General features: G+C 44.0%; 4 protein-coding genes and 1 pseudogene across 4 annotated transcripts; all 5 read right to left on the bottom strand.

Annotated features, from left to right (window-relative positions):
* Positions 1 to 2613: 2613 nt before the first annotated feature.
* Positions 2614 to 68041, bottom strand: SPTA1 (spectrin alpha, erythrocytic 1). Its single transcript, XM_026487293.4, has 52 exons — positions 67925 to 68041; positions 66587 to 66826; positions 65450 to 65575; positions 63645 to 63785; positions 62767 to 62913; positions 60638 to 60771; positions 59947 to 60091; positions 58394 to 58548; positions 57301 to 57436; positions 57110 to 57211; positions 55502 to 55639; positions 54764 to 54874; positions 52877 to 52954; positions 52575 to 52730; positions 50175 to 50379; positions 48593 to 48774; positions 46949 to 47192; positions 45574 to 45696; positions 41083 to 41300; positions 40170 to 40262; positions 39070 to 39207; positions 38015 to 38166; positions 37225 to 37411; positions 35300 to 35401; positions 34277 to 34368; positions 33365 to 33509; positions 32398 to 32579; positions 29167 to 29266; positions 28865 to 29062; positions 27949 to 28092; positions 27139 to 27242; positions 26538 to 26700; positions 26153 to 26284; positions 25513 to 25650; positions 25226 to 25330; positions 23962 to 24170; positions 22320 to 22440; positions 21677 to 21798; positions 20787 to 20919; positions 17091 to 17189; positions 16235 to 16397; positions 15583 to 15659; positions 12018 to 12227; positions 9751 to 10047; positions 8761 to 8873; positions 7615 to 7632; positions 7078 to 7129; positions 5819 to 6006; positions 4854 to 4907; positions 4333 to 4479; positions 3525 to 3669; positions 2614 to 2998 (listed from the first exon to the last, which is right to left on the bottom strand). Exons 2-52 carry the CDS (start codon positions 66821 to 66823, stop codon positions 2873 to 2875), a joined length of 7227 nt encoding a protein of 2408 aa, XP_026343078.2. The 5' UTR covers positions 66824 to 66826; positions 67925 to 68041; the 3' UTR covers positions 2614 to 2872.
* Positions 68042 to 76900: 8859 nt separating this feature from the next.
* LOC113246703 (olfactory receptor 6K2) lies at positions 76901 to 77866 on the bottom strand. Its single transcript, XM_026487370.1, has one exon. The coding sequence runs from the start codon at positions 77864 to 77866 to the stop codon at positions 76901 to 76903; it is 966 nt and encodes a 321-aa protein (XP_026343155.1).
* A 10070-nt stretch (positions 77867 to 87936) lies between these two features.
* On the bottom strand, positions 87937 to 88923 carry LOC113246720 (olfactory receptor 6K3-like). The gene has a single exon (XM_026487393.2). It carries the CDS (start codon positions 88882 to 88884, stop codon positions 87937 to 87939), a length of 948 nt encoding a protein of 315 aa, XP_026343178.2. The 5' UTR covers positions 88885 to 88923.
* Positions 88924 to 94334: 5411 nt separating this feature from the next.
* On the bottom strand, positions 94335 to 97570 carry LOC113246702 (olfactory receptor 6K3-like; annotated as a pseudogene).
* A 256-nt stretch (positions 97571 to 97826) lies between these two features.
* On the bottom strand, positions 97827 to 103429 carry LOC113246701 (olfactory receptor 6K3-like). Its single transcript, XM_048225164.2, has 4 exons — positions 103415 to 103429; positions 100631 to 100681; positions 99702 to 100573; positions 97827 to 97920 (listed from the first exon to the last, which is right to left on the bottom strand). The coding sequence occupies exons 1-4, from the start codon at positions 103427 to 103429 to the stop codon at positions 97827 to 97829; spliced, it is 1032 nt and encodes a 343-aa protein (XP_048081121.2).
* Positions 103430 to 108394: the final 4965 nt, after the last annotated feature.

The raw sequence follows: 108394 nt of genomic DNA, 5'->3' as shown, positions 1-108394 counted from the left end.
TTCCCTGAACGCACACGGAGCAGTGGTGGGTAGATATCTTCCAGGAATTGCTAAGTAATACTCAGAGGTGCTTCTAACTCCCAAATGTAGTAGTCTTAAGTCTGAAAGGGCATAAAAACCACATGGGGGTGATTTTTAGAGCAGGCATTCCTGGGAACCATCCCTACAGATGCAGCCACAATTGATCTGGTGTGGGGACGGGAAGAAATGGTTTACAAATCTCACTAGGTGATTCAAATTCTCTCCCTTGGTTAAAAAAGTGACCATGTGCTTACAAAGAACCACCTGTCCTTCCAGGCGCACACACACACACACACACACACACACACACACACCAGAGGCTCCTCCGATGTGAACAGGACCACATGTGCCCAACTCACGGCCTTGGGACAGCCCATTAAGATGGGAAGCTCTGGACTCCAACTTCCTGAGGTTCAAATCTTGCCACATTTCAGACGTGTGACCAAGAGTGAGCTTCTTTGCCTTTCTGTGCCTCCATTTCTCAGCGGCAGAATGGAATGAGGGTGGCACCTGTTTTATAGGGCTTTTTAGATTAATATAGAGTCTTCAGAGCAGAGCATGCCCCACGCAGAGCACTCAAGATAGCCATCTAGTATTGTTCGGGGTTTCCAGACAGCGACATTTACGGCTGCCCTATCTGGGGCCCCACTGGTGTTGGTGGAAGCCGGGACCAGCAGTGTCCAGCATCTTCCATTTCTTGATTTAACTGGACAGACAGGAGTAAAGGGCTGGTGCCTGGCACAGCATCTGACTGGAGAAAGCAGGAAAGTGGGTCTGAGTCTTGGGCCTTGAGAGGATTCCACACTGGGAAACCAGCGCAGATCAGGAAACAGCAATCTGACGGCTTCCAGGCAAATGTCTGGCATCAGAGAGGTCCATTTAAAGTCAAGGGGAGTGTTGTTTTGGGAGTGGAAGAGTTCTGGAGACACAATCGAGCAGTCGGGATCATGAAAATCTCAGGGAAGTAACCATAGGGCTGGGGCTCAGAAACAGGCTCCAATCTATAGGTTGTAAAGAAAAAGACTTAGTAAGAATAAGTCAGGGGTGACAGTTTAAAGTAAGTGAACTTAAGGTCAAGAAAAGTTAAATAGCAGTTAGGAGGAACTTAACCGCAAATCACGAGGGACATTTGATAGGAGTTCTAATAGTTAAAAGTTGAATATTTACAGACCCCCAAAAATGATATATGCTGCTTCTGCATTTCCATTTTTGCTTGCGTGCCTCGGTGGTCAGGAGCTGACTTCGGAGGGACCTGTATTTGACTCCAACAGTGTTATTTTCTTACGTTGATTCTTCAGATAAATATTATCTTCTCTGGCCTCTATATTATTCAATCTCTTTCATAAGATGCTAATGGTCCTTTGCCTTAAAGAGGATTTCTTGACCCATCACATGCCCAATAATCTGAGTCAGGCCTTGCAGATACTTGGCAGGGGTCAGGAGGAGAGCGTAGCCATATTCACCTCTGCTTTTGGTTGTTACAAGCACACAGTTGTCAGAGCCGCCATACTTCTTTGCAAATGTGATATCAATTATACTGATTTTTGATGGTCTATTGGGCTGCTTTGTTGTTTTGTTTTCAACTGCAACCATTCTTGGTAACTCATAACAGAGTTGTTGTTGTTGTTTTTTTTAATACTTTCGATTGTCATGTCCGATCGGATCCAACTATGGAAGCAAAAACCAGTAAAAAGCACTTATACATTCTTAGCAGTGACGACAGCTTTTTAGTTTTAACCAAAATTCATTTAAATGGCTCCTGGGACAGAATTTGTCCCTGACTGAGGAACAACTAGCTCTTGTGGAAGGACGAGATCGAGACAAGGTGGTAATCAGGTGGTAACCTCCATGGGCTGGCGGTGGAGACGGTGCAGGATACCAGCAGCCCCTCACAAGACGGAGATGGACCGAAGGATTCTCACCGGCAAACGACACCGTTGACTTTTCCAAGTGCAGACAGAACGTCGGCATTAGCCCGAACACTCTTTGGAGACAGCACCCCCTCTTCTTGTTTTTTCTTCATTCCTCACTTTGTACATAATTCTAACTCTTAGTCTAATAGGAGGCAGAAGTAAATCAAAACATTCTCTTCATCACATTAAAATGTCAGCGTGAGTGTGGGGTCCTGGAGGACAAAGGAAGCCCAGCCCTGCCATGAGAGTAATGGCACCCTCTCTAATGGAGAATAATGGAGAAGGGGCAGGTTGAGAAGAACACAGGTGCTGGTCTTCTTCTCTGGACTAAAATACAGGTGTTCTCCAGGATGTCAAGTACCTTCATTTTCAAATGTAAGAATTTATATGCATTCCAAAACTCAAGAGAAACCATGTGTAACTCATCTTGGACTTTATCCATCCTGCCACGAGCCTTGTTCGCGGTGTAATTAGCTGCCCGTGTTTAGAGAACAGTACGATTCTCAGAACTACAGAGCATCAGTAACCTTTAACATCACATTACCCTATTAAAAAGAAATACTTAAAAAATGAACTTTTTTTTAAAGAATGAAATATTTTATTCTAAAATCCACACAAAACAAAGTTATATAGATGTGTAGAACCCAACAAATAAAAAATAGAGAGCTTGGCCCCTGAGTAGTGACAGGTTGCATACAAAATAAGCTTGTGATGGTTCCTCTCCCCCAGCTCTGTGAATGCCTTATATACCCCAAGCCTGAGACTTTTCCAGGGGCTCTAATAAGTGTAATAAACACACACACACACACACACACATGCACACACACACACACACACACACACGACTATCTCCCCCTCCCCCATACTTGCCTGTCTCCTTCCTCCCCCAGTACTTCCCACCACACCAAGATTTTCTATGACCCAGGAAAAGCTGCTTGTCAGTTGCCAAAGAAGGAATTGGTGAAACCCACATAGTCATAGCCAGCGAGGTGGCTTCGGCCCCGTGGGTCCACGTACTGCTGCATATGTGAGGCACAGAACTGCACTTGTTCTGGGGTTAGGGCCTGAAACAAAACAGAGAGAGACACAGTCATAGGGATTAGAAGTAGCTGGCTCCTTGCGGCCGGCAATATGCCCCGAACCCAGGACCCAGGGGGCAGAGAGACGGAGAAGCAGCAGCCAGCCCTGCTCCCATCACAGAAATCCGTGATTTCTAATGAGCAAGTCCAGCTCGTCTTTTCAACTAGCCCTCACCTGAGGAGTCTCATCTCACTTGGACTACACACTTTATCCCATTCCCTAAATTTGGGTTATTCAAGAAATGGGAAAAGAAATGGCCTTAAAATTGAGTTTCAGATTCAGAATCAACCCTTAGAGTCTTTAAAGAATGACTACAATTTTCAAGCTGGGACAACATAAGATGAAGCGGTGAGCAAAGCACGTGGTAACTTGTGGAGGACAATGTCTGAGCCCACAAAAAAGAGGTGTGTGGGGGAGGGTCGTTGCCAAAGGCCGGCGGCCGGGCCCGAGACGGGCACGCCGTGGACTGCCACGAGAGGACAGTGACAGTGGACGCAACTGGAATCTGACCTGCTTCAAGTCCTCTTTGGTAATGTAGGCCTTGCCCTCTGCCAGGGCTTGGAAAGCATTCTCGATTTCATCGCTGGACTTGATGTTCTCTGACTCCTTGTCGATCAGGAATGAGGTATAGTCCTCCAGGGAGATATAGCCCTTCCTGTGGGAGAAATGGGCTCCCCTCTCTGAGACTGTGGGCGGCGACCTCTACGTTGACCCCACTCCTCACGCCCTTGTGGTGAAGTAAACGCTGCTTCCCAAGCCCCGGCCTCCGTGCCCACGTGAGCCTCCGGCTGGACTGTCCACACAGTCTGGGAGTCTCCATGAGCACCCGGCCCCAGGCACTTCAAGCTTTTCAAGGTGAGTTGAAGGCCTCTGTTTCTGGTCTTCTGTCATCCTTGGTATTAGAAAGAATTCATCCCTAACCGTGACAGGATCCCCCCATGATGGTACTCCACCCCCCAAGCACACAACCCCCCTCTCATCAGTCGGCCCCCAGATCATCCAGGTCTCCTTAGGACCTTATACACATGGAAGGATTCTTTTGTCAAGGTCCATTCTCAGGACCAGCTGAGTTTCATAGATCAGACAGAAACCAGGAATTGAGCAAATTACAGAGCCTGTGCCTGAGTTGGCCTTAGTACCATGAACTTCTGAACTAATCCTGCAAGGGCATCGATACCTGCCCCAGTCATGTACGGCCGTCTGTATCCTCCTAGTCTCATGATGACTTGGTTTCATTTTCCTGGATCATTTTACCCTCTGAGCCCGTTCCTCCAAACCCCATTCCCTGCGATGGTCTGGTCCTTGGTCTTCCTCCTACCTCCCCGGATCGACGACATCCAGGAACTTCTCGAACTTGGGCTCAGGTTCGTCCTCCTCCACCATGGGCAAGTAATAATTGAGGCCTCTCAGGCAGGACCGGAAATCTTTGTGGCTCAAGCGCCCTGTCAGATTCTCATCAAAATGTCTGAAGAACAAAAACATTTTATCAAGTTCCATAGAGAACCAGATTAGAACAGAGAAGAAGGATTCTTGTTGGGCCAGCTGAGGCTTTAACATGTCACAGGTCATCAGAGAACAGAGTGGGGAGTTTGCCTCTGTTTCCGAACTGTTTTGAACCCAGTGAATGGAGCAAAGACAGTAAGAGCACGAGAGAAATGTATTTTCTACAGGAATCTCACAGACATATTCAAAGCCATGACTTGAAGCTAATGAACACATCTAGGTTTTCATTTAAGATCCTACCAGACCAACACTGAGGGGAAAAAATTAGTTATTTGGAGATTCATTCTGAATGGGCTGGAAAACAAAGAACCGATCAACTTATGAAGTTATACTCACTTGTAAGTTGTGCTAAACTCTTTCAGTGTCTCCTCACTCACACCTATGGTGTCTCTGAAAGGAAAAACATGAATTAGCCCATGAGATAAAACAGAAAAATAGCAGGAGACATGCCATGCGGAATAGAGGGGGATGTTAGTAGATATGGTGCTCCTCGGCTCATCTCATTCAGGGGTTGGCAAACGATAGCCCACGGGCCGAATCTAGTCTGCCACTTGCTTTTGCGCGGTTTAATGAGCTATGGATGGTTTTTACCTCTGTACGTGGCTGGAAATAATCAAAAGAGGAAGTGTTTCATTAAACATAAAACTTGCATGAAATTCAAATTCCAGTGTCCATAAAGAGAATTTTTTTGAAACATGGACACGCTCATGAATTCGTGGGCTGTCAATAGTCCGTTCTCTCTATGATGACGAGTGAGTAGTTACAACAGAGACGGCAGGACTCACGACGGCTGACACATTTATGATCGGTCCCTTTATAGGAAAAGTTGCCAATGCCTGATCTAGACGATAACGCTGCCATTATTGCCAAGACCCTAACACTGCTTCGATATAATTAATTTATTTGGGAAAAAAAAGTGGATTCTGCTTTTCCGGCTCTACACCTTGACTATTTCGTGCGTTCTAGACATTTGAGAGGGACTTTTACAAAAGGGATGGCTTCCTGAAGAGGTCGCGTAAGATGGTGAAGGGACGCTGAGAACTGGGTGACGAGTAGGTTCAGGGGGATGGGAGCATGGTCTCCTGCTTCATTACAGACCCCCAAATAAAAAGAAATGGTCATTCTGTGGGACAGAAAAGAGAGAGGAAGAGAATTTTGGTTCTGGAGATGTGCGTACTGTCTCTGAAGCCGCGCTTTTATCCAGTGGCCCAAACTCTAGCCCCTGGGGCTAAGTTCTGACCCCGGGCACCACCCCCACGCTCGCAGCCCCGGTCACGGTCACGGCCACGCGTCTGCAGTACTTGGCTTGGATCTGCTGCTCCAGGTTGTGCTGCATCCGCATCCCCAGCTCGTGGAGTTGGTCCCACTGCTGGGCCAGCCCGATGGAGCTGTACTTGATGTCCAGGACCAGAGCCTCCTCCAGGCTGTCTCCCAGATCCTCAATCTTGGTCAGCTGGCGCTTCATGGCCTGGATCTCCTTCTGCTTCCGCTAGAAGAGACAAGAAGGGGAGAAGCAGTCAGGCAGGGTACCAGCTCCAAACCAAAGGATGGGAGAGAAGCTAAGAAGCTGGTGAGTGTGGGTCTCCTCTAACTGCTCCGTATTCCTTACTCTCAGGGCTCTTCCTGTCCTCTGTGAAAAATGAACCACTCAGGAAATCCGCTACTGTACTCCTCATTTATGTGATGGTGGGAAGGTTGGGTGATGGGACCTCGGTCATTCTGCTCATGTGTAATACAGAGATCTAAGGTTAGTAGTTACACAGTGCGGAAGACAGGAGGAGTATGCCCAGGGTGACCGCGTGGCTGGCTCCCAGCGATCTGCATCGCGAGTTATCCGTGCTGGGGGTCGTGGCTGAGCTCCAGCCGGCTATCCTGCAGCCACGCGGGCAGACTTCCACGAGACGCACCTGTCGTCCAGGCACATTCAATGCCAACGCTGCATCCAGGTCATGCTTTCTCCTGAGTAGGGGAGGAGTGAGTGGGTTCTGAGGATGGGGGTGGGTGGAGATACTAAATGTGTTACACGGTACGAATGCTTGTGACCTTCCAGAGATCGGTCCTATCTGACAATATCTTACTCTTTATTATTGAAGTTCTTTCATAAGGGAGTAATGAGATTTAATTAATTAAATGTTCTCCTTGAGGTGGGGCCATAATGAAAATGAGGTTAAGAAACACTGTTCCACCCCTTTGCTTCATTCCACTGTTGAGAGACCATCTGGATTTAATTATATTATCAAATGATTGTCAAATAATGATGGCTTCGGCACCTGTTTTCTTTCTTTATTATCACAACGACTCTGTGATACGGGTATTGTGAACTCCATCGTATAGACACAGAAATTGAGGGTCCTGAAGTAAACTGATGGCCACGCCCACGGAGCCGAGGCCAACGGCTAGAACGCAAGTTGCTGGCAGGGTTAGGACTAGACCCTGACGCTCTTGACCTTCAGGCTGGGAAATTTACCTAGAAGTACCACTAGGGTTGCCTTTAAGGCATTTTCCGTGCGCTCCTCATAACTCCGGCATTATCCTCAGCTCGTAAGCAAATGCTACTTACTTTATTTGCTTCCAACTGGGACTCCAGAGTTCCTGTTTCCTTGAGCAAAGACCTAGTTACGAACCAGAGGGAGATGTTAGTCATAAGATCAGAGGTCAATATCTCACCCAGACAGACCGATTCCAGCACCCTACATTGCTCCACTTCTGCACCTATCATATGGCTTCTCTAAAATGAATTTTTACACCAGATTCTCATGAAATCAAACCCTTCTGTCAACTGGCAAGTCGCTAGACAGATGAGAAGAGAAGGAAGGTCTGCCCTTGTTCTTCCGCGTCTTCAAGAAGGCTTCTGTACCTTCCTCCTGGTGCTTACTCTCAACTATACCCTTAACCTAACGGGATTAAGACTCCCCCTAGTGGGGTGTAGACAGAAAGATATGGCCCGTGCTCCTCTTTCCACCCCACACTTTGATTTGGGCACCATCTCAATCTGATGGTGACGGTGGGGACGATGAAGATGCCTCGGCGCTAAGTCCTCCTCACGACTCTTCCAGAATAACATAACAACACAAACATAATAACACGAAATACTGACCCATCCAGAAAGTAAGCCCTGGGCATGCAGGTCCAGAACAGGAATCAGACGAGCGAAAAGAGAAATCACACGTTAGCACAAATTACTTCAATGATCTTCTTTCCCTAGATTTATGAAATATTCTCAATCTAATGGGACCCCGTTTCGTCCTGCTCCCAGAGTCTGTCCCTGTCGGAGCAGCTCAGAGCCTCTGCGCAGCTGCTGTCTTAGGATGAAGAGCTCGGGGGTCAGGTGCGTGCTCGGGGTTGGGCACATGCTGCCAGGGGACGAGGGACCAGACCAGAGGCACAGGAGGCTGACCTGCGCTTCCTCTGCCTTCTGCCCCATGACTTCGGCTGTGACACAGGATTTCCTTTGCTCATTGTCTGTTTCCCTTGTTGGGTTTGTAGGAACAGTATATATCACAGATCGTCTAAACCACCCTTTAACTCTCAAAAGTCCGCATTTCTGACCCACCTACTAGATACAGTCTACCGACTTCGACATGCATCCTTATGTATTACAACCCTCCAAGTCTCTTCTTTTCCAGGTCATTTGCCCTGGAAGATGTGACAAATGCTATCACCGTGTGTAAGGCATTCTGCCTTTAATAAAAGCAATTAATTAGCATCGAGCATCTCACTGATTCTCATCACCACAGCTTCATGGTCAGGCCACACAGGAGCTTCCCAGCAGGTGCTCACAGGAGGCTCTGTCTCTGCTCATGCCACTAAATACTATGTGACCTTGAGCAAGTCCGCTTGTTTACTGACCTTCTTTCCACGCTTGGAGGCAGAGGTAATCGCATCTGTCCTGTACACTTTCCAAGGTCGCAGTGAGAGTTAAGGGAGGGAATGGGTATAGAAGCACTTTGTAAAGTGCAAACATAAGGGACTGTATTATTTTAGGCCTTAATTACAGGCAGCAGTAAAAAAAATGAGAGTATCTAGGAGAGAACGCGGATAGGTACGGTGGCGTGACATTCTCGTTTCTTGATTTTGCAAGGACTGATGTAGGAAACCATCAATTCCAGATGAAGAGTACAGACGGGATATGGTGATGTGAGAACAACACAAACGCTCTAGGACCCCCTCCTGCTCCCCTCCGGTATGCGTTTCATCCCTGTGCTGACCCAGGGAGCCTGGGTTTGGAGGCAGCACTGCGCACCTGGTCTCCAAGATCCACTGAAGGAAGGCACTGGCGTTCTGCTCAAACTCCTGGCGCATCTCGAAGTTACTGACCTGTCTTGCCTCTTCCCTTTGCAGCTCCTGCTCCCGTTCCTAAAACCCCGAATCACAGACAGTGGCGTGAACATTGAAGACCTTGCTTTGCAGTAAAAGTGGGTTCCAGGGCTTAGCTGTGCAGCCCCCGCCCCCTCAGTCTAACCCATCTTCCAGAAGCCTGTGCTACCTGCTCGGATTCCCTCCCACCCACCTCTCCTGCCTCCAAAAGGAAGGAAGCTCCTGTCGTGCCCTGAAAGCACTTGCAGGTGTCCCTAAGACCAAGCCCAGTGAAAAACAAGCCAGTAGTAAAGGCAAATCGTCCTCCGCTCATTTTTTTCTAGGCGAAATCTTCATTTAAATGAACACAAAAGCCGCCTTAAAAAGAAAAGTAATAACGAGCTGCTGCTCCCCCTGCTGTGCTCGCTCACTCTCTCTCTCTGACAAATAAATAAATAAAATCTTACAAAAAATAAAATAAAATTGGTGACATTTTGGTGACATTTTTCTTTGTGTAACTTTTTAATATCTTCCATAGTTTCTATGATGTATTAATATCATTAGAGACAGACAAAAATTTTATGCAAACACAGAAAAAGGGCACTTTGGAGGTGGGTATCAAATAAGGATGGGGGAAGTCTATAGACTGTGAACTTATATATGAACCTCGTGAACTTCCAACCACCTCCTGGGGCCTGTGATTGCGTCCCTGAATCACCGCTCAACACCCAGAGGCAGGAGAGTGTCTGAACTCTGGGGCGTAGGGTTATACCCACGGCGAACATATTTCTAACATTTCCTTAGACAGTTCCTGCTCATGCCTGCTGTGCCAGCCCAGTCATTCACTGTGTCCTTTCTTTCTCAAAAGTCCCCAATTGTAAAATAAGTTAGGTGGTCGTGCTCACCACCGTGAAAGAGCCTCTGGGCATGCCATTACCTTGATGATGTCAGACAGGTGGTGCCAGAACTTCTCGAGCACCTCCATCGTTAACCAGGTGTAAGGGCTGGAGGGCACATTTAAGGCCTTAATCTGCTGGTCTAGCTCCCGCAAATCGTTGAAGTCAGATTGGGCCCCGACCAAGGAGGCCACGAAGGCCTCGTGGTCCTTCTGCAGCTGCCGGATCTCGTTCAGAGAGACACAGTGCACAGGCTCGGACAGGTTCTCCTCGGCATTCTCACACCAGTGGTTGAAAGCAGACGCCTTGTGTGCAAATTCCATGAACAGCTCCTCAGCCTGCGGAGAAAAGAGTCACCTCCATGTTTCCTGATAAAGCCCCTCAGCAAAAGAGAAGACTGAGGATTTAAAAAAAAAAAAAAAAAAAAAAGACCATATTCAAATATTTTCAGTGTCAGGACTCTAAGAGGGCAGAACAGAAACCACGGAGGGCATGAAATCAGTGGGCGGGCAGGTGCATTTGAGGCACCGGCCCGGGTCCTGGCCTCTTGGTTTGAAACTAGTCAAGTCTTCCATCATCTACAAATAAGGAGGCTGAAGGACTCCTGGGGTTGTTTTAGTGCTAAGTCCAAATGAAGCAAGGGCCATTTTCAGTGATAAGATTTCACGATTTCTTACTCTGAAGTTTGTGCCCCAAGTCTTCCTGGCACACGGTGAAGGTGCAAAAGTAGACGTTAGCTGCATGAATGGGCGACTCACTGAATCCGCAGATCACTGATGGGCAGGCCAGTCTCCCCCGTTCTCTGTTTGCTGCTTCTTCCTCTCCTCTGCTCTTCTGCCGATCACGTCTCTCTGGTGTCTCTCTGTACCAAGTCCTTCTCCTGCCTTCCTTCTAAAATCTATTCAGGACTCAACCCAGCTCCTATGCTCTAGTCTGTACCCTTATCCCTACCTTACTGTCTGGAGTTATCCAGATGCTCTGAATAACTGAATTGTCTGAATTTCTGAACAAGAAAAATAGTGTGGATTGTTCCAAACAGTCGGTGAGCAAAAATATTGTAGGTGTAAACTGTATCATGGATTTACGGTCAGCAGTTTGTATTTCCCCAGAGATTTATCTGCGGCAAATATGAAAATGAGTTTTCATTCCCAAAGATGGAGATTAAAGAGGAGAAAACTGGCCCAAATGGAAGAGGGATTACAAAGGTATCACACCATTACATCTTACCCTGTGCTCACTTCAGCAATCTCTCTGCTAAAACAGACCAATACAGAGAAAGGTGATATGGCCCTACACAGGAAAGACACAGAAACCTGCAAAGTACTTCCAATTACTTTTGTAATATTAGGGCTCATCTGAGTATTCTACAAAGATTTTATAATCAGGAAATCAAATAACAAACGTCTTTGCAGTTTGAAAGTTAAGCAAAATAGAATCAGAATGTAAAGTATCTTTCTACGTAGAATGCATATATGTGCGTAAAGTTGCCCATAAATTGATCTAATTTTTCACGTAAGGCTTATTTCTGTAAGTGCCGAGCCCTTCGGTAATTAGCTAAGCGTCCCTACTGGCTGATTTTTATCTGGGTGCTTGTTTTCTAATTCCCCTAATCACCCGTCTTCCCTCGCTGCCGGGCGCAGTGCTTCCTATGGTCTAGAAGGCTCGGTCATTTCACTGAGCGTCCTGACTTCCTCTCATTGTTGATATCTTTTCTGATCAACATCCAGTGTCTTAGCAGCCTCCACTAGAGAGACGTTTTCATCACTCAAGCCTGCATCGAGCTTGCACTGCCCCTTCAGAGCCCTTACGTCTCTCCATCGTCGTAACGCAGAGCAGCAGGAGACAGTGGTAACATGATGGTATTTCATAAATGGAGGAACCAAGGCTCAGAGATGAGAAGTGACATATACAAGGTCTCCCAGCTGGGAAAGGTCAACACGAGATGAGAACTCAAGGTTTACTTGTCGAGTGCTCCTTTTATTCGGTTAGAGAGCAGTGGAAGGAAAGCCTTGCCTCCTGCCTGCCAGCTTAGTTTCCATGCGCCAGGACCATCCACCTTTCTGTCCTTCTGTTACATGTGCCTGGCGTCCATCTCAGGTCAGCTACGTAAGTAACAAATCAGTCTAGGAAACCCTGATTACTTCTTGCTCAATAAGAATGCCCTCAGGATCCATTTCATGCACTCATGCAAATGTCTGTGTTTTATCCAAACCGGAGTTCTAGTGGAATCCATTTCTGGAGTCCATGACTAACAGATAGATAATTGAGGCCTGATCATGGCTTTTTATTTTTATTTTTATGTTTTTACCTGCTGTAGGGGCAGCTGCTTCTCTAGCAACTTCTGTCTGTGGGCTGCAGAGGCTTCCAGCAGCTGTTCCCAGCGCCTCAGCAGAGCGTCGTGGCGCTCCTCGATGTCTTTGGTCCGGCTGTGCTGAGCAGACACCAGTTGGTCCTTCAGGTCCGTTATCTCGGACAGTCTGTCTTGCTGGAAGCTCTGCAGACTGGCATCCAGAGTGTCCTGGGAAAGACCCAAAGAGCAGCTGTGAACAGAGAAACAAGGTGGGTTCCCAGGGACCGTTCACACCTGGGTTCCACCAGATTGTTATCATGGACAAGAAAACGTTCAGGAAAGAATTAGCATGAGGACCAAGCAAAAGGAAACATAACTTAGCTTTAAGGGAACATTTGTGGTTGGAATTATGGCCAAGTTCTGGTGGCTGCATGTTTTATAATCAGAGCTTAGGTTAGGTATAAAATTAATATTAAGGGAATATTAGAGCATGATATGATCTTCATTTTTTAATATTTTTTTATTTTTTATTTTTATTTTTTTTAAAGATTTAATTTTATTTATTTGACAGAGATAGAGACAGCCAGCGAGAGAGGGAACACAAGCAGGGGGAGTGGGAGAGGAAGAAGCAGGCTCACAGCGGAAGAGCCTGATGTGGGGCTCGATCCCACAACGCCGGGATCACGCCCTGAGCTGAAGGCAGACGCTTAACCGCTGTGCCACCCAGGCGCCCCTTCATTTTTTTTTAAAGATTTTATTTATTTTTTTGACAGAGATAGAGACAGCCAGCGAGAGAGGGAACACAAGCAGGGGGAGTGGGAGAGGAAGAAGCAGGCTCATAATAGAGGAGCCTGATGTGGGGCTCGATCCCATAACGCTGGGATCACGCCCTGAGCTGAAGGCAGACGCTTAACCGCTGTGCCACCCAGGCGCCCCAGATCTTCATTTTTTGAGTCAAAACTAAATGCTTCCTACAGCACACCTCCTTTCTAAGACTCTTTTACGACCCCTGTTAGATTTTGTGTTCTGATTAGAGCAGTGCAATCCCAGAGATCTTAGAAGTACACACACTAACAACAGACTCCTTACAGGGGCCAGTTACACAGTGATCTGTGGGGGGGGATGGATATCAAATCACAAAATCCTGGACACTCCACCTCCAACTTTAACAGGGTGTCTTGTATTTGACCGATTCTTCCTTTGAGAACAACTTTAATCGCTGGATAAAAGTACAACACATCAGCTGTTTGAAAGAGATCGGAACGCAACTCAGGTCACTACGCCTCAAGGAATCAAAACTCGAGAGACGTGAAATAGTAGAAAAATCAGAGTAACATTCTCTGTCACCTTTCCCTGCGACGTGTGGGCTGCACAGGCTAAGAGACTGAGGGGAAAGCCGCTGCTCAGAGCTCTTGGTAATCTCATGAAACTAAAGAGACAGTTTCTGGGGAACCAGGCAGCCAGGATTCGAGCAGCTGTGGAAAAAGAACTGCAGAAAAGTTGGTTCAGTATTCTGCCTGTTTTCCCCTCGAGGCATCTACGGGTTCCTACACTCTGTAGGACAGGAGTCCCAGAAGCAAGCAGAAAAACAGTAGCAAAGAGTCAGAGATGCTAAGTAGACGCTTCAATAGTCTCACAGCGCTGAGTTGAGGACATGAAGAGGAGAAGCCCCAATGAAAGGGGTTTAGTTCAACCCTTAAAAGACCCTAGCAGTAAGAGCCAACTGAAAAAGGCAAGTTCTCAAAAAAAAAAAAAAAAAAAAAAAAAAAAAAAGATTATGTCTTGAATCATTTCAGTCCCTGGCCAAAAAATAAGGGTTGGATGGGGGGAATGTTAAATTATAACTTTAAATCAAAATTCATGAGTTACAGTACTTTAAATGTAAATGGACTCACTATTCCAATAAAGTGATCAAATTAGATAAATAAACAACGCTCAACTCGGTGAAATTTTAGGAGACACATCTAAAATTTAAAGACACTCCACATTTCCATGCTCACTGCAACATCATTCACATTCGCCAAGATATGGAAACAACCTGAGTGTCCATCAACCAATGAACAGAAGAAGAAGATGTGATGCGTGTGTGTGCATGTGTGTGTGCGTGCGTGTGTAAAGTGGAACATTATTCAGCCATGAGATGGAAGGAAATCCTGCCATTTGTGATAATTTGCATGAAACTTGAGAGCACATGTTAAATGAAATAAGTCAGACAGAGAAAGGCAAGTGCTGTTTGATACCACCCACAAGTGGAATCTAGAAGGGTCAAACTTAGAGAAACAGAATAGACTGGTGGTTGCCAAGGGTTCGAGGGTGGGGGAAATGAGGAGATATTGGTCAAGGAATACAGACTTCCAACTAAAAGAATGACTGGTTCTGGGGATCTAGTGTACAGCATGATGATTACAGCTAAGATTTCTGTATTTTATATTTGAAACTTGTTAAGAGAGTAGATCTGATATGTTCTCACCACAAAAGGAAGTGGTAATTACGTGATGGGATAGAGGTATCAGCTAGTGCTACAATGGTAATCATTTTGCGGTGTATAAATGGATCAAACCAACAGCAAAAATATAAAATATAAAGACATAAATGTAAAGAAAGAGAAGAAATCAACCAAAGGATGGACACAGATATACACTTCAAACACAAAATAAAACGAAACAAACAAACAAAACAACCCTGGTACTCTAATATGTGAAAAAGAAGACTTTAAATCAAGAAATATTGTTAAAAAGAACATTTCATAATTAAAAGTATCAATTCATCAAGATGCTTTGTAATTCTAAATGTCAACACAACTTTGAACCTGGCTTCAAAATACATAAAAATAAATAACATGATTAACAACCAAAATCTGACAGCTAATATAAACCACTGTAAAATATACATTCTTTTCAACTGTTCATAGACTATACACCAAAACAGACCATTTGCTGGATGTAAATCAAGCTTCTAGAATACTATAGAATGTGTTTTTAAAATAAAGTGGAATTAAACTAGCTACAAATGTCAAAAAAAAATGAGAAAATGCCCAACTGTTTGGAAATTCAACAAAATACACCATGGAATAGCCAATGGGTTAAATAAGAAATTAGAAACAACAGAAACATTTTATCTGAGTGATAATAACAGAAGTAACACATGAAACTGTGAGGTGCAGCTAAAGCTCTTCTTAGAGGGAAATTTATATCCTTACATCAAAATGCTAAAAAAGGAGAATGGCTAAATATTTGATGACCTAAATATTTACTTCAAGAAATGTTTTTAAAAAAATAAATTAATAACGATATGAAAAGATATTAATGGACTATAATAGAAAGTTATAACAAAGAAAGATCAAAAACCAGAGTTGGTTCTCTAATAAAAATGACGCATATTTAGAGCCACAAGACTGGTGGAAGGGAGAGGGAGAAAAAACTAGCAAGTTACCAATATTAGGAAGGGAAAAAGTAACAATATCTCGGACCCTACAGACAATAAAACCACAGAGCTGGGGAATGGGATAACTCTAGTGTTCAGCTTCCGTGTATGTGGGCCGTGGACGTGACTGGCACCTGCCCGGGAGCAGCCCTGTTCTCACCTGCTTTGCCAGGAGAGTGAGGGAGGCAGCGAGGTCTGTACCGTTGCCGTTGGTCTTCAGGCTTGCTTCTTTCTCAGCTAGAGAGCAAAGATGGTTGATTAGTGGGGAAAGGTAGTTGCTCTCGAGTCAGCCTTGGTAAAGAGAAAAGAAATATTTACTCTATGTCACGAGAGCCTCCTGACTCTGGGAATGGATCATTTATTGGGATATGGGGGCAGTGGGGGCCGCTGGATGGTTTCTCTGGATTTATGCAGCATAGAACTGACTAGAACAGAGCTAGGGCCAAGGGAACTTCTGAGTGTTTTGGAAAACAAAGGCAAATTGTAGATTAGATGTAAAGTAGAAGTAATCAAACACACTGCTTCTTTTTTACAATGGTTTGCCATGGCTCTGCCCTTTTGAATATCACAGATGAAATCACCAATTCCCCCAAAAATGTGTTTTCTGGAATTCTGGTCCTCAGTCACCCATCAGCATGTTTTCTGGGGCATGTGTGTGCGCACACATGCACACACATGAGTGTAATTGTGTCCAGAAAGGGTAGGAGTGGGTGAGGAGGGAATAGCTCTCTTCCCATGGGAAGTGAGAAAATCCCAGAACCATTCTATGGATGGAATTTACCAGCATTTCCCCTGGCCCTCACATGTCATACCTATCCAGGCCTCCACCACGTCAGCCTTCCAGTTAAACTGCTGAAAGGCATAATCATCTTCCAGTTGCGACTTCCAAGCGTTTATTGCCCTGGACAGAGAAGGCACCTTTTCCTTCAGAGACTCTATCTTGGCAGAAATCTTCTCCTTTTGCTGACTTTTCTCCTGTGACACCAAGGTGGAGAGGAGAAGGAGAAACAGATACAGGGTGGACGCCCACAGCTCGAAGCTGGAATTCTTTAGCATGATAAAAAGATGTCATCCTTCTCATTCCAAACACGTAACTACTCTCCTCTGGGTCTAGTGCGTTTGTCTTATTTTTCCTCATGCCTGGGATGTTATTTCCACTCTAACATTTGGGAGATCTTCTTGTGTGTGTCCACTAAGTGTGGCCTTCTTGGCTGGAGTCCCCTCTGTTCAAGGTTCTTTATATAGCACTTAATCAGGGAGGATTTATAAAAACAAGCATTTAAATAAAAGAATGATTTTCAAGTCACAAAGAGAATTCAGTCCGGTCCTCCTCCTTGGAGGCGTACAAAGAAACTTCTTAACCGTTTTACCATACTCTATAAGCAAAGCATGCCATAAGGTCTTTAACAATGCCATGTTCTGCACACAACGAGCAGGCAGTCCACAAAGGATTTAAGGAAATCTGCCGGGTAGACCTATAAGAGCTTGAAAAAAGAACTTACGAAAAGCAGCAACTGAACAGAAAATTCTTTGCTCGGACCAAAAACAAGGTAGCTAGGCAGAGAGTATTAAAATTCGATGTGTGAATTTTAGCACTGCTCATGATTCTATATTGGAACCGACCCCTTTTGGAACATGAGCTGGGCCTGGAATCCCCGAGTGGCTCACCTGATCCAAGATGTCTTCTCCTCGAGCACATGTATCTTGCACTCGCATCTCATGGACAGCAAAGTCGTTTTCCAATGTTTCATGCTTCTTTAGCAAGCTCTACATACAGGAGGCAGTGAGAATCAACAGATCCAAGCCCGGACACTCCATCCCACCCCCGTTCTGACTCGCCTTGCTGCTACCCAGAGGGGTGACTCAGCTACACTGGCAGAGAAGGGGGCGTCCACCTCTTCCTGCCCAGCGCCGCTAAACACCTCTCCTGAAGCCCTTCACTTGCCAAAAGGGGCAATCTTACCAGAAAAGAAAGAGACAAAGGAATACAGTGATACTCTTTCTAACTTACTATGAGAACTTTAGCTTTTCTGGACTGTGGAATGACAGCATGGTCAAGGTAAAATAGAATTCCTCCATTTTGAAATTTGTATAATCCCATGAAACGTTGTGCTAACGTATAGATAACAAGTATCCTCCTATACTTAGAACTGACCTAGGGGCGTCTGGGTGGCTCAGTCGGTTGAGCGTCTGCCTTTGGCTCAGGTCGTGATTCCAGGGTCCTGGGATCGAGCCCCGCATCATTGAGCAGCTTCTCTCTCTGCCCCTCCCCCTGTTCATGCTCTCTCTCTCTCAAATAAAAAAAATATTTTTTTAAAACAAAAAAGAACTGACCTAAAGGCAGCTAAAGGGAACACTGAGCTGTTAGGAATTTCAGTCTTAAACTTCTCTGTGTCAACCTACTGCTGGATGGAGGGAGAATAGAGTGAGGAAGAAGCCTGGGAGGAGTGTGTCTCTTCCTCTGTATTCTCCTGAGTGTTATCGAGAGCAGCCGGCTCTGCCCGCCACCACCCCCTATCCTCAAGGGCCCGGGCTGCCTGTGCAGCCTTCACCTCCTCTTGTCACAAAGGCAGCCCTTCCACTTTTCCTCTGACATTGCACACTAGCCCAGGCCAAGGAAGAAACAGATTTTGTGTGACGATCATACTTTTAACCAGCACATTTTGAAAATATGAATTTCTGATACATGGTGTTCTTAGGCATTAAAATAAGATGATTATTTCTTTAAACACAGGATGGGCTGCATGATCTTGAATGACTATTCTATTTCATCTTGATGCAGAAACCTTACATGGAGATTGGACACACGATCCACTATATAAAATAGACTGATTTAGCTGTTTTCACCTACACAGAACACATGAAATAAAGCCTCTTCAACACTCTCGCCTTCTGTTTCCAATCTCTTTTCTGCGCTTCCCCTTGGACACCTCAGAAGCTCATCAAACATAAGTTTCCTTTAAATAAAATCTAGGTGTCCCTCTTTCAAATATATTCAAATAAATTCCTAACAATTTAAGTTGTCTTAAAAGTTGATAAGGCCAAAAGCTTAAAACGTATTTTAAATATATCTATTATGCATCTCATAATTGCAAGAAGCTGATCAGAATCCTCTTCTCTTCTCCTTACGTATTAAACAGAGGGGGAGGATGAGATCACGGGAAGAAAACTGAAATTCAACAACAGGTAAACAACTCTCCTTTCTTATATTAGCCAATCTATATGGGCTCAGGAAACCAAAAACTCAGGTCATTTTTTTTCTTCATGAAAGATGACATTCAAGGGCTAGGGAGATAGACATCTTAAGGTAAAAGCAAGGAGTATTAACCATAAATCTCATAAAATCTTTTCCTGGAATTCATATGTTGGTGCAAAAACTTCTCATTAAAATGAGCTTTTGAATGTGATGGTCTAAAAATTCCCATTTAAAGATCAGGATTAGCAGAATGGGCTTAAAAATCCGACCCAACTGGGCGCTGTCTACAAAACCCACACATCTGCCCTAGCGGTGTGGGCAGGTGTAAAAGCGGCGTGCTGACTGTAGGGGGCGCCACGGGACGTTCTCATGCAAAAAATGAACCGCACCCTAGCTCTCATCTCGGACAACAGTGAGCTCTAAATGGATCATGGACTTAAAATTAAAATGTAAAGCTCTAAACTTTTGGAAGAAGACAGAGGAGAAGATCTTCAAGACCCAGGCAGGGCTAGGCAAAATTTTTTAGATTTGACACAAAGCACAGAAGGTCAACAGTTAAAGCAAACAGTCAAACATTCCAATCAGAAAACGGGCAAATGAGGTGAAGAGACATTTCACTGAAGAAAATACACAGACGGCAGATAAGCACATAAAAATCAGCCATAAGGGAAACACACATTAAAACCACAATGAGATACCCTGCACTCCTATCAGACTGCCTAAAATAAAGATGGTGACGGCACCAAGTCCTGGCAACGATGGGGAGAAAGTCGGGATCACTCACACCCGGCTGGTGAGTGTGTAACATGGTGCAGGCGCTCTGGAAACAGTCTGGCACGTTTACATTTTTATGTATTTAACTGCTTTCACAAAACCAAATATGCAGTTATCCTATGGCCCAGCCATTGGACTCCTGGACATTTATTCCCGAGAAATGAAGACCCATGTTTACGTGGAAGCCTCTGCATGAGTACTGAAGGCAGCTTGACTTATCACAGTCAAATGTGGAAACAACCCAGATACCCTTCGACAGGTGAGTGATGAAGCTGGTACGTCCATTCCATGGAATACCAGCCAGCAGTACCGACGAGGGAAGCACTGTTGCCCACAGCCTGAATGAATCACCAGCCAACTCTGCAGAGCGAGAAGCCGACCCCCAACAGGGACATACTGTATGAGCTCATTTATACCACATTCTCGAAATGTCACAAATTATAGAGGCGTAGAACAGATCGGTGATTGCCTGGGACTAAGGAGGGGTGGGGGCCGGAGGGAAGAGGGTGTTCTGCCCACGGGGTGACGGGGAGGTACTGCGTCCTGACCGCGTCGGGGTCAGTGTCCCAGCAGGTCCCACTGCTGGAGGAACCTGGGTAGATGGTACATGGGACCTCCCTACATTCTTAAAACGGCAGGTGAATCCGCAATTCTCAAAAACAACGGTCTCATTTAAAAAAGGGAAGCCGTTAGCAGTGTTTGAGATGAAACCTTAAACCACTTAATGTGTCCCATGTGTGCACATGTCCCAAAGGCTTTTCAAAGGAAAGGGGCTGGTAGCGTGACTTGTACGCTATGCAGGTTTTACGCTTTCTCTTGCCACTGTGAGCCGTTCCTTTATGTCATCACAGAAGAGGGTATTAATCTCCACTGAGAATTCTTAGTAAATCCCTAAATTTTAAGGCTAGTAGGCACAGATCTCATGGTCCCAAGAACTTTATTTTCTTATGATCACTCTCTCAGGAGCTCTAAAAATCCATATTAACTCGAGATCACATGGACCACTTGTTTATTTCTTTATTGGGAAACTCTATACTGTATTTACAAGTATGTCTCTAAATTGTGGACCTGTTCCACCCGCCAGGTAGCCCTGCTAAAATTATATTTTCTAGAAACTGCAACGAATGCCCAGGCATAAGAATCTTCCCAATTCAGTGTAACATCAGTATTTGAGGGAATCTTAAGGAAGCCTACCGCTAGGAGGAAAGGCGTGTAACCCTGACGACTTGAAGTCATAGACCACAAATCAGGGAACAGAGCTTTGAGTCCCAGCTCCACACCTGATTGATTTCACGGTCCGGAGCAAGTTACTTATATCACAGATGAAAATGCTGACTGCTTAAGAAAAGATTCAAACCAAAGGGAAGGTATCAGTCATTCTGCCTGTGGCTCACCTGAGTCGTGGCCAGGGTGTCTCCAGAGCCCCCTCGGGCAACCATAGCTTCCCTTTCACTGATCCAAGCTTCCTCCTCCTCAGCATTCTGCATGAATTCCAAGTACTCCAGGGATTCCTCCAGCTGACGCCCTCTGCAACAGGGCGGTGAGCGCCAGTGAGGATGAGAAGACAGCAGGACCCAGGGGAGCACTGCGCGTAGCACGGCCACACGAGGCAGCCGCCGTGGGACTGGGCCACAGAGCAAGCCGACCTGAGCTTCCTGCGAACAGGGGAGGCCCTGACCCCAGAAGTTCTGTTTTGTGGCATCATCTGCTCTCTGGGAGTCTTTGCTGGGGGAAGGGAGCCTTGTCCAAACACGAGGGCCCAGATACCAGAGCTGGAGAAAGCATCAGAGAAGTACTATCTCCTTCTACTCTGAGCACCGCGGTTCCTCCTGCACAGGGAAGGCAACAGGTATGGAATCATAGGCAGAAATTATTCTATTTGGCCGTCTGGCTGCAGGGTTCTCATTGGCTATATGGCTATCAGGAGAAAATAGATCCCCTCGTTCTTTCATTCCTAGGGGCTGCACACCGTGCTAAGCCTGGGGGGGGGGTCGCACAAAGTAGAACAGACCCGATGGGCGTGACCTGGCGTGAAGGATTGGCACAGGAGGCCACCATGATAAAGGACAGTGGCAAGCAAGCATGGGAGCAGACGAGCGTTCAGACCACAGAGGTGGCAGCCTCCTCGCCTCTCCCTGGGGTCAGTGGGGGCAAGTTGCACGGCAACTGGCATCTGAGAAGGACTTCGATGATAAATAGAGATGGGGAGTTGGGGAGAGCAGCCCACACTACACCCAATACCAACAACCCAGGAAGACAGCTGGGCCTCCTATCCCCGACTCACCGAGCGGCGGCCAACTCTTTGAGCTTCTCCCAGTGTTGAAAAAAATGAGTCAGCCGCTCCTGGATCTCCTCTTGCCCCACAGCAGCCTTGTCTCCCAGCCTGTCTGCTGCATCCAGCACACTCTGCAGAACACACCCCCCCATGTCACGTTACCGCATAGACTCTCCCTGCAAGGTATCCAGCCCTTCCTGCCCACCACACCACTTATAAACTCCATGGTACTTGGGTGGTCTTGAAAATCTTGGGAGAATGAAGACACCTGCAGTCAGGTCCACATGCTAAATGTCCCCTCGTGCAACTGCGGTGCTTATACTAGGCTACACTCCATGATCTGCTTTCTGGATTGTTCGTGGTCGCAGGGTGATGCAGAGCTGTCTTCTTCCTCTGTGGCTCGGCTCAAGTACAGATTTTCCAGGTGACCCAGCCTGCGCCCTAACCACCACCAACAGTGCCACGGTGTTGAAAGCACCCCTTCCAGGAAAAAGCACAGGTCCCTGTGCAGAAGCCTTCTATCCATAGGAGACAACGTGCAGAGAAGGGAAGAATGCCTGCGAGCTCTGTGCCTAGCCCGCGGTGGCTCTGCATGCCACCTCCCCATTGTGCAGCATCCCCCTACTTATCCACAGACCCCGACTCTTCCTACCTGGATGGTGGGTTCGTGGGCCACCAGCTCCCCCTCAAGGCGCCTGTGCTTCTTCAGCAAGTTCTGAACCCCCTGAAGGTCCCTCCCGTAGTCCTGGGAGCTCACGCGTAACAACTTCTCCCTGGGACCAAGGAAGGAAATGGAAAGCGTCGTTTAGACATGCGAGGTCATCCTAGAGCAAGGGTTTTCTAAGAGTGGGTGTGTGGCTGGGGGTTGGGGAGGTGGTAAATTCTGGAACACTCGGGTGTCAGTAACCACAAACACAATTAGTGCCAGAGGCTTTCTGCAAAACTTCTGACAATACAAATGAAAATAGCATGCTGGTCCCACTGTACCCACGGCTGCGACAGCCTTTCCATTTGCTCCCTTGCCTGTCTACCTGTGCACTTTTCTTCTTTGCTCAAGGACATACACTAATGTTTCTCTTCCCAAAAAAATGTGAAAAGTATATACACACACATGTAAACGACCCTATGTACATATATGGCCTTCGTGGCCTTCATTCTTTTTGTCTATTAATATCAGTAATGAATTCAGGTAGCGTGGGAAAAGAAGCTGATACTACAGGAGTCATGGCAGTTGAATCGGTTCCAAGTGTAAAATGTCCGACCGCCACCACAAAGCACAATAAAAGACGACGCGGACAAGCTTATATGATCTCATTGTTTCTGAAGGTTCCTCAGATGTCCTCCTTGCTGCCCTGCGCTCAAGGCTTCCCTTAATTCAGTACCAGCAGAATCAGCGGGCTTGTAGAAGAGGCATACGAGGAGGCGGGTTACATAGGAAGCAGGGTAATAATTTGATTTACTAAGATTTTCCCAATTGTACTTTTTATAACAAAAGCAGAACTAGTGATGAGACTGTGGCAGGTACTGGGTGATGTTGGCCTGTGTCCGGTTCAGGGTGCCTTAGACCTACAGGCTAGAGCTAGAGAGTGTGTGCTGAGAGAAATAAGTCAGATAGAGAAAGGCAAACACCCTATGATTTCATCAGATGCGGAATTTAAATCAGATCAACATAGCAGATGGGGAAAAAAAAGAAAAAGAGGGAGGCAAACCGTAAGAGACTCTTAAAGATAGAGAACACACTGAGGGTTGATGGAGGGAGGTGGGTGGGGGGTGGGCTAGGTGGGGGATGGGCATTAAGGAGGGCACCTGTTGTGATGAGCACTGGGTATTATATGTAAGTGATGAATCACTGGGTTCTACTCCTGAGGCCAACGTTGCACTGTATGGGGTTTTTTTTTGTATGTTAACTAAGTAAAATTTCAATGATTTTTTTTTTAATGACAAGGATCTCATCAGTTGAGTAAGCTGTAAAGGCCCAGCTGTCTCATTCAGACATCACACAGTCTACGAACTGTCTAGAACGAGCAAGCGTACATGGTTTCTTAATTTTGTTCCCAGAATGTGTGTGAAGTGCTCCCTACTTCTCCAAGCCTGTCTCCTTCTGCCTGCATACAGAGAGGTAATTTGAGAAAAATAAAACCAATGTTAACTTTAGGCTAAGGCGAGTGTGGTTAAGAAGTGAGACCAACTGTAAGAAACAATTACGTATTTCATTTCAGCACCAAATGGGAACATGTTTGGTGGATCATCTGTTCTCTTTGGTTGTTGGTGCCGTGTGAGTTGGCCATACGTACTCTATCCACGATTCCTCATCATCTAGGTCCTGGAAGAACTGGAACAAGGCATAGGCCTCTTTGAGCTTCTCATGGTGGGCCGCTGCCAAGTTCTGCACGTTCAGGAAGCGCTCGTTGACATTATCCCTTTCCTCCACGATCTGGTCAACGTTGAAGGTCCCACTGGAGAGCAGTTCAGCAGCCAACTCATTCAGGTCCTTGAGTGCGTCCTAGAAAGCCCAGGTGTGCCCAGTGAACGGAACAGTACAGGCGGTAAGTAGACCCTGGACTTTAACCACCACTGGTACAGGTTCAAAGACTGGGTCAAATAGACCGTTTTTGAAGATAATTGATTTGATGATATGTTTTTTAACTCAGCTCGGATGGGGCAAGATCAGAGGGCACTGTGAGTAACGGGACTGTAATACTCAAACTGTCCATCCACCTTCTGGTAGTCTCCCTTGTTTCTTCCTCCTCTTCCCAACTGGAAACTGAGTGTGAGCAAGTGTGTGTCTCCAAACAGGACTGTCTTCCTCACAGTACTGAATTTGACACAGATTGATGGATAGAAGTATTCGAGAAGGGCTACTCTACCATAACATTCCTAGGCTGGCCACGTCCAGAACACACCCAGCTGCTTCTGTCTGTTTTCACTCTAACTCTGCCCTTCTAGTGTTGTTGTGGGGAACGTCATCAAGTCCTAAAGCTCTGGAGCTTAGAAAGCCTTTGACTTCTTGTCCTTTCTGTGCATATCTCTGCCACCAAATAAAACTGATAAAATAAAATTTTCCAGGATGAAATCAATACCTGCCAATGTGTTTATCACTGCTCCAGACGCATTTCTGCTTGATATGGGAATGCAACTGGAATTCTCCATAGAATTTCCACAGTGTATATATAGTTCAACTTTATTGCACATGACATCCCCCTCTGATACTTTTGCTCTCTATAATTATGTAAAATAAACTTCCATTTTCTTTCAAAGGCCAGATCAAATATGAGCTTTGGAAGACAGTGAGTTTATATGCGTGCATCATTTAAAGGTAGACAAGATAGCTTTAGGGTCCTCTTTCTGGATCCTCTTCCTTAGAATCTATAGTTTCATGATCATTGGTTAGCAGTGACCATTGCCACCGCTCTGCACCTGTTGGATTTGACCTGGTTATAATGACCGCTGGCTGAGAACCTAAGGTCGGTTTGTAAGAAAGTGTTCTCATATGGCCTCTTAGACGAAAAAGAAGCATTTCCATGCTGCCCAGAGGAGTGAGAGTCCAACACTGTTTACCTTTCGGGCCAGCATCTCTGTTTCCAACAGCTGATGTTTCTTGAGCAAGTTTCCTGCTGAAGCCAAGTCCCTGGCCTGATCTTTCATGGCCAGCAGTGTCTCTGCCTGCGAACAAAGGAATACACGGTGTAGCTGCCCCGTGGAAACTGTCTTTAAGGAGAACAACATTGGCAACCGTGTCCCCCAACTTTTCCGAAAAAAGTCAAGGAAATTGTTCATGCACAAATCCATTTAACTGGCAAGTATTTATGAAGCTCCCCTGCCCCCACCCTTGCACATGCAATTACCTCTGAGAGCCAGAACTTAAAGTCCTGGATGCCCGCGTTGAACCTCTGCTGGCGACTCGCCTCTTCGAGCTTCTGTCCTTTGTCAATTGTTTTCTCAAGCAGGTAGTTCCAGTGTTCCTTCAGGTCTTCCAGTTGACCCTAATCCAAAGAAATTTGGGGATCACTGTGGTCTTTAGGATCCTGAGTCCTGTGACAACTTGAAAATATACTGTAGGGGGCTAGGAGTTAGGGACTAGCCAAAACCTGCCAACTTTTGAATGCCATATATTTTAAACCAGTTATGCTCAATCTGGGAAACGACAGGAGGTGCCAGAAGAAAGTTTGAGGAAAGGGTCCTGGGCTGCTTACAGAGACTGGTGCCTAAGTGCCAAAGCTCTTGGCAGTAGGCATAGAAAATGTCGAACAGGCCTGACAACACTTAGGAATTAGGTCTCAAGCTTTCTCAGGGTCCTAGGTACTGAGTTTGCCAGAAGTGATAAGGGCTGAGCATCATGGTTTCCTGCCTTCTTTGTGCAGCAGTCGGAGGGAAGATCGTTAACCACAGAACACACGCCTCACCCCCCGCCGTGGAAGCTCTGAAGGAGGAAGAGGCTTCTCCTCATGTGCCTTTAGCCCAAACCACCCTGACCAGAACCCCTACCTTCATGGTGTCTTCGTTGCCATCACATGCCTTCCGGTCAATCAGAGAGTTCCCCAAGTTGAGCACTCCCTCCACCTCCTCAGCTCGGCCCTGGACCTCATTGTCAAAGGCCTGGTGCTTCAGGTATTTTCTCTGAAGGGAAAGCAGAACCTAAATTACCCTGTAATCTAAGGAAGCAAGATAGATAAATTCTGTTTCAAAGAAAGAGTTAATGTCTGTCATAACTAATGGTGACTTCTGAAGGACCCAGCCCTTCACATTAGACTCGGAAGCCCCTGAGGGCAGGCAGTGGTCTCAACAGTGAGGAAACGTTCTGTGTAGGGAGACACCCTTCATCCAACAACCTGGGTATGTCAGTTCTTCCAGGTTCCTAGTTTGAACTTGCCTGAATGTTGGTGGGATCTTTGTAGGATTCATCGCAGGCTATGGGCAGCATCTCACTGATCCATTCCTCCAGGTCCTCCAGGTCACGCTGGAATTTTTTGAGGTCAGCATAGTCACCAAGCTTTGTCCGCTCATCAATCAGCAGTTGTTTCAGAGCATTCCATCTGGAGGAAGAGGCTAGGTCGCTCTCTGCCCTTGACCCTTCCACCAGGCTTTGATGCCATATCTGCAATCTTCTCATTTGCCAACCTGTCCCTTCTCCTCTAGTTATTTATAGATTTATATGCTATATACAACATAGCTATATATTATTTAGTTATATAGCATATATACTGTAATATTACGTATAATGTACATATACATATTATATTACATACATATTACATCTAATATTACATATTATATCGATAGGTTTAGTTGTTGCATAGTCTCGTTATTTTCAAACATAAAATACAGTGGTTAAGTCAGTAATTTTTAAGTTCTATTCCATGCCTTTCATTCTGTGAGTCTAGATCAGAAATGTTTCCAAGTGTCAAGATAGTTTTAGGCGTTTAGAAATGAAAAGAATTCCTTAGCTCGCGAAACACCTGCTCCGGCCTGACCTGTCCAGCACCCGCTGGAACCGAGCAGCAATCTCCTCCTTGGCATAGTGGTCATCCGCTATGAGCCGCTCCGCAACATGGTCTAGCTCCGTGATCTTGTTTTCCTAGGTAGAGGAAAAGAAAAAAGCCCAGATGCCCAGAGATTAGGCCTTCAGTGCAATCCCAGACTCTCTCCTAGAAAAGAACAGAGACACCCTTTGTGGCCTCACAAAGGGGAACAAAACCAGGCTGAGAGGGTAAATGCCACAAAAGAGGCTTTTAACTTAACAGGGGGAGAAACATTAATAATGACACTAACATGGGCTCCTGTGGTACTGACTCCTGTAGTACTGACTCCTGTGGCACTGAGCTCCTGTGGTACTGACTCCTGTGGCACTGAGCTCCTGTGGTACTGACTCCTGTGGTACTGATTCCTGTGGCACCGAGCTCCTGTGGCACTGAGCTCCTGTGGTACTGACTCCTGTGGTACTTACTCCTGTGGTACTGAGCTCCCTCAAGAACAGACTCCTCCCATGACCATGGCAGAGGGTGACTCCTGCATTGGGTGGGGTGTTGGCATAAGCGGTATAGAAAGTCACTTCCTAAAAGTTAGGCTGTACAAGGCTGGCCTTGCAGTAAGTCAGTCTGATGCCGTGAGTGACTTGAGTAAGACTAAGCCACCACGTCAACTGCCCTGTCTACCTCAGAGTTTTCTGTAAGAAGCAAATGGGAATTAAAATCCTCACAAATCACAGAACTACATACATGTATAGAATCTCTGTTCTCATTACTAATATTTGTTATTGGAACGCTGATATTAGTTGTTATTACCTGGGCAGTGAGTGCTTTGTCCAAATCATCCCGTTTCTTCATCAAGGCCTCCAGAGTATCTAAGGAACTGTGGCCCTCTGACCTCAGGAAGTTCTCACGTGCCAGCATCCAGCTCTCGGCCTGATCACAGTTCCCGTGGAACAACTATGGGGATGAAGATAGAGGTTCTATCCAATCCAGGGGACAGAGGAAATGATCCCTCCCTCTCCTACAACACTGATATAAGGGATCCCGTAAGGGTTGCTTATGTTCTTCCAAGAAACATTCATACCATGAATCTTAACTATTCTGGACCTTTTACTCTTTCCTGAGACATAAAAACACATTTTATGTTTTTGTTTAAGCTATACTCCATTCCCAGGGTGCGTTTCCCATATGCTCCACCTGGAGGATGCTGGCTGGTTATTTCTTTAGGACCCTCATAACCACTACCCTCAGGGTCACCAGTGATCCACTCATCCCATCCCTCATGGCATTAATCGCTCCCTCTTCTTTAGCCTCAAAACTTTCATACATTTTGTTTTATTAATAATCACCTTCTGTGCTAGAATGGTCTGTCGACATGTCTAACTTCACTTCAGAAAAGGGATGTTATCTTACTAATCTTTGTGTTTCCAGGGCTCCACACCCAGCAGGTTCTCAACAAGAATCAATCAACCAAACTCTCAATCAATAAATACATTATAATCACTCCATCTCGTGCCAAGAGCTGATCCCCACTTTGTTCAGCTCTTCGAACAGGGATATGAGCAGAGAACAGCACAACGATGAGAGTGCAACGGCAGAGAGCCAAGAGATGCCCCTGTGCCTAGGGAATGGCAAGCCTGGTGAAATGAGCCCCTGGAGGCACTGTGCAAACTTGCACAGAAGGGACAGACGGAGGCTAATCCTTCCTAAGCAAAATCCTCTGCTGCACCTGCAGCTCCAGACACTGATCCAGCATCCTCTTGCGTTGTTTCCACGCTTCCTCCAAGTCCTCTTTCTTTAGCCTGACCGCTTCAAGCTTTTCTTCGATCTCGGGACTGGCACGGTGACCGCTGCTTATAAGTTCTGCACCGAAGTCTTCTAAGGCCTGGAAGGTGGGAGCTTCAGCCTCCATGTCCGCACGATGCTCCTGTGTTGGGAAAAGGAAGAGACTGTTGGCATCCCCACGATGTCATAGAGCGAGGGAAGGTTGGGAGGTCACGTGATCCGTGGCTGTGGATTTCGTAGCCATACCTGGTGTCGCTCCAGCAGGATCTCCGTGCCGATTAAATCCTCAGCCAGCTCCTCCGATGATACCATGCCACCGATGCTACTGATCCAGTTCTCCAGGTCCCTAGAGAAATAGGCATATTGGGATTGACAAGAAAACCTTGCAGCTCGCAACAGGGCTATCTGCCCTTGGCTTTTACCTCTCTAGAAAATATTTCCACATTAACACCTTCCATCTGGCCTTATATGCTTCACGGATCTTCCGATTGTTGTTTACACTGGGTTTTGTTTGTTTTAAAAAGCAAATTTGTTATTATAAATTAGTTACACATGAATCTGCTTGTCTATAAAGAATGAAAATAATCTTTACAAAGGAAATAGACAGAAAATATAAAATTATAAGGGGCGCCTGGGTGGCTCAGTTGTTAAGCATCTGCCTTTAGCTCAGGGCGTGATCCCAGCATTCTGGGATCGAGCCCCACATCAGGCTCTTCCTCTCCCACTCCCCCTGCTTGTGTTCCCTCTCTCACTGGCTGTCTCTCTCTCTGTGTCAAATAAGTAAATAAAATCTTATATATATACGTATATATATATATAAATTATAGAGATGAAGACAGACAGACACTTCCTAGAATTTGGTAAAAATGTCTAAGAAAAATTCCAAGTAAAAGGAAACTATGGGAAAAAGACAAGCGTGATAAAGATGATTTAGTAGAAACCAATTGGAAATGTTTCTTTTATTTTTTTTTCAAATTTTACTTAAATTCTAGTTAGTTAACGTTCAAAGGGGTACCGGCACCCCAATGTTTACAGCAGCGTTATCTACACCAGTCAAACTATGGAGAGAGCCCACATGTCCCTCGACTGACAAATGGATAAAGAAGGTGTGGGGTGTGTGTGTGTGTATAAGTACATAAATATACATTAAATATATGTAATACATTAATATATATAAATATACATATTTACATATATGTAAATATATAATAGAATACTACTCAGCCATCAAAAAGAATGAAATCTTGTTATTTGCAATGACGCGGCTGGAGCTAGAGTGTATTATGCTAAGCAAAACAAGTCAGGGAAAAATAAATATCATATGATTTCACTCATATGTGAAATTTAAGAAACAAAACAGATGAACATGGGGAGAGGGGGAAAAAAGAAAAAAAGAGAGAGGAAGCAAACCATAAAATATTCATAACTATAAAGAACACACTGAGGGTTGATGGAGGGAGGGAGGTGGGGGATGGGCTGGGTGAGGGAGGGCATTAAGGAGGGCACTGGTGATGAGCGCTGGGTGTTGTATGTAAGTGATGAATTACTGAATTCTACTGTTGTTTACTTAATTATGGCAAATCCCTTATGTTTGAAAATGTCTTCGTATATACTCTCTCTTTCAGTTCTTGTAATGACCCTGCATAGAATTCTGGGAACTCTTTCATTTTCGGTTTGGAGATGAGGAGGTCAGCCTACAGAATGTAAGTGGCTTGCCCAGGTAGTATAAGGAGAAACAGACATCTGGAAAGAACCCGGACAGTCAAATCCTGGACCAATTCATATTCCATCACTCTTAATGATTCTTGTACATAAAGAGGAGATTCTTGGGTTTAAGAATCTATTCCAGATGGAATCTCAGGGAAGATATGTCTTTATTCTTATTTTAACCCCCACCATGCGTGCGCGAGCGCGGGCACACACACACACACACACACACACACACACACACACACACTCAATGCTGTGGATGAGACCAGGGCCCACTTCTTACTGTTAGCAGTCCAGGGGTATGACAAGGAGAGCTAAGGTCCATGTCCTGGCGGGTAAATGTCAAGTAACAATGCGCTCATTTGCAATGCCCAGATGAAGCATCACAAACAGAGAGCCCTTCCTCTCCTTGGAGAAACAGCAAACATCCACTCCGGGGCAGAAGGGTCTTTCTTTTGTAAACTCATGTATTCATTTATTCAAACAACCAAGTTTCGTTGGGTGCTTACTAAGTACCAAACATTGCAGAAGAGGAGTTCACACTTTAGATTAAAAGAAAAAAAAGAAAGCAAACAAAACACAAGGGGCTAACACCTCTCGTTTCAAAAACAGCCTGTAAAGTAAAAGGGTCATAGAGAGGTAAAGCCAGGGTCAGAGCTGCTCGGGGGGGGGGGGGGGGGGGGGGAGTACTTCTGCATATGGAGGACTGAGATTTCGTGCAGCAAGGAGGCAGCCTTGACCTGGAATCTCAGTCGGAGCAGAATCTGTACGTACAGGGCGCTAGGGGCACGTATGATTTAGGGGTGGCTGTGGGTGCTATTTATTTATATTATATGAAAAACTACAGCCTTCCAGAGACGCCGGAGTGCGGAGGGGCTTGCCAAGAGCAACTGCAATCATTTACCCAAAGTCCTTTTCTTTCTTCTTTTTCCCAAAAAGTATTACATTGTGAGGCACTTCTTCCTGGCCCCTCAACCCCAAAGGCTCCTCCCAGCGGACAGAGGTGATGGGGCGGAACATGGGAACAGTTTCACAGATAAAGGGTCTGTTTGCTCCACTGTGATAGTGTCTAGACTCTTTGGCAAGGCAACGAACGTTCTCCAGGATTTTATCTGAACACTTACGCTTGAACCCTCTGACATGCAAACCCGTGCTCGAACTGCCCCTACTTCCTGACCGTACTACGCCTTTCTTTTTTTTTTTTTCAAAGGTTTTATTTATTAATTTGACAGAGAGAGACAGCCAGCGAGAGAGGGAACACAAGCAGGGGGAGTGGGAAAGGAAGAAGCAGGCTCCCAGCAGAGGAGCCCGATGTGGGGCTCGATCCCATAACGCCGGGATCACGCCCTGAGCCGGAGGCAGACGCTTAACGACTGCGCCACCCAGGCACCCCGACGCCTTTCTTATCCTTGTACCTTTATAGGCTAGTTCCGTGCGTTTGTTAGGATGCATGTTTGGGCTGTATCGTGTTCGGCCAAGGTTATCCGTGCTCTTCCCACCTTTCCAGTAGAAAGCTAACGTCCGCATTCTACGACTCCTGACATAGCTAGACAGTGTCACCATTGGTTCAAACTTCAGGATTCTGTGGCTTGAACGACTGAGCCTGAGCTTTTTGTGCCTCGCCAGAGGTACGATCTAGATGTGGACGTACCCTCCACACCAGCGGTGAAGAGCTTCTAGACTCGGGCTGCTCCTGGAAGGTCTATGCAGCGGCTGGACGTGCACATTGCCCACCCCGCCCGGCGGAGCCTGCCTTTGGAGCTTTACCTGGCTCGCATGAGGAACGTGTAGAATTTCTGGGCCTCATTTAAGTTCTCCTTCCGATCCTCCGTGGCCTTCAGCAGGCTGTCCCACGCCTCCTTCAGCTCCGTGCCCTGTCTGCGCAGGTCGTCCGCGGCGTCTGGGTGGGACTCACTGAGCCGCTCTGCTGTCTCCCCCAGTATGGTCACCTGAGGAGGCCAAGAGCTCTGATAATCAGCCAATTAGAGCCATACCGGAATCTTAGCAAAATACCACTTCTGAGCCCTGGCAATGCTCACTCCTCAGATGCACGTCAGGGGGCGCACGAACATCTTGTTACCCTATAAAATAATGCCAACCCTTTCGGTACAGATAAGTCCTTGAACTAGTCAAACTTGACATTACCATACTTCTTTTTAAGATAAGAGGGTGTCGGGCAGATGGTTAAGTGACTCTGCTGATTAGTGGGAATGTCAATTATGAGCCCAAGGGTCCTGACTTTTAACGTAAAGATCTTTTCAATATAGACATTTTCTGTGCTCTTTTCACTCTGCGTGATAATGCCACGCTGCAGGATGCCCCTGGTTTATCTCAGACTGCCTCTGGAAAGTTCCAGAGCTTACTTGTAGGTCGAGTAGGATTAAGTGCTGTCAGTTCCTTATGAAGGAAACTGCCACACGCCCAGCCCCGGCCGTCCTCGGGGTGGCCAGTCCCTCCGGGTCTGAGGCTGCGGGCCTTCTGTACGGTGACCAGGCATTTGGAAGCCACTAAAGAGGTACTTGGACAACAGAGGTCATTTCAGAATGAAATGAATTTCCCTCTGGGTTAGAGGTCCTTTTGGTGTCCTTATCTTAGGGACAGGTGCAAGAGCAAGTATGGAGTAAGAGAAGAAGTATGCGAGTAAGGACTGGGGAATAAGAGCAAAGAAGAGGCCATGGACAGGTGCAAACGTGAAGAGGGACATGTTGGAAAAACGTGGGAGCAAATGTCTCGCCTTTTCTCCCAGAGGCATGAGGTCTCTCTCGAAGATCTCGTGCTGCCGCTGAAGGGCCTGCACGCTGAACAGGTCTGAGCCGGGATCGGCAGCACGGAGGGCCTGGTGCTTCTTCTCGATCTGCTCCTTCGTCTCATCTGCTTCTCTGGCTCACGACAGTCAAGGTCTTAGACGGTGTATGCCACCGGCAGCCCAGTTCCCCGGCTTCCACTCCAGGGAAGTCCTTTCTTCTCACCCCTGCCCCCTTCCTGAGGTGCTAGGACGTAGGCTCCCTTCCTCCTCCCAACGTCTACTTGAGGCACAGCTACTGGGACCATTCCCACTTACCACAGGCGAGAACAGAGCCGTAAGGAGGCTATTTTCTGAAGTTAGCCCGCTGCTAACTGGCGCAGCCTGTCTGCACCAGGGGCCCTGCCTGCAGAGCTGCCCTCTGCATTTCCGTTTCCCTTCTCCAAATACTCAAAAATACGTTCGTACCTGGCGAAGGTGTTCGGTTACCATTTGGTTTGATTGCTTGCTTCCTTAGCTATTCGTGTGTAGACACGGATTTAGAATCAGACGTAAAAAATGGTTGCATCAACAGTTAGAGCCAACGTCATAGCTGTGGCTCTTAGCTGTCTACGGCTAGTTCAGATATGCAGTTACGTAAACCTCTTGCCTCTACTCGGAGTTTCACTACCTCTCACGAACACTGCTCCTTACGCACCAGGACCCAAGCCCAGGGGCTGGGAAAGTAGAGCTGTGTGTCTGGGAGGACCCCATGGGCCGAGTGAGGAATCCGCTACGGAATCACCTGATCCCCTCTGATCTCCGTCTCAGGCGTGTTCTCCTAAGAGCCTCTCCTGCAGCAATCAGACTTGGGGTTTCGAGTGGGTTCCAGAGCAGCACTGCCTCTCAGGGTTACCCTCTCACCTTTGGAACACCTGGACAGCATGGGCGCTGCCCAGCAGCTGGCGTTGCTCCTCCGCGAGGCTCTGCAAGGAGTCCCAGCGAGTATTCAGCTCCTAAGAGAGGCGGGCGCCACACGGGTTAGCCGGAAAGCGCACTCGGGCACTCAGCGCTGTCCCAAGCCCCGCTGAGGTTTGGATCGTGGCTGTTGTCGAGTGATCTCTTTCAGAAACTGCACAGGTTTCTTTCTTCCCTGGAGAGCTTGCGCTTGGCCCTCATTCATGCCGTCGAGAAAGGGGTAAGTTTCCTTCCCCAAATGATGCTCCAGGATGGAACCCCCAACCCTAGAGCAGCAACTGATGTTGGCTGCTGCAGACACTACACCCCAATCCCCAGAAGACGAGTGAGACGTGTTGCCTTGGTCGTTAGAAGCCATGATATTGCTGCACCCCGAACTGACCAAACCGAAGAGCCGCTAAGAGCTCTACTTTCTGCAGAGTAAGCAAACGGTTCCTGCGTAATTCCCTTCTCCCTCAACCACCAGAAAAGAGACAACCCAGAGAGCTGGCCTAGACATCCCACTCATGTTCATTCGATCTTTCATGGAACCCTGGGTGCCAATCTAAATCAGGTCTAGGGTGTCCCACCCTCCGTCTGTACTGACCTAGGTTTTTCTATTTCTTTCATCAGATTTTATCAGAGTCTGTATCTTCCAATCAGCTTTCCTGACTAGGCCCTTTCCACTGTCAGAGCTTCTTACCTACATTTTCTTCACATTCATGTATCTGAGCATGAATTTCTGTGTCTGGAAGTGAAGATGGGGGAAGGAGGGAGGCATACGTTGTGACTTAGAGATTTCAGATCAGTTTAAATATATGCATGGCTGCACGGTTTGAGCTATCGTCTTTGACCTCTCCTGAAGCCAGCTTTCTACCTTCTGCCTGTCCTAGCTGATCAGTGGAACAGAGCATTGAGCGTATGAAAGCGAAATGTAGACGCCTGGAACTCGGCCTGGCAGCGAGGAAACATGGAAGGAGCTTCACGTACCTGCCGTATTTGAGCTCCTTCTGGTGTTAGCAGCTTTTCAAATAGAAGATCATCTGCCACCTTGTTGATATCCCTCAGCCGAGGCTCATTGGCCTTCAAGTCCTGGGTGGAAACATTTGTCCAAAGCATATAAATCCCCTTCTCAGGAATCTTCATACCTGCCTGCTCCGCTCTGCCCCAATCTGACTAAATATTAGTATCGCTAACCTCGCTGGCAACGCACGAGCGGCTGCCCTCCGATCTACCACTAAGAAGAATAGTTTAAACTCCCTGACCCCAGTGGCTGCTGAGAACTTGGCAAGAGAGCTGCCATTTTTCTGGAGCGGGGAGCACACCCAATTTCTGAGGTTTCTTTTTTTTCTTTTTTTTAAAGATTTTATTTATTCATTTGACAGAGAGAGAGACAGCCAGCGAGAGAGGGAACACAAGCAGGGGGAGTGGGAGAGGAAGAAGCAGACTCACAGTGGAGGAGCCTGATGTGGGGCTCGATCCCATAACGCCGGGATCACGCCCTGAGCCGAAGGCAGACGCTTAACCACTGTGCCACCCAGGCGCCCCAATTTCTGATATTTCTTAAAAATCTCTCCCAGATTCCTGAGCTGGAAAGCCTGTGCTTTCCTACCAATACGAGCTCCTCTGCCTTCAGTAGAATTCCATGGACTAAGTTGCCATTTGCTTGTGTTAAGGCGTTTTGTAAGAAGGAGCCCTGAGGAGCGCATCACAATGCCTATGGGGACGATATCATCCATCACATTTTACAAAGGCCTCTAAATGAGCTTCCTTCTGCGAGTGTCATTCTTGGTGCTCTCTTATCATTTTGTCCTTGCTTCCCTTTCTTTCACTTTCCCCTTTCCTTATAGATTCCATACGTGTATATATAATCCCCACTTATCTATCATCTACCTATACGTTACCTGTCCATCCATCATCTGTCTATGTATCTATCATCCATCTCTCCATCCATCCATTTTTCATCCATCTATCCATCAATCATCTATCCTCTTTCTAACCATCTATCATCTATCTATCATCTATCTATCTATCTATCTATCATCTATCTATCTATCTATCTATCTATCATCTATCTATCATCTATCTATCTATCATCTATCTATCTATCTATCTATCATCTATCTATCTATCTATCTATCTATCTATCTATCTATCATCTATCTATCATCTATCTATCATCTATCTATCTATCTATCTATCTATCTATCTATCATCTATCTATCATCTATCTATCTATCTATCTATCTATCTATCTATCTATCTATCATCTATCTATCTATCTATCTATCTATCTATCTATCATCTATCTATCTATCATCTATCTATCATCTATCTATCTATCTATCTATCTATCTATCTATCTATCTATCATCTATCTATGTGTTGCCTTGACTTCTCTATGGAAGGCATCGCAAGAAAAAGAAAGGAAGGAACAGGTTTATATGCACTGCCAGCTAACAGAAGGAATACATCTGTGAGAACAGAGGATGGATGGTTTTCGCTGGGTAGAAACTTGGAAACTATCTAGCTGTAAAGTCAAGTTGTTTTCCCACCTTCTCACCCCAGCTTCTGCCCCATAATAAGAGCTTACGAAGAGTCCCACAGCCTCTCACCCCAACCTGGGATCCCAGAACGCAACACAATGTGGGGTGAGTACTGAAGAACTCAGGGCGACCAGCGCTCCTAGGAGGATCTGGGAGCGGCAGGGACCCCAGGCTGCAGAGCCAAGGCCATTAATTCCTCTGTATTTTCCTTCCACCTCTCATACCCAGAGGGAGATCTGAAATGTGGGACTCTAGGAAGGATCTTCAGCAAATGAGAAGTTGAGGAATCACTTGGGAGGAGCTGTGGGATAAATGGAACCAGGGTCACCATCCAAAAGCCATCTGGAGGAGAAGTTTGCTCGTTCTCACCGTTTGGAACTCATCAAACTTCTTCTGCAGCTCCCAGACATCATCCAGTTCCACCCCGGTGTTCTCCGCCTTCTTCTCCTGGATCCACTCCAGCATGTCGCCCGCCTCGTAGGCCAGCAAAAACTCGTTGTAGCGTTGCAGGAGACGACGCCTGCGCTCTTCCGCCCGGTCAAGGAGGGAGCGGTACCTGTGCACAGAAGCGGGGGGGATGGGAACGCTGTCATGAAACAAGAAGGAAACACTGAAGAGTGAAAGCAGGGAGAGTGGAAGGGACAAGAAGGAGAGGGAGGGAAAATCAGAAGAAGAACAGAGGAGAGGAGGAAATAAAGCTGGGAGGAAAACAGCATTGAGAGAGAGAGAGAGACAAACACACAGGGTTCCATTAAAAAGAATACAAATGTCCATGTTCCAGCAGTGTGACGGGCATCACCTCTCCGCTACTCTATAGATGTGAGATGTGCCCATGCCTGCCAACAGCTGGGTGAGAAACAGCATGGTAGAGTAAGCAAAGTTCACGTGGAAGTCTGAAGACCTTCGATGACCCTCAGCACGCTGGGCAGGGAAGCAGAAGGGGTGGCTCTATGGAGTGCCTGAGCGCAGGCAATTGACTTAATCATTCTCAAACAAAAACTGAAGTATTTCAAGGACCCGAAGCTTACTTTTAGCTCTTAAAATCTGTGGAGTTACAATGGCATCTCCACTCTCACAGCTGCAGAGTCATGAGAAGTGTCTTTGCCAATAAGAAACGTTTAGCCAAGTACTATCCAGTTCTCCTGCCTCTAAAACGTACTGGTTCTCAATCTGTTCCTGGCGCTGGGCGATGCTGCTTGGTTCTTCTCGCTGTCGCTGCGGGGGCGTGGGAAGCTCATCCTGAGCCAGTTTCTTGACATAGACAGCAGGCACAAAGCCTTGGTGGTCGCCAGATTCCACCTTCCACCAGTCCTGAAAAGACAGAGAGAGCCCCACGCCTTTCTTAGTTCTTGAAAAACCACAAATACGAGAGGATTCTACTCTCAGAACGCAGTCCGTAGGCAGAGACACAAGCTATGGCTGGCACGGGCGTCCCCTCCCCCTCCCTCTCCCAGAGCACCTAAAAATTGCGCATGGCCCTGAAACTCACTTATGCGGATGCTTTGTGTTTAAGTATCACCCTGGGCCCCACAGAGCATTTGGGGGTGTTACTGAACTAACACTCTGGACAAAGGACAAAGTGGGACTGGCACTAGCTTATTTGGTCAGGGACCATCCATCCTGCTTCTCAAAAATTCACTCTCCCTCAGGACAACAGTATCCCAAACTCTCTTCTTTTCTTCCCAATAATTTTTGGAAGTTATTAGAATGTAAAAAAGCCATTTGAGCTCTTACGAGAAGAGCCGGTATTTTGTCCCTATTCTCATGGGCTCTTTCACAGACCTGTTTCTCACACATTAAAGAAAACCGAGTTGACAAAAGACTCCTCTTTTTTCAGGTTCCTCCTCACCCCGGCCATTGTCATTCCAGCACTGGGACCATTGGCATGGAAGAGGGACAAGCAGAGATGAGAAGTAAGGGGTAATCTGGTATCATGGAATCGCCATTCATAGCTTCTATGTCTTTGGGCAACTTACTTGGGCTCTCCGAGTCTTCATTTTGTTAACTGTTATTGTTATTATAACCCCAAAAGATATATACAGCATCTTACACAATACCTGGAGGAAAGATACTACTTAATAAATTACAGTTATTTAAGAGAGACAGCAATAGAAAAATGTTTTTGGCCAAAATATGGATGTCTGGCAGGGCTGGGAGAGTTGACCACGGAAGAGCTGTCTCGCTGCTGGGAAGAGGGTTAGAAGGGAAAGTCACCTTGTTGATGGAGCTGAGCAGAGTTAAGACGTCATTTTTCTTCATGGTGACTTCTCGATTGCTGCGGGCCTGGAAGTCATATAAAGCCACCACCCTCTGTTCTCGAGCAGCTCCCTCCACCGGGGCAGCCTGTTGTTCCTGAACAAGAGCAGGAGGGACCATGTCAGGCACCTGCTGGGAAGGCGTCTGCACGCGTTCGTAAGGCACGGCGCCCGCCCGCTTCAGAGCAGAGGGAAGGTGCACGCCTCCGCTTACAGTCCCCCGGAGCAGCGTGTTTCCTCGACATGCACAGAGCACACGTCCATCGGATCCTGCGTGGGCTGCACCCCGTGGGCCGAGGAGGGCGCGGCGCAAGGGCTCTGGACACACACGGTGACCTGGCGAGTCCCGCCCACGACTGCTGTCTGCTGGCGGCGTGTGAACCCAGAGCCTGTCCTTAGACTGCGGCCGGTGTCTCTCTTTTTCCTTCTGCTACCGCAAGGAGGCGCCCCCGTCACTTAGGGGGTCCCAGCCAGGCCACTCTTAGGACACGCTCACCGTGGGCCCAGGCTCCCGGCCATCATCACATTCTCCAGCATTTGCATGACCCGTTGCCCAAATACACCTGCTTATCCTGTGCTTTGGTGCTTTTGATCTCCTAGCTTATCGACTAGAAAAGCCCTTCTCATCTGCACCGTAAACCACCTTAAAAAAAAATAGCTCAGACAAAGGGCTTCACCTCAGCTGTGAGGACCTTCCTACTTTCCAACATTCTTATTTCGGGTGAGGGGAACACTCCTTCCCCGAGACCCTTTCTCCTGTCCGTATCTCTAGCATGTGTACTTATTTGCTGATCTTTCTGCTCTCCTGATAGACTGGAATTTCCCTGCAGTCAGGATTATTTTGTATGCAAGGCTGCTTACGGTTGACACATGACCGCACTCACCGAGAACCCCGTGTGAACATCTCGGCAGACACCACAGAGAGGCTACCATTCCCACAGAACTTAGTATTTCCCTTGCAATCGTGTCCTGGGTTGTTGGAAATAAAAGCCAGTAATAGAGAGAATCCTGTTTGGTCCGGCGGGGAGCGTGACCCCTGGCATCTCTAGGCCTTCTCACCTGGCAAGCCGCCGCCTGGTCCCGCAGGGCCTGCATGCTCTTCCCAAAGGCACTCAGGTCTACCAGGAAGGCCTCGTGCTTCTTCAGAAGGGCCTGGATTTGTTGATGGAAGATCATTAGAAGTGAATACAGGAAGAGCACTAAGCATTCCTGGGGATCGTTTGGCTATTATTTTAGGTGATATCAATTGTCCTAATTCCTGGTAAGAGACACTTTCCGTCTATAATAAAGAGGTGGTTTTTTTTTAACTCTAAATTTATGAGCATCAGGAAAATAGGAATTAAATGACCAACAATTTCAATATATTTGCTACATTTGCTCTAATGAAGTCACAGTTGCACAAGTGTTTTATTGACACACGTCACGGCTAGAAGAGGGTGCGGCTATGATGTTATTTTGTGGGGTTAAACACTAGCATAACTTTAGATGCCCACTGCAACTATTTCCGATGCTGAAGGTTTGTTAAATACTACACTGGCTTACCACGAGACGAAGAACAAGACAAGAGGACAGAGAGGGTAACTATGACCTTGGAAGTTCTTGCTCCAACATGTATGCTTGATTTTATGTCAAGTAATTAAACGGTATGTATCTTAGAACCATGGTTGGTTTATGAAATCCCAAGGTCATTCTAGGAAATTTAGGATGGGACCAAGACAGGCATGAATGTCTGGTCATGCCTTTTGGGGTTTAGATAATCTTTAAGGAATCTATGAATCTCTGTGGGATTGGGAAAATTTAGTGTACATTTTAGGATTTGTGTCAACTCCGAGTTTATCCCGACCAAGGGAAGGCCAAAGGTGATCACTCTGGAAACACCCAAATAACCTCACAGAACCTACAGCTGTCCCACAGTCTACTTTGGTACCATTTGGAGAGTACTAGACAACGTCCACCCCTATACCCCCCTTACCCCAGCTGCTTCCTCATCAGCCCCATAGTTAGTGTTGTCTACAATAGGTTCCTTCTCTTGAATCCATGCTTCTGCTTCATGCAGGTCAGCCAGGTACTGCTGGAACTGGACATTGGCTTCAAGATCATTCTGCCGTCTGGCAGCCCGAGCCTGGAGGGACTCCATATTGTCATTCAAACTCTTGACCCTCGAGGCCACGTCTTCCGCAGCAAAGTGCCCTATGGAGGAGTCATAGAAAGGGTGCGTGTTACCCTCTAGCATCACTATCCTTTCATCCTCGTGGTGACCTGGGAGAGGGAAAGGAAGGTACAAGGCTGCCTCTGCATGCTGTCAGGGTAGCAGTTGACCTAAGCTCCGGGGAGTGAGAATGTCAAGAGCCTGAGCATTCAACAGATGACTGGTTTAAGAAGATGTGGTCCATATATACAATGGAATATTACTCAGCTTTCAGAAAGAACGATTTCTCAACATTTGCTGCAACATGGACGGCACTGGAGGAGATAATGCTAAGCGAAATAAGTCAAGCAGAGAAGACAATTATCATATGGTTTCACTCATTTATGGAACATAAGAAGTAGGAAGATCAGTAGGAGAAGAAAGGGAAGGGGGGTAATCAGAAGGGGGAATGAAGCATGAGAGACTATGGACTCTGGGAAACAAACTGAGGGCGTCAGAGGGGAAGGGGGTGGGGGAATGGGATAGGCCGGTGATGGGTAGTAAGGAGGGCACGTATTGCATGGTGCACTGGGTGTTATACACAAGTAATGAAGCATGGAACTTTAAAAAAAAAAAAAAGAGTCTGAGCATTAGCAGGTGCTCACAGAGTGTGGGTGTGTATGTGTGGTGAAGGTCTGTGATACACAGACTTGAAGACAGAATACTTAGGTGCAAGTCCTGCCCAGGGTTCCAAAAACATGCATTCTCTAGAGTAAACAGAAAATCCAGCAGATTGCCAATTCTGCCCCGAAGGGACTTATCACCACAGGACCTGTTCTCCCACGCTAACAGCTAGAAAACAGAGCGGACTGCAACCTATGACGACATTCAGACCACAGGCAGAGGACTGTGACTCCTCGGAGAAGGGAAAGAAATGAGATGTGCCCCCACGTGCAGGGCTGTCTCTGGGCTGTAAGGTCAGGGGGTGACGCCACACAGAACCGGCCGAGCTGAGCAGGCAGACGGAGTGGGGACGAGCAGGACTGCCCAAGCTCGTGGAGCAGGGGGCACACAGACGGAGCCTCGGAGGCGTGCAGGGGCTGCCCTCGTGTGTTTGACCCATGACTCCTTGCGAGCCGGTGTCAGGAGACTCCTCGAGGTGAAGCCAAGGGGACTGACTGCAGAGCAGGAGGCCCAAATCTCCGAGGCTTGCACAGGGCTGCAGGGAGTTAACATCAGCTCTCACCAAAGTGGACCAGAAGAATTACCCCTCAGTAGTGGACCCATCGCTTAATCAGTTCCAGCTTCAGGTGCTCCCTGGAGTCTCCAAGAGGCCCAATGACCTCCAAGCCCAACAAGCAAAGACAACCGTACCAAGTTAGCTTGTAATCAAATTCCTAAAACCAGCGATAAAAAGCTTAAAAGAGGAACAGAGGAGAGAGACTCATTACAGACGGGGGAGCAGAGAGAGTAGTGAGCACAGACACTGCATCAGAAAACCCGCAGGCGGCAGACAACGTAGCAGCAGCTGTAACATCTGGAAAGAGAGAACCTGTCAACCAAGAATGGACGTCTACTGAAAACGTGTTTCGAAATGAAGTCTTTTAGACCAACAAAGGCTTAGAGGATTTATGGTTAGAGACCTGTACTGCAAGAGCTATTCAGGAAAGCTCTCCATTTACATTTATGAGGTAAAAATATCAATGTAGTCAAAGGAACAAAGAACAGGAATACATGAATACATGTGAATAAATATAAAAGGGTTTTTTTTTTCCCTCAAAGCTAATTGATTGGTAAGGCAAAATTAGTAACAGTGCATGGTGGGGATTATAACACATGTAAAATCAAAATGTGTGACATTAACATACAAAGGAGAAAACAGGAGAAATGGAAACATACTGCTTAAGGATCTTATTCCACGCATGAAACGGTTTGACTTTATTTAAAGTTAGAATGTGATGCATTAAAGATCTATACTTTAAATCCTAGAACAGTGGCTCTTAAATTTTTGCTCCCAGAATCCCCTTATCATTTTTTAGATTCATTTCAAGTTTTAATTTAAATTCTAGTTAGTTAACATATATGGTAAAATTGGTTTCACGTGTAGAATTTAGTGGTTCCTCACTTACATATGACACCCAGTGCTCATCACACGTGCCCTCCTTAATACCCATCAGCCATCTAGCCCCATCCCCCGCCCCCCGCTCTCCATCAACCCTTAGTTTGTTCTCTATAGTTAAGAATCCCCTTATAATTTTAAAAACTATTGAGGACCCCTAAGAGTTTTTGCTTATATGGTGATATCTATTAATAGCCACCGTATCAGAAATCGAAACAGAAAATTTTAAAACAAATGAATATCCAAGTATATATTCTATTAACCATTAGAGCAACGGCATTATCAAACATCATGCAGAAAATTTCACTGTGCACTTGCAAAAGAATGAATATAAAAAGGCAAATAATGTCTTAGCATCACTATGAAACCCACAAAACCATAGCTGGAGAGTCACTACTCTAGAATAAACACACATGCACACATCTCCCACACACAGGTATCCCACAGAACTACAGCCGACAAATACGGAGATAAAATGGAATCATAATAAATACATAATTAATCTAAAGAAAGTGGAAACTGATGGCCCAAGAAAAACATATAGCAAGATGCTTGATTCAAGCTTAACCATATTGATAACTGCTTTAAACGTAAATGATCTAAACCATCCCATTAAAAGGGAGAGATTACCAGATTGCATAACAAAAGCAAAGCCTCTCTATATGCTTTCTGTAAGAAATCTTCTTTAAACATAAAGAAACAGAGTACAAGTGAAAAGATGGAGAAACATATATTGTGCAAACATGAATCAAAGACAGCTGGTGTGGCTGTATTAAAAGTTGTACCACGGGGCACCTGGGTGGCTCAGACATTAAGCATCTGCCTTCGGCTTAGGTCACGGTCCCAGGGTCCTGGGATCCAGCCCCGCATCAGGCTCCCTGCTCAGCGGGGAGCCTGCTTCTCCCTCTCCCACTCCCCCTGCTTGTGTTCCCTCTCTCGCTGTGTCTCTCTCTGTTAAATAAATAAAATCTTTAGAAAAAATAAAAAATAAAGTTGCACCAAGTAGCCTCCAGGGTATGACCAGGGATCAAGAAGGCTATATATCATAATGTTACAGATTGTAATTCATTAAGAAGACACGGCAAGCCTAAATACATACGCACACAATAACACAGTTTCAAAATACATGAAACAAAACCTGATAGAACTGAAATAGATGAAATCCACAATTACAATTAGAGATTTCAAGAAAAAAAAAAGATGTCACTATAGTAAAACAGCAACCACAAATAAACATTTTTAGGTTTGAATCCCTCAGTTGAGATTGAATTTTTGCTCAGCTATATGAATTTTAAACTATACTTTTGATAGCTGGATGCTGGCTGGCAACAATTTCATCTTTTTTTTTTTTACACAATTTATTCTTAAATCGAGGGAGGAATGATCCAGTGTGATCTATGTTGCTTATAGCACACACAGAATTGGATGTTTGGTTTTGAACACCATATTTAAAAAGTAGGGGTTCCTGAAGCTGAGAAGCCAGGAGGAGGAGGAGAGATACTGAGACTATATAAATAAGGAATTTAAAGAAATGGTGCTATATTAACTATCAAGACTATAATTACTTTAAATGTAAATGATTAAAATAAATACCTGTAAATAATCTAAGGCAAGTCTTCACAGATCTGGAAACTTCCATGTGGGAAAAGGACCTGATTGCTTTCTGGAGCTTTGTAACTTAAATTCTAAATTCTAAAACTTCTACGGAAGAGCATATTGATTATTAGCATAAAAATATTTTATTTAATAATGTTGGCTTAACCGAAGAATACAAATGACTGGTTTATGAAGTAGGGAGGTTCCTGTTATTGGAATATATAAGCAATATCGTATCATCATTGTATCTGTCAGAAATGCCCAAGGGGTGGGGCGCCTGGGTGGCACAGCGGTTAAGCGTCTGCCTTCGGCTCAGGGCGTGATCCCGGCGTTATGGGATCGAGCCCCGCATCAGGCTCCTCTGCTGGGAGCCTGCTTCTTCCTCTCCCACTCCCCCTGCTTGTGTTCCCTCTCTCGCTGGCTGTCTCTCTCTCTGTCAAATAAATAAATAAAATCTTTAAAAAAAAAAAAAAAAAGAAATGCCCAAGGGGAATTTCTGCATTGAAAGGGAACATGAATCGGGTATCTTTAAATTCCCATGAAGCCCTAAAATTGAACAAACTTCTCCCCTTAAGTTTAGCATAGTGACGACTGACCAATTCAAGCTGAACCATACATACCTTCCTCTACCATTTTGTTTCCCTTCTCCGTTATCGCTTGGACGCGAGGCTCGTGACTGGCAATGTTATCCTGGATAACTTGGTGTCTGTTCAGAAGCTTCTTGGAGACAATCAGGTCCTTGCCTACAGAGAAAAATAATTTCAAGGCCTCGTATTGTTCTAGTGTATGGAATAAGAAGAGGCTACTCTACTTTTTATAACTCTTGGGCCTACAAATTTTTCCCTTTGAGGCTGTAATCCCTGAGTGGGCTTCCTGAAATTTAGACCATTTGTCTGAATTAACTCTGCTCAGTGTTGTTCTTTCCCTGGTCTTTTTGTACTGAGAAAATTCAATTCATTATTTTACAAAGGATAATAAATAAGTCACTATAAAGGTAGAAAGGCAAGTAAGTCTTCACCTAGAACTTGCTGCATCACACACACAACTTCGATTCAGCGTATTATGGTGTAAAAAGCAGAATCTTCCACTTACTAATTCCTATGGGTGTCAGAAAGTTATTAAACCCTCTAGCTTAGGTGTTTTTTCACCATGAAAATGGCGTGTTGTATGTTTTAAAGTTTTCTTTGTAAAGATTAGAAATAACTTAGAAAAAATGCCTCCCTTGCTGCTAACATTAGCAAGTGCCGACTAAATGCTACACATTGTTAATTTCCTCCACCTTCTAAGCCCCCCAGTTACAGGTGTCAACTCCCTATCTCCTACCCATGCATCCCCCTTCTTCCCTTCAAAATTCCCTTCCCTATACTTCCCACTAAATGACTTTCCAGAAGCTCTCCATGCCTGTCCACCCTTCAAAGAGGTCTTTTCTAGAAGTTTTCCCAGACGGGCCCCTCCACTGTCACCATCATCAGCTCCTCATAGATGTCCTCAGTATGTGGGTATGAAGTGTGCGTTCCACTTGTATCCTAGCACTGGCAACGATGGCCACAGCTCCCAAAGGAAAGGAACGTATGTACTTTCTCTACTGTCCCACCCCTTTTCCCCTTGTAGTAGCTCAGATCTTCACAGAAGGGAGTCACTGACACTACGGACAAAATTCCTTGGGACCTCAAGCACTAACCATGACAGCTCAGCCAAGGGCCTTGGCAGTAACTTAAGTCACAGCAAGGAGCAAAAAGCTGAGCCCTCTAGCTCTTCCCAGAAGCCTTCAGTTCATGGCACTGTTCCTAGTTTGCTTTAGGAGGTAAACTGTTCAGTATGAATTTTAACAAAATCTCGTATGGAAGATGGGAAAATTGTTCCTGAGTATGAAGGGGAAGAGCTGAGAGCAAACTCCGCGTCCCCCATGACCGTGTCCCAGGTTGTCCCAGATCTGACAGTCTGCAGACCCTGGTCTTCTCCTCTGGCTCAGCCCGCTCACGCTCAGGGACTAACCAAGGTAGGTGGAAGCCACGGAGGGCTCAGTCTCTTGGATCCAGGCTTCCTCATCCTCTGTGTCCCTGCAGATCTGCTGCAGGCGGAGAAGGTCAATGAGCTTCTTTTTCCGGGTGCTCAGTGGTTCCTTCAGACCTTCAAACCGGGACACCAACGACTCCTGCCTTGCTTTCATGTCATCAGCATCGGGATGGTCTATTTTTTCAAAATATGCCGCCAGGTCTGTGAGGGTGTCCACCTGATCCTGGGGGAGGGATAGAATAGGTGTCAGGAAGTGCCATGGTTTAGTAGAAAGGGGTGGGGGCTCAGCATGGGGAGGACGGGGGGAGAATCAGCTCCCCGGGGTACTGCGTGACGACTTCCAATCACGTCTGTGAGACCGAGGGGCAGGGGATGCTGAACTGAGGACCACGTCTTCACCCAAGAGCTCTTTATAGGAAAGTAATTCTTAAACGTGATTTCAGAAAGACAGACTATGTGTAGAGTGTGCAAGGAAATCAGGAAAACCACAGCTACAGAGCCTTAACTGGCAGGGAGTGTTACTAAACCGTAGTTAACTGTCAGAGGGTGTTAATAAACCGTGGCCCAGAGGAAAACAGAAGGAGCCTTTCTGTCTGCTTCCCCTCCCACGCTACTCCGTGGACATGAGCTGCAGGTGTAACTAACATGGAAACTTCCCAGACTGAAATTTCCGGCATCCCAGGAACAATGCCCAGGAGATGAAACGGGGTGTTTCCAAAAGGAATCTCACTGTTTTGTTACCTTTTTCCCACCCCCATCAAGCCATCCCTGGAGCTATGTAAGAGACTGGGTTTGTTTCCTGTTTTCTGTTTCCTGTAGATTATTCTGTCTTTCCCATTTAACCCAAGCAACAGACATCATAAAAGTGTATTTTAACAAGACAGATCGATAGGACTTTGTAGGGAACAACAGAGTCATTTTTAAGTATAAGCGAGGACCCCTCGGATGAGAAAGTGAGTCAACTGGAAGTGGGTTCTTCCCTGGGTTCCCCAGAAACTCACCCAGTGTCCACACTCTTAACAACTAACTAGATTAATTCAAGTGACAATCTGGTGGGATGTCAGGGGCATATCTCTGGCACCAAGAGCCCACACATCCACATCCTAGTCCTAGCCCTGTTGCCAATTTTCTCTGTGACCTCGTGGAAGTCACTTCACAGCTATGGGCTTCAATGTGCTTAACTAAAAAACAAAGCAGTAGAATTAAAGATATTTTCAGGCTTTCACTCATGGAATGCCAGGACAGCAGGAGGCAATGTTGTCCAAACCTTGCAGTACAGGTGAGCATAGAGACACACGAGAAGGTGAAAAGAAGCACAGAAGGTCACATAAGCCGCGAGTGGAGAGCTGGAATACGAAGCCCAAGCTTCTGGAGTAAGAGTGTGATGCCATATGTAGGGGAGCCCGCAACGACCCCCGCCCCCAGCCATGGGGTTCTGACAACAGCACCCAGGACAATGGCTACACCAGACAAGGTCTTAGGAAGGTGCAGCTGACCAGCTACAGTTTTGGAATGTTTGCCTTTCGTTTCTTGCTCTGTTTCTCTTTAATAGTTACTTATTAAGAGTGAGCTCGGGGCACGTAGGCGCTCTGGTCGACCACGGCCAGAGAGCTGGCAACCGACCTGATGAGCGCCCACCGCGGACTCCAGGAAGCCGTGTCTCCTGAGTAGGTTCTGTACATCGGCCAGGCCCTTGCCGTAGTCCTCGGAGGCCGCCTGCTGCTCCGCGTCCCCCAGCCAGCGCTCCAAGTCCTCCGCGGTGTTCTTGAATTGAAGCTCCTGGTTAGCCTCATGCAGCTGGGTCCCTGCAAGAAGGCACGAGATGGGCACCGTGACTCTTCCTCACTGCACAGTAAGACACCTTCCATGGAACTTCAGGAGAAATATAATGTTGTGATGTCCTAATGAGACAAACATATCCATCACAGGTGATCACACACACACACAAATCACCTTAAATTTGTGGAATTTGGATAGTATTTGTTTTTAAATATAGTAGCTTTCATTCTCAAAACAAAGCTGAACCATCAGTTCATTCCCTGCTGAGGAAGTGCAGTCCTGTCCTATTAGACCCTGACCACCTTGGGTATTTCCATATGTCCTGTGTCACTCTCCATCAAGACCTCCTTTTCAAAGGGATTCAAACCCAAACTCTGCATTTCCCAAAAGAGGTATAAAACTAAGACTGGTTTCCGTTTGAAATTTTGAATTGTCTTTTTATAAATGTCTTTCTCAGAACATTATCAGCCCTTCTTGGGACCTGTCCTTCATCACGAGCCATGCCTCACAATATTTCTTCCAGAAAATGTCTTGATTATCTCCACCTGTCTCAGCTAAATTCTTCATTCTTTGACCTTACAACAATTATTTGCATAATTGCTGCCTAGCACTTACTGTACCTCCTGTTGGTGGGGAATAGTAGTGACATCTTTTTGTTACTATAAAGTTAGATTTTTTTTCCTAAACCCAAAACTACGGTGATGTCTGAAAGGCCCAGCATGGCATATGGATCTCTTCGATAACCAGGCCGGAGTTGTGTCTGTAGATGGAGTCTATGTCTCACAGGAGAGTATGGACAGGAAAACCTCATTATTTGTGCTAATTACCACAACGGACTGATTTTCTAGAGAGGTGAGGTTAAATGGAAGTAGAGATTATTCAGGCAGACATGAGGGAATTTTTTTTAAGAGCTCACAGCAGGATGAACCCTTTCAGACAGGTGAAAAAAGCAAGTCATCAAGCCCCATTTATAAGAATAAAATATTTATAAGAATAAAATAAAAACATCACATATGGTGCTGACAATCTTTTAATGTCTACTTTAATAACCTGGGTTGTAATATCTTGTCTCATCTATAGAACCCAAGTATGTAAAACCTAATTTAAGGACAGTACTTTCAGGTGTGTAGCCAATACTGGATTCATGGCTCCGGCATATTTATTCAGGATAAAGAAAAAAAAATGGGAGCAAAGTGAAGAAAACAGAAGTAATTTCACTGAAACCTACATGCAGGAAGAAAGCGTAAAGTTGTACGTATACAAAGTGGTAAACTTTAGTTGGGCTATGAAAGCTCTGTTCAACACAGGAAGAAATGGTTGGCATCCCTTCTCATGGCGGTCACCAGGCAAATTCGAGGTGGTACAGATTAAGATGGTAGGTTCCAGAACTTAGGAGGTAGCCTTTCCCCAGAACCTCTGTTCTCACCTTTCTGCTCTGCAGCTGCCAACAACTCCTTCCAGAGGCCGACAACCTCACTCACACGAGCAGCTACCTTGTCCGAGGCATAGTGATCAGCCTCGATCATCTCCTGGCCGGTTTTCTCTAGTGTATCGAGCAGACGTTGATAATCTTCCAATTCAGTTTTAAACTCTTCCTGCTTCTGAACCCGGCTCTTCAAGTTCTGTATATCCTAAATCCAAAAAAACAAAGGAAACTATGGCCTGAAGAATGGGGAGCAGAAATTTTGAGGATAGGGGTTACTTCTCACTATAAATACAACTGCATTAAGGAGAGGGAATAAGAGAACTGTCCTAGTCCAAGTACTGAGCCAGAGAATGCTGGCAAACTCATGTGGCAAAGCCCTCCTGCGAGCCACACAGCCCACATGGGTAATCGATTCATGCGTGTGATTCCACAGAGCCCAGATATCTCCTGAAGCTCACTTTGAATACAGCACCCCAGCAAGAACTAACAATCTATCACACGTTATCAGCAAGAGCCAAACTGTGGGGAGAGCCCAAATGTCCACTGACTGATGAGTGGATAAAGATGTGGTGTACGTATATAAAGGAATATGACTTGGCCATTAGAAAGAGTGAAATCTTGCCATTTGCCGTGACATGAACGGAGCTACAGAATATAATGCTAAGAGAAATAAGTCAGGCAGAGAAAGACAAATACCATATGATGTCACTCATATGTGGAATTTAAGAGACAAAAACAGATGAACATGGAGGAAAAGGGGGAAAGAGGGAGGCAAACCATGAGACACTTAATGATAGAGAACAGACTGAGGGATGATGGAGGGAGGTGGGTGGGGGATGGGCTGGATGGGGGATGGGCATTAAGGAGGGCACTTGTGATGAGCACTGGGTGTTGTATGTAAGTGGGGAATCACTGCATCTTACTCCTGAAACCAATTTTACCATATATGTTAACTAACTAGAATTTAAATGAAAACTTGAAATTAAAAAAAAGAAGGAAAAATAATCAGCTGTCATGAAAGATGACAAATTTTTCCCATTTCTGTCCTGACACATGAACCATCCCCCGATCTGCCTCATCTGGAGAAGATCTGTTTGCCCTTTGTATCCTGGAACCACACTCCTCCCAAGAACACAAACACATATTTCCAAGTTTCACAAAATGAAAGATACAGAAAAGATGCTCATAGTTCTATAAAGATATAGGAACAAAAGGATCAAGGTATACACTTAAGACTAAATGATGTTTAGAAAAGTCAGTATTATGAATAGGTATTGGCCTAGAAATTAAGAGACTAATTCTAGCCTCAACTGTAAATGTGAAAGTGTATGAGTATATATATGTATGTGTAATGGTTTGTACTATATAACACTTGTGAGTGAAAAATACCTGTTTTACACAACCCCAAGGTAGAGAAATCTATGGCTCAGAGAGAAGTCAAGAATTTCCCAAAGTCACATAAACTAAGACAGAACAGGGAGAGCATTCAATCCAGGTTCACCATGTCCAGAATTCATGCTTCTAATACTTATGTTAAACTACCTTCTTAAATAACTAGATGACTTTGGATAAGTCACTTTCCAATTCAAATCCTTGGTTTCCTCATCAATAAAAATAAGGGGTTGTTCCCTTCTAGCTACAAAACCATGTAACTCTGCATTATAACAAATCTTGAGGTTACCTTTGGGTTCCTAGTAGCTTTTAGTAAATTTGAACGTATGCCGGGATCAGACACAATGTTTTCCTATTATAAGTGTGCAGAGGGGAGCAGCAGAGACAGTAGAGAGACAAGAAGCAGCTAAATACGGAGCAGTCCCTCCCTTCCCCCATTCAGTTATGGAACATTAGAAGTTGTGCCAGAGAGGGGCACCTGGGTGGCTCAGTTGGTTAGGCATCTGCCTTTGGTTCAGGTCATGATCCCAGGGTCCTGGGATTGAGCCCCACGCCGGGCTCCCTGCTCAGTGGTGAGTCTTTTTCCTCTTCCTCTGTTCCCTGCCCCCCCCAACTCATTTTCTCTCTCTCTTTCTTGCTTTCTCTTTCAAATAAATAAATAAAATCTTGAAAGAAAGAAAGAAAGAAAGAAAGAAAGAAAGAAAGAAAGAAAGAAAGAAAAGAAAAGAAAAGAAAAGAAAAGAAAAGAAAAGAAAAGAAAAGAAAAGAAAAGAAAAGAAAAGAAAAGAAAAGATGTTCTACCTGAGAAAAGAGGTGAGAGGCAGCAGGGCACAGGAAATCCAGACACCAGGTTCTTGGCTTTTAACAAAGTCTCTTGCCTTGAGGGACTCAAGGCCCTTCTCTGTAAGGAGGGTCACCAGCTGAACGCTAGCAGCCTTTGCGCTCTAGACTCCAGCCCCATGAAACTAAGTCCTGTTGAGTAGCCCAGGGTCTGAAAACCCTGCTCACCTTGTAGTCTTCATCATCTGCCAACTTTTTCTTCTTGTTGATCCAGTTCTTTAGGTCATCTGAGTCCTCATACAGTTTCTGCAGAAGCCATGAATCCTCCAGGAGTTTGCGCCGAGTGGCAGCGCTCTTACGCAGGGCATCCCGTCGGGCCAAGAGCTGCAAAAATCAAGAAGAAACTCATGGTCAGCAAAGCCAAATATGGACACACGCGATTCACTGCTCAGCTTGGTTCCAGAGCCCCTACCCCTCCCTGGGCCCCAGAGCACATGCAGGCAGGCACACGTGCGGGGTTTCTGACATACGCTATCCCGTAGAGCTGCGATGTTCTCGGAGTCATAGTGGTCACTGTCAATCAGCTTCGTTGCATTATTGTCCAAGGTCTGGAAACACATACAATAAAACCAGACTGGTTTTCCCTCAGTGGCCCTGAGTGAGGGGCTACCGTTTGGCCAGCTGTTTAAAGAGGAAGCATAGCAATGTAGGAAGAGAGCAACTTGCAGGATCAGAGATCTGGGACCTAGTTCTGTTCTGATTTCTATTACAAATTCTGTTTCAAAATGTATATTTGACAAGTTAATTACCCTCCTTTATGCCACAATATTTTTAATATCTAGGTTACAGTAAATGGATTTTGATGTCACTTGAAGATGAATATTTGATCTATTCTTAAATTTTTTTAAGATTGTATGTATTTATTTATGAGAGAGAGAGAGAGAGAGCAAGCATGTCCTCAAGCGGGGGGAGGGACGGGGAGGAGAGGGAGAGAATCCCAAGTAGACTCCGTGCCGAGTGAGGAGCCCAGTTAGCGGCTTGATCTCACGACCAGGAGATCATGACCTGAGCTGAAATCAAGAGTCAAAGGCTTAACCGACTGAGCCACCCAGGCACTCCTATTCTTAAATTTTCAAGAGGAAGCATTGTGGATATAGGCATGTCCAGTGGCCAGCCTCTCTCTCTCTCTCTCTCTCTCACTCTCTTTCTCTCTCTCTCCCTCCCCCCTTCTCTTGCGCTATCTATTATATATATTTGTATCTATATCTATATCCCTAGCCTCATAGGAAGAAGGGTCAGAAATTTTTACTCAAGGGGCACCTGGGTGGCTCAATCGGTCAAGCATCTGCCTTCAGCTCAGGTCATGACCCCAGGGTCCTGAGATCGAGCCCCAGATCGGATTCCTTGCTTGGCAGGGAGCCTGCTTCTCCTTCATCCTTTGTCACTCCCCTGCTTGTGAACTCTGTCTCTCTCAAATAAATAAATAGAATCTTAGAAAAAAAAATTTTTTTTACTCATATTCATTCATGAAGTCCTCGAATTGTTAGAACTCAGGATGGATTAAATGATTAAGAATGGGAAAATAATCTAAAATACATGATAGCATTTTATAAACAATAAAAAACAAACAATAGCTTTTAAAAAAACAAACAATAGCTTATTTTACACTGTTAGCTTTTACCAATGAAAATCCACGGAGCAAGCATATGGGTGGATAAGGGACCATATTAATCTCCATATTGACTGAAGAGTAACAGATAGGACTTGGAATTCTATTGCTATGGTTGTTGCTGCTGCCAGTGGTAGTGCATGTGGGTTAAAAGCCAGCACCAGCCTAGAGGACAGCCAGAGACATACAGTACATTGCACCAATAAAACCTTCGCACACTTGTCTGAGCCCTGCTTATACATTGACCAGTTTCTGGGACATCGTAACGTAGGGTTCACAGGAAAACCCTGGTCGCATTAGATGAGAAACAGAAAGCTGAAGATACACAGGAAAAGAACAGATGTTGTTTAGACAACTAGATTTTACTTGAGAAAACTAAATGGAGACATTACAGGAGAGGAAAAAAACTAAAAAAGTAAATAATACATTTCAAACTTCCAAGTAACGATTCTGTATCAGACATGGAGCTAATCATATCTACTTACACTGCAGAAAAAATAAGATAATCATTCACTTTATTGGAAAATGTAAATGTCTAAAAATCTTTAAAAACTTTCTAAATATGCTTTGTGGAATAAGAAATGTGATAAGAAAAATGGGTTTGATTACTTTTCTGGATGTTTTCTCTTTTGCAAAGAACCCTCATGTTATGTCTGAGAGTGACAGGTGGCTCTCTCTAAGGACAGTGTTGTACGAGGTAACACAAGCAAACATGGACCCAGCGCCCACACCAGAGCCCCTTACTCACTGTGATCTTCTCTTCCTGGGCGGTGAAGGCCTCCTCAAAGTCATCATGCTTCTGAAGAAGGGCTTCCACGCTGCCCAGGGAGTTCCCCAAGTCCTCGTTCTCCAAGAAGGCCTGTAGAAGACAGAGACACAGCTCAGCTCTTCCTCGTTGGTGAGAAACATTGCTTTTGGAACGTCTCTGGGGCAAAGACTAAGGATGGCAAGGAGATGGTGGGACAGTGAGGTGGGATTAGCATATGGCGGGATGGTGGGGAGGGACCAACCTCCAACAGCAGGAATTCAGACTCCTCCCCAATCCTCTCACACAACTTTATCACCTTTGTGTCTGGTTCTGTCCACATGGAATCGTCCTGGCCAATCCAGGCACCATTCTGAGTCCCCAACCCTGTCTCAAGGGGACGGCTCACCCCTCCAGGAAAACTCTGGGTAAGCTTGCCTGACTCATCACAACCTTCTACTCCTGACCCCTTAGCAACGTGATCGATGTGCATCTGGCCTACGTTCAGTGGAGGTTAATGCTTCCCCCCTGTGCGCTTAGGTATTCTTCCGGGCAGCTGTTCGCGAGGGAAGTGTAGGAGCCTCATAGAAAGGGCCGGTCGCATCTTCTCCTTGTAGGTCACCCGCCACTCCCTGGGACAATCTCCAGCCCACGGAAGTGGCGGCGAGGGGCCGATCGTCATGTGCTAAATGAGGGGTGGGAGAAATGACTTCTGGACACTCGCTGAGCCCCTGCTGTTACCTCTTGTCTGCTCATCCAGCTGTCCACTTGCTCGCTGTCGCGATAGAAGAGGTGCAGATACATGCACTGCAGGTACTGAAGCTGCCGCTGGTCCCACAGCCCCAGCAGGGCGGCCCAGTCGTTGGCCAGTATTGTCATCTGCGGAGAGGAAGAGACGGTGTGAGCATCCGATAAATGCAAGGCCTTTGGAAGGACGCACAAAGGAACGCGAAGCAGGCTTTTCTCTGACGACATCGAGGTCTGAGTGAGTATCATATTATTAGGAGATTAAGGGGGGCTAAATAGGTACCCACATTTCACACATTGCAGCAGAAAATGGGATAAACGCATTGCAGGGCTACAATAACACACTTAGTATGTAGAAATGAAGAGATGATGAATTCTGATTGGAAGACGCAGGGAGTAGAAGTGTGGGAAGTATCGTATCAAACAGAGATTTAAAGGGTGGGGAGGGGGATCAGGATTGCAGGAGGACATACCAGGAGTGCACAATGGCTCCAATAACACAATTGTTAGATTACACAAAGTGGTCCAGAGAAAAGCACAGTGTCTAAAGAAGGTGGACGGTTGATGAAGTTGAAGTTTATAGGGCCCTTAAATGATCAGACTGAGAAGTTCGCATTCTCTTCCCAAAGCAAATAAGAATCACTAAAGAGAGGGGAAGGTGACATTCTCAAACCCGTAAGAGCCTTTGTTCCTGCCCACACATCTGCCCAAGAAATTCCAGCTTATTAGCACCATTGCTGTGTAAGCCCATCAAAAAGGCAGCACGGTTCTCGGAATCCCAGGATAACAGGTATGTGGGCAAGGATTTAGGTTTCCTTTGGCAGGAAATTGTTAAAAATAAAAATCCATATTTGATTCTTCCTGGAGTTCTGGATGAATTCAAAATACGGCCAGCTCAACCCCACCCAGCCGCCGGCACTAGAGGCTGTGCTTGAAACCTAATGAGATACAAAGAGCCGACAAATCTTATTTTAATCATCATCCCAGGGAGTTCCTGTGACCCTGTGACTGAAGGAAAATCTCTCAGGGTTCAAGGGGTTGAGGTGAGTCCTTTTGATCCAGGATATTAGGAGGACGGCAAACCTGATTGTTGAGTTAGTGGGATTCTGACGGTGTAAAGCTTTCCTGTTATTGAATGTAGATCTGAGAAACACCGATATAGGAAAATCAGTGTGATTTGAGGTATAGAGGAGAGAATAAAGCCAGCCATGTGCCAGTCCTCTTAGGGACTGCAAAGAGGAATAGGTGCAGTCCTCCAAGAACCCACAATCTAGAGGTGAGCACGGAAGACAAGGACAGAGCATGTGTGACAAGGCGCGACGGTATGGAGGTTTCAAATAAGGTAGAAGGCAGGTTGATGAAATCAGGTGGGTTCAGGACACAGAGGCTCAGGGGTGAGGAAGCATACATCACGTCCTGAGAATTGCAGATAACTCGACATAGCTGAAGCAATGTGTGAAGGAAAGTTGCGATACGTGAAATTTGGGTCACTATTAAGATGTCGATAGGACTTCTCGTCCTATTCAGAGATTATCATGTTATTATGAAATTAAGTGAGGCTAAATAGGTATCAAAATTTCACACACTGTTAACCAGGATTACCTTTTCCCGAATTTCATCAGAAGCTTCGTGACCAGCGTCCAGCAGATCCTGACCAGTCTCATCAGCAGATTGGAATCGCTCATCGTAAGAGTCGATCTCGTGCTATGGCCACAAGGCAAAATGTCTTACAGGGGAGCACTCATGGCCCCTCCCTCTTCCGCCCACGGCGTGGGGGGGCTCTTCCTGTCTACCTTGTGCTGCCGATGCCTGTCCAGCAAGGCCTCCCCACTAGCCACGTCTGTGGGCAGTTCATCAGCACTGATCAGAGCGGTCTTCTCCTTCATCCAGCCTGAGAGCTCCTCATAGTCGGATAGGAACCTCTGGTACCTGCAGGAGAGGTAAGGTAAAGGACGAGAAGGAGAAACCAGGTGTAAGTGGACTTTGAGCCAAGAGTTAGGGTTGTTGGGTTGAGCTGAGACGTGCAGGGTGCTCTGCACCCTAACCCTACCCCTTCCATCCCCCTGATGGGCTTCCAGTTCCTTTCGTGGGGCAAGTGGGCAGGCTATCCTTCACTCCAGGCTGCTGACTCCTGGGATGGGCGTGTCATTGTGGGATGAGACACATGGGCATTGCTTCTCCAACATCACAAGGTCACACCGCTCCAGAGACACTTGGAGTGGAGTAAAGTACTCCCAAAGAGGCCAATAAATAAGCCATGGCTTATAAATAACAGGGAGCACCTGGCAGGAAAGGGGACCAGAGTAAAGGTTGGGAGCCTTCGTGGGCCTTAGCTCACCCTTAACTCTATTACTAAAAACAAAATCCCTAAAACGGTTACCTGCTCAAATAATTAAATGCTCACCAGTTAATTTGGAATTGTAAAAGTAAGATAAACACTGTTTTCTGGTCTTTTAATGACTAACTATGCACATTGACTAGTGAAATGATACCCAGCTTTTTGGCAAGCTAGCCTACACTCAGGAAATAATTCTAGATTTATTTTTACACCCTTCAGCTTGGAAATTTATTTCAGTTCGTAGGCTAGGGCTGGGGATTTTGAGGTTTCTGCAGCTGCTTTTCCAGGTCCCTGGGCCCCCTGATAGCGTTCTACAACTTTCTAAGTAGAGGAACACCGATGGGGTGCAGTGCGGGGAGGTGTTATGCTGGGTGTTATGTCAGCCCGCATGGGACTTCTCTTAACAAATAAAGCTTCTTTTGCCTCTACCATCAAGTAGGGAGGAGGGCTGGGTCCCTCATATTTGATTCTTTTCACTCTTAATTTCTGCTTTTGATGTTATATCCAACCCTGTAGAGATGGAGCAACAGAAAGGAGGGCTTTCCCACCCATAGGAAGCCTGCAGCTTCGCGTATCTGTTGGTAGCCAAGGCTCGAAGGTGCTCCCAGTTGGAGACCAGATCCTCTTTCATCTGTTGGATCTGAGATGCCTCTGGAGGGTGGGAAAGCATCAGCTTGTCCGCTTTGGCACATAACTCCTTCACCTTTGGGATGAAAAAGAAACCTAGTGGGAAATCCAAGCACTCGGGTTCATCCTGACAAAGTTTTATGGGAGAGATCTGACAAAACAACCCTGTGAATACTGATAACTCTCTGCTCCCCTGGGAGCCTGCTTCTTCCTCTCCCACTCCCCTTGCTTGTGTTCCTTCTCTCGCTGGCTGTCTCTCTCTCTCTCAAATAAATAAATTAAAAATCTTAAAAAAAAAAAAAAAGAAGCAAGGTTTAGACCTCAGACTGTCCTTCGCCACCCTCTATACTGTTTCCATAAATACTGTTGTGCGAATCAGAGAGACACTTTTGCCCAGGAGAATGTCTGCTAAGAATTCCAGCAGTACTAAACCATTCTGAGAACAATTCCTAAGGAGCAAGGCCATGGGGCAAAAATGTGGATATGGGTGACTTTCCACATGTTACCATTAGTGCTTTCATTATATTTAACTATAATCAGGTGTTGTCTAGGATTTCAAATTTCATTATCATCATGCATCAAATTATGGGATTTTATTATTCATTATTAGGGGGAAAAGACAAAATACAAAAAATGGAGCAAGAAAGAAAGAAGTAGAATAATGGGATGGTTTTCAGAAACTGGCTCTTGGGACAAAGCTATGGTCAGGGGCGGCACGTGGGGACCCTCAGGGGACCAACTCCACCGTCCATCCTCCAGATGGAGCTAGCCGAGGTTATGGGTGATGTTGTAGGGGGAGGAAGCAAGAATGAGAGCCGGTCAGGAGAAGGGGAGGGGAAGGAGGAGGGCAAGAAAGAGAAGAAGAAGGAGAAATTTCTTCCCTTATCTATTGAGGGAAGGACAAAAGAAATAGGAATCAGCTGGAACTGACAGAAGTGTGGTTTGACAAGAGGAAAGATTCTCTGACTGCAGGGACTGAGTGAGATTAGGAAAGCATTCTTGGAGGTATATAATTTTTTTTAAAGATCTTATTTATTTATTTGACAGAGATAGAGACAGCCAGCGAGAGAGGGAACACAAGCAGGGGGAGTGGGAGAGGAAGAAGCAGGCTCATAGCGGAGGAGCCTGATGTGGGGCTCGATCCCAGAACGCCGGGATCACGCCCTGAGCTGAAGGCAGACGCTTAATGACTCTGCCACCCAGGCACCCCTGGGGGTATATTTTTTGTTTTTAAATCATGAAGTACATCACAAAAAAACACAAGAGTATATAAAGCATGTATGCATATTTAAATAAAAATAAAGGACGTCCAATGTCCACGTGCAAGTTACGTACTAGAACGAGGAAGTATATTCAGGAATAGGAATTTCTCCTTTTTCAAAATAGTGAATTTACTGTGTCCTCTGGAGGCAAGGGACCCACCAAATGCCTCTTCCAGCCCAAGAGGCCAGCCAGGCTTCCACCAGTGGCTTACCTTGTCCTCCATGACCGCGAGGTTCCTCTCAAGGCCCTTGTGACTATGAAACAGGGCCTCGGAGCTAACGAGGTCTTTGCCGTAGTCCTCAGAGGTGACTTGAGGCTCCTTCTCCTTGATCCACTGGATGGCTTCAGTCACGTCCCTGCCAGACAGCCACATGAGTCCCGACAAAGAAAATGGCAGGCATTCCAGAGCAAACAACACACGCAGCAAAGACCACCCTGGCTCACTTAGCTCGCAGTTACCTTGAATTCCTACTCCCTGGCAAAAAGTAATGTAGTTTTTGCTTTTAGTTGTTTCCATTGAGATGTAGCGGCTTGGGCATTATCTGGTCACTGGGCCTGTAGATATTCTTCCCATGCGTGGGTCAGCTCTTACTGTCTTTCTTCTTCCCTCTCAACCTCCCACCCCCACCCAGTTCCTGGTACGCGGCCCTTGTCTGCAGCGCTTCCATCACTCATCCACCAGTGCTGGTTTTACTGCTCTGCGCTCCAATCATCACACACTTGGCTAGGGGTCGGTCTCGGTTGCCTTAACTCCACTCCCCCTTGCTGCCTTAAGGGCAAACACATGATTTACTTTGGTTTGAGAGGTTGGCCACTAATTGCTAACAGTAGCCAGAGGCTAGCCCAAGTACAAGCATGGTGATCTTACAGCGTTTCCCGTAACGTGTTGGCCAAAAGCATACCTTCTGAATCGCTGGAGGTCTGCAGCGCCGGACAGCGTTTCCTGTCTCTGCAGAGCCAGATCCAGGAGACGCTCCCAGGCGGCGTTCACCTCATGCTGCTTCAGCTTGATCAAGGGCAGCTCGGGATGGTTCTCCTGCAGGAGGAAACCAGGGCCGGGGTCCGGCAAAGGTGAGCCTATTTCAAAAACCACTGAACACATTTCATTTCGCACTGGTTCCTAACTTGCCAGGCATGGAGAATGACCGTTTAGCCAAATACCAATCTTCACCACAGCCCTGCACCCTGGCTTTACCAAAAATCTAGAAGCCAACCCGCCAGATACTGTAAATATCTTTTGCTCACAGCACTGGGGCAGACCATCAACACAGATTCCTCAGCCATGATGTTATTTTCAGAATTCCACCTTGTCGATGCCTGCCAAGTCCCCTGAAAACCCAGGAAGAAAAAATCCCCTCTGTGAAATAGGACTTTATTTTCCAAAACTGTATTACTGTGGTTCTTAACTCCTTTGGGGTCCTGACACCTTTGAGAATCTAATGAGAGATGTTTCCCTCTCTTTAAATTTTCTGCAAAATTAAATGTGTGTGCATGTGTGTATAATTCCTCACATACGCACACACATTTAATTTTACAGAAAATTTCATACATCCTTGCAAATGATTTGAAGCACCGAGATTTATGAATACTAGATTCAGTTAAAGGCATCAACCTATTTTGACACTTGGCAATTTCGAGCAGTTCCTATTCGTCCAAGTCGTTCTACTCCTTCTGTCCCTGTCTCCTGAAATTGCCATTCCCATTCTGAAGCTTCTCCAGACAGAATTTTCTGCATTCTCCTTCCTGAATGTATGGCCCTTTATATTTGTAGCTATGTGGGTTCCACTCCACAGGAGCAGAGGTCACGCTCTGTATTGGATTAATCCTTCCTATGGTACCTTAGATAAAATGCCGTGTTATTTTGCTATGAAGTCCTCCTTGCAAGAAGGGAAGTCCATTTCCTCAGGCTTTGGATCTGGCTTGGCCTATGCCTGGCTTACCATAGAACATGGCAGAAATGATAGGAGCTCCTGCCCCTTGGCCTCAAAAGGCCCTTCAGCTTCTGTTCTTACTTTTGGAACCCTGGCTCACAAAAAAACAAACAAACAAACAAAAAACACTGCTCTGAAAGTGAGTCAAGGTCCGCAGCCATGGGAGCAAGGCCGTTTCGACCCTCCACCCCAGCTGAGCCACCAAATAACAGCAGCCACTTAAGAAAACCAGGTCGGATCAGGAGAATCGCCTCGCTGAGGAACTGAATCTGGAAAAAAGAAAGTGTTTGTTGTTTGAAGTTGTGTGACAATGTGTTCGATAGTGATAAGTAACCGAGAAACTTTCACAATGAGACAAAGCTGGTGGAGGGAGAAGGTTTAGAGATTGTTGGAAACGTGACCTGAAAATAAACTGCGATACAGGTGACTTCCCCTGCCCCAGTACCCGTTCGTCCTGAGCCTTGGTTCCCTTAACACAGGAGCCTTCCTGTCCTAGAGCTGACGTGATGATGAAACCAGCTGGCAAAGCACAACGGCCGACGGTCAGAGTTTCTAATTCCCTCATAGCACGGAAAATCAGACTGGCTCCCCATTTTCCTGCATATCCTAGGGTTATTTATTCCCACACCGAATTTTTGCTCAGCTATTGAAAATCTATTTAAACATTTTCTTAAGTGAATGAAAGCAAAACTGCCTCCCTTCTTTCCCCACTCACAAAAAACGCATGTATAATGGCATCATATACCTTACGATAGCCCACCGTTATTTTATATTCTTTGCTACTTTATTCTGGTTCTTCTTCAGGGGGACAGGGTACAGTGTCAACACGGGTGATGGGTGCCCGGGAGTTACCGGGTGGTGGGTCTAGCTCCCCTGCACACGTGCCCGTGCACACCCACGTGCACACACATACACTGTCTCTCCCGTTCGCACCTCTATTTCCATGGACTGGCAGGAGATGGACCCACACAGGAGAGGAAACTGCCCTGGGCGTGTTACCACGGGGACATGTGTCCCTGTTTTCTCACGATGTCCCATGTCCTTCGTGTTTTGCATATCAGAACCTTTGCCCTGCCCTGACCCTTTGCTCCCCACCTCACCTCGGTGCACTTGTTGGCATACTGGTTTATTCCATCCACTTTCTCCTGCCGGGCATCCAGTTCCGCCTGGAACTCCTCGAACTTCTTGTGCAGAACTTCTGTGCGCTCCCAGTCCTCACCCAGCTCCACTGACGTCACAATAGCCTCCTGTGGGTAAGGAAAGTCGGTTGAGTCACCAGCAAACAGTTTCTGCAGTTCGAATGCCCAAAACCCTTGCCCACACTCCCAGGAGAGCTCAGAAGGAGAGGCTGGTGGAGCCTGGAAGAGACCCTTCAGGAAAGAGCTGGAAGCAGGAGCGCATTTCCTGAGAGGGCACCCTGGTCCGGGGGACATGGCTCTTCGGGGTAATCCTTCAGAAAGACCAGGGACACGGTTGGTCAAAGCTCCTGGAAGCACCCTTTTGTGTTCGGGAACGTGAAAAATAAATTCATCCTGATCCCACTCAACTGACACACTGCGTATCTGCAAAAGCGCGCGCCAAGCACTTGCGTGGGTGTATCTTCAGTCCTAACTACAGGATTGCTCCTCAAGTGTTTCCAAAAATAGAAACCTCCGGAGCTCCAGGTACTGAGCGGCCGCCGGGAGGAAGAGAGCGGGCGGCACTCTCAGCCTGCACCAGTAAGAGCAAACACTTAAGAGGCAGAGCTAAGGGTCACGGCAGGTAGACGGGGACAAGCCTAGGGCACTCCCCCACACACACACACACACAACGTCAGTTATCTCCAGGATGCCCCTAAATCTTTGCCAAAATTGCTTCTTTCAAGGAACAAAGTCCAGGAACAGACACCCTGCCCGTTTTCCCAGCAGCCTGCGTTAGACGGCTGGGGGTGCCTGGGACGGGGAGGGGAAGTGCTGCTTGTGGCCTGTGGGTCCCCTACCTTGTCTCCGATCCACTCCAAGATGTCAGCGCACTCCTGCAAGTACTGCTGAAGCTTCAGGGCCCGCAGCAGCAGGGCACCCTTCTCCTGCGTCAGCTCCAGCAGCAGGTCCCACAGTTTGTGCAGCTCTTCCAGATGGACCTTCGGGGGGAGAGGCAAAACAGCTCAGGCGCCCTTCCTGCTGGAGCCGGTACGGACGCCGAGACGCGTGCAGAGACTGGCCTGGAGAAAAACTGCGTTCTCTCCTGCACTAACTGCTCAACAGATATTTAAAGGAGGATATCGACCTGCATGGGAGTAGCTGTTAAACGAAACCACACGCGATCTGCCATAAGAGGGAAAAAAAGGTAAAACTGCTTTGAGGCTTTAGAGGATGAAATGATTACAAACAGTAAGACAGGATGGAATAAGGATTCATGTAACAGTGCTCAGTTTGTTGAATTGAAGCTTGAGGAACCGATAGGCTTTTGACAGGGAGATGACAGGCAGAGAGTGGGTGTTCTAAGTACTGGCAAGTCGTAGAAGAAATGGAGCATGAACTGTTTGCCAGAAGGAGTAAGAGCTGCGATGTTGCTAATTTATGTTGGAAATTGGAGGCACCCAAGCTATAGGAGAATTTTGAGACTATGCAATTGGAGGCTTTGATGCCAGGTTAGTTTAGGAGATCATGGATTACACAACTTGTCAAACTGAAGGTACTCTCTGTGTCGTGTCCTCAAGAATCTCGTCTTTTTCCACTACTCCATTGTCTACGGTAGCCCGCAGACCACAGTTCTCTCTGAATGCTCTGGTGCTGTGGTCTAATGGAGCGCGGGGAGTCTGATAGTTGTGAAGATGTCGCAAACATTTCTCAACTCTTTCAATTAATGTGGGGGATTGGTGGCCCACAAAGCTGTGAAAAATACCAAATTAATTTGTTTTATATCAATACATAAGTTTTGAGATTTTCTTCTTACAGACTCTTCAATAAGGTTCTCTTTTGGTTAAAGTCTGTGTTCTCTGACCATATTTTTGCGACAGTAAAATGGACTAGAATTTGTACTCTTAATGCGAAAAGATCAGACCCGATTTTTAAATATGTCACATAAATTTGGTTTAAGGATTTCAAAAATACTTCAGCAGTAAAAACAAACAAGCAAATCCGGTCATGCAGAAAAGATCCTGAGTTGACTCTATGAACACAAACATTGGAAGAGTGTGTGAATTACGTCAGGAAAGAGCTGATACATTAGTAATGGATTTCAAAGTGGTGCTCAGTGTTCAGGGAAGATTTGCTGAAGACCAGGGATTTTAGGAGTTTTCAAAATGAGCAGAAGAGTGGGGTTTGAGAACTGTAATATTAGTCACAGCGGTTGGGCTGTGAAGAAAAAGGTATCACAGACAAGGGAGAGATATTTCAGAGAAGATTCACACAGCAGAGCATCTCTTGTTTGGAGAATCTAAGGGACAAGGACTCTGAGGTCAGAAGAAATCATTAGAAATGACATTTCGGAAAGCCAGTTCATCTGGGACACATGCAACTGGGTTGAAGAAGGCTTGATCTTAAGCCAAGTTATCCTGCGGTGGCCAAGAGGACCGTGATGCTATCCCAGGATAGCTTTTGTATCTTAGCTCTCTTCTCCCTGCCCTAGGGAAGAGGAGGACGTCTACCATCTTTCCTGGCCCACGCCCCCGGAAGATAAAAGTCAGGAACCCCAGTTCCAAGCCAGCTACATCAAGATTTATAGCTGGCATAATCAATTAAAACTCTGCTAACGTAGTCAACAATTGGAAACATCTCTCACAGAGCCCTACCATACATTTACCTTGGTGTCCTCGTGGGCAAAATGCCCCTCAGCAAATCGGGTTTCCCTGATTTCTTCCAGTTCAGGAATGACCCTTGATTTTGCTTGTACTTCTGCTTCGAAGGATTCATGTTTCAGATACTTGCCCTGAAGTTTAGAAACCAGAAGTTATGGCTAATGAAACCTAGCGTCCCTGGGCCATAAAGGGGTCCTTCAGTCCCTTTTCTTACTTTTGGGCAGAACTACTTGTTTCACAACCTAGATAAAGTGATAACCCATGACCAGAGCTGGAGAGGTCACATCCTAAAAGAAATGGCCACTTCAACCCAACCCAGGATCAAAGTCAAGGGCCACAGAGAAAGGTTTTGTCCTGTCTCCATTGACTTTGGGGAGTTCCCAGGAAATACCCTGTTATTTTTAAGTCTCAATTGCCCTTGGTGGGAATGAAAAGATGTCCCACATTCGTTCCTCTTCAGAAAACAGGACGGAAGTGCTATGGAAAGTGGAATGCAACGAGGAAGATGATTATTACAATAATGGCCTTTTTTAATTGAGAGATTTCTGCTTATCAGATAATACTGTTGTTGTCATATAATAGATATCACTTTGTTCTTCATCCAGGTGCTTCCTCACCGACATCAATTACCCCTATTAAGCAGGTAACCCTTTCTTCTGGTCATGACTCTGTCACATGCTCTACTAGATGGAGGAGAGGAACCTCCACCCACGCTCTCCTCCTGACGCCTGTCATGTGGACAGAGCAAGGGCACGGATAGCCCCTTGGGAGAAACCTGGGGAAAATTCCACTGAATTCCTATCCTGAGCAGAGTGGAAGCACTGACGTTTTTTCACCACAAAATGTTAAAGTTGCCTGGTGTGTCATAACTTCTTCGAACTCTCAGTCACTGTTATGCCCATAGCTTAACTTCAGACTAAGAATACATTCATGGAGTGAGTTTCTTCTGTACATAAGACACGGGCTTAAGAAGTCAAAGACACGAGCCATTTAGAGGCAGAATTGTGGTTCCTAACAGGTAGTCTGAACTTCCTACGACATTATGCCCTGACAGTTAACTAAATATGCACTTTCATTACAAGAATGCTTCCCTCCCTGGAGATCTCAGAGTCTGCTCTGGGGAAGTCACAGGAGCAGAGTACCTGTATGTTAGTTGGGTCTTCATAGCTCTTATCATCTGCAATCTTGAGTTTCTCCAAGATCCACTTTTCTAGGTCATCTGCATCCCGCCTGAAAACCTGGTAGTGATAGGAATCTTCAAGCTTCTGACCCCTCTCGGCCACCAGCTCCTTGAACCTCTTGTAGCGAGTCAACACTTCCTGACGCCTTTCCTGGATCTCCTCCGCTGTTTCCAGCACCTTCGGTCCGCTGCTCTCCATAGCCTGCAAGTCAAAAATTTTCTATCTCTTGCTGGTTCTCAAATCTCTGTGATGTCGCTTTTCTATGTCTCAAGACGTTTACTCATGTTGAACTTACATTCGGATGTCTTGCCTATAAAACCTGTTGTCACAAGGGGTCTAGGATGTTAACATAATTTCAACCATAGGTAGTTAACCTTTAGGCTAATAATTCTTTATCATTCAGAACATTTTTCCAACTTCTCACATAAATGTGTGACAACATTTATTAAGTTCTATAAATAGAATTTATTTGGATGAATGATAGGAGACAAGTTTAAATTAGCAAAATCACACATTTCAGAAGGATAAAAAAGAGATGTAATTTTCTTTTCAAAGGCTGAAAAAGTGTTGACATGTACTGATCATTCTGAATTTAATCTAATGAATAATTAAACATGGTTTGCAATAAACTTGATGAATGACATACACAAACATTTGGAAATTTTTTTTACATAAAATATAGTTCATATATTCACTACAAATAAAAAGTTCAGCACATCCTTTATCCAATTATCATAAATCTCAAATTATTAGCATCTGAGTAATCGGCTTTTGCAATGTAAAATGTTATGCTGTTAAACAACGTAAGTGGGATCCGACCCGTTCGGGGCAGTAGCCTCCCAGCTCTCCCTAGGGCTCACCTTCCTTCATCCGGATGTGGGCACAGTCTCCCCCAGCTTACCTCAGCCAGAACACTGAACACCAGGTTCAAATTTTAATCTTCTTCCTCCCAAAATATAATTGCTACTCCGTGGACGGCCTTTACTAGACTGACTATGGAATCAGATTATTCTACGGAGACTCAAATCCTCCTTGAGTATTATTTTTCTCCAAGTTACCCACGCGTTCGCTATACGAACCCACGTAAACAGGTCATTGCTAGATTCTGATGCTGTGTATCCACAGGTCATTCTTTAAAGTGAGCTATTACGAAAAGAGGTAAAATTAAGCTTCTCTACTTCTTAAAAGCCAAGAAACAATTCTTATAGGTTCTATCACATACAGGGCACAGAGTTCAAAAGAGACAGCTTTCCTAAAGATATCAGGGACAAATTGTGCTACAAAGAATTCCATACTCACGGTTTCCTTTGGAAAGTGTTTCACTTTTCGGAAAGGTCAAGAACCTGTCAAGATAAAATGTATCCAAAAGAGAGGAAGAAGACAGAGAGAAAGAGAGACAATTCTCAGGAATTTGTGTAGTCTTCTTCAGATAAAGATGAAAGAAATGTTACATATGTGAAAACGTCAAAAAAAAAAAAAGAAAGAACCTTGGGCCCTGAATCCCGCCAGCCACAGTCCACGTTATCTTCAGGAGACAGGCTCAGCCGAGGGGGCTGCTAACTTGCAGGGATGCTGGGTGACTCAGCGGTTCAGAGAGACTGTGGCTCTGGAAGTTTCTAAAGGGGACTTCATAAAACATGAAAGTCAGGTTTTTAAATGAAAAATTGGAAAGAAAAAACACAGTTATAGACGTAAGATAAAGAGGTGTGTTAAAATTCTGTCGTGTGTCTCTGATGAGTCTTAGATGCCGGGTCTGAGAATGGCAAATCAGGATGGAATTCTGGATCACCCAATCTTTGCACTCTGCAGAATGACAGGAGCTCAGGGCATACATAGCTTCTTGTTCCAACCTATCACTAGGAAATACAGCTCGACAACTTCATGAAAACCCAGCTGCTGATTTTTAACAGCCTTTAAATTAACAAGATATCCTAATTCTCTCTGTAGAGCCTTTGCCAAAACAGGAAGACAAATTTATTCCTGGCTTCATAGATCAGGTTTTTAAAAATTTGATGTAGGTGTCCCTTAGGAAGTAAGATATATGTGTGTTTATTTCTATTTCATGAAGCAAAAATTAGGATACCTCGTTTGACAAACTAATGAAATTGCAAAATTTTTGAAAATGGACGGCATTCTAAAATGTGGGATAAAAGTCATCCTGTTTTATGAATTACTTTTAATGGAGAGAAAAGGAAGCAGAAATTCTTCTCCGAAGGCATGGTTCTTTTGACAACTTTACAAAAATGAATCAAACAAACAAAAAGAAATAGTGGGATGGCTTCAGACTGTCCTATAAAGTGGGGGACTACCCGAGCTCAATGTGCTACCCACTAGCGTGGTTCCAACCTGAATACCCTAGCTTCCTGTTCTACCAGAATAGAACTAGGTTCTGACTTCTGGTTCCCCTCTTCTCTCTCCTTCAACTGAGAGAGCTTTAAATTCTTTTCTTGAAAGTCTAGCATTGCTTTACTTTTCTGTATCCTTTAATTACATTCAAATATACTAGAGTATTAAAGGCAGGAACACAACTCTTAGAGAATGAATTACATCACATGCACCAAGGAACCTCTGATGGAGTTGGGGTGGGGAGGAGACATTCTAAAATCTCTCTCTAAGAGAGGGGCGCCTGGGGGGCTCAGTTGGTTAAGCGTCTACCTTGGGCTCAGGTTATGATCCCAGGGTCCTGGGGTAAAGCTCTCTGCTCAGCGGGGAGCCTGCTTCTCCCTCTCTCTTTGCCCCCGCTCCGCGGACCCCGCCCCCACTTGTGCTCTCTCTCTCTCTCAATTAAATAAATAAAATCTTTAAAAAAAATCTTTAAGAGATAAGAACCACCATCAATTACCTTAATGTACATATAATTTATATGTTGACATGATTAATTCACGTTCATTTCTAGTCTTTAGACTATTCTGTGAAGCAGGTATTACCATCCCGATTTGTACAGAGAACAGAGGCGGTGCCCAGAGGCATCCCATCCCACGGCTTTCGGTTTGTACGGATGCAAACGAGTCAAGTCCCTGTGAGTATCACCATCATGCCACCCCACTCTCCATCTGTTCTAGCTAAGCTTCTCTTAATCCATCAACACCTCTGGTTGTCCCATTCCAGAATCTTCTCACCAACGGTGCCAACCCTGTGATAACCTTAGGACCAAAGAAATAACAGGGCCCAATCAGCAGATGGGTCACCATGAAATAATAAAATAAAAGTGGGTAAGAACAACAGTCTTTGGAGTAGGTAGCGATACCCAAGTGCGCAGGAGTCAGGGAAGGGGGTTAGCATCGTAGCCCAGCGTTCTTTGAGTTTTCAGTCCTGGCAACCCGGAGGGACTCCCGGTTGGTACAAGCTTCCCTGACTGCACTCGGGCTGGGGCTCTGGCAGCTGCCCTCGAGGCTCAGCCCCGCCCATCTTCTCCGTCCTTCTAGGTGGACCCAGTTGCCGCCGTCCCCTGAGCACTACCATGGTTGGGGCGAGGATCAGGGTGCCCTGGGACTGATGGAGGAACATGATGAGAAAATCTTCAATCCTGGTGGTTTAACACTTGGACCCCTGACCTTCTTGCCACTTTCATAGTTTTCCAAGAACGCTCATTGGCTCTGACGACGGAGAGACTGTGATTCAAACCTAGCGGAGGTCGAGAGCCCCGTGCTGACTGTGGAACTGCATGTTGCTTTCTAGGTGAGAGAGTGCTAGCGCTGCAGAGGAAGCTGGAGTGCACCCCCCCCCCCCACGGCTGCATCGGAGAGGAGTCTCACCTCCGGTGTTGCAAGGGCGGGAATAATTTGCAGGGTTCTCGGATGGGTTTCGGTTATCAGCTCTAGACAGATCTGAACTTCACATGCCCGTGTAATCAGCTCTGTGCAGCTTGCCTGGGGCCTCCCCTCAGTTATCAGATCTTTCCCTGGGCCCAGAAACTCCAAGAGATGCTCTAGACCCCGAATTCGGGAGTATCCCCAACTGACAGCATTAACATTCATATCACGTTTACTGTGGATTTTCCGGAGTCCCACTTGCGCAGCTCATCTACCAACAAGGAAAATGATGTGAATTTTCACGTAAAACAATTTCTTTCCCACGGGATAAAGGTCATTATTATCTTATTATTTTAAAATTTTTAATGTTTGTTTCTCCAGGTGTAGTTCTCATTTTAAAATGCCTCTGATGTTTGCCTCTTACACGGGTTAGAATATTAGGTAATGTAATTCAAAAACATAAAGTGATCTGTTTACAGTTCACCGTATCCACGTTAATTCTTCTCGCTTCCGATCCTCTCAAGTTATCTGTGCCTAAACTCTATTCAGAATATATATCATTCAAGTTTGCAATCCTATCATTAAAAAATAGAACTCTTTTGCTCCCTACTATAATCTTCTCTCAGTCTCTATTATTTATTTAATTACTTTTTAAATTTAGTATCACTGCGTTGGATTAAAAAAAAACCCATGACATTTGTTTTATACAATGAACCATGTGATTGCGGCGAGAGGAGAGCTGGGGATAATGGTAAGTACACTGGATTTGAAACGGAACCATCTAATTTGAAGGCTTGATTCCTCCATTTAATAACCGGATGACCATGAGAAGTTTGCTTTAATTTTGTTAAGTATATAATGGGGGTAGTAATGACCGATCTCCCTATTTCAGAGAATTGTTATATGGCTCACTTTATATTTGAGTTACAAGTCATACATTTTATTCTGAATCATTAATTTTGACAACCAGAATGTAAAGGGCAGGGACCTGCTATGGGATAATTCGTCACAAAGCTAAGATTGTATCTTTTAAAGAATGATTTGCAATGCATCATTTAAAAATCTCACATAAAATTGCTTGATGTTCCCATCCACTAATAACTTTCTTTGAGTACAGCAATGTTGAAGGAGACTATATAAGCCTAAGTCCTTTTAAACCTTATAAAAATAGCAGGTTTGGTGCCATGGCCCCACTCAGGGAAGAAAGAGCTCAACTAAAAATATTATTGCTCATTAAAATAAAGGAAAGGAGAGCCAAGTGCTAGGACTGAACATATTATCTCCTTCATACTCATGATTAAACTATGAAGTTTAGTTCTTATATTTAAGGAACTGGAGTCCCACGATATCAATGAAAGTTCTATTTAACATCTAAATATACGCCAGTCATAGAAATTTAAGTGGATTATCTGTGACATGGCTTCATTCCACTATTAAAAATTGCTGTGTGTGCAACTGCAAATTGACCAGGTATCTTGCCTTTGCCCATTACCTCCCCTCCCCTGTCCTCTGGTGAATGTGGGAATAGTCTGAGTTTTTTCTAGAACTTATTTTCTTTATCACTTGTAATTTGTTAAGAAACACAGGCTACCTCTATTCTAAAACTGTACTCTTTCAGCAAATCATTATTGACCATCTCTATGGACAAAGAATTCTAACAGGCATTGGGGACATAAAGGTGAACAAAGCAAGGTGCCTATTCTCAAAGAGTTTACAAAACAGAGGGCCCACTTCTCACATTACGTATACAATAAGAATATGCTAATGGTCCTGTGCTCACAGGTGGCTGCATGCAAGGTGTATGTATGTATATGTGTGTATGTGTGTATATATACATATATATATATATATGTATATATACACAAAGCAAACTGATGTCAGTAACATTTGATTTGCTCATGAAAACAACAGTTTCTACAAAAAGGTGGAAGAATACCTTGTTATTGCAAATTTAAGTCACTTGAACCAGGACATTCGTAAATCAGTCACTGAAAGATAAGACGTTGTCAAGTCTATATCGAAGGTTCCACTATATCATCTTAACCATTTATCAGAAACAAATTAAAAGATAACACCACACTTTGATCGATTAGTGTTGTAGCATTCAGAGGAATTCCATTGAAGAGAATTCTAGAACTATTTTTGAGGTGACTTTGGAGAAAATTAGTACTGCTTTATGGTCTTACAAAAACTGGTCCAGAGATGACCCTTCTCATTGAGAATGTCATGTGCGTGGAGGCAAGAGGAAGCGGCCCAGGGCATTGGGAGAAAAGTGAGGACAGCCAGAGTCTTCAAAACAAAGGAAAAGATTTTCTGATTTCTTGAACTGTCATCTCTTACTATCAAGAGGACAACACCCTGGTAAGACCTGCGATAAATGTCTACCTTCAAGGTGTAAGAACCCATCCTTATTTAATAGACAACTGGGTTCCTGGGTGGCTCATTCTGTTAAGCATCTGACTTTGGCTCAGGTCATGATCTTAGGGTCCTGAGATCAACCCCACATAGTGTCAAGCTCTGTGCTCAGTGGGAAGTCTGTTTCTTCCTCTCCCTTTGCCCCTCCCCCTGCTCATGCTTGCTCTCTCTCTCTCAAATAAATAAATAAAATCTTTAAAAAATAGATAATAGACACTTGATAAATATTTTCTAAAGTAAAGAATGAATTAACGAATGAACAAAAATAACTTTACTATAAATCTCAAAAGTTTAATTGCAAACAATTTTTAAAACTCATTTACCCAAAATTACTTTCTGGATGTCAGCTCCTGGTTTTACTTGGAATAAATACTTCCACTACCTAGGAAGAAGCTTTTATTGCTCCCAGCAAGAATTCTGTCTTGCCATTACTGGGGATGAAAGAGAGTGAGGTATTCCTTAAAAGCAGTCCACTGTCTGTCCTTGGTTTGTGTCAAGCACTCTTCCTAAATTAAATGGGGGTGGAGAGCTAAGGGTGAATGGCCAAAATAAAGAAACAGTAAAGGTTCTTCATGCCTCAGAAGAAATATAATTCTCTTTGAAGTTTTTCTTGATTCACCAAGGATCGTTACCATGTCTGCTAGGATTTTATGAATTTTGTTATTACTTTTTGTGCTGTAATTTTATAGGCTTCTTTCCAGTTCTCCAGTGGAAACTCTTTTCCAGAACTTATCACTGCCTGATACGTAAAAATTATTGGGCCACAATGTGGCAGGTGGGTTCATAACTGTGGATGATAAATCCACAGATGCACACGGAAGTAGCAGCCACAGATTGGAGCTACGGAGTCGTGAACGTTGCCCAGGAAGGGGGAGATGGCCTTAGTGCCCAGTGTGGCCTATTCTAGATTCCAAATACTAGGGGTAAAGTACACTTTCAGGATAAAATCTACAGCATCCATGTGTTGGTTTATAATCTCTTCTGGAGCTTCCCAGGTGTAATCTGAAACCAGCCCCCATATTTGGAGGGCAAATGAGAGACCCGAAAAGAGGCAGGCCACTTCAGATTGGTAGGTGACAGGTTTAATAAGCAAAGGGAACTTGCATACAAGGTTTGCTTTGGCGACCACAGGATGGATGGGTCCTCACACCCAATCACCAAAGTCTTAAAAGTTTATACAGAGGCATTAACAGGGTTCAGTCGTGTAAACTGCCCAGGTGCTGTGAGCACCACATCACTGTGTCAAGACTGTGTCCTTGGAGCAGCCCCTAGAGGGGGACAGGCAAGCAGAACCCACGTTCCAAGGACAGGGGTGGGAGTGTGGACCTCCCATCACCTGGATCCAGCTCCTGGTCCCAGATTGTGAACTTCTGCACATCAGAGAATGGGTCTCATATCAGTATCGTAACACTTACCACGTGCCTCTGCATATAGGGATGCATTTAAAAGTTTCTTGAAGAAATAGAGGAACTATTTCGATAACACAAGAACCTCAGGGATGGTCTATGCTGTAGGTGCTGAGAAGCAAGCCCTCCTCACCTCTCTGTTTTCTCAAGAATATCAGCACGATATTAGGAATAGAGCATGGTGGTTAAGAGCAAGGCTTTTGAAGTAAAATAGAATGGGGTTCAAATCACAGCCCAGCCCCTTCCTAAATGTATGTCCTTAGACAAATCACTTAACCCTTTTAAGGCACAGTTTTCTCACTGATATAATAAAAATGATAATAATACCTATTGCTTAGGATTGTTATCAAGTAACATATACAGGAGACATTTAGTACAATGTCTTATATACAGTCCATCATCAATAAGGAGAAAATTGTATTATTATCAATAAATATAATTGCAATTGTGAATATAAAAATGTTACTTTATTATTAGAAGCAAAACTATGATTGATAAATATAGCACAGACATTGATAAAAGAAATATATCTAAAATCAAGAAGAGTGAGTTAGCTGCTCCTGGGCTCACACGTTTCCTTAATCCTGTGCACGTACTCAGGGCATAGCTAGAAAGTCATGCATGAAAGTCAACACACCATGAACTTTCTTGTTCTGTTCCCTTTGCTTTTTTATTTTTCCCTCCACTTGGAATTGTCTTTGTTCAACACACACACACACACACACACACACACACACACACACAGAGGTTACCTAGTAAGATTCCATTCACATTCTGGAGTAGAGTGGGTTTAATCATAGGGTTTTAAGCAAAATAACAAAGTGATCAGATCTAAGTTTTAAGAACTAATTGAGCCTCAGTTGGGAGAGCCGCTTGAAGGTGGAAAAGTATGGATGTAAGAGAGATAGTTTTAGCCATATGAAGTTTTAGGGACATCGAGAATATCTAGGAAAGGATTATATAATACAAAAAGTGGAGAGAACAGGTAAGAAAAGCGTGTAACCCTTTCCCCTGCTGGAGATTCATGTGTGTCAGTTCTTGAATAACATTGCACTTGGGAAAGTACAGTTTAAATAACTAGTCAGTCAATCAGTGAAGTAATTCCGTTCCTCATTTCTCTAGAAGAACATGAGAAATAGAGGCACTACTTACACCCAGCAACACTACTGGTCTCCCTTTTCCTCTATTCCCTCATTTTCTTCTACCAAGTATTTGCTGAAGGCTTTCTTCATCAGGACGTCTCCACCCACAACCTATGGGTTTTCTCTCATTTACCTTCCCTTCTCTAAGATCTTTATTAGATAGTATTAGCCTCTTCTTATCAGCCCTTTTCCCTTACCCCTGTCTTTCCATCTGGTATCATAACATTTAGGGGTGAAGATGAGGGCGTGGCTGTGACACAGTCGTGGGGAAACAAGGCTGGCAACCATAGGACTTGTGGGGGTGGGCTAGGGAAGGGGGAAAAATCTCCTAACATTTACATTGTAGTAAGCTTTATCGCATCCTAACTGGGGTGTGAGCCCTGGAGAAAATCACCCTTTATGAAGCATGTACAGGAAGAGTCAGCAAGAGAAAGAGCCCTCAAACAAAATAGGACAAGAAGAGTCCAGCATCCTCAAAGCCAAGGGAAAAGAGAAGAGTCGTTCAATACTGTTGACCAGCCGGCTGGAACGTTCAGAATGCAGTGTGGCCATATCGGTTTACTCATCCAGTAGGGATTTATTGATGTTGTTGCTTAATTCACACAATACTCTTAATTACATTGAAAAACAAAGATTAAGTTTTTCAATTTATCATGAAAAAAATACTGATTCTTTGGTGGTTATATTGCTTTATTTTTTTAAGGCCAAGTTTTAAATTTTGTTTTTGCATTTACAGTATTATTCAGTGATCTTCTTGGCCTTCGATTCCTTGCCATAGTCTTCAACTAGCACACAATTGCAGCCAATGACTTTGTCAGGTTTTCTCCTGTCAATTTTACAGAGGCCGACCTGTGGTCCTAGTTTCTGATGGTCACCAATATTAACAAAGTTGATTTGGTCTTGAGCAAAATGGCCTCCACTCCTTTCACACATTATAGTTGTGGTGGCTTGGCTTATTATTGACCCAGACATGGAATTCATGTTGCATAGTACTGCTAAGGTGCAAACAGAACAGGTGAGCCATAAGAGAACCTGCCAAAATATATCCATAAAGCTATTTATCAATAATGAATTCTGGGTGTTATTTGCAACTGATTAATTATTGAACACTACCTCTGAAACTAAGTATGTACTATATGTTGGCTAATTGAATTTAAATTAAAAAAATATTGGATACTCAATTTAGGAATTAGGTTTATTTTTCAACTATATCCATTGGCAGTATCATAGAGAGAACTTAGTCTTATGAAGATGATTTTTCAATTATGATATCTTACGAACAAATACTTTGACTATGTTAATATTAAATGTTGACCCAGATCATTTCCATAATATGAATTTATCTTGACTAAATTGAGTGGCAGAAAGCTTATTTATCCAACCATATGTTAGGTTGGATGAAGAGTGAAAGAAGCTATTGAATTCAGTTATTAGTGAATTTTGTTTCTTGGTGATCTCTGGAAGACCACTTTCAGTAAAAGGCTGATGGGAAAGGACAGATCACAGAGAATTGAGGATGGAAAGACACCGACAACTATATAAACTTCCAATAATTAGATCTTACTTGAGTTCCTTGGTCTTATGAAAAAAGATTTTAGCTTGACCCCAGTGTTTTTTCATAGCTTCCTTTATTTCTTTATTCCTCAGACTATAGATTATGGGGTTGAAGAAGGGGGACAAAACTGCAAAGGCCAGAGCAATGACTGTATCCCAGAATAAGGAGTAGGTGGCAGAGAAGCGAAGGTACATGAGGGCCACACTCCCGAAGAACAGCAGAAAGACAGTGAGATGGGAAACGCACGTGGAAAATGCCTTGCGTCGGCCTTCGGCTGACCGAATACGTAGAATTACAGCCACAATACCAATGTAGGACATGAAAATGAGCATCACGGCTGTAATAATCTCCACTGCATGGACAATATCCACTACCTGAATCATGACGATGGCTTGTGGGTCTGTGCAGGCCAAGCGTAGCACAGGGAGGAAGTCACAGAAGATATGCTCAAGGTGATTCGAGCCACAAAATGGCAGTGTGGAGATCCAGGCAATCTCAGGGAGGGGTGTGATAAAGCCACAAACACAGCAACTGAGAGTCAGTTGAGCACACAGCCTGGGGGTCATGATAGTGGGATAATGAAGAGGGCTGCAGATGGCCAGGTAGCGGTCAAAGGCCATAGCTGTCAAGAGACAAACCTCGCTGATGCCAGTGGAATGGAAGAAATACATCTGTAGGAGACAACCATTTAAGGAAATGCTCTTCTTCTCACTCAGCAGGCTGCTGAGCATCTTTGGTATGGTCGATGTGGTATACCAGATCTCCAGGAAAGAAAGGGCACTGATGAAGAAGTACATGGGCGTGTGGAGGTGAGCATTCAGCGGGACCACTGTGATGATGACCAGGTTTCCAAAGACAATGAAAGTGTAAATGAAGAGCAGTGGAACAAAACAGGTGACAGAACCTTCCCAGGAATAAGGGAAGGCGGAGAAGATGAACTCCTGAGTGGTGCTTTGGTTGGGGCTCTCCATTTTCTAGTTGAAAACAAGGACTTCCAACTCCCAGTGCACTCAACCTTGTAGGAGATGCCTATTATTGGTCAGAGAGTAAATGTCTTTACCAAATGCCAGCTCTGTGTAGATCCTTGTACTGGGGATGGGAAGGAAGACAAAGGAAGAAGGAAGTAGTCCATACTCCATAGATGATTACAACTAAAGTTACAGTATGGGAAAATCTCTGATCAGAAAGCACAGTCAATATTTTAGGCCAGTGATTCTCTAATTTTCACATGCTTCAGAACCATATGGAGGGCTTATTAAAATTCAGATTGCTGGTCCCTATCCTGAGAGTTTCTAATTCAGTAGACCTGGGATAAGGCCAAATGATTTGCATCCCTAACACATTTCTAGGTGATTCTAATCCTATTGGTTAGGGGGACCCCATTTTAAAACCATTGTGTTTAGACAAAGAAAGAACTAGACAAGGCAATGAAGGAACAGTAAAGTGATTTTTCCCCCATATTCAAGTCTTACTGTTTCCCTAATAACCTCCCCACAACGGTTTCAGAATTCTTTCCTCGGGCTCCCAGTTCCTCATTTGATTCTTGGCATATGATTTAATCGAATATTTTAATGGCAAAGACAAGCCATCAGTGGTGAATTTCACTCTCTTCCTTCCCTTTCTGTCTCTAACATATGCTCTTTCTCTATCTCCATATATATGTATAATACACATAGTGTGTATATGTAATAATTATTCAGAGATTATTCAGAGGAGACAAATGATAGCAATGTTTACATGTTATTTTTCTTTTCTTTCTTTCTTTCTTTCTTTCTTTCTTTCTTTCTTTCTTTCTTTCTTTCTTTTTTTTAAAGAAAAAGATGGGCCATTCTATCTTCTCCAGTTCCTTCCCTTCTCCCTCTTCTAGAAAAATGGATCTCCAATGTGTTCTGTGCCAGAAGGCTTTGGTCACGTGCCATAATTAATGGGAGTGACTATGTGAAGCCGTAAATGCAGAGCTGCTCCTGCGGGATTGTACGGGGCGCTGGGGTGGAGAGAGAGGCTGCAGGCTCTGTGGGACACAGTGTAAACACATCGCAGGATATGGGCCTGTTCATTTATTCCCCTTTCGGACTCATTTGTTTTATTTTCTTCATTGATTCTCTTTTCTGCTATGAAATGTGCATAAATCTTATCTTAAGAGAAAAGTACTATCTCTACACAGATGATTTGTGCCGATATCATTTCCCCCAATATGTGAATATGTATTTATTGTCTTCATTCCCTCCTGAATCTCCTTGAATCAATGATCTGCTCTCTGCACCGTATCTCTTTTCTTAAAGTGTATCAGTGACTTTCTGATTAAAAGTTCAACGGCTTCCCTCTGTCCTCATTGCCACTAACCTCCAAAGGTCAATCACCGGATCCTTGAAAATCTTTTCTTTTTTGCCTTTTTGACAGCACACCATCCTGGTTTCTCTCATTGGCTATTCTGTCTTCCACCTCCCAAATTTCTATCTTTGTTCTTTGTTTCCAACTCCATATTTTTTATGCAGAGATCTTATTTATTCAAGACTCCTATTGGCCTCCTACTCTCATTAACTAATGGGACTCCAGAATTCCTTATTTTGGATCTCTCTCCTGAGCTCCACATTTTCTCCAGAACCCTCCTACTTAGAGGTCTCAACTTGACCCAAATGTGCCATCCCCACATGTTACAGGCTGAGTTCTGTGCTCCCAAAGTTCACATGTTGCAGTTCTTACGCCTGGCACCTCAGAATGCGACTCTATTTGGAGAAAGGGTCCTTAAGGAGATAACTTGATCAAAGTGCGTACACTAGGCTAGACCTGGTCTGAGACGACCAGTGAACTTGTAAGGAGAGGCAATGTGGACACAGACATTTTCAGACGGAGGACCATAGGAAGGCTCAGGGAGAAGGCGGTCAATACAAACCAGAGAGAAAGGCCTCAGAAGAAAGCAACTCTGCACAAATGTGGATCTCAGACTTCTAGCTTCCGGAATTGTAAGAAAATAGATGTCAGCCCGTGACACCTTGTTACTGCAGTCCCAACAGGCTGACATACCACGCTCACCTGCAGCACGCCACCAGCGTCCCTTGCTGAATTTATTTTTGTTCATCTAGATACTAACATTACTCATCTTAAATCCATTCTGCCCCCATTTCTCAAACCCAACCAACCATGAAGTCTGCTTAACTTATTTTTTTCTTGCTCTATCATCAATATCTTTTATTCCCATTGCCTTGGCCCAAATTCGATGCTTACTCATAACACTTACAGTATGGTAACAGGTTTCCAGAGGTCTTACTTCTCCACACAAGCGTCCACTTCCTCAAAGTTTGTCTTGCTAGAGAATCAGTTTATGCACGTGACCTCCTTCCATCTTCTACTTGAGTTTCACGTTCTCACCATTCTCTGCTTCCAAGGTGTCTCTGCTTTAAAAAGGTAACAATTCAAGCCCGCTAGGACGACACTCTCTTAATCACAGGAATAAGAAGTCATAAACTCCCTTTGTTTGTCATTCATTAGGGTCTTGCCTTGTATTTGTATTAGAAAAGGGCACTTTATTATAGTTTCTTACTTATATTAGCAATGGCTGTATCTGTTCGCTGATTGTGTAATTGAGCCCCAACGAATTCCTCCACCGCCTACTGCATCATCTTCATACCGTGCAGAAATTTTTTTGTTGTTATTTATACCAAAAAACCCACCTCATCTCTTGTTGCTATGGCAAATTAATAATCACCAATCCAGTTTAGTAAACCTGTAGTTATTCCAAACATGTCAGTTTCATTCTCTGGTCTCCAAACATTCTTAAAGGAGATCTTTCCTACCTGAAATATCCTCGTCTTCCTTCAAACCTCTGCTTTTTTTTTTAACCTCACCAAATTCTACATATGTCTTTTCTAGTTTCAACAAGCTAATCCCACATGTCTCAAATCACTCTTTTTCTATTCCCTGTGATCTATCTCTATTATCTATCTATCATCTATATCCATCTATCTACTTGTCATCTATCATCTATCAACCATCTATATCAATATCTAACTATCTACCTATTACCTCTCTCTCTCTATATATATATATATATATATATGTATATATATATGCCTATCGATCATCTATCATCTATCATCTATCATCTATCTATCATCTATCTATCTATCTATCTATCTATCATCTATCTATCTATCATCTATCTATTCTTTTTAAAATATTTTTCCTTTTACATATCTAATCTTTCCCATAAATCTTGATGTCCCCAATGGTAGTCACCACATCTTCTGATTAAGGCCCTCAGGACAGGGTTCTACAAATTGAACCAAGCTACTAGTTCAAGAAGGTCCCTATGAGCAGACCTAGACCTAATTCCCTAATCTCCTGAAGAGATGTGGTCAAGCCAAAAAAAGGATAAGGAAGATCTAAACCTGAAAGAAAAACCATTAGACTCTCCCCACTAAACCCTCCTCTATCTTCATCCAAAACGTAGTCATCTTAAATCTAGTGCAAATGTTAATGATGTTTATGCCAAACAGCTGACTGGGACTCTCACTTGATTCCTGAAACATTGATTCCTGAAACGTTTCAGAAATCAATCACAATACTCATTTGTGGTTTTAAAGTAATCACTTAAGCCTTGGCCCCATGTCCTGGGAAATTTTAATATTTTAAACGTTTATGCTTTGTACTAACTTGTCCTATACCATTTTTTTCCTAATTCCTCCTTGCTCAAAATCTTCTCAACAGTTATTCACAGAATCTGCATGCACACTGGGGTTATCTATTCTTTTTTTTTTTAAAGATTTTATTTATTTATTTGACAGAGATAGAGACAGCCAGCGAGAGAGGGAACACAAGCAGGGGGAGTGGGAGAGGAAGAAGCAGGCTCATAGCGGAGGAGCCTGATGTGGGGCTCGATCCCAGAACGCCGGGATCACGCCCTGAGCTGAAGGCAGATGCTTAACCGCTGCGCCACCCAGGCGCCCCAGGATTATCTATTCTTATGCAGGTGGATTGTTCTTTCTCTAGCTATCTCCAATTCCCCCAAATTAGTTAGTTCACTGACCTGGCTGCTGTTGGCTTCCAAAGTTGCACAAACCTAGTGGAAGACTCTATCTTTCCCTACCCCGATGTGGCCAACCATCCACTTCCTTCGCTCTTCCGCTATGTTCCTACCCCGAGTCCTCCATCTAAACCATTTACTTCACCAGGCGCTGACTTATAGATTTGACACTCCCTGTAGAGCCCTCTCCCTACCCTCCCAGATGTGTATATGCGTGTATATTTTTCTGAGCACGACTAGAACAGGAAGATAGACTCTCTTGGGAATTTTACATCAACTAATTAAGATAAGAAAACAATCATTCCCGTAATGGCTCCAATTAGGAAAAACGGTTCAGCCTGGCAATTAGGAGAATCCCAGTTCCGGGGAACTTCAATCCAGGACAAATGAGATAGTCTGGGAGCCTGAGGCATTGGAATAAATGTATTTTTAAAAACTTCCTTTTTCTGTGGTACCTCTGGTTGGATTGGCTTTTAATTGAATCAAAATGCTGAAAATCCAAGACTCAAATTTGAAGGAAGCTGATACAGCAGAGGGGAGGAGATTGGTGGAACAATGAAAAGTGAGATCTGAACTTATATCCTGATTACTTATTTTCAGGCCAGTAAGCCAAATTTAGGAAAACACAACCTTGTTTTTAATCCGTAAGATATTCCATTCTCTCTTTGAATTTCTCCTTCCCCATGTTATGGAATAAGCTCTTCTTTAAAAAGTTCTAGTTTCGTTATTGAAAAAAACTATTAGAAACTCAAATCTGAATTTTAGGAAATTACCTATTTTTTCTTTTAGTGTATTTGACATGGGAATTGGCAGCTAAAAACGTATTTTCCTAAAAATCGCATGTTCACATCGACAAGTTCAACATTGTACTTCAAAAGATGAGTCCTTTTTGATTTTTACTTTATAATTAATCAATAATTTATTCTTATTATCAGTTAGGACTGTTCTTTGCATATTTGATCCCCAATTGACAAGTCATTCTCTTGGACTTTTCCTTAGGGATGCAAAGTAGATCTCTAAGTACCAGGCATCATTTGCATACTCAAGGCAGAAAATAGTGGGACTGAGAGCCCATCAGCAAAAGCTCTCCCAGAAATCCTAGCAAATTGTTGCCAATATCTCAATGGTGAGACTGCCTTAACAGAGGTGGGCAAAGAATAATAGGTTTAGCAATGGGTCTTGGTTAGACAACTGAACCAACAGTATCTGCTATTTTCCTCCTCACTTTAAAATGTTACTCTGAAAATTAATTTGGAATTTAAAATCCTATTGAATTTTAAGCATTGTAATTATTTTATGAGACTCCATGAAAGACATTGATCGCTATATAGAAACACATCTGCTTGGAAACCCACAATGACACTTAGTTCTGTATCATCAATTCCAAACTCAGATAATGGCTGCCTTCAAGTGGTATGAAGTCAGTCTCAGAAACTTACACAGTTTCAGCCACGTTCGATGTATTGAAAAAATGCGCTATTTTTGTAAATTATATGAAATTGTAATGTGAAAGCTATGAAATTTTATAAAACAAAGGGATCAATAGAAAAATTGTCAACACATAATAATTAAGGGTTAAAAGAGCAACAGAAAAGAGCTGCTCTGGTTATTAAATATTAGTAAATTATTAAATAAATTATTAAATAAATTATTCCAGTGATTCTCCAATAAATGTGTGACTGCATTTATTTTGTTTGTTTTGTCTGCTTAGACTGGCAAAGAATACAACGAGCGCTATACGTTGCATTGGATAATGTATTGAAATATAAGCCCTCAGTGTTGCTGGCTGTATAAATCTTTACAATATTTAGAATGGTGATTGGGCATTATCTATTTGATGTTTAAATCCCGAATAGTATCGAATATTGCAGCTACATATCCAGGAATTAATCCTACAACAATATTGCAAGGTGCAGACTTATATGTGGTTTTGCACTGTGGCCTTGTTTATGATTTAAAATGATTGAAATCAACTCAAATTTGCAGCAGTAGGGATTAAATGAGTAACAGAAGAGACGATCATAATACAAACTATTATGCTGCTGTTATTTTATGTGGAAATCATAGATCTCTGTGCTGTGACTTGGAGAGACACAAACAAACGTACTGTTAACTCAGAAAATGTAACACAAGTGGCTGCTATCTGTTTTGCTAAAAAAAAAAAAAAAAAAGATTACATCTAAATGTATATTGAAATTTATTTTTATTTATTTTCCTTTATTTTCATTCTTCCTCCTGTTTTCTCCCTATACAGCTATTTTGATTTACTTAACTTTAATTTTAAGATATCTTCTGTGTGTGTGTTTTCTTGCAAAACACGCATTTGTATTTTATCCACGTATACTTTCTGTTTACATCAATTGTATTGAATTGATTTCATTGCATTGCTGTTTTTTTTTTCAGTCAGCATTATTTTTTAGTTACTTATGTTCCTTTGTGCTCATTAAGTTTATAGTATATGACCGTCCGAAGTATTCATTCATCATATTTTAAGTATCTCTTTTCCCCATAATAGACCACAGATTGCTTCCAACTTCCCAACACGCTAACAACATCTTCACGCATGTAGATTTATTACCACGTTGGAATGCCTTTGGGACATATTCCTGGGACCCCGATGACTGGGACAGGATACACTTCAGTTTAATTTAAGCTCTACCCGATTTTTCTGCGGAACGGCTACACCAGTTTACATTCACAGCTGGGTATGTGTGTTTCTTTGTCTCTACACCCCTCCAACACGGAGCCTTAATAAAAAGTTTAGGCATCTCTTTATGTAACTATGGAGCCTTACAATATGAGCCTTCTCTTCAATTACTTCTCGAGATTAGGTGCTGATTTCCTTCTAAGCTTTTTTTTCTATTCTCTCGTTTTTTTAGTCTTTTTCTTTAAGTATAGTGATTTTTCTCACCCAAAATAAACTAAATAAATGTGCAATAAGGAATGATATTATGGCTTCAGACAAAGATACACCAATTTACCTAATGCAGTGGTTTCTAGTTAGAGACTATCATAGAGAATTCATATGAATTTTGTGCTATGTTCGGGCTAGCACGAAACATTTTGCTTATGTACGTACAGCAAGCAATAAGAATAAAAGAGAATTTCTACAATGCTTCAATATGTTGTGCATTATTTCTTATTTTCACATGGTTTGAAGAGCTGTTGTGTTGAACTATTATTCTACCTTGAAAGATTTTCAATGCTAGGACTCTGTTTTCAAGCACCAATCAAGTATGCGGTAACTATAAGCCAGAAAAATGATGAAGACAATGGGACAGAAAAGAGAATGTAACTTCCAAAGCGTGACTCTCCTAAATTTCTTTACCCCACCCCTGCCTTCACCGAGTCACGTCTTTAGCACGTGCTCTGTTTCTAAATGATCAAAAATCCCTTTAATGTGTAAAATCTCTTTCACACACACACACACACACACACACACACACACACACACACACAACCGGGCAGCATGGGTAAGTAACTACACATTTGATGCAAGTAATCTTTCTGAAAATGATAGAATTATTTAAAACAATAATGAACAATACAATTCTAAAATACGTACAACCTAAAAGATGATCTTAAGATTCAGATAATAAGCACTGGTTATTCGATTTCTGCCATCTCACGCTGGCACAGTGTCAGACAAAGCCCCCACACAGCAGGTATTAAAACAATAATCATTTAGCTTCATACTTGTGAGTCTGTTCACCAGCTGCAACAAGGTGAGTTAGGCTGGACTCCCGGCTCTGGGCTCTGGTTCTGGACTCCAGACACCAGCCTTCACGTAGGTTGGGTTCAGGTCAGCTCCACGTGTCTCTCATTCTCTGTACCAGGGACTCTCAGGCCACATGGCCTCATGGGTCCAATGCTGCAAGAGAAGCAGCTACTGGGAGCAAACCCAACTACAGGGGCACAGATTTGATCTCAGGAATGTCCATTGACATCCCCATCATCAAATAATGAAAAAGGCCGATCCAAAGTTGTGGGGCAGGGAAGTATACACCACCCGCCATGAATCCACTCATTGCAAATCTGTGGAGTTATAATTCTGTTACAGGGATGTGAAGAACCAAGATAATAACTCAATTTACCACTGGAATTTATCACTCTGTTATAGTCCTACTGCAATTTCAACTTGTCAGTGATAGAACTGACTGCTCCGCAGAATAACCAGACTTCTTATTTAATCGCATCAGTTGCTATGAAAGTTATATTGAAAGTGCCGCAGTAATGCATTACCAGTGCAGCCTTTGCAAAAACAATACCTTTACCAACAGCTATAAACATATTTGCACATTTTACTTTAATAAGTCAGTTTCTTGAAATTCATCTTGAAATAAAAGTTTTTGGAAATGGAAAGAACTTTATGCAAAAAAATGGTAATTGCCATATTTATAAGAATGGTGATAGTCAGGAAACAGTATAGAGGTTCAAAATAGAGAAATAATTTTTATATCTAATCAGTGAAATATTTTGCCATATTTAAACTGAATTGGTATAAGTATTTTGTAGAAACATGAACAAATTTTAGCATATAATTTTGAGTTCTAAAAAATTTATTACCAAGTCACATAGTATTATATTAAAACTCCTACACCAACTATATATCTTTTTTTTTTAAAGATTTTATTTATTTATTCGACAGAGATAGAGACAGCCAGCGAGAGAGGGAACACAAGCAGGGGGAGTGGGAGAGGAAGAAGCAGGCTCCTAGTGGAGGAGCCTGATGTGGGGCTCGATCCCATAACGTTGGGATCACGCCCTGAGCCGAAGGCAGACGCTTTAACCGCTGTGCCACCCAGGCGCCCCACAAGCTATATATCTTAGCACAGATATGGTAGGGGAAATAGACAATTTCTTAAAGAGGGCAATTCAATCATCAATAAGTTTCATTGACTATAAATGTAAATATATGCATTTATTATGTCTTAACACTCTCACACCGATCCTACGTAAGATGGTGAGTTCCTATGGGTAGGGATCTGATCTACTCAACTTCTCTTTATAGAAGTTAGCATAGAACCAAGTACAGTCCATGATGCCCCTGTTCATGACAGCATCCCATGCACAGCACACCAGCGCATAGATCTCAAAATACCAGCAAGGCTGACTGGAAAGAAAACAAAGATAAGGGAGCAAGTCTATGGTCTGGGTGCCAGGGACTCTTGCTTCTGCTTCCTGTCCAGTAACTCCCTGAAAGAACTTGGAGAAGTCACCTTAGTGTCATGGGGAGTGAGTTACGTGGGTTCCATCAGGTCACTGTGAGCTTTGTAGAGAGATGGTATCAAAAAAGGCAATACCTGGGGCGCCTGGGTGGCACAGCGGTTAAGCGTCTGCCTTTGGCTCAGGGCGTGATCCCGGCGTTCTGGGATCGAGCCCCACGTCAGGCTCTTCCTCTATGAGCCTGCTTCTTCCTCTCCCACTCCCCCTGCTTGTGTTCCCTCTCTCGCTGGCTGTCTCTCTGTCAAATAAATAAATAAAATCTTTAAAAAAAAAAGGCAATACCTGTGTTATTAATATTTATACAATCAATCATTTTAAAATTAAATTTTAAATTAAAATCAAACAAATGTGGGGTGCCTCGAGTGGCTCAGTCGGTTCAGCGTCTGACTCTTGGTTTCAGCTGGGATCATGATCTTGGGGTGGTGAGATCAAGCCCAGCTTGGAGCTCTGCACTCAGCAGGGAGCTTCTCTCCCTCTCTCCCTCCTCTGCTCCACCCCGCCCCACTCTCTCTCTCTTTCTATAAATGAATAAATGAATAAATAAATAAATAAAATATTTAAAATCAAACAAAATGGGAGATACAGGAAAGAAAACAGTCCACTGATCCTAAAAACCTAGGAGTGGAATTAGTATGTTGGTCGTGTCTGTAAGTCCTCAGAGAACTTCGTCAGTCTACTTACCAGCTAGCCGAGAAGAAATTTGGACTAACTGCATAATTATTTTAAGTTCTAGTGTTTGTGGGGCCAGTATTTTGTGAAGAAGCTCCATTTACATAGAGGACTCCTGCCTAATCACCTACCAGGTACATTAAACACCTTTTGAGGGCAAAGGAGCTTCTTAATAGCATCTTTCATATCCTTATTTCTCAGGCTGTATATTATGGGATTGAAAAGGGGAGCAAGGACAGAGAAGGTTAGAGCGATGACAGCATCCCAGAATGGCGTATACGTGGCAGAGAATCTAAGATACATGAGGGCCACACTGCCAAAAAATAGCAGGAAGACAGCAATGTGGGCAGCACAGGTGGAGAAGGCCTTTTCTCGGCCCTCGGCTGAAGGGATGCCCAGGATCAAAATGACGATTCTGATGTAAGAAACAGAAATAATCAGACCTGTTATCAGAATGGCCAGAGCATGAACCACATCTTGTACTAAGATCATAGAGGCGTCTGCACAGGCTAAATGTAATAACGGTGTGAAATCGCAGAAGATCTGGTGAATTTGGTTGGGGCCGCAGAATGGCAGAGTAGAAATCCACACAATCTCAGGTAGAAGGATGAGGAAACCAAAGACACAAGAGCCTGCAGAGAGCTGAGTGCATAGTCGGGGGGTCATGATGGTCGGGTAGCGGAGTGGGTTGCAGATGGCGAGGTACCTGTCAATGGCCATGACAGTCAGCAAGGCTCCTTCAGTGTTTCCAAGTGAATGGAAGAAGTACATCTGCAAGAGGCAGCCAATAAAAGAGATGGTCTTTTGACTGCTGATCAGATTGGAGAGCATCTTAGGGATGGTGGCTGTGGTATACCAGATCTCCAGAAATGAGAAGATGCTGATGAAATGGTACATGGGATTGTGGAGATGGGTGTCCAGCCTCACAGCAAAGAAGATCAATAGGTTTCCAATCACAATAAAGATGTAGATGGAAAGTAAAGGAAAAAAGTAAAGGAGGCCACCATCCTGGAGCTTGGGGAACCCGGTGAAGAGAAATTCAGTTACTACGGATAGATTTGCACCCTCCATATCCCCAGAAGAGCTCCCTGTGAATGAGGGAGAGGTTATACCCAACTAACAGAGAAGGAAATCAATGCAGTGTAAAAATAAACATTATTTTGGTTACCTGGTGTTTGTGCTTTGACATTTCCCAGGTTAAAAATAACCAGTGACTTGCCTGTATCTGTAATCTTTTTATTTAGGAGACAGTATTAATGATTAATAGCATGGGCTCCAATGAAACATACTGAGCCTGAATTCTTATCCTGCCACCTGTTATTTGAATAATAATGGGTCAGGTACATAATCTCTCTGAGACTCGACATCTTCTTCTGTAGTTGAAAACATACTAGTGTGATCAGAATTGGGAGTATTAAATGAATTAACGTCTCAAAGTCCCTGGCAGTAATGCTCAATATCTATTATCATTTTCTTCCTAGATCAGCTGTCTGAAAGAGTAATATTAACAATATCTTGTTCAGATTTGTTCACTCCTCAACAATCTGCTGTGTGAATTCTTTCTTTACTGCCGCTTACAGAAGCCATTCTGTCCTACATGTCAGTGACACGATAATTGCAAAGCAATGGAAAGTTTCAGTTATTCTATTATGATCATACTTTCGCACCAGAAACTCTTGATCACTACTACTTAAAGATTTTCTCCCTTGGCTCTCATGAAACCCCACTCCAGGTTTGCCCTGTTCCTATAGGGAAGCTTCCTCCCAGATGTGTGTTGTATCATTGTTTCCACATTTTATATGTTATGGACCCATCTTCTCTACCCATTTGGTACACGACCCCTAAAATCATGTCCTTCTGCACTGTCTGTTGATGAGCAACGCATAGTCGTCCAACCTCTGTCTCTAGCACAAGTGTGTTTCCTGGACCTTAGACCCACAGATCCAGTATACCCACCTGCCACTTTCTCCTGCCGCTCTATGACAGTTTTCAGGGCTCACTGCCATTTCCCTGGGATGGCTTTGTGAATATCAACCCTTGTCTTGGAAGGCCCTTGGATTCACTCTTCTTCACTGGGATACTCCTGGGCTTCCTTCGGGTTTCAGCTCAGCCACTGTGTCCTGCCAGAAGCCTCATGACTGTTGCCGTGCTCTCGTCTCCTTCCCGACATCCACACACACGTGCACATGCACACACACGGTACACATGTACGCACATGCATGCGCGCGCGCACACACACACACACACACACACACGCATCTGGGTTTTTCTCATCTGTGTGTCCTCCACAGAGCCTCTACCATACACCTTACCCCATTTCACTGGAATCCTTTCCGTTTAATTTCACTACACAGGGAACTCCGGTCAGGGTGGGATCAGCTTTTTGTCTTTCATACCCCCTAGCATGTCTTAAGCACTTGAAAGTAGTTTCTTTTATAATGAATAGGTTTGGAGCAGACTTGCAAACATCATTAAAGCCAGAAAAATCCAGAAGCAAGGCAGGTGGGAAGGAAAGTATAAGCATTCATATCTTAGACCATCACACGGTCTAAATAATTGGGTATAATTTCTCATTGAAAATATGCAGAGCCCAGAGCTCCAACGATGGGACTTTCTCAGAAGTCCTGGGGCAGTGCCCAAATTCTAGCCTCCCCAGATCTTCGCTGAGTCTTTGGGTTGTATTTCATCCCAAATGTAGGAAACGGATGCTTTCTCCCCAGACCTCAGTGACCATAAACTCACCTCCGCCAGATGCAGGTGGGCTCTTCCTTCTCCCTGGGTCTCTGCATTTCCAGATGTCCTTTCACCCTCCCTGGAAGAGTTGTTATAGTCATCCTACAGAACACGCCAGAGGGGAAATGAGCTCCGCTGAGGCTTTATCCGCTGCCTATAAGCAGAAAGCACTCTTTGCTCTCATGGGGTCAATTATCAGAGCACCTCTGCACTTACTTCTTGTTAGATCTCCAGGTCAAAGGGGAATCAGTGCTCCAAGGAAGACTCACAGATCCTGATGACCATTCTTACCGCTTTTTCTTATTATCATTATGATTTAACCAGTTTTGTATTTGGTATGGAATTGGGAGGGTTCCATACAAAGAACAGCTTTGGTAGGACCCCCTCCTTACAAAAACACACAAGAAATAGGACAGTGTTGAAGGTGCTTTATTGGCATGTTAAGTATTGAGACTAAATTAGTGAAGAAAAAATAGAACAATTTCTGTGAAAACATGTCATTTGGAAAAATGAGGCAGTACGAAAGAAGACGTTGGAAGAACGTCCACTTTTTCCTTCCAACAACACGCATGGGGCTCTCCTTCAAATTATTCCCATTGATTTTGATGAACTCTTTAAATTTCCTATTTTTCTCCACAAAATATATGAAAGATTGGTGTATAGTTCTTGTATACCATTTTATTTACAGTGTGTTCCAAACATTGTAAAATACAACACATATATTAACTTTTTTTCTCTTTATCATTCTTATAGAAAATATCTTAGAAGTTTCTTTTTTTTTTTTTAAAGATTTTATTTATTTATTCGACAGGATAGAGACAGCCAGCGAGAGAGGGAACACAAGCAGGGGGAGTGGGAGAGGAAGAAGCAGGCTCCCAGCGGAGGAGCCTGATGTGGGGCTCGATCCCAGAACGCCGGGATCACGCCCTGAGCCGAAGGCAGATGCTTAACCACTGTGCCACCCAGGCGCCCCAGTCTTAGAAGTTTCTTGATACGGTAACATAACAATGGGGTTGCCCCCTTCACATGAATGTGATTAGTGCGTGTGGCTCAAGGGTGCGCAGTATTAAGAAGGAAGTTGGGGACTTAGAATACTTTATAAAAACAAATTCATATTAACTATCATTGCATAAGGTACATGTATTTTTAACCACTGAAAATAATCAGGGAAGATCTTTTTCCTTCCTGTTTCTCTCTCGAGTGCAGCTCTACTACAGAAATTAATTGCTAAGAAATATTTTATATGCTCTTTTGAATATGCAATTTCATCTAGATTATCTACCCCCTCCATGGAAACTAATCTGTTTTTAGTACCAGCAACATTTGGCAAGTTTACTTTTCAGATATAATCTGTGGTTCATCTGTTCACTGTTTCTAGAAATGAAATTATTTCTATGAGCAAATGTATAAATTAACAAGAAAGGAGAGTGACTTCACTTGTTTTAAGAAAAAGAAATGCTTCGTGAGTCTGTATTTGTCCTCATCCAGGTGTTAGGAAGTCTAGAGTTGGAAAGGGTTGAATGACAATCGTGCCCCCTCTGCCCTAGCAGACCGACTTCGCTGTGGGTGTGACTCCTAGACACTCAAGCGAGCGTCTCATCGGCAGATGGGCACCCATGGCAGCAACATAGAAGGACATCCTTGCACGGGCTCTTTATTGTCTAATTCCAATAAGCTTGTTGCTTTCAGAAGCAAGAAAAAATTTCTTCTCCCCACTCTTGTTTTAAAAGCACCACAAGAAAAGTATAAACAGTTGAGCTGTATCAAACCATTTGTGACACTTGGAGAAATCATTACGCTTTCAGATTAACGGCATCATTTCTCAATCTTTTGGTTTGTTCTCCTTTGGTATGGGCAGCGATAGAATAGTTAAGTGACAGTAGCGAGTTTTGTATGTGGGAGCGCAGCTTGAATGCACTACACGTACCCCACCGTCTCTCTGTGGATTCTCCTGCTCCCGTGTTGCATTTGTCTTTCCAACACCTGCTGTTACAGACTTAGGACATAACTGTATGAATTCTGGTTTTCTAGGGTACCAGGAAGCCGTGAGGTGCACGCCTGCGTCAAGTAGAGATTTTGTTGTATAATGTTTTGTTTCCTTATCTACTGTTGTTTGTTTTCTTTATTTTCGATGACTATGACTCATGTTCAAAATCACTGGGTACAGCTTGGGATGCCGTGTAGGACAGAAGTTTGTGCATTGTGTCCAAAGTCTCCTCTCCACTCCCGGGGGCCTGTATCAGTGGCCCTTTAATTTTAATGGTTTCCTTGGTAGGACTCAGAACTCTAATTCTTATGGCAAATATAGGTGTAGACCAAGTCTATTAGAGGCAGTCACTAACGTGCACTTTTTCTATGTTGGTTGTGACATCCTAAACTCAGACTTTTGAGGCAAAGATGTCCAACTTTACTTAGTATGCCATGCGCCAAAGAACAAGCGTGAGGTGCCAAACCCACCATTTAATGAACAGAAACATTCTCGATATCCATCAATGAACCTGTATCTACAGGCCCTGTATCTATCAAAATCCAAGTTCTGTTTGGAATTTGCAGCACTTTATCAAAAAGTCTACTTCAAAATATTTCTCAACTAGGCCCTTCTCTTGCCTGTATTGAATTCCCATGAATGTTGTTTCATATATAGTATGACCTTAAGAGAGTATTAGCATTTTGTCTATTGAGGTCACCTTTCCTTGTTTCTTAGGACTGACACAGGTTTTTGTTGTTGTCGCTGTTGTTGTTTTGTTTTGTTTCGTCTGGTTTTTTTGAGGGATGAGTGTGATGTGTGCTGGGAAGTATTGTTTTGTGTCCTGTGTGCCTTTCGGGTTTGGAGTATCTCTATTCATCAGGGAAATCGGTCAGTAATTCTCCTTTTTGTTGGGTTTGGAGTATCTAAAGAAATTAATATGAACTTAGTTTTGGTTGTTTTCCTGGACAATTGAGGAAGAAAATTTAAACATGTAGGATACAATTACTATCTTCAGACCAAAATTTGTACTTGCATTTTGTAAAGGTAATTATAATGGCTGTACATGAATGACGGTAGACACTTAAGACAATAGTATTGGATATAGCAAGGAGAGGAAAGTTTTTAGCGCTTTCGGCTAAGAAGTCAAATGAATCGTATGTCATTTAAAACTGCCAGTTGATGGATGCGCAGAAGACTTTTCTGCTAAAGAAAATGAAAGTGCTTGGCCCTAGGAGGCAAGCAATGACTAAGACCCCTACCCGTGTGCATCCGTGAGCACGAAGTGTTTTGGTGTAAATAGTGTCCCGCACCGGACTTCCTTTCTGAACAAGGCTGGCAATAGTAATAATTTAGTCAACTAAATGTATATGTTTATTATTCTGATCAAGAGTGAATTACACAACTAAAAATAAAAGTATAATTTACTTCCTTAAGTATTGGTTTTGCTTTTTTAAAGAAATCTGCTTCCCAATAAACCTTATTGGGTAATCCATGATCCATAATGAAATAGAAAACTTTCGCAAGATCTATTCCCCGAAGCACACGGCCAGCTTCTGAAGTGGTGAGTGAGTTTGCCTTTAATTACAACTCTTCAGAAGAAAGCAAGCAAAGCCTTCAACCCCCTAAGAAATTCTTGACCATGTATACATCAGGTGATATAACTATGACAGAGAGTCCAGACGTGTTTCCTTAGATATAAGGAAAAGTAATCAGAACAGACAGAAAGTTCAGTGTGGCGAAGAAATAAGTATAGAGTAGCTTCATTTTTTAATCTGTTAGAGAAACATTAAAATGGTGGAGGGAGACCTGCAGCTCAGAATTAACCTTTAGACGTGTTCAGCGCTTTCCAAAGACGGAAGAGTTTCGAACTGCATTCTTCATGTCCTTGTTTCTCAGACTGTAAGTGATGGGATTGAAGAATGGGTCAAGGACAGTAAACACCAGTGCAATGGCTGTGTCCAAAGCTGGGGGGCAGGTGGCATTGAAACGCAAGTGCATGAGGGACACACTGGCAAAGAAAATCAGGAAGACAGCGAGATGGCCCACACAGGTAGAAAAGGCCTTTTGCCAGCCCTCAGCAGAGGGGCTCCTCAAGATCATGGTGATGATTCTGATATAGGACAGGGCGATGATTAGGACGGTGATGATGATGGCCACAGCATGGATCACATCTTCAACCAGAATCATGGACGTGTCCGTACAGGCCAGCTTCAGCACGGGGACCAGGTCACAGAAGATCTGATGGATTTGGTTGGGCCCACAGAAGGGCAGTGTGGAAATCATTACAATCTCAGGAACCAGGATGAGGAAGCCGAGGATGCAGGAGCCTGCAGGGAGCTGATCACACAGCTGGGGGGTCATGATCACCTGGTAGCAGAAAGGGTTGCAGATGGCAACGTACGTGTTAATGGCCGTGGGATCAACAAGATGCCCTCCGAGTTTCCAAGTGAATGGAGGAAGTGCATGAGCAAGAGGCAGCCAGTAATGGAGATGGTCCTCTTCCCACTGATGAGGTTGGAGAGCATCTTGGGAATGGTGGCTGTGGTATACCAGATCTCCAGGAAGAAGATGCTGATGAAATTGTACATAGGATTGTGGAGATGGGTCTCCAGCCTCACAGCAAAGATCAGTAGGTTCCCAATGACAGTAAAGGTGTAGGTGAAGAGTAAGGGAAAGAAGAACAGGAGGCCACCAGCCTGGAGCTGGGGGAAGCCAGTGAAGATAAACCCCGTCACTGCTGACAGGTTTGCACTCTGCACGCCCAGCAGAGCTCCCTGTGAATGAAGGAGAGGCACAAACCGGCTCACGAGGAGGTGGAGACGAAAGGATGGTGTACAGTTAAATACCACGAACGAATAACAAGGAATAACTTGAAGGTTTTATTTTTTCCTAATGTCACACTCTTGTGAATATTGACTAGTATTTGACTTGTTTTCTCACTCCTTGAGAGGCACAATCACAGAAACAAATGTCTCCATATGTTTTTAATGGTGCAATTATGTTCGGCCTAACCACTAATACAACTATTTGCATTTATAAATTACTCACACTTACTATCTTATGATCTAATAATTAAAAATATATGTGTATATAATAATACTAAATTCTAGATGTAAGGGGCATGAATAAAAATAAACATTCTAGAAGTTGTATTATTTTTTCTTTCACCCCATTGGACCATCTTGCACATTCCTCTATGGAGATTTCTGTTCTAGGGGATTAGAATGTAGGCCTGGAATCTACATTGAAACCGCAACTGAGCCTCTTACTATCCATGTGTCTTTTGGCAAATTTCTTACTCTTTCAGGCTCCAGTACTCAGTACTTATCTAATAGGGAATCCGAGGATTAAGTAAATATCTGCGCGAAACTTAACCATTGCCCTACAGGCAACTTCTTGAAAGGGTGGTAGAACCCGGCTCCCCGCGCCTCTCGTGTTCCTACAACACGGCTGTGCCCTCGCCCCCACTTCTGCACGAAACTCTTCCAGCCAAGCTTAGCAACACCCTGCCTGCCCGTGCTAATGGAGACTGCAGTCCTCTGGCCCTGGTACCTGCAGCTTTCCTCCTCCACTGCTGTGATTCCATCCCTAAGAGCAAGGGGCATGAATAAAAATAAACGTAATAGGAGTTACAGTACATACTCCTAGAGGCTCTCAGAGGTGGCTCTGGCTTGGGTGTTCTCTTCTGTTCCACTTAGCTGTGTTCATTCAGTTATCCTTTCTCTTACTTCTCCTTGTCTCTCTCCCCTTCATATGGTTGCTTTTCTTAAACTCTTCTCCAAGTGCTTGTTTCCCTCAGGCTCTCTGCTCTCGATAATTCTATTTGTTCATCCACTTTGCTCTCGATAATTCTATTTGCTCCTGTGGTGATCTCATCCACTTACAAGATCTCAACTATTACTACTTACAGATGTTGCTCCCCAGTGGGTTCATGAGCTCCAAACCCACATGGCTGACTCAGAACTCGCTCCGGCTTCTCCTCCTAGCATCCCCAATGCTGTTCCCCTTGAGTCCCCTCGTGCACGCTGCTTTGTGGGATCACCATAGGCTCCTGCGTGTATCATGTCCTCTGCGTAGCCACCACTCCTCACCCCGCCCCCTCTCCTGCACAAGAGCAATACATAGTATTGGTCAAAACTCTGCATGTCAGAAGCAGGTGCTCTCCACTGCTTATAAACCTCCGGACTCACTTCAAGTTGTTTAGCCTTTCTAGGCCTTTAATTCCTCTTTTGTAAGATGGAGAAAATATTAATACTGGCTCATAAGGTTTCAAGAATAGGTAGACACTTTACAATAACAAAAACAACATTGTATAGTGTGGCGGGGTATGAAGTCACTGCGGCAAGCACTGCCCCAAGAACATGCTATGTTTCTTACCTAACGCTCTAACAAGGTAAGATGATCCCCATTTTACAGATGAGAAGACTGGGGTGCAGATGGATAAAACAGTGCCCAGGGATTCTCAGCTGAAGTCAGAATGCAAATCCGTGCACTGTATCTCTAGGGACACGTTCCCACCCAGACACTTGACTGCCCCGCCAATATGTGTAAACGTACTTCCCGTGCTTTAAAGCAGTGTCAGGAATACAATAAACACTCCAGAATATGGGGCACCGTTACACTGGGTTTTCTGTAGTAGATGTGTCATGTTTCATAACAGTCAGCAACTACTGGTTTTTCCTTCTTTAGACCAGGCTCCTCCTTCAGGGCAGGAAACTAGAACAGGGTTGGTGTGCAAAAAATTGTTGGTGTCAAATAAATAACTTGGAGCCCAGCGACTGGGTGAAATTATAATGTAGCCCACAAGACAGGCGTAGACACGTGAACAAAGAAAATTAGGGACTGTTTGGAAAGGGAAGTATGACAAGTTACTTTGAGTGACAGTCCTAATCAAGTCTGGGAAAAAAATGACCTCTCAAAAGATGGCATCATAATGCAGTATTGTGTTTCATGTAGACCTGTGCCCAGCACGGTCTCCCCCTACCCTTGCTGTTGCACCCCACCGACATCTGAAGCTTCTGATCCTCCGGTTATGACATTCTTACTCTTACGCATGGTGAGTGAATTCTTTCTCAAGACAGCCTTCTGCACTCACCGTGACCAAAGACCACAGGGTCTCCTCTGTCTGTCTGGGTCTCTGTATCCTTGATATGCCTCCAGCCTCCAAAAGGGAACGGAAAGCTATTTTCACAAGCATCCCAAGGACTAGCAGGAAGGAGAAGTAGGTGTCACAGGGGTTCCTGCCGAGGGAAGCATCACTTTTCCTCGAGGGGTTAAGTAGCGGAAAGATCCCCCCTGTACTCTTCTCTCACTAGATTTTAGGATCAAAGTTGTCATCAAGTATTTTTTCCTGATTGTACTTCTCACTCTGAACGTGGAAAACTACTTTCTCCACCACGGTGGTTCTTGGCCCAGGTACAAAGGTCTATCAGGGAGTCATGCAAAGAGCACTTTTGTGTTGGTCCTGCTCTTCTCGCATGAACACACACGTGTGGAAAGTCTTGAAAGAAATATACTGACACCAGGAAAAAAGCTTGAATGAATATTTAATAGAAAATAAGATCATTTCATAACAGACGGGTCATTGGGGTTTTGTGCCAATATTGAAGTGAGGGGACAATGTCATTTTTTTCTCATGCCGCAAATGCATGTGGATCTCTTACCCTGAACAATTTACGTTGGTCCTGCTCACCTCTCTATCGACAGTCAATGTCGCACCTTTTTTCACAAGATTATTCTGTACTCCATGCGCTCAGTCCACTGCTCTGTGCTCTGTTAGAACCCAAAGCTCTTCTTCTCCTCCTCTTCCTTCTCCCATTCTTCTCCTCCTCCACTGTCGTCTTCTTCTCCTCCCCCCTCTCCTCTTCCTCTTCCTTCTTCTTCTTCTTCTTCTTCTTCTTCTTCTTCTTCTTCTTCTTCTTCTTCTTCCTCTTCTTCTTCACAATCTAGTTGCTTTGACTGTGTTATCTTCTCGGAAATGTGTATGGGATTTCGGGTGGGAAGACATGCTTTCTTTCTCTCTTGAGTTTTGTCTAACATTTCTTCCAGTGACTTGGGGGCCTATTTTCCTTGTCTAACTCCTTATAATATTTTTCCTTGAAATTCAAAATTAATAATAAGCCATGGGAATAAAAGGTACAGCATAGGGAACATAGTGATGTTGTAATAGTGTTGTGTGGTGACAGATGGTGACTACGTTTGAGGGAAGCACAGCATGACATATAGAGAAGTTGAATCACTATATTGTGCGCCTGAAATTAATGTAACATTGTGTGTCCACTATACTCAAGTTAAAGAAAAAAGTCACAGGAGGGGTCTTAGAAAATTTCAATTGGCAAAATTGTATTTCTAATGATTGAGCACAGTGTGAATTGGTCTATTTCATTTTTAACAACTGTATTGAGATATAATTTGTATACAAAAAACATACATAGTGTATGCAATGTGATGAGTGTGAACATAGACAAACACCACACCAACCACCACAGTGAAGTAATAGATGTGGCCAACACCTGCCAGAGTTGCTTCGTGTTTAAGGTCACGACACCTGTATGTAGTACAGTGAAATATACACCAGATCTTACACTCTTAGCCACTCTATTTTATAATCTGTGGTTGTTGCTAATGCCTTTGCAATAATAATAATAATAATAATAATAATAATAATAACAATAATACTTATATAGTAACAATAAAATTAATGTTTACAAGATCTATTTTAATGGCTTAAACATCGTATTTCCTTTCTATTATCTATGCATCTACGATGGTCTAAACAGGTAGTCCATGATACATTAAATGTGTATAAATAGAATAAACACGTGAACTGGAATAAATAGATAGAAACTATCAGTGTGACAATAAATGAGTTATATGTTAATTTTATGGTTTGGTATGTCGGGGTAACATCCAAAGTGAGAGCTAGCTAAGAGCTAGCATCAACTTGCAGGTGCATTAAACACTGTCTGAAGGCGGAGAAGAAGAAGTTGTTTTTTGTTTTTTTTTTAAGATTTTATCTATTTATTTGAGAGAAAGAAAGAGATAGCAAGAGAGAGCACGAGTGGGGGGGCAGAGGGAGAGGGAGAAGCAGACTCCCCACTGAGCAGGGAGCCTGACATGGGGCACAATCCCAGCACCCTGGGATCATGACCTGAGCCAAAGACAGATGCTTAACCGACTGAGCCACCCAGGCGACCCAGGACAGAGAAGCTTCTTAATTGCAATCTTCATATCCTTGTTTCTCAAGCTATAGATGATAGGGTTGAAAAAGGGAGCAAGAACGGCAAACATCAGGGCAATAACTGTGTCCAAAACTGGTGGGAAAGTGGCAGCAAATCGCAGGTACATGAGGGACACGCTGCCGTAGAACATCAGAAAGACACCAAGATGAGATGCACAGGTAGAAAAGGCCTTCCAGCGGCCGTCAGCAGAGGGGATCTTCAGGATCACAGTGACGATTCTGATATAAGAGAGAGCAATAATCAGGACAGAGAAGATGATGGCCACAGCATGGATCACATCCTCAATCAGAATCACGGACGTGTCTGTACAGGCCAAGTGCAGCACAGGCTCAAAGTCACAGAATATCTGATGGATTTGGTTGGGCCCACAGAAGGGCAGTGTGGAAATCCACGCAATCTCCGGGAGCAACACAAGAAAGCCAAAGATGCAAGAGCCTGCAGAGAGCTGGGCGCACAGCCGGGGGGTCATAATGGTAGGGTAGCGGAGAGGGTTGCAGATGGCAACGTACCTGTCAATGGCCATGGTGGTCAACAAGATCCCCTCTGAATTTCCAAGTGAATGGAAGAAGTACATTTGCAGAAGGCAGCCAGTAATGGAGATGGTCCTCTTCTCACTGATGAGGTTGGAGAGCATCTTGGGAATGGTGGCTGTGGTATACCAGATCTCCAGGAAGGAGAAGATGCTGATGAAATTGTACATGGGATTGTGGAGACGCGTGTCCATCCTGACTGCAAAAAATACAGTGAGATTCCCGATAACAATGAACGTGTAGATGATGAACAGAGGAATGAAGAGGAGGAGGCTACCATCTTCAAACTGGGGGAATCCGGAGAAGAGAAACTCTGTCACCGTAGAAGTTTGGTTAGTTCTTACCATGGTCTCAACGGCCTTAATTGTTATGGGTAGAATGACACAGCTCACTCCCTAGGTGAAATATAAAGAGTTAGATCTCTTGGCTCATATAAGAGTCAAAGGAAGAAATGCTTTAGGTAGATGATCTATCTCCATTAATGATCTATCTCCATTAATTAAGCAGAGATCCATTTAGTCTCTATTATGTGCCAAGTACATCTGTAGGCTTGTTGAATTCAGTAGTGAAGAAAGCATTCTGCTTTCATGGAGCTTATATTCCAATGAAGGAGGCAAATAATAACAAATAAGGTATTAGTAATGTCATGTTTATAAGCTCCACTAGCTAAAATAAAGTAGACTATTAGGGGTACTAATATAATCACCTTTTATAAGAATTTCCCCCAAATCATTGTGAATTACATACCAGATAAATTTTCTAATGTTTCCTGACTATGGATTAGATAATCAAAACTTCTAATTATGTTCCTCTCTACATAGTTATTGTAAAGTTGTATCTGCACTTTCTGAAAAAACCCCAGTTTTCAGTATTCTGCTCCTTTTTCAGACCACAGAGCTCTTAGTGTGATTAGAGAAGAGGGTAAGGTTTTAGGGAAATATACCAAGGTGAAGGTATGGTAGGAAACTATTCCCAGAAGCAGGAAAGATAAAGTTAGTGAAAACTGGCCAGCACAGAGGGAAGGGAACTGGGAGAAACTGAGCTTTAGAGGGTTCTGGAAGAACAAAGAAGGCTGAGTGTGTGAACTGGGAGTTCTCTCTTTAGAACCTAGTTCTTGAAATCTTTCAGTAGGACTTCTAAACGTCAGTCCATCAGAGATATTGGAAAGAAGCAGAGAGTTTTATGGAGATAGCTAAGTCTCCCTGCACAGATTATTTATACCTCAACAAAGACCATCAAGGAATGAGAAAGTGAGGGCCAAAATGTGAGAGTCCAGCACAGTTTAGATCTCTTGAAAGTCTCATGAAGCACCAAGAGGTCTCTAAAGGTAGTACAGGGAAACTCATCAGGTGCACCTGGGACTATTCCCCTGGCAATTCAGAAACCTAGTCTAACAGAGATAGAAAATCAAAGAGAAATATTGAGAACACCAAAGAGTTTGAAAGGTAAGTTCTCTTTTGAGATAATGTAGAGCCATTTAAAAATGAGTTCCTCATATGATTAAATTAGAACACTTAATTATGCTGTATGCCAATATTCCCCTGGGAAGACAACCAAATATTTCCCTCGAGCTGATACTATTTGAAAAATTACTTATAAGCAGAATCAATATAAAGCTTACAACTTTATTAAAGAATGGCGTTTGAAATTCTAAATTAACATTAGGCATTTGAAACATAAAAATATTTGGCTCATTCTGAGATTTTTTGAGAGATCTCATTACAAAACTGAATATATATTTTGAAAAAGATCTTTTAAAAACTGCTTTATATAGACTAAATTTGACAAATATCAGTTCAGCAGCTTCTAGAAAACCAAGTGCCCATAGAGAATTAGGAAGTGTTGATTATTACATGTATACATGTAAATCCCTCGGCTTGTCATAAAATTAGATTATTGTAAGTGTTCTACAGTTATCAATTGTCATTCATTTTTCTGCTGGTTACAGAACATCTGGGGCATGAGTATGCATATATAAGAGTGTGTACATTATAGATCATACATGATTCCTTCAAAGCAATCTCAGTTAAAACTCAGGTAAAGTGTTTTTAATAGATATTAAGAAGCTAAGTCTAAAATATATATGAAAAGACAAGGGAATAGGCAAAACACCTTGAAAAAAGAGAACAAATTTGGAGGACGGGACTGCTGATATACATTTCCAGACTCACTATAATGTTAAAAAATCAAGATAGTGTAGTCTTGTCAAAAGAATAGACACGTAGATCAATGGAACCAAGTAGAGTACAAAAATAGACACTCACGTAAATGGCCAAGCCATTCAACAGAGAGAAAAAAGTATTTCTGGCAAATGGCACTGGGAAAACTGGAAACAAATGTGCTAAAAACCATCTTGCATCATACACAAGAATTAACACAAAATGGATCATAGACCTAAATGTAAAACCAAAAACCATAAAAAATCTCCCAGAAACTAGAAGAGAACATCTTTACGACCTTTGGTTCAACAAAATGTATATGCTATAACATCAAAAGCACAGTATGTAAAAGAAAAAACTGATAAACTGAACTTCACCAAAATTCATTGCTCTGCAAACTATACTATTAAGGGAATGAAAAGAAAAGCCATTCTGGGAGAACACATTTGTGGGACATGTATCCAACAAAAGACATATCCAGAGTACGTGAAAACTCAAAACTCTTAAAACCACAATGAGATACATTACCATAGCACATCTCTAAGAACAATCATGGTCTTTTTTTTTTTTTTAACAAAACGGCTGGTGATGCCAAATGCTAGGGAAAGTACAGAGCAACTAGGTCTCTCCTACAGCGCTGGTGGGAATCCAACATGGCGCAGCCACCAGGGAAGAGCATCTTCTAGCAAGCGTCTTATAAAGTCAAGCATACGCTTAACATGTCATCCGGCAACTCCGCTCCTACGTATGTAAGTTATGCAAAGTTTTTGAATAAAGGACTTAAGGGTCTAAGGCATAGGAATAAAATAATAAGGGAAGAGGAGATCTCTCCTACTCTACCCTCCCCCTCAAAAATATATATGCACTGAGGAGTCTGGAGGAAACCCTGTGTGATTTTCAGACCTGACTGCGGGCTATGACAAAGGCTTTCCCAGGCAGGCCTCCCAGAGAAAGCCCTCCCCCTGGCACCTGCTCGCAGCCCATGCACCGCAGCCTCTAAGAGAGTTGCCGCGAGGACTAGGGCTCCTTGGGCCACTCACACCCTTTGCATGTTTCCCTTTGCCCCAGCAAATGCACTCCTCCATCTCCATTTGCAGCCTTGGGCCAAGGTCCTCTTTGGACACCTCTTCTGAGGCTTCTTTAGGGGACAAGGGAGAGAAACCCTGGGGTCACTTCTCCCCGCTCTGACTTAGTCCACCCTGTACCCTCCTCTCCTTCTCAGAGTCCATGAAACTGCTGGAGTGTTTCATTCAGGGCTCCTTCAACAGTGAAGTGACCCTCACGTCTGCACAGGGGCACCTGACCCTTGATCTGTGCTCATTTTCTCAGGGGATATGATAGGGGCCGGGGGGAGGCACTGTCTCTGTTTTCAGCCTTCTGCTCGTGCCATCATAGCAAAGGGCTATCACAGTAAGTGACCAAAAGCTTCATGCTACGTTCATGTGGGCTCAGTGTTGCTTTAATCCGCTCTCTGACACTCGCTGTTCAATGCTCTCTTAGCTCAGCGGAACCCCTGACACACACACAGAGAATCAGGGAGGCCGCAGACCAGGTTCTTACTGTCTCCACTTACAAATCAGCTCAAAGATGTTTACAACTACAGCCTTAGAACTGAGGTATTTCGGACCCCCTAGGCACTCAGAGTTATTGTCTTGCTGTGTTTCTGGCGTCTCTATTTATTTCCCCTAAGTGAGTGATGTTAATCTTTTTGATAGAATCTGGGACATTTATGATTTAGCAAAATCAGTGTTCTACTCTACAGAAATGAACGTGCCAATTCAAAGTTTACCCACTGGTCTGGAAGGAGAGAAACGAGCTGACCAGTCCCACCAGGAGAAAGGAAGGTGAATATAAAAATTAGTCTGGGGGGCTACAAACCGTGTTCAATTTGACTCAATTCCTCAGAATAAGGTTTTCAGGAATAGGCTCCTCAGATGTCTCTCACCTCTCTATTCATGTTATTTGGTTTATATTCACATGACTAGGAACAGAGGCCAGTATGTAAAATGGTGTCGTCCGGGATCAGAATTAATTTAGAGAAACTCTGAGGCTGTGAAAGCAGAGGAACAATGCTATTATTAGGGGGAAAAGTCTTACTATTCCATCATCACACCGCAGACCAAACATAACATCATCACTAATTTTTAATCCGACAAGTGTCTCTCTTCTTCCTGAGCCTAATTCCACTCAGCCATTCATGCAATCTCGACCATGTCCACAAATATTGTTATTTAGGGGAATAGAAGGAGCACAAGAGAAGTGTCCTTTTCTTCTACCCAGGAGGCAATTCACTGTCCCCTCGACGCAGGACAAGCCTGCATCTTGGACCCACGTGCCTTCTCCTCTTACCTCTGGCAGCGACGAAGGGGATCCTTCCTGGGTTTATGAGGCTGAAGCTCCTCACTTCATCAGCTGGACCATTTTGCTTGTTTCTAAAGCCTTCTTGGGAAGGTTTCTCCACTGGAGATTTCCCTGATGACCAGAGAAAAGCATCAGTTCCATTTCCCCACGGATTAATTAATGGAACCTACTCCTCTGATCTTTCCTCGTTAGTAGTTCTCCTTAGCGAGAGGAACTCCACGAGTCCTTTCAGAGTATGAGCCTCCTTTGGTAGATTTGCTAAGAATAAATAGATTATAAAAAATATATATTATTTTTTCCAGTTTTGAGAAAAAATGACATTCATCACTGTATCTGTTTAAGACATACAGCATGGTGGTTTGGTTTACATCTATTCCCATGTAGATATAATGCAAAGAAAAGAAGAAAAAGGAAAAAATGTTCTCCCCTTGATGAGACGTCTTACAATTTCTTCTTCTTTTTTTTTAAGATTTTATTTATTTATTTGACAGAGAGACAGCCAGCGAGGGAGGGAACACAAGCAGGGGGAGTGGGAGAGGAAGAAGCAGGCTCCCAGCAGAGGAGCCTGATGCGGGCCTTGATCCCAGGATCCTGGAATCATGACCTGAGCCGAAGGCAGACGCTTAATGACTGAGCCACCCAGGCGCCCCTTATAATTTCCTGTCTTAACAACTTTCCTATATACCATACAACAGCATTAGCTCTAATCATCACGTTGTACGTTACATCTCTAGGACTTATTTATGTTATAACTGGAAGTTTGTACCTTTAGACCACCCTCCTCCAGTCCCCCCTCCCCTCCCCATCACCTCTACTAGAGTCAGATCTTTTTCTATGAGTTTTGCTTTTTAAGATTCCACATATAAGTGAGATCATATAATATTTGTCTTTCTCTGTTTGACTGATTTCACTTAGCATAATGTCCTCAAGGTCCATCCATGTCGTGGCAAATGGTAGAATTTCCTTTTTCGTGGCTGAGTAATATTCCACTAGAGAAACAGATCAAGATGTGGACCTATATATCTAGTGGGATATTATATGTATACCCATTAATGGACACTTAAGTTTTTTCCATGTGTTAGCTGTTGTGAATAATGCTGCTGTGAACATGGGAGTCGTGAACATGGGAGTGCAGATATCTTTTCGAGTTGGTTTCATTTTCTTTGGATATATTCTCAAAAGTGGAATTGCTGGATCATACGGAGTTTGTACCTCCACTTCCACTCCATTTCAACCACAGTGACCTCCCTGAGTCCTTGAACAAGCCAGTGCTTGCCCACCTCGGGGCTCTCTCACTAGCTTTTCCTGCTGCCTGGACTATTCTCTGTCCACATGTCCACACAACAAACTTCTTGTCCAAATCCTTGCCCAAGTGTGACCTTCTAAATGAGGTCCAACATGACCACTCGACTTAAAATTATGATCTCCTTACTCACACCAGACCTCTTTTTCCTGCAACATTTTCTTTTCTATTTCCCACAGAACATGATTAAATATAATTTGTTAATTTTCTGGTTTATTGTGAATGTGTATTTTTTATTATGGTCAGTTAGCCCCTGTATAGTACATCATTAGTTTTTGATGTAGTGTTCAATGATTCATTAGTTACATATAAGACCCAGTGCTCATCACAACACATGCCCTCCTCAATACCCATCACCCTGTCTCCCCTCACAACAGTGTTAGGAAGGCAGGAAATTTTTCTAAATTGTATCCCGGGCACCTGAAACAGTGCTCAGCATGGCAGCCTCAGTAAATATTTGTTTCAGGAATGGGTCGCATAATAATTTCTGTAGTGGTTTGGCATCTTTTAAACTCAGCAAGATTTTAGAGCTAACTATAGAAATAGGCAATAGAATCAAAACCTACTATCTATATTTTCTCTATGGAATTTGTATATATTTATATTCTATGTATTTGCATTATTTAAGACAGTTTGACCTATTAGAATACCAAATCTAATTCGTAGTTCTAATTTTAAATTTGTAATAGAGCAAATAATTTATACTTTTTAAAAATCAATTTCATTGAGGTAAAATTTATAGTTAATAAAATTCAAAATATTAGGCTTGTTATTTAAAATTGAAATTGTACCATGTCTATCACAGTATGGAAAAATTTTAAAGGATTTGGAATTAGCCATATTTGTATATTTTTTTGTTTCTTTTTTTTATATTATAAAGGTTGTTTTTAAAACCTGTGGAAGCTTTCTTAAGTCAGAAAATTGAGGTGCTTAAAAACAAAAGAGTGTATATCATATTTAAATGTAGTTTAAAAGAATTTAGGGGCGCCTGGGTGGCACAGCGGTTAAGCGTCTGCCTTCAGCTCAGGGCGTGATCCCGGCGTTGTGGGATCGAGCCCCACATCAGGCTCCTCTGCTATGAGCCTGCTTCTTCCTCTCCCACTCCCCCTGCTTGTGTTCCTTCTCTCACTGGCTGTCTCTATCTCTGTCAATTAAATAAATAAAATCTTAAAAAAAAAAGAATTTAATTACCAAGTTTATACACCAGACCAAATATTTGTCAAACATCTTTCATAGCAAATGATAAAATCTTCTAGATTTATAAATGGAATACTAAGATTTTTTTAATAATATTTTTTTATTATATTATGTTAGTCACCATACAGTATATCCCTGGTTTTTGATGTAAAGTTCGATGATTCATTAGTTGCGTATAACACCCAGTGCTCCATGCAATACGTGCCCTCCTTACTACCCATCACCAGCCTATCCCATTCCCCCACCCCCCTCCCCTCTGAAGCCCTCGGTTTGTTTCCCAGAGTCCATAGTCTCTCGTGCTTCATTCCCCCTTCTGTTTACCAAGATTTTTAAGCAGGAATTCAAATATCAAAGAACTAGATTCCTTAATATTTACCTCAAATAAATTTAGTTTGATTTTATAACCAAAGAAACTTCCATATAATTTTCTTTACACAGAAAAGTTTTTTCTTACGTTTCCAAAAGCTCACGAAAAAGAAAGGGGAGGATTTGCATTTCCAGGAGTGAGGGGATAAAGGATGCTGCTGGGTCCCCCAGAACCCAGTTAGCTCTTCTTCTTCATCAGCACTCCCAGATGGGTCCAAGAATTTATCAGCTGCCCGGCCAGAGCTGACTGACACCTGTTCCTTGTGTCCTATCTTACTGATGCTTCCATTCTTGACCCCTCTCCCTTCTTCCCCCACCTGCTGGCTTCCTACTCTACGAAACCACCGACAATTTCCCTGTGTTCTTAGTCTGCTTCCCACCGGAGCTGAGCCAACATTTCTTTTTCTAGAGACATTTCGCTCAGCTGCTAACACTACTAGTGTAGTTTGGGAGGAAGGCAGAGACCTTTATCCCGGAGGATGGAATGTGTGTGCTCTTTTTGAGTATGGGTTCCACGGCAGAGAGGAGCGAGGGAGAAACAATCCGGGGCAGAAGAGCAATAAGAACAAAGACACCAAGGTGAGACTGACATGACATTTTAATACAATGTAACAGAACACAGAGCATTTTAATAACGTGATGTTAATTTTAAAAATGGGCATGTATATATCTTTACATAATTTACGTGTTTTTTGTTTTCATCCCAAGCCTATATAGTTCAT

Source organism: Ursus arctos, unplaced genomic scaffold (assembly GCF_023065955.2).
Source record: "Ursus arctos isolate Adak ecotype North America unplaced genomic scaffold, UrsArc2.0 scaffold_2, whole genome shotgun sequence".
NCBI lineage: Eukaryota > Metazoa > Chordata > Mammalia > Carnivora > Ursidae > Ursus > Ursus arctos.
The sequence above is the reverse complement of the archived record's forward strand: the minus strand, read 5'-3'. Positions and strand labels throughout refer to the sequence as shown.

Excerpts from the sequence above, each read along its gene's own strand:
- LOC113246701 (XM_048225164.2), bottom strand. Across the intron at positions 100,574-100,630 it reads TTAAGGCCGTTGAGACCATG|TTTGAAGATGGTAGCCTCCT; the intron begins GTAAGAACTAAC and ends GGATTCCCCCAG. Across the intron at positions 97,921-99,701 it reads CTCTGTCCTGGGTCGCCTGG|AACCACCGTGGTGGAGAAAG; the intron begins GTGGCTCAGTCG and ends ACCTGGGCCAAG.
- SPTA1 (XM_026487293.4), bottom strand. The coding sequence starts at position 66,823 with ATGGAGAGCAGCGGACCGAAGGTGCTGGAAACAGCGGAGGAGATCCAG. Across the intron at positions 57,212-57,300 it reads ACAGGCATCGGCAGCACAAG|CACGAGATCGACTCTTACGA; the intron begins GTAGACAGGAAG and ends TTGTGGCCATAG. Across the intron at positions 29,267-32,397 it reads ACGTTCCTCATGCGAGCCAG|GGACCTGGAGAACTGGATCA; the intron begins GTAAAGCTCCAA and ends CTATTTCTCTAG.
- LOC113246720 (XM_026487393.2), bottom strand. The coding sequence starts at position 88,884 with ATGGAGGGTGCAAATCTATCCGTAGTAACTGAATTTCTCTTCACCGGG.
- LOC113246703 (XM_026487370.1), bottom strand. The coding sequence starts at position 77,866 with ATGGAGAGCCCCAACCAAAGCACCACTCAGGAGTTCATCTTCTCCGCC.